We start from the raw sequence: 124,113 nt of genomic DNA, 5'->3' as shown, positions 1-124,113 counted from the left end.
CCTATCTTTGGTTCTTCATCATTGTAGAGTATAGGGAGAGAAGAACAGCTTTGTTCCCTCTTGAAATTCAAGCAGAGAGGGTGTCTGCCTCTCATACTGCTCTAGAGTTTTATGTCAGTTTGATCCCAATGCCTGCCCCTTTGTAATGACATCCATTTCTGGCATGAACAAAATGAGTGCCAGATTTGAAAACTGGATGTATTAAACACGGGAGTTTCCCATCTGAGATGCTTCACGCTAGAAACGATTAAACCTGCTTATTGCTAAATAAGTACTGCCATACAGACACGTAGTTTCTTTACTACTTAGACCTCAGACTAGCACTGAGGCCTTGAGATGAGGCTCAAGAATTATCTGTAGGTGGCTCGGGGTTTGGTTTTGTTTTGAGATGGAGTCTTGCTCTGTTGCCCAGGCTGGAGTGCAGTGGCATCATCTCAGCTCACTGTAACCTCCGCCTCCTGGGTTCAAGCGATTCTCCTGCCTCAGCCTCCCGAGTAGCTGGGACTACAGGCACTTGCCACCCTGCCTGGCTAATTGTGTGTGTGTGTATTTTTAGTAAAGACGGGGTTTCACCATGTTAGCCAGAATGGTCTCCATCTCCTGACCTCGTGATCCGCCCACCTCAGCCTTCGAAAGTGCTGGGATTACAGGCGTGAACCACCACGCCTGTCCATCTCTAGGTGGTACTATGCCACTAGCATTTGAGAACCATTTAGCTTGAGTGATGGAAATTTTCTTTCCCTAGTGAAATTAAGTAGAACATGTTGAATACATGGATTTTGCAGAGTATCAGGCAGTTTTTCTTTTTTTCCTGCCTGTTGTGACCCTTCTCACCCCCCTGCTGAGCAATAATTAGGTGCCAGTTGAGGCATGTTTCACCAAAATGTCATGGAAGAACATCTCAAAAGCTTCTGGAAGACTAGAAATGAAGAGGCCGCTGCCATCATTAGGAAATGGCATTCCAGCATACCAATTATCAGTGGGTCACCAGGAGGTAATCTAGAAAAATAACATCTTAGCTGATAGAAACTTGACAGGCAGGTTTGAAACTAAAAGGCATTTCTCCCAGCTACTGGAAAGTTGGCTTGAAAACTTGGCCAAAGGAAGGTCCCCATTTGCTAATTCTTTGCATCCTGCTTCCCACCAACTTGTATTACTTTAGTAACAGACTACTCACTGTAACTTGAATGCAGTGGAGCTACAATATAGGTGGGGTTGTGCTTTAAAGTCAGCATATGAGTTGCAATATAGTCAAAATCACCCCCTGAAAATTCTTAAAGTCATGATTTCAAAGTGTTCCAACCAAGAGGAGGGGACGTGGGAAGGAAGGTCCCTAGTCATTTCCAGGACAAATCTTCCACGCTATTCAGTGAGTTTGGTTGCATGTGTGTTTTCAGCATACGGCGTCAATGCATCTGTGATGCAAACCCCTTCCCCATCTAGGACACCACCTAGCCTTAAGGCGTAAGACCATTTAAACCTGAACTGGTTTTTGCAATTAAAAATCATTTTAGCCGGGCACGGTGGCTCACGCCTGTAATCCCAGCACTTTGGGAGGCTGAGACGGGTGGATCACCTGAGGTCAGGAGTTTGAGACCAGCCTGGCTAACATGGTGAAACCGTCTCTACTAAAAATACAAAAATTAGCCGGGTGTGGTGGCAGGCGCCTGTAATCCCAGCTACTCAGGAGGCTGAGGCAGGAGAATCACTTGAATCTAGGAGGCAGAGGTTGCAGTGAGCCAAGATAGCACCATTGCATTCCAGCCTGGATGACAAGAGTGAAACTCCGTCTTAAAGAAAAGAAAGAATCCTTATTTTATGTGTGTACCTTTAATAGTGTCTTATTACTACAAGTGAAGCAAAATGGATACTCTTAATATGCAGACAAGGCACCTCTTAGGAACCATAAAGCAGTAGAAGTAAAAGGGCTTTTCCAATATACTTGATGTGAGTGCTGTACTGGCTGCCATCCTGGACTGCAGTGGGACGTGACAGCTGTGTATATGAAGTAGCCATCTGCAAGTCTAGGAATCAAAAGTAGAGATCCCACCTTGGAGACACAGAGGAAGAGACAGTGGCATGACTTACCCGATGCCACTCCGTCTGCCAGCAAAGCTGGATCAGCATCCCCTGGGGAAGCTCAGCTAGAACCCTCTTCCCCAAGGAGAGGCCTCTGGATAAGGGGCTTCTCTACACCCTACAAGGACAATGTTCCTAAAAACACCTGAAGCTCAGGCATCATGAATATGCAACTACCCAACGGGTATTTTCAGAACGGATATGTAGTTCCTGAGACTAATTGTAGAGTGCTGGATTCCAAGGTATTCTCAAAACAGTCCAACCCCAATCCTTCCGCACTCCTCCAAAAATCCCCAAACCCTGTAAAGGGTGTAGGAACCCCAGGTTTCAGGTGCTGACATGAAGCTGCAGAGAAGCTAACTTGTCCTGACATCTCAGCTGGCAAAGGGGAAGCTGCTGACTAGGACATGGGATATCTGAGTCCCCAGCCACTGGTGTTTCTGGCCACACCATGCCCCCGGGCCTAGGATAGAGATTGGCCTCGGAAGCAAGGTGGCTGCTGCTATGAATGAAAAGATGTGTGAGCCCCACCCTCACCGTGTTCAGTCCCTGGCTTAGCGTTCCCCAAACTCACACTCCACCACCATTGTCAGTTTTGCCACATCTGCCTCACAATTGCTTTATGTTCCTAGTATGTCTCAACTCCTGCCACCACTTTTTTGGGGGGACAGGGTCTCCTTTGTCACACAGGCTCGAGTGCAGTGGCATGATTACAGCTCTGCAGCCTCAACCTGCTGGGCTCAGGTAATCCTCCCCCTCAGTCTCCCGACTACTAGGATTACAGGTGTGAGCCACCATGCCTCGCCCTCACTCCCCCTTTTAAAGGAAAACGATGTCACCAAAAAGCAAAATCAGCATAATCTGCCACAAATTCAGATGACCATAAAAGTGACTATGAGGGCCGGGCGCGGTGGCTCAAGTCTGTAATCCCAGCACTTTGGGAGGCCGAGACGGGCGGATCACGAGGTCAGGAGATCGAGACCATCCTGGCTAACAGGGTGAAACCCCGTCTCTACTAAAAAAATACAAAAAACTAGCCGGGCGCGGTGGCGGGCGCCTGTAGTCCCAGCTTCCCGGAGGCTGAGGCAGGAGAATGGCGTAAACCCGGGAGGCGGAGCTTGCAGTGAGCTGAGATCCGGCCACTGCACTCCAGCCTGGGCGACAGAGCGAGACTCCGTCTCAAAAAAAAAGTGACTATGAAAGTAAATACAAGACAAACATTAGATTTTTGCCACCTGTTATCGCATGCTGAGGCTGAAAGCCTGAGACTTGCGCTATTAAAAAGGAAAATCAGGCCGGGCGCCTAGCTCATGCCTGTAATCCCAGCACTTTGGGAGGCCGACGCAGGTGGATCACCTGAGGTCAGGAGTTCGAGACCAGCCTGACCAACATGGAGAAACCCTGTATCTACTAAAAATTAGCCGAGCATGGTGGCACATGCCTGTAATCCCAGCTACTCAGGAGGCTGAGGCAGGAGAATTGCTTGCACCCGGGAGGCAGAGGTTGTGGTGAGCCAAGATCACATCATTGCACTCCAGCCTGGACAACAAGAGCGAAATTCCATCTCAAAAAAAAAAAAAAAGGAAAATCAGAACAGGGTCACAGATCCATGAGCACCAAAATGAGCCTCAGCCCAGACCTGCCTTATCCCAGGATGACTCTGCTACCTCTAGCATGCCAGATAGCGCTGAGCTAGGGGCTGACAGACGGGCTCCAAGCCCACCCTGGCCTCTGCTTCCTTTAGCAGTGATTACTCACTTTGCTTTACCCAACCTCAGGCCCTTTTATATTAATTAGGATTCTCACTGGCAGGTTAACAGGAAATCCAACTCAGACTGGGCTTAATAAAGGTGACAAGGAGGCAACTGGCTGTGTCTGGGGAGGGCAAGCTGCTCAGGGACATCAGCAAGGGTTCAGGTTTTCTGTCTCCATCCTGCCACCCACAGGGACACTTCCTCCTAGGCAGGCACCCCGGTATTCATAGGGTGCCTCCCACTTACCTAACCTGAGAGGTTGCCCTTCATTCAGTATTGAGCAAGAATCCTGAATTCTGAGCCAACTGGACCATTCCAGAACGTCTGACTAAGTTGATGGGCTTAGTCCAAAGCTACCTGGTCAGTCACTGAGCTAGCATCACCCTGGTTGGCTTAGTCCAGTCAGGACCCATCTCTGGAGCTCAGGTGAAACCAGTTCAAACCCAATTCCATGCTACACTCAGAAGGTGCAGAGGGATGCTGAGGACCCAGCACTTCAAAGGAAGCCTTGTGCCATATGAAAACCAGATAAAAGGTGCAGTTGCTCCAACTCAGAAGACAAAGCAAATCCTGAAAAGTCTCTTAACTGGTATTATTTGGAAGCAGTGATTCCCAGCCCTGGCTACATACTGAAATCACCTGGGGAGCCTTAAAGACAGGCGATGCTAAGGTTCCCCCTCCCCTGCTTGGAGATTCTGATGTAATTGGTTTGAGGTGTGACCCAGCTGATTCCCAGACAGAACTGATGGTTTAAAGAGATGCGCAGTGAACGTGGGCTACAAGCTGGAGCCTTTCCCTGAATAGCATATCTGCTTCAGGCAGTTTCCTTTGAGACCATTTATTCTCTTTCCCCGTCATTCAAAAACACCTGCCAGCAGCCTAAGAAGAAACTGTACACTCAGAGATGCAACCTGACTCGCCCCAATATCTCCTCGATTCATCACGGCAACAAAGAGACCATGGCCTAAGCTGGAATCCTTACCTTCTGGGTGGAGTCCCCACTGCAGCAGCACTAGGCTTGAGGATGCCAACAGAAGACCCACTCCTCCAGGTCTCCTCCCTTTCATTCACCTCGGCCTGGCTCCTCTGGATGAAACTCTGCCCGTTACGTCTACAACGGAGCATCTCCATGGAATGCCCAGTGAGAAACCCTTCCTCATTGAAGAGGCTGGCCTCGGGCACTCAGGCTTCACTGGTTTGGTTTTTCAGGGGAACCATATGTTCATTCTGACCAAATGTGATGCATGTGTCCCCTGCAGTCCTCCCTTTAACTAATTCTCCAAATCCAGCATCATGAGCAGTCCTTAAAGCACTCTGCCAGAAGGCCCGGCAAAGACTGCAGAGGCCAGCCTCAGACCTGCTGTCCTCCACTCCCTCCTACTGCTGCAAGCCTGAAATGCATCAAGCTGATGATCACCTGTAAGAATTTCCAGGCTTTTGAATCCACAGCGAGCCCAGGGAACTCAGAGGCGATTCTGTGACAGCTGCTTGAAATTAGAACTACTCTGAACCCCTTCCAAAGATGTTTGCACTCTTGACCATAATGCAAAGTGGGATTTAGTGGGATTTTGCTTTAAGATGGAGAGGAAGATTCCTGGACACCTGTAGCTGCCTGGGTCAACTAAACATCTCCAGGGAGTTAGTAAACCCTGTAAGCAAACATTGTGGGGTAGCTTCTAACCTTCTCAAGAACTCCCCTTTTTACCCCAAGAAGGAGAGTTTTTATCATGAGTAGGTGTTGGATTTTGTCAAATGCTTATTTTCTGCATCTATTGAGATGATCGTGTGGTTTTTGTCCTTTATTAATAATGGTGTGGTACACTGATTTTCAGATGTTAAACCAACCTTGCATTCCCGGAAGAAATCCTGCTTGGTTATGGCATATAATCCTTTTTTATATGTTGCTGGAATCTGTTTCCTGATATTTTCTTGATTTTGCATTTGTATTCATGAGGAATATTGGTGTAGCTTTCTTACAATGTCTGACCTGGTATCAGTCACCTCCCAAAAGAGAGCCCTGGACAGCACACACTTCTCTAGTGGGACCCCATGCCTCATCCTCAGGGAGTTTGGAATTGGGGTACAGAGGTGCTAGCTAGACTGCCAATTGCTTGAACTGCAGTGACCATCCAGCTGCCATCCTCTACCACATGAAGCTGAGACCAAGATGCATTTCTTCATACACTCCATATACTTGGAATAAATTTCCCGTTGTCTGAGTCTCTGCTTTTATGGATCTCAAATGCAAATGCCCACAGGGGCTAGGCAGGTGAAATAAATTAGTGAAATAATTTGGGTATAAGAAAAGCCTGGAGGGCAGGACCCCCCAAAGCAACTTGACTTTATTTAGCTCATTGTTTTAAATTAGAATATCTGGCACTAAAAACAGTGCGCTCACATTCTTAAGGCAACAAGCAAACAGGAAATTCAGTTATTTATGTGCATTCTCCTAATTTTTAATTGGTGGCAACTGATTTTAACCATTTTTTGAATAGGTAAACAAACACCAAAATATCAAAATTTTTAAAGTACAGTGAAAAGGATACCTCTCACCCCAGATATCCACCATTCTCAAATCTGTGTTTATCTTTCCTGAGAATGGTAATGCCTTTTTCACATAGATAATAGCATATCACGTACATTTTTCTGCATTTGGCTTTCATATCTTGGCAATGTTTCCATACCAATTCATAAAGAACTCTTAATCCATTTTTACAACATTATAGTGTTCCATCATATGGTTGGGCTATAAAGGAATAAACCCCAGATCAATAAACACTTGGGTTCTTTCTAATCTTTTGCTATCTCACTGTGCAGTGACTAACCTTGTACATTTATCTTTTATTTCTTGTGTGTGTAAACTGCATTCCTAGGGTGGAATTACTGGGTCTGAGGACATTCCCCCTCCCCATACCCTTTTTCTTTTAAAGAGATGGGGTTTTGCTTTGTCATCCAGGCTGGAGTGCAGTGGCATGATCACGGCTCACTGCAGCCTCAACCTCCCAGGCTCAAGCGATACTCCTGCTTCAGCCTACTGAGTAACTAGAACCATTTCTAATTTTGATAGGCATGCCAATTGCCCCCCATGAGAATGGTGTCCAACCATCAATGTATAAGAATACGTTTCTTCAAAATGTCACCAACAAGACCAGGCACAGTGGCTCATGCCTGTAATCCCAGCACTTTAGGAGGCTGAGGCAGGCGGATCACTTGAGGCCAGGAGTTTGAGACCAGCCTGGCCAACATGGCAAAACCCTATCTTACTAAAAACACAAAAATTAGCTGAGCATGGTGGTACACACCTTTAATCCCAGCTACTTGGGTGCCTGAATTGGGAGGATCGCTTGAGCCCAGGAGGCAAAGGTTGCAGTGAGCCGAGATCACACCACTGCACTCCAGCCTGGGCAACAGCAGATACTGTCTCAAAAAAACAAAAACAAAACAAAACAGAATCAATAGTGTCATCAAAAATTTTAATCCTTGCCAGCCTGAAATGTGAAAAATCTCAGGGTATTTTTCCATACTTATTGGCATACATTAAGGTTGAGTATCTCCATGTTTTGCATTTTCCGTGAAACTCCTGTTTATAGCCTTTGCCTGTTTTGCCACCGTGTCCGTTTTTTCTAGGTGACATTTATTATGGAGATTGTCCCTTTGTAGCATGAGATGCAAATATATTTTCCCAATTTGTCATCTATCTTTTGAATTTGCTTCGGATTTTGTTGTTTTGGGATTTTTTGGTTGAGTTTTCTGTTGGTTTTGCCATGCAGAGGTTTAAAATTTATTTATATATATAAATCAAATTGACCTCTTTTATGGCTTCTTGATTTTGTACACTTCTCCAATGTGTTTACCTATTTCTTCAATAGATTCGTTTTATTTTACTTTTTAAGACAGGGTAACACTTTGTCACCCAGGCTGGAGTGCAGTGGCTGCACAATCTCAGCTCACTACAGCCTCAACTTCCCTGGCTTGAGCAATATTTCCTCCTCCCACCAAGTAGCTGGGTCTACAGGCAAGCACCACCATGCCTGGCTAATTTTTGTACTTTTTACAGAGAAGAGGTTTTGCTATGTTGCCCATGCTGGTCTTGAACTCCTGAGCTCAACCGATCCACCCACCTTGGCCTCCCAAAGTGGTAGGATTCATGTGTGAGCCACTGCACCCGGCCAATAGATTCATTTTATACATCAAACTCCTAATTGATTTGCAATTTTGGAATTGTTCCAGGTGTGCTGAGTGAGGTACGGAGCTCTATTTTTTCAGGTTACCCAATTGTCACAACATGAAAACATCTTAAAACAATTCAGGGCAAACCACACATTTCTGCCAATCAGATGCAACCCCATGGGGTGCTGTCTTGAAACCTCTTGCTTTGGTGAGCACGAAGTTCACATCCGCTGGCAAAGTGGGAAAGGGGGATGACCGAAGAGCCTTGCTCTTGGGAAAAAATCTGCAGTGACCTTTCTACTGGTGTCCCTGTCCAACATCGGCCACAAAAGAAAAAGACCGGCAGGCCTCGGTGGCTCACGACTGTAATCTCAATACTCTGGGTGGCCAAGGTAGGAGGATCACTTGAGCCCAGGAGGTTGAGACTAGCCTGGACAATATAGCAAGACCCCATCTCTGTTTCAAAAAGAAAACAAAGATCAGATCACCCTTTCCTAGGCTGCAGTTACCCTTACCAAGGGGTTAGAGGCCATCAATAGTCAGCAACTGAGGACATCATTGACTGGACAATGGAAACGTCAGGCACTTTGCTTTAATGAGGATGCGCACGAAGTCACCTGGCACAAGGACAGTGGAGCCGCTCAGAGGACTGAGGTTGGGGGTTCGTGGCAAGGCGCAGTGTCCCGGCCTTCCTTCCCAGGTGTCTCCGAGTGTCCCTTAAAGCTCATTGTTTGGCAATGCAAATCCTAGGAACTTTGGAATGGCTACTTCCAATTCATTTGTCACCTTTTCCCTATAGATTTCCCTGTGCAACCTCACCCCTCCTAACAGGACAGAGAGAGCAGCCTCTACTCTCCCATGACTTCTAACTCTGACCTGTAAGGGCAGTTCCTGAGTCACTCACTGTTCAGGCCCTCGGATGCTGCTGGTCAACTGAGAAATGCAGCACAATCAACCCTTTCCCCATCGCAGCCGGGGCCCTGCAACAGCAGCCTCCCATTACTGAGAGCCCTTCACCAGTGTGCCCAGCACGCACACAGCTCACCTCGTGTCACCCTCACCACAACCTATCAGGCCAGAGCCATCCTCATGTCTTACCACAGGGGCGGCTGGACTCAGAGCAAGCGAAAAGCCCGGCCCACACAGCTAAGAGGCGTGGGAGTGGACAGTGCCGCAAGGCAGGCTAACCTCAGGGCCATGCTCCTAGTGCAGAGCCTGTGGGTCTCTGCTTTAGGACACTCAACGTTGCTATGGCTTAATCACATGGGATTTCCTTCCAACTCTCCCTGGCCCCTGTTTCAGGCGCTGGGAGGAGAAAGAAGCCTGGGAGTGCCCAACACTCAGCAGATACTCATCCTTCTGGAAATGAGTGTCCTCAACCGCTTGTCTAAAACATTAACATTAGCTTTCTCCTTTTTCTTTTTCTTTTTCTTTTTTTTTGAGACAGGGTCTCGCTCCATTGCCCAGGCTGGAATGAAGTGGCACAACCTAGGCTTGCTGCAACCTCCGCCTCCCAGGTTCAAGCGATTCTCATGCCTCAGCCTCCTGAGTAGCTGGGATTACAGGGGTACACCACAGCACCTGGCTAATTTGTGTGTTTTTAGTAGAGATGAGGTTTCACTATGTTGGCCAGGCTGGTCTCGAGTTCCTGACCTCAAGTGATCTGCCCACCTCAGCCTCCCAAAGTGCTGGGATTACAGGCATGAGCCACCGCACCCGGCCAACTTTCCATCCAATGCATGCTCTCCCTGAGCACACTGGGGCATGCAGAGTGTCCAAGCTCCCTTCGCTAAAAACAGTCCCAGCCAATACAACACAGGCATGAGAATGAATGACCTACAGTAACACAGCAACAGGGACACCTCCCAAGGTAACATCAAGCCAATGACGCCAGAGACAAGAGATGACACAACATAGGTGCACATCCCGTGTGTCCTCTCTATACAGCGCACAGAAACTAGAAACTCCAGCCCATACGGTTAGATGTCAGTATGCTGTCAGCCTGGGGTGGGGGTGGGCGTGGGCATGGACCAGAAGGGGGCATGAGGGGGCTACTCAGTGCTGATAATGTTGGTTGGTTGGTTTCTCAGTCTGGTGAGGCTTAAATAGATGCATTCAGTTTGTGAAAAATTTAGTGAACCACTTAGGCACCCCTTTCTGTAAAGTAAATTATACTTCAATAAAAGTTTCTGCCAACACAACATTTTGGGAGGCCAAAACGGGAGGGTCCCCTGAGCCCAGAAGTTCAACACCAGCCTGAACAATATAGGGAGACCCTGTCTCTACAAAAAATAAAACAAATGTGAAAAGTTGCCAGGCATGGTGGTGCACGTCTGTGGTCCCAGCTACTTGGGAGGCTGAGGCAGGAGGATCACCTGAGACCAGGAGTTTGAGGTTTCAGGGAGCCGTGATCACACCACTGCACTCCAGCCTGGGTGACAGGAGTCTCATTAAAAAAAAAAAAATTGCAAAAGTTACCTCAATTAAAAAAATGCTGGCCGGGCACAATGGCTCACACCTGTAATCCCAGCACCTTGGGAGGTCAAAGTAGGAAGATCACCTGAGGTCAGGAGTTCGAGACTAGCCTGGCCAACATGGCGAAACCCCGTCTCTACTAAAAATACAAAAATTAGCTGGGTGTGGTGGTGGGCTCCTGTAATCCCAGCTCCCTGGGAGGCTGAGGCAGGAAAATAGCTTGAACTCGGGAGGTGGAGGTTGCAGTGAGCTGAGATCGTGCCACTGTACTACGCCTGAGTGACAGAGTGAGACTCCATCTCAAAAAAAAAAAAAAGAAAAAAGAAAAATGCCGACTTTTCCAGAAACAAGGGGTCTACCTATATCTTTTAATTCCAAAAATTGTCCTAAACTATTTCCCTGCTTTTCTGTTTTTAATTAAAAAAAAAAAATTTAGCCAAGGTCTCACTTGGTTACCCAGGCCAGAGTGTAGTGGCACAATCATGGCTCACTGCAGCCTCAACCTCCCAGGCTCAAGCAATCCTCCCGCCTCAGCCTCCCAAGTAGCTGGGACCACAGATGTGCACCAGCACACCCAACTAATTTTTGTATTTTTGATAGAGACATGGTCTATGTTGCCCGGGCTGGTCTCAAACTCCTGGGCTTAAGCGATCCGCCCACCTCAGCCTCCCAAAGTGCTGGGATCACAGGCATGAGCCGCTGCACCTGGCCTCTACTCTCTCTTGCCAGAGTCAACATTTTAGGCTTCCTTGAAAAATTTTTTGGGGGGTGGGGGACAGGGTCTTGCTCTGTTGCACATGCTAAGGTGCAGTAGAACAATCACGACTTACTGCAGTCTTGACCCCCTGTGCATAAGCGACCCTCATGCCTCAGCCTCCCAAGGTGCTGGGATTACAGGTATGAGTCACCTTGGTCATGCAGATTATCTTGAAATTCTAATGCAGGTCTACAGTTCAGTCCTGTATGTGCATAGTGGACTTGGCTGTATGTATGTGTGTGTTCTTGGCTCTTCGAGGAATTCCAGAAATACTCATTGCAGGTTGAAGTCACGGTGAGAAATCTGGAGTGTTAGGACAATAGCAGGAAACTCATCTGCATGGGAAGAAATGCGGGTAAATAAGCCTTTGAAGACCCTGGGGGTCCTAATGACCTCTGCATTCTTGCTGGGAATCCAAAGGCCGGGACTATCCCCTCCCCTCAGCTGGAGCCTCATAAACAGATGCCCAGGGTCAGGCCCTCACAGGTGAGGCACAGGAGGAACCTTCTAGAAAACATTGCCCAGGTGAAAAGGAAACTATCACTCCCCATCATTCTCACACCAGACCAGGACTGAGCTCTCGACACCTTTATTGGAAGGATCCTCAAGGCTGTGGGCACCGAGGTCTAGAGGGAACACAACCAGCACCCATCCACCCATCCACCCACCACAGTGGCAGAGTGCACCCCGTGCAAAACCCCATCATGGAGAGGACCATGGAGCCCCTGCAAAGCCATCATGGAGAGAAGGAAAGTCCCCACTGTCCATCAGCCCTGCCAGGCCTGGCCTATCGACCCCTGTAGAACCCCAGGCAGGCTAACGTGGGAGGCACCACATGTGGGTTCCAACTGCTTCTCCAAACCCTGTAGTCTCACATGAGGCAGGGAGGAAATCTGAAAATGGCAGCAGCCTGGACGCGGAGGCTGCTGCCCGTGATCCCACCACTTTGGAAGGCCAAGGCGGGTGGATCACTTGAGCCCAGAAGTTTGAGATCAGCCTGGACAACATAGTGAGAGCCCATCTCGACATTTAAAAAAATCTTTTTAAAATATAAAATAAACAGCAATACAAAGAAAAAAACCCCCAAGCTGCAGCATGTACACAATGTCACTTTTCCAGCATTCCTGATGGGAAGACCCCAAAGCTCACAAAGGCCGAGGGCAGGTGCGGGGGTGGTGCTGTGCCTCCCTGGCGTCCACAGGAAAATAGTCCTCCGTCCTATACAGTGTGGGCAGCTCATACGTCACGGGGACTGGTGCAGGCGACTTCTGGAATGACAAGAAATTGTGCTCTATCGGCAATTTGGATCCACTTGTTCCATGACCCAGGAATTCCCCATCTACAAGTTCATCCCGCAGGACTCACACATATGACCAAAGACTCGGAGCTCCTCTAACAGCACTGCCTATGACAGCCAAAGCTGGTCACCCAAAGGGACCACGACATCCATGTCATGCCCTCTCCATAACGGAATACCCTGTAGGCATCAAGAAGAGCCAGGCAGCCCAGGCGCAGTGGTTTATGACTGTAATCCCAGCACTTTGCGGGGGCCAAGGTGGGCGGATCACTTGAGGTCAGGAGTTTGAGGCCAGCCTGGCCAACATAGTCAAAGCCTGTCTCTACTAAAAATACGGAAATTAGCCAGGCATGGTAGCACACACCTGTAATCCCAGCTGCTTGGGAGGCAGAGGCAGGAGAATCACTTGAACCCGGGAGACGGAGGTTGCAGTGAGCCGAGATTGTGCCACTGCACTCCACCTAGGCAACAAAGTGAGACAATGTCTCGGGGGAAAAAAAAAAGAGCCAGGCAGATCAATACGTTCTGGCAGAGAAGGACTAAGAAAGCAAGGTGAGAAGGGCAGACATGTGACAAAGGGACCTGTACCGACACGTGACAGCTCTGCAGGGCCATCCCAGAGCCTGGGTACAGTGGCTGTGGTTGGTGACATGATGTTTCTTTTTTTTTAGTTTGAGACAGAGTCTTGCTGTGTCACCCAGCCTGGAGTACAGTGGTGCCATCTTGGCTCACTGCAACCTTCGCCTCCTGGGTTCAAGCGATTCTCCTGCCTCAGTCGCCCAAGTTAGCTGGGATTATAGGCGTGCGCCACCACGCCCGGCTTTTTTTAATTTTTTAATTTTTTAATTTTTTATTTTTTAGTAGAGATGAGGTTTCGTCATGTTGGCCAGGCTAGTCTCAAATGCCTGGCCTCCAGTGACTCGCCCGCCTCAGTCTCCCAAAGTGCTAGGATGACAGGTGTGAGCCACCGCACCTGGCCAGGACTGATTTTTCTTCCACTGTGTACCCATCTGTGCTGCCTGGAGTTCCTGCCATATGCATATGCTACTCTTTCAAAAAACAAAACCATTTTAAGAAGTGCTTCCTTGTTTCTGGTGAGGATTTTTGTGGAGGGAGGCGGGGAAGGGGAGATTTCCCATTGAGCCGCTCACTGCGCGCTGGCTGGCGGGCTCCTGCAGTCTGCCGAGCGTCTCCAGAAAAAACCAGGTTACCAACAACCGCCCGGAATGACGGCTCTCAAACTTGGCCATGTGCTGGAATCTCCTGGGAGTTTTATGAACTACTGATGCCCAGGGCCCACACCAGGGAGTCGGAGGTCACTAGTCTGGGGCATGGCCTGGGTGTGGGACATTTCACAGCTCCCAGGTGATTCTCATGCAGAGTCCAGGCTGCAAGGACCGTGGCCTGCACCAGAGGAAGGAGAGGGCTCCTGGGCTGCTGTTCCTGGTTGGAGCTGGTGGAAATGAGCAAGGATGCAGGGCCAAGGGGGACAGAGGGAGGGGACCTTCTCACCACCCCCTGACCCTGTCCCCCAGCTCCCTGCACTGTCTCATCTCCTGGCTACCTCGGCCCACTCCGGCTGAGACCCAGTTCTGGCTACAGCTGAAAGCTGGGTGTCAGTGCAGGGATGTGGGCTCCAGACTGTGGCCAATGACAGCTCCCCAACTGCCAGACACCTCTGCAGGCCCCTTCCCGTGCTGCCTGCTTCCCTTCCCTCCCCTCCCCTCCCTCGCACTTGACACCATGACCCCAGTGCAGAGGGGGAGATCAAGGCTCAGGAGGTGCCCCGCCCAAAGTCACACATTCTCCAAGCATCTGTCTTGTCCACCAGCAACTGACTTACAGGGCACCAGGCCAGCCCTGTCCTGTGTGCTGAGGAGACAGCCATGAACAAGACAACCGTCCCAGCCTTCATGGGGCATGGCACTCACTTAGTGGGGACACAAATGAACCAGGAGAAACAATGCCACCCTATGATGCGGGCTAATGGCAGGATGGGCACAAAGGCCTGGGGAACCCAGATGGGGCCTCAGCTCATCCTAGAGGGTTGGGGGAATTTTGGGGGCTGAGCTGTCTAGAACCTTCACAGCCTCAGCAGCAACTGACCAGGAGTCAGGAGAAGTGGGGTACAGCGGTGCCAAGGGCCAGTGTTCCAGGCTGAGGGAACACCCTGCGCTGAGTGGCTGGGGTGTAGGACCACGGGGATCAGCATGTAGACGGGGAGGAAGCCAAAAAACCGGCCAGGGCCACCTGCGCTCACTCTTGCAAGCCAAGCTATAACCTTGATCCCAGGAGCACTGGGGGCCTTTGAAGCTCGTAAGTGGTAGGCTGTGTGTGTGATGAAGTCTGTGCTTCAGGAACAGCAGGAGAGAGAATACACTCTAGGGGCGAGAGTGGAGCCAGGAGGAGGCTGTTGCATGTGTCCCCCGAAAGTGAGAGTGGCCAGGTAATCACGTCTGGGCTCCAGGGCTTTGACTTCCCACCATACCACACCGAGCCTGTTGCAGAAGGGAGCCATCAAAGGATCTTACATAAGGTGCAACATGCTCTGACGTCTAGGGACCTCATCCCAGCCTGCGTCACCACCTCCACATCTGGAAAACCAGGACAAGTGATGCATCTTGGCCAAGGGTGAACCTCACACACGGCAAATGGAATGTTCTGCCCAGCCAATGCTCAGTCAGCCACTCTTGGCTCAGCCTGCTCAGGGATGACTCGGGAGATGAGGCCTATTCCAACCTGCCCCTCTTCTCCTAGCACGTTCCCGAGCTATCCCTGCCTCTGTGGGTCAGTGGACACATGTCCCCCTGATGGCACTGCAATCAGAACACAAACAGGAGCTGAGCCACAAGATACATCTCCAGCCAGAGGGCTGCAGCTGGTGGGTACCCACAGGTGCAGGATTTCACCCTCTTTCTTTTTAAGGATGGCCTGAGAACTGGCTGTCATAGTATCTAGAAAATGCAACATTCAAGTGAATCATGGGAGTTCAAAGCCCACCCCTCTCATCCTGACACATGACTAGGAGCCAAAGAGTGTTCTGTGATCTGAAAAGAAACGGCCCTTCTTCTCCTGGTCCTGAGGACCCAGGCAAGGGTCAGTGACCAGGCCAGGCCAGAGCCAGTGTCCAGCCCAGCCAGGCGGCCTCTCCTAGGCCAGCTGGGCCTCATCCCAAACCTCTGTTCCTTTTTGAAATGGTTCTATGAAGAGGGATGGAGTTTCTGTCTCCTCCCTCAAGGAGATGGATTCTAAAAATGGAGGAAAAATCAATATCATTATGAAGAAGCCAAGGAGAAGGAGTGGTGAGAGGCTGCTGGCAGCTCTAGATGTGATCATATCTTTAGACCTAGAGAGAACTAATGCAAGGAACTCCCAATAATCACATCTCTCCTGGTGACAGAGGGGAAAGGTCATCCCTGAATTTGGACAAGGGGGTCGCAGGGAGACAAGCTCTGTCGGTGTCTGGCCAAACGTCACAATGGATTACTGAACAGCTGCGTCCTGTGCACTCAGAAAGAAAGTCAATCACTAGGAGCCCCCAGGGGCTCCACGGAGAACAAGCATGCTTTCCCTTTTCAGGAGGGCCACTGGTCTGGAAGACCAGACAAAAGGCTGCAGAGGCTGGTGCCGCTCCACATCCACTCAGGCCCAAGCCTCACACCTTGGAGGACATGCTGGAGACACGTGGGTGAGTAACCCACAGCTCTTTGGAGAACGGGGCTGAAGTCAGCCAGGCAGGGGCAGAGGGGCATGAGCCAGGCAAGGGGCAGAGGGGCATGAGCCAGGAAGCTCAGGTGTTTCCTCTTCAGACCAAGACAGAGCCTTGCTCTGTTACTCAGGCGGGAATGTAATGGTGCAATCTCGGCTTACTGAAGCCTCCGCCTCCCGGGTTCAAGCGAGTCTCCTGCCTCAGCCTCCCGAGTAGCTGGGATTACTAAAGGCGCCCACCACCACATCCGGCTTATTTTTTTGTATATTTGTAGAGACAGGGTTTCACCATGTTGGCCAGGCTGGTCTTGAACTCCTGACCTCAGGTGATCTATCCACCTCGGCCTCCCAAAGTATTGGGATTACAGGGGTGAGCCACCACGCCCGGCTGCATCTTGATTTTTCTAAGGGATCCCCTTGTGCCCAACTCCCCATCTAAGCAGATCCCCACCCCCTCCACAGCTCAGGTTGGGGCTAAGAGCAGGCCCAGCCCATGTGAGCAGCTCACCCTCCACCCACGGAGGTGAGTCCAGGTGTGAGCATGTGACAGGGCCTCTGCGATTCTTGCTACTGGGACAGGGATGCTCTCCCCAGAGGTTCCTGGGAGTTCAGGTGACGGGCCACTCCTGCCACCCCACCAAGGGCCCGCCTGAGAATGAAGCCCGTGCAGAGGGATGCAGAGTTGGAAGACGGGGCAAGACAGAGTCCTGCCAATATCACTTCGAGCACGTGAACCCTATTTTGCTGAAGACTGGAATTACCCTGGGGCTTTTCCTGTTCATGAGCCTCAAAATTCTCTTCTTCCTTTAAGCCAGGCTGACCAGGGTTGCTTGTAACTAAGAGTCCTGCCTGAAATAAATAATAAACCCCCAGGGCCGGGCACGGTGGCTCAAGCCTGTAATCCCAGCACTCTGGGAGGCCGAGACAGGCGGATCACGAGGTCAGGAGATCGAGACCATCCTGGCTAACATGGTGAAACCCCGTCTCTACTAAAAAATACAAAAAACTAGCCGGGCGAGGTGGCGGGCGCCTGTAGTCCCAGCTACTCCGGAGGCTGAGGCAGGAGAATAGCGTGAACCCGGGAGGCGGAGCTTGCAGTGAGCTGAGATCCGGCCACTGCACTCCAGCCTGGGCAACAGAGCAAGACTCCGTCTCAAAAAAAAAAAAAAAAAATAATAATAATAATAATAATAAAAAAACCCCAGGGGTGGCAGCAAGTGCTTTGAAACCAGCCGCCTGAATCAGCAGGTGAGGGCTGGTGTGTGAGGCTGAAAACAACCAGATGCCTGCAGGGCTGTCAGGCTGCAGACGCCCCTGGCGGATGGACAGGACCACGCCCCGGAGGCAGACCCCCTCACTGGCACACCCGCATGCCACGGAAACCACTTTCACACCCATTCTTTCTTGGATTCTCATGGCAGCCTGCAAGGGAGGAGTCGCTATGTCTCAGAGGTCCCAGGAGGGAGACAGCAGTGGAGCTGGGGTCCACTTGGGCCTATCCAGCTCCAAGACCAGCCCTTGCCCATTGCGCTACAGGGCTCCTTGAGGATGGAGCAGCAAATTGAAACCCTAGGGTTTTCACCCTTGAAAATCTCAGAGGGGACTTCAGAGCTCTCCACCTCCCGCCCCTCGCCCTCCGGCTGGGAATGAGTCCCCGCTGGGGTCCACGAGGTACCTCCAACCCTTCGGAATCCGGCTCCCAACCCCCTCCTCCCGGGCTGCAGGCAGGAATGTTCTCTGCTCTGGGATAGGATAGGTCAAGACACAGAAACCCGACTCGGCTGTGAGCTCCTCCCCAGCCTACCCCAGACCAAGGCCCGCCTCTGCCGGAGGGAGTGAGTGCTGGGGCGCAGCTGAGTCTCCCCACACCCCCCGCAGGTCCCTGCGTCCACCCCGCACACCTGAGTTCCCAAACCTGCAATGCACAGACCAAATGCATGTGTGCTGGATCTGCTTCGTGATTTTGTAAAAATGGAATTAACTTCAAACATGTAAAAATCAGGTTTCCCGTGAAAAGCAGACTGCCGGTTTCTCTTGGAAAATCAGACCATCGGGCGGCTCCGGACCCACAGTCCCTCGTGGCTGAGCTGAGGAGCCCCAGTCCCTGAGATCCCCACAGTTCCTGTGACCTGCTGCGTCTGGCTGAAGTCTCAGAGTTGGCCCCAGCAATCCATACCACCCAGCAGCTCCTTTTCTCACAAAGACCTCAAACGTTTGTCACAGCACGTGACAGGATGAAGCCTCAGGCCCGGGCTGGGTTCACAGCCTCTCTTCTGAAGCCCCCCAGTCAGAACAAGCTCTGCTCTAAAGCCACACCCAGCATCTCAGGGCCTCCATTTGCCCTGTGCTGCTCTGTTTCTACAAACCCTCCACAGTCCCTCGCCAGTCCTGGCCCACCCGCATCTCCCTCTTGGGAAGCCCTAATCGCACATCCCTGACCCTGCATGGTTTTCAGGTCAGGTTCAGCAAATGTTTTCTGTAAAGGGCTAGACAGGAAATATTTTATGCTTTGCAAACCACAGTCTCGGTCACAACCACTCAACTCTGCCCAGGTAGTATAAATGCAGCCAGAGACAATATGTAAACAGAAGGCATGGCTGTGTGCCAATAAAACTTTATTTACAAAAGCAATGGCAGGCTGGGTGTGGTGGCTCATGCCTGTAATCCCAGCACTTTGGGAAGCCAAGGCGGGCAGATCACCTGAGGTCAGGAGTTCGAGACCAGCCTGGCCAAAATGATGAAACCCCATCTCTACTAAAAATACAAAAATTAGCTGGGTGTGGTGTCAGGTGCCTGTAATCCCAGCTACTTGGGAGCCTGAGGCAGGAGAATCACTTATACCAGGAGGCGGAAGTTACAGTGAGCTGAGATCGCACCACTGCACTCCAGCCTGGGCAACAGAGCGGGGCTCCATCTCAAAAAAAAAAAAAAGCAGTGGCAGGCCAGATTTGATCCCCAGACCATAGTTTGCCTCTGAATTAAATCTGTCCTCCCAAATAGAACAGGAATGACAAACCCTTGCCTATACCTCCCTACCAAGCAGGCACTGAATAGTAGTAGGTCATCAGACATGGCTACCCAGTTGCAGGGCCAGGCCTGCCTCGGTGACCGTCCTCGGGCCTGACTTTTATGTGGTTGGCTGTTCTTGGGTGACCACTGCAGCCCCAGCCAGTGCTGACTCGCTCAGAACAGGCAAGAGGCACAGGTCAACAGGGCTGCTGGGCCCAGCATCCTCCACCCCAGAAGGAGGGGCGGACACACTGCACCTGTACTCACAGGCTGGGATCCAAGGTTGTCCAGGGTCTGCCCCAGCCACCCACAGCCCCACCAGAACCTGGGCCAGCCCCTGGGAGCCTGAAGCCTCAGGCTGGCCAAGTGGAGGAGCTCAGGTGCCTGCTGCCAGAGGCCCACCTTCATCCCCCAGGGCACTGGGCACCCCCAGTGCCAGGGAACTTGAGAGAGGCCCATCCTACTGTGAAAACAACCATGCCTACTACACGCCAGGTGACATTACTTCTAACCTCACAGCACTCTTTAAGGCAGGGTTTCTCATCCTCCTCAGCCTCACTTTCTTCCTCTACAAAACAGGGATAACGCCGTCAACTTCACTGAGTCCTGCCTGGAGCACGGCAGTGAGGCTGGAGGTGCCGCAGCTACCTTGAGACCAGGAAGACAAAAGCCACATGCTAAGGATGGCAGAACAGCAGCCAGGAGAAGCCTGGGTCCCTGACTACTTCCCTGAGATACCCTGTCAGCTCAATGGGCCACCTCAGTACTTCTTGTCACAAGTAGGAAAAAACACCAACCTATTTGCTCAAAGCACCACATGCAGCCTGATGTACACATCCTTTTGTTCTCATGATCCCTCTGTTCATAGCAAGCCACCCAGGTCACACAGAGAGTAAATGCACTGAGCCAGGACTCAAGCCCGGGTTGTTCAGATAATGAAATCAAAGGATCAGGCTGAGCATGGCAGCCTGCAATCCTGGCCTTTGGGAGGCCAAGGTGAGAGGATCTCTTGAGTCCAAGAGTTCAAGGCCAGCCTAGGCAACATAGCGAGACCCCCACCTCTACAAAAACAAAAACATTAGCTGGTCGGGGTGGCACATACCTGTAGTCCCAGCTACTCAGGAGGCTGAGGTGACAGCATCACTTGAGCCCTGGAGGTCGAGGCTGCAGTGAGCCGTGATTGTGCCACTGCACTCCAGGCTGGGCAACAGAGCTAGACTCTGACTCAAAAAAGGAAAGAAAGAAAGGATCACCCAAGAAGTGACAACTGCTAGATGCAAAAGCAAGCAGATGAGGAGGAGAAGCAAATCTCAAAATCGTTCCAAAACAATTCCAAATTGTTTGTCTGCGTCTGCCCCTCCTCCCTTGAGTAGGGCTGCGCTCCAAAGAGCAGGGTATGGAAAGTGGGGAAAGAAACTGCACAGTGGAGAAACCTGGCCAACATCACTTCGGCCAGGTGACCCACATCCAGCAGCAGCAGGGCTGAGCCATGTTGAGGTATCCCTGCTATGATGTGATGAGAAGGGCGCCTTACCTCTGCGGTCTTCCTCCCCCAAACCCACAGCCCTGGTCTAAGCATGAGAAAAACATCAGATAGGCCCTAATTAAAGGGTATTGTTCAAAATACCTACCCGATATTCTCAAAACTGTCAAGGTCATCAAAAACAAGGAAAGTCTGAGGCTGGGCGTGGTGGCTCATGCCTGTAATCCCAGCACTTTGTGTGGGTTTTCTTGTTTTGTTTGTTTGAGATGGAGTTTCTCTCTGTCACCCAGGCTGGACTGCAGTGGCATGATCTGGCTCACTGCAAACTCTGCCTCCCGGCTTTAAGCGATTCTCATACCTCAGTTTCCCCAGTAGCTGAGATTACAGGTGCGTGCCACCACACCTGGCAAATTTTTGTATTTTTAGTAGAGACAGGGTTTCACCATGTTGGCCAGGCTGGTCTCGAACACCTGACCTCAAGTGATCTGCCCACTTTGGCCTCCCAAAGTGCTGGGATTACAGGAGTGAGCCACCATGCCTGGCCAATCCCAGCACCTTGGGAGGCCAAGGCAGGAGGATCCCTTGAACACAGGATTTCAAGGCCAGCCTGGCCTACACAGGGAGACCCCATCTCTACAAACAAAACCCAAAAAATTAGCTGGGCATGGCATGCACCTGTAGTCCTAGGTACTTGAGAGGCTGAGGTGGGAGGATCACCTGAGCTCTGGGGGTCAAGGCTACAGTGAGCCATTATCTTGCCTGCACTCCAGCCTGGGCAACAGAACGAGACCCTCTCTCCAACATAACAACAACAACAAAAACCCAAAACCAAAAACACCAAACCAAACCAAAACAAAACAAGAAAGTCTGAGAAACTGTCAGAGGAGAGCAGGCTGGGGAGACATGATGACTGAATGTAGTATTGGATCCCGGAACAGAAAAAGACTTTAGGGAAACCGAAGCAACTGTGTTCATAATGTGTCAGTGTTGGTTCCTTAGCTGTGACAACACACACAGTAAAATGTTAACAACAGAAGAAGCTGGCTGAGGGGTACAGAGAGAGTCTCTGTACTATCACAGCAACTTTGCTCTAATTCTACAATTTTTTTAAAGCCAACAGAAAAAACAGATCAGTCTCACTCCATAAACCAAGCCCCAGCCTCTCTTAATTCAACCTCAGTGACCAAGAACAGAGCATTTACAGAGTGCCCAGCCCACGAAGTGACCTGCAGGGTCACAGAGCATTCATCCTCACAGCGGCTGGGGGAGGCAGGGATCCTCCATCCCACTTTGCAAAAGGGGAAACTGAGGCTCAGCGAGTCACTTGGCCATAACCACTCAGCTGGGAATTGGCAGAGCTGGGGTTCGACCCCAGGCCTGCCCAGCTCCAGCATCAGCACTGTCCCAGCACACAGGCACCCCCGGAGCTGTGTGGAGCTAGGGGTGAGCTCTCAGTCAGGAACCAGGATGTCCCTTCAGCATCTGCCCTCCAACCTCAGGACCCTCAGGGGTAGCTCAATCTGGTCCACTCAGACAGTACGAACGGGTCACCTTTGGTCAGCATCCAGCTTGCAGACGAATTTAAAAATGAGTTTGTTGCCAACAGTGAAGAACTGGGATGTTCAAATAAACACTGAGTGCCTATTTCTCTAGAAAAACTGAGCTATCTGGCCACCGTGGGCCCGCATTCCCGCAGGGTGCAGTGAGCTGCCTCGTCAACCAGGACACGTGCTGTCTGCTTTGCCACTGTTCCCGCCTGGCCTGCAGGACCTGTGGAGCCCTGTGGGCATCCAAGCTGGCAGTGGCTCCGGGCTCACAATGCCAGGCCAAGGCTCCATAAGGCTGAAGAGGATGCCAGTGGAGAGGCCTCTGCTTACCCTGAGCCCTACGGGTAAGGGACTGCTGACCTGCGGCCACCACCATGGCCTGTGGCTGCTGTCCCTCCCCTACTGTCTCCTCCAGTGCTTCCAAGAGCCATGAGTGAGGGCCTGTGATGATACCACTGTACAGATGAGAAAGCGGGCTTGGAGACAACAGGGCTAGGCCATGTGCCCAGGGTCCCAGCTGGTCAAAGGCTGAGGGGAGACTCAACTGGACTCTTCCGAGCTCTTGGTGGCAGCCCCCACTACTGCCGGCCCCCAGGGCCTGTCCCCTAGGTCCTGGGCACCCTGTTGTGTCCTGGCTCCGGGCTTGCTGTACCTCAGCCTGTCCTGCCTGCAATGTCTGTGTCTGCTCCAGAGCCCTGAGTCTTCCAGAACACTGACAGCTGTGAGCAGAACCCCTCCCATTTCTCTGTAGGCAGCCCCTGCGTGTCCAATCCTGCCCTTGGGGTTGGGCTGGACAGCCTTGCAGAGCTCGTGCGGACACCGGCCCCTTCCCATCTGAATCCTCCTGCCCAGTCCAGCTCAGCCTTGGCCCCAGCCTCTGCCGGCCCAGTGACCACAGCAGCTGGTGGACATGGGAGGCTGCCGAGGCCCTAGTGACAGAAGCACAGGGCTTGGGGCTGCTAGAGCTCGCAGCCAGTGCCCAGGGTGAGCCAGCAGCAGGGACAAGCTGCGGCAATCTTGTTAAGGTGATGCTGACCCAAGGGGGCAGCTCTGGAAGGTTCCTGGATGCCCACGGATTCTGCTTTTAGCTGGAGGAAAAGTGTTAACATGGAAACCAGCAGAGGAGTGGCCCCAGAAGTCTTGCCAAGCTGCTGGCTACTAAATTCAAGCTCGTGCACAGGGACAGCAGGTCGGGGAGTCAGTTCACGGCACCCTCCAAAACCAGGGCTCCGTGGGGCGCCAGCTCCTGATTGGGTCTGGTCCCTCCAAACTTGGCCAACAAACTCTGCTGTCCATGGGCCACGTCCCCTCTTTCCTCCTGCCCCTCCCCATCCCTCTGTCCTAGAGTCCTGACTCCCTCCTTCAATTGATGGTTTGTGCCAGAGTCATCCTACTTGAGCATCAAGGCGCCTGGGCTTTGCTCCTCTCACATGGCCACTGACTCTATAGGACACACAAGTATGTCTTTATTTTTATTTATTTATTTATTTATTTTGAGATAGAGTCTTGCTCTGTCACCCAGGCTGGAGTGCAGTGGCACGATCTCCGCTCATTGCAACCTTGGCTCACCGCAACTTCCGCCTCCAGGGTTCAAGCGATTCTGCTGCCTCAGCCTCTGCAGTAGCTGGGATTATAGGCATGCACCACCATGCCTGGCTAATTTTGTCTTTTTAATAGAGATGGGGTTTCACCATGTTGGCTAGGCTGGTCTCAAAATCCTGACCTCAAGTGATCCGCTTGCCTCGGCCTCCCAAAGTGCTGGGATTACAGGCATGAGCCACTGCGCCCAGCCAAAAGGTCATTTAAAAATAAATAAAGCACACAGAAGGCAGCAGATGCAAAGTACCGGGGGAATAACACAGATGGCAATTGTGTTAAATAGTATCAATAATGGCACTTTGAGAGGCTGAGGTGGGCAGATTACCTGAGGTCAGGAGGTAGAGATCAGCCTGGCCAACATGGTAAAACCCTGTCTCTACTAAAAATACAGAAAAACAAAAATTAGCCAGGTGTGGTGGCACGCACCTGTAGCCCTAGCTAAGCAGGAGCCTGAGGCAGGAGAATCTCTTGGACCTGGGAAGGGAGGTTGCAGTGAGCCGAGACTGCACCACTGCACTCCAGCCTGGGTGACAGAGCGAGACGCCTGTCTTTAAAAAAAAAAAAGAACATCAATCATGATCAATAGTAAGGACAATAGCAGCTCCCCCTTACCCTATCTCGATGACTGCACACTACAACCCTCTGCAGGGATATGAATGGTGATCCCATTTTATAGTCACGGAAACTAAGACTCAGTGGGGTTTAGGAACTCACCTCCCAGCGTGATGCTTGTACGACAGACCGGGTTGGCCTCTGGAGTGTGCAAACTCATGCAGTCAGGCCCAGGCGTGGGCTACCGCTCTGCTATCCCTGTCTTGAAGTACTTTTTTTTTTTTCTTTTGAGAGGGAGTCTTGCTCTGTCACCCTGGCTGGAGTACAGTGGCGCGATCTCCACTCACTGCAAGCTCCACCTCCCGGGTTCATGCCATTCTCCTGCCTCAGCCTCCAGAGTAGCTGGGACCACAGGCGCCCGCCACTGCGCCCGGCTAATTTTTGTATTTTTAATAGAGACAGAGTTTCACCGTGTTAGCTAGGGTGGTCTCGATCTCCTGACCTCGTGATCCGCCCATCTCGACCTCTCAAAGTGCTGGGACTACAGGCGTGAGCCACCGCGCCCGGCCTGAAGTTCTTAGTAAGTTTGACAAAGGGGCCCTGCCTTAGCACTTCCAACTGTCACCTGAGATCTGTGTGCCCAGGATGCTGTTCTTCGTCCTCTGCTATCAGTCAAAAGCATGACTCCAGGGAAGCTCCATGGATGAGCCCTGGGCACGGAACAAGGGACAGCATGGCGCTGGCACTCCTGGCTGAGAAAACACCGTAGGACAAAGGGCGGAGGTGGGAACGGTGGCAGAATTTGAGGGGGGCACATGAGCAGATGGATTTGGCTGGAGCTGGGATTGACCCACTTGCAGGACAGAGCAGCAAATGGAAGAGTCCCCTGCAGTCCAGGGCAACAAATCAACAGCTGTGCCCAGTGGCCTCACTGGGTTCGGGGTCCCCCATCACACTGAGATCCACCTCCCCAAAGGAGGCAGCTTTAGGCCCAGATGCCTGCAGTCAGTGTCCAACCTCCAGATCAGTCCCCTTATCCCATACCGACAGCTGGCTGTAGTCCAACCACCAACCACTGTCACATCAGAGGCATACATTTCTCACTTTGATGCTGAATTATCAATAGAATCCTTGAAGGTTTTGTTGGCCGTCCTGGAAGGTGGTTGGCTGCACAAAAAAGTATTGAAAATAGCACCAACTAGGCCGGGTGTAATGGCTCATGCATATAATTTCAGCACTTTAGGAGGCCGAGGCAGGTGGATCACTTGAGGTCAGGAGTTCAAGACCAGCCTGGCCAACATGGCGAAACCCCATCTCTACTAAAAATATGAAAAATAGCCAGGCATGGTGGCACACACCTGTAGTCTCAGTTACTGGGGAGGCTGAGGCAGGAGAATTGCTTGAACTCTGGAGGCAGAGGTTGCAGTGAGCCAAGACTGCGCCACTACACTCCAACCAGTTAGCTTTGGGAAGCAAACCTGACCTACCATGTTGTCAGGTTGCACAAAGACTACTCAGAAAAGCCCAGTTCCTGATGCAGGCAGTTGTTATCCATTCAAGAAACAAGCCCTGGCCAGGCGCGGTGGCTCATGCCTGTAATCCCAGCACTTTGGGAGGCTGAGGCAGCTGGATCACTTGAGCTCAGGAGTTCAAGACCAGCCTGGCCAACATGGCAAAACTCCATCTCTACTAAAAATACAAAAAGTAGCCTGGAGCGGTGGCGCGCACCTATAATTCTAGCTACTCGGGAGGCTGAGGCATAAGAACCTGGAGGTAGTGGTTGCAGTGAGCTGAGATTGCACCACTGCACTCCAGCCTGGGTGATACAGTGAGACTCTGTCTCAAAAAAAAAAGCCCTGAGGGCAAAATGAGAGGCAGCCTAGAACCAACAGGTGCTCAGATGCCTCCTCCAGGCCCCTGGCCAGCCTGGAGAAATTCCTTCCCTAGAGCTGTGCCCCTGCCTATGGAGAAGCACAGCCCAGGTGCAGCTGAAGGGCATGCTTCAGAGACAAGGCCTGGACTGTCCCCGTGTCCCCTCTCCCCCATTCCAGGCCTCTAGGGGGCCTTGGCAGCCTCTTCTCAATCTCCCCCTTTCCTCAGACATGGGGTGTCCTTGGAGGTCTAAGAAGGAAGAAGGAAGAAGGAGGAAGGAGGAAGGAGGAAGGAGGAGGAAGGAGGAGGAAGGAGGAAGGAGGAGGAAGGAGAGGAAGGAGAAGGAAGGAGAAAGGAAGGAGGAAGGAGGAAGAAGGAGGAAGAAGGAGGAAGGAGGAGGGAGGAAGAAGGAGGAAGGAGGAGGAAGGAGAGGGAAGGAGAAAGGAAGGAGGAAGGAGGAAGAAGGAGGAAGGAGGAGGAGGAGGAAGGAGGAGAAGGAGGAAGGAGAGGAGGAAGGAGGAAGGAGAAGGAAGGAGGAAGGAGGAGGGAGGAAGAGGAGGAAGGAGGAGAAGGAGGAGGGAGGAAGAAGGAGGAAGGAGGAGGAAGGAGAGGAAGGAGAGGAAGGAGAAAGGAAGGAGGAAGGAGGAAGAAGGAGGAAGGCGGAGGGAGGAAGAAGGAGGAAGGAGGAGGAAGGAGAGGGAAGGAGAAAGGAAGGAGGAAGGAGGAAGAAGGAGGAAGGAGGAGGGAGGAAGAAGGAGGAAGGAGAAAGGAGGAGAAGAGAGAAAAAGGAGGAAGGAGGAGGAAGGAGAAGAAGAGAGAAGAAGAAGAAGGAAGAAGAAGAAGAAGAAACGAATGAATAGCCTAGTGGAAGAAGAAGAAGAAGAAACGAATGAATAGCCTAGTGGAAGAAGAAGAAGAAGAAACGAATGAACAGCCTAGTGGCCCTGATGCAAACATGAAGCAGCCAGATAAGGGGAGGGAAGCAGGAATGAGTGGCTAAGCTGGGGAAAGGGGTTGGAGGGGAGGAGATGGGAAAGGGAGCTGGAGGAGTCGCTCCAAGGATTCCAGGCCTTTCTGCACCCAAGCCAAGGAGTGGGCAGGTCACCTGTCCCTGGCATGGACACACAAAACAATTGCACCCCCCTCACCTGCCAACCCCATCCCTCTGTCAAAGCTGATATTCTAAATGTACAAAGGACATCTCAGAAGACAGGCCGTCCACGCTGGACAGAGGCCATCTTGCCTTCAGAGAAACACTACACTCTTCTCATTTCACTCATGGCTGCTGCAAGGCTCTGATCCAGCCCCTCCACCCCAGGGCCACGCTGTGGGCTCCACACAGAGAAGGCCCTGGAGCCCTCCACAGCTGCAAAGACAGAAACGATAAGGGAACAAGATCCTGAGCCTGCTCCCTTGTCCACACCCACACTGACGCTGCAGCTGATCAGCCCCTCGCCACACAGGGAGCTCGTCTGCCCCATTGGCTGCTGCACCCTTGGCCCAGGATGGCATCTGCTGCATGGGAGACGCCTAATCCATGTGAACTCAGACCTCGGACCTCTGGGCCTCCTGCTCCCGGGTGACTTCATTCGGCCTCATGGAGACACAATGCTGGATGCTTCCAGCCCTGAACTCCACGCTCAAATCTCCAACTGCTGCTTGACCACCCCAGCAAATCCTGTTGGCTCTGCCTACACATGTATTCAGACTTTTTTTTTTTTTTTTTTTTTTTCAGAGACCGGGCCTTGCTCTGTCACCCAGGTTGAAGTGCAGTGACACAATCACGGCTCACTGCAGCCTCGACCTCCTGGCTCAAGTGACACACTCTTTTTCTTTTTCTTTTTCTTTATTGTATTTTTTTTGAGATGGAGTCTTGCTCTGTCGTCTGGCTGGCGTGCGGTGGCATGATCGTGGCTCATTGCAACCTCCGCCACGGGTTCAAGCAATTCTCCTGCCTCAGCCTCCCAAGTAGCTGGGATTACAGGCACATGCCTTCACTTGTGGCTAATTTTTGTATTTTTAGTAGAGACGGGGTTTCACCATGTTGGCCAGGTTGGTCTTGAACTCTTGACCTCAGGTGATCCACCCTCCTGGGCCTCCCAATTACTGGGATTACAGGCGTGAGCCATTGCACCTGGTTCAGACTCTTAATTCATGTAGCAACTTGCACAAATCTCCAGGGAAGTGTGCTGAGTGAAAACAGCCAATCCCAAAGGGTGACAGACTGCACCGTTCCATTTATAGAACATTTTTGAAATGGCAAAATCTTAGACATGGAGGGCAGATGAGTGGTAGCCAGGGGCCGGGCAGGGAGTGGGGGCACAGGAAGGGTGAGGGTGGTTATAAAGGACAGCACAAGGGACCTGGCGGGACCCTGCTCAGTGTCTTGGCTGATACAAGTAAATTGTATGGAATGGGTACAAACGTATAGGACTTATGCCACATACAAATGAGTCCACATCGGACTGGGGAGATCTGCATCGGATTAACAGGTCAGATTCATGCTGCTATCCTGCTTGGGATATTGTGCTATGGTTTTGAAACATGTTACCACTGGGGACAATTGGGCACAGAAAGGGGTCTCTCTGTGTTCTTTTTCCAGGCAGGATCTCACTGTCGCCCAGGCTATAGTGCAGTGGTGCAATCAGAGCTCACTACAGCCTCGACCTCCCAGGCCCAAGCAATTGTCCTACCTCAGCTTCCCAGGTGCCTGGAACCCCAGACACATGCTACTATGCCCAACTAATTTTTTTTTTTTTTTTGAGATGGGGGTCTCCCTAGATTGCCCAGGCTGGTCTCGAATTCCTGGGTTCAAGCGATCCTCCTGCTTCAGCCTCCCAAAGTGTTGGGATTACAGGCATGAGCCACTGCGCCTGGCCTCTCCATGTTATTTCTTCAAACCGAATGTGAATCTACAACGTTCTCAAAAGAAAAATTTCAACTAACATGCACGCACATCCAGAGTTGGCTATACCTCCCCACCTCCACCTGCCCCCCGCCTGTTCCAGGCCACCAGCACCTCTCCTGGACCATTGCAGCAGCTCTAAGCCCCCGAAGCTCCACACCGCACACCCAGCATCTTCCCTCCACATACAGCAGGGCGGTCCCAGTAAGACAAGGGCTGAGCAGGCCTCAGAGCCTCCAGGCTGAGCCTCCCACTGGCCCCAGGGCCTGCTCCCTCCACTGCCTGAACTCCTTGTCCCCAGGTCCTATTGTTCCCTCCCCCAGGGCACCAGACACCTGGCTCTCAAGTCACCTCCCCAGAGGCCCTCCCTGGCCCCCTTTCTCCTCCTCCTCCTCAGACACCTCTCCTTTCCCTTCCTCACAGTGCTCTCCCTGGGGTATATCACGCACGAGGCCACTGCCAGGGCCGGGAGCAGGCAGCCTCTACTCCTTCCACATCAAGGGTCTGAACAGTGCCTGGCTCACACAGTGCTTCAAAAATAAGTGCAGTTGGCCCTCTACATCTGTGGGTTCCACATCCATGCATTCAACCAACCATGAATCAACAATCTTCAAAAACAAGGCTGGGCGTGATGGCTCAAGCCTGTAATCCCAGCCCTTTGGGAGGCCAAGGCAGAAGGATCACTTGAATCCAGTTCAGACGAGCCTGGGCAACATAGCAAGACACTGTCTCTGCATTAATAATAATAATAATAATAATAATAATAAATGAGCCAGGCATGGTGGCACACACCTGTAGTCTCTCAGCTACTTGCGGGGGGCTGAGGTGGGAAGACTGCTTGAGCCTAGGTGGTCAAGGCTGCAGTGAGCTGAGATCTCACCACTGCACTCCAGCCTGGGTGACAGGGCAACATTCTGTCTCACACAGTAATAATAACAAGAATAATAAGAGCAAGACACTGTCTCTACAAAAAATACAAAAAGTTAGCCAGACGTGGCGGCACATCCCTGTAGTCCCAGCTATTCAGGAGGCTGAGGTGGTAGGATTGCTTGAGCCCAGAAGTTTGGGGCTCCAGTGAGCTATGCTCTGTATCACTGCACTCCAGCCTGAGTGAAAGAGCGACTGCCTCACCAAAAAAAAAAAAAAAAAAAATTCAGGGAAAAAAAAAGGGTGATTGCTTCTGTACTGAACATGTTCAGAATTTTGGTCATTATTCCCCAAACAACACAATATAACAGCTATTTATATAGCACTTACTTTGGTTTTTTGTTGTTGTTTTTGAGACAGAATCTTGCTCAGTCACCCAGGCTGGAGTGCAATGGCACGACCTTGGCTCACTGCAAGGTCCGGCTCTTGGTTTCAAGCGATTCTCCTGTCTTACCCTCCCAAGTAGCTGAGATTACAGGCGCTTGCCACCATGCCCGGCTAATTTTTGTATTTTTAGTACAGACAGCGTTTCTCCATGTTGGCCAGGCTGGTCTCAAACTGCTGACCTCAGGTGATCCACCCGCCTTGGCCTCCCAAAGTCTTAGGATTACAGGCGTGAGCCACCATGCCCAGCCAGCATTTACTTTGTATTAGGTATTATAAGTAATCTAGAGATGATTTAGAGTATAGGGAAGGATGTATGTAAGTTATATGCAGATTATCTCTATATATTCTCTATATTAGAGACTCAAGCACCCATGGATTTTTGATAACTGACAGGAGTTCCTGGAACCAAGCCCCATGGATACCAGGGATGACCGTATTAACTTGAATGAATGAATGAATGAATGAATGGGTGGAGGTTTGGCAGCAGAGTTAAGCCTGGCCCAGGGGCCGGAGTCGCTAGTTCTCAGCGGCTTCCAGAGCAGACAAGGAGGCTAAGAGGGTACTGTGCAGGTACAGGACAGGTAGCAAAACTGGGGCGGTGGTCTCCAGGCTCAAGAGCCCTAGAGACAGAGGGAAAGAGGAGAACACCCTGCTGGCTGAGCCACCCTCACCCCCACCATGGACATTCTCAACAGAACCAGAAACTGGGGACTTCCGGGGGGGAATAACTCACTTCTCAGGGCCTCCTGGGGGTGCAGGCACAAAGCCTTAGGGGCTTCCCACCACCTTCCCATTCCCTCGGTGAGACTCACGTTGCTTATGAGAATAAGGGTGGGAGTGGAGGTGGGGGTCACAGAGGACCTTGAATTTGCACTTTGACATCCCCCTGCAAAGCCCCAGAGCTGCTAGCATTGAGAGCGGAGTCCCTTCATCCAGTGCAATAAACTGTCCCATTTCCAAATCCCTCAGATGGCAGCAGTCCCCCTTTCTAGCTGTGTGACCTTGGCCAAGTTACTAACCTCTCTGTGCCCCTGTTTTCTCATCTGAAAATGGGGGCTAATAATTGCTCCTACCTCATAGGGCATTATGCCCGTATAATGGAAAGTGCTTAGAAAATAGTGTTCAGCCGGGCGCAGGGGCTCACGCCTGGAATCCCAGCACTGTGGGAGGCCGAGGCAGGTGGATCACCTGAGGTCTGGAGTTCAAGACCAGCCTAACCAACATGGGGAAACCCCATCTCCACTAAAAATACAAAATTAGCCAGGCGTGGTGGCGCAAGCCTGTAATCCCAGCTACTCGGGAGGCTGGGGCAGGAGAATTACTTGAACCCAGGAGGTGGAGGTTGCAGTGAGCCGAGATTGCACCATTGCACTCCAGCCTAGGCAATAAGAGTGAAACTGTGTTTCAAAAAAAAAGGAAGAAAATAGTGCTCAATGAGTGAAGGCTAATTTCATTTTTTTTTTTTTTTTTTGAGACGGAGTCTCACTCTGTCGCCCAGGCTGGAGTGCAGTGGCGCTATCTCGGCTCACTGCAAGCTCTGCCTCCCGGGTTCACGCCATTCTCCCATCTCAGCCTCCCAAATAGCTGGGACTACAGGTGTCCACCACCATGCCCGGCTTTTTTTTTTTTTTTTTTGTATTTTTAGTAGAAATGGGGTTTCACCATGTTAACCAGGATGGTCTGGATCTCCTGACCTCATGATCCGCCCGCCTCGACCTCCTAAAGTGCTGGGATTACAGGCGTGAGCCACCACACCCGGCAGCTAATTTCATTCTTAACAGGGCTCTCTGAATTCATATGCTTTAAATGCCATCATTAGCTTGTGAACAGCCCAAACGTACAATGTTACAATGTTGCATTTTTAGTAATTAAATACATTCAGTTTCAAAATGTGAACATTTAAACTAAATCACAATTATGGGAGCCAGTTCTGATACTGCTTCAATGTTTAACTTACAAGGAGGCTTGAAAATTACAAATGCCAGAACATCTCTGAGCCACTAGGTGATGTGACTGACGAATCAATCAGAGGGCCTGGCACATAGGTGCTCACTAAATGCCTGCTGGTCAGAGAGTGAGAGGTTACAGGACACCACATGTCAGGCACAAAGATGCTGGCAGGCAGCCCTGCAAGCAGCCCCCCGCATGTCTCTCCAAACACTGACCGCTGTCATCCGAGCCCCTCCTGCCCCGTACCAATGCACACACTTCCAGGGGCACTGCCCAAGGCCTCTGGAGCCAGGTCCAGGCCAGCAAAGAGCTTCCAGACACAGAAGGGACAAGGTGGCTGGAAGACTGTGATCACTAATCCTGGTCAGGGTGGCACCTCGAAACTGGTGCTTGGGGATGCCCAGCCCTGAAACAGCCACCTCCCTGCTCCAGCTTCTCACTCCATTTAAAAACCAGCATCTCCCTTTCCAGCTGAGGTTCCCAGGTTAATTATTAGGATTCTCTAAGTAACAGGAACTTTGACCTTGACTTTGGGCCGGGCAGCATGACAAGGTGTGATGTTATCAGCCAGAACAGGCATTGGGATGAACTCACTGCCTAATGAGACACGGTTTATCTTCCCAGCAGAAAGTTGACCAGGAACAGAGCCAAGTACTTCCCAGGCTCCGTGGGCATCAAAGGGATTGCACCTTTTCCAGACCTAATCCACAGCTGCAGGCAGCAGGCAGGAGTCTGCATTGACAATCGACTCACCTCTGCACATTTGTTGATTCCAGAACCTGCGTTCTGACACCGACCATATCTGCCACCCCCTGCTGGGCCCAACCTTGCTCAGGAATGCCTGTGACCCAGCAGCCTGTCGTGGACTGTGCTGCAAATGCCACCCCAGTGCCACACATGGGCCAGGCTCTTCCCTCCCGCAGGCCTTTCCCAGCCTATCCTCTGCAGCTTCCCCTGAGCTCTTTCCTCTTTTTCTCTGTGAGGCATGGAAGTCAGATGCATGCAGCCCACCTTGTTATTATCTGCTGATAGTTTCTGCCTGTGAGTTTTATTCTCCAGACAGACCCTAAGCCCAGGCAGGGACCCAGGTCAGTTATTTATTCATCCTCAGGTTCATGGCTGTTGTTACTAACAGTTCCCACGTACCAAGTGCTGCTCTCTAGTGACACAGTAAAAAGTGTCCCTGGGGGCCCTCCTGTGGGTGCCCTTATGGCCTGATGTGGACATCAGGGCTCAGAGAAAGGCAGTGGGTATCCACGGCCCAGCCTGGCCGGCCCGGCTCAGACCTGCCCTATCCCCTTCCGGCCCACACCCGTCCCCTTCCAGTCTGAGGAGGAGGGGGTCCCAGGAAGGTCTCTTGGAGGAGCCAGAGATGCAGGTGGCGGTGGGGAGTGAAGGGGGATGAAAGGATTGTGGCCTGGGGGGCAGGAAGCACAGTGAAGTTTTGTGATTGTGTAGGTGACACACGGAGACATGGGACAGAGACATGGCAGGAGAGACAAGGAGACAGAGTGGCACAGATAGGGATGCAGAGGCAAAGATAAGCAAGATGAATGCAAGAGACATAGATTCAGGCAGTGACACAAAGATAGAGACAGACCAGAATACCAACAGAGATGGAGACTGGAAGAGAAGAGAGACAGCAGGAAACAGAACTGCTGGGGATGCAGAGCCAGAGGCCGAAATCTCCACCAAGCAGGAGTTGGGGTGAGGGTGGGGCCTAGCCTGGGCCCCTCCTCCAGTGGTCAAGATGGAATGGGGGGCTGAAGATGGGAGGAAGTGGGAGAGGTGGGACCCAGAGGGGGACCCAAGACACCCCCGGTGGGTGTGCCCAGGTGGACGTGGCTAGTCCAACCCCTCATGACCCAGCATCGCTTGAGACATCACGAACCTAGCCACCCCTGACCACCCGCATGCTCCTGGCATGAGCAGTGCGGAGGGGTTGGCCCAGATAGGCAGCAGCTCAGAGGCGAGTGAGCCACTCCATTCAATTCCTGCCGGCGAGACCTGTGGTGGCCAACATCTGCACATGGCAGGAAGCGGGTGATAGGTTATTCTGTAAACAGCAGCTTCAGGACTTGGCTTTGGCAGCCTTGAAGATGTCAGAGACACACATAGGGTGTCACATGGTGGGGGGGGGGGTTTGGAACAATCAGCCCATTCAGAGAGAGCTGTCTACAAAAGCAATCCTCGCAGCCCACCATAACTGAGCACCTACTATGTGCTAGCGCTGTGCCAAATGCGTAAGTGAATCCCTTCAGGCAGTGTGGAGCTCAGTACTGCAGGCTCTGGAGCCAGGCAGCCTGGGGGCACCTCTTCTACCTCCTCCCGCTGACTGTGGCGAGAAGCTCCACCTCCTGCTGCCTCAGTTGCTCTTTATAAAATGCAGCCAGTGATAGCAACTTGCCTCACTACATGGCAGCTAAGCAGGTAAGCAATGAGGTCAGCACAGAGCGGCCGGGTGCCTGCCTTGTGTGAGTACTCGGCAAAGCACGCCACTCTCCATAACTTACGCATCTCAGCTGCTAGAACAGTGCCTACATCAGAGTACTGCTACATAGAAGTTGCCAAATGAAGAGCAAATCACGCACGTTCAAACGCTCGACCTGAGGCCATGAGGCTGGAGAACTGCCACCCATTTCACAGAGGGGAGGGTGAGGCTCTCCCGAGGCCATGGAGCTAGCCAGTAGCACTACCAAGATACAACACCCAGGACTGTTTGGCTCTGGAATTCATACTTTCCTATATTTTTAAACTTTTTATTCTTTTCCATATTCATAAGGAAACTTTTTCATATTTATAGGAAACATAAAAGCAATGAGGGGACTATGATGAGTCTCCAGGTACCATCGCCCAGTCTTGACAGCTGTCATTCTTCTGGGCCAGTGGTCCTTAACTCGGGGCAATTTTGCCTCCAGGGGACAGCTGGCAATTTATGGATTCCTTCTTGGTTGTTACACTGCGGGGAGGGTGCATCTAGCGAGTGAGGCCAGAGATGCGGCAAAACACCTACCAGTGCACAAAACATTCCCCAATTCACAAACACCCCCTACTACACAAAACATCCCCCAGTGCACGAAACACCCTCCAGTGCACAAAACATCCCCCAGTGCACAAAACACCCCCTAGTGCACAAAACACTCCCCAGTGCACAAAACATTCCCCAGTGCACAAACACCCCCCAGTGCACAAAACACACCCCCGTGCACAAAACATCCCCCAGCGCACAAAACACCCCCCAATGCACAAAACATCCCCAGTACACAAAACACTCCAGTGCACAAAACACCCCCAGTGCACAAAACACCCCCAGTGCACAAAACATTCCCCAGTGCACAAACACCTCCCAGTGCACAAACACCCCCCAGAGCACAAACACCCCCAGTGCACAAAACATTCCCCAGTGCACAAACATCTCCCAGTGCACAAAACACCTCCCAGTGTACAAACACCCCCCAGTGCACAAAACACCCCCCAGTGCACAAAATATCCCCCAGTGCACAAAATGGTCCCCACAGTAAAGAATGACCTGGCCCCAAATGTCCACAGTGCTGAGGTTGAGAGCCCTGGTCTGCATCCTTGCTTTTGATTATTTCCCTCCAAACGCTTTAGGAAATGGATCTGCAATCTTAGGGGCGAATGGGGTTTGCATTATGATATGAGGAGCTGCGAGGGGCAGAGTTTCTCTATGATGAGTGACCCTGAAGGTGACATTCCGATTAGAAAGGAGGGTGTTGGGCTGGGCGTGGTGACTCACGCCTGTAATCCCAACACTTTGGGAGGCCAAGGCAGGCGGATCACAAGGTCAGGAGTTCGAGACCAGTCTGACCTACACGGTTAAACCCCACCTCTACTAAAAATACAAAAAAATTAGCCAGATGTGGTGGCATGTGCCTGTAGTCCCAGCTACTCAGGAGGCTGAGGCAGGAGAATCACTTGAACCCAGGAGGCAGAGGTTGCCGTGAGCCAAGATTGCACCACTGCACTCCAGCCTGGGCAACAGAGTAAGTCTGTCTCAAAAAAAATAAAATAAATAAAAAATAAAGAAAGGGGGGTGTTGGCTGGATGAGGTGGTTTACACCTGTAATCCCTTTGGGAGACCAAGGCAGGCAGATAACTTAAGGTCAGGAGTTCGAGACCAGCCTGGCCAACATGGCAAAACCCTGTCTTTACTAAAAATACAAAAATTAGCCAGGCGTGGTGGCAGGTGCCTGTAATCCCAGCTACTCGGGAGGCTGAGGCAGGAGAATCGCATGAACCCAGGAGGCGGAGGTTGCAGTGAGCTGAGATCGCACCATTACACTCCAGCTTGGGTGACAGAGCGAGAGTCCATCTCAAAGAAACAAAAGGAAAGGAGATGTTGTTGACTGCATCCATTAACACTTCATATAAGACTGAGAAAACATCATCTGTTTGGCTCAAAAAGTAGGAGTGCCAGGGATCCCACCAACTGCCTCCCTTGGCACTGCACCCAGAACCCCTTTTGAGAAGTGAACCCGCCGGGCGCGGTGGCTCAAGCCTGTAATCCCAGCACTTTGGGAGGCCGAGTCGGGTGGATCACGAGGTCAGGAGATCGAGACCATCCTGGCTAACACGGTGAAACCCCGTCTCTACTAAAAAAATACAAAAAACTAGCCGGGCGAGGTGGTGGGCGCCTGTAGTCCCAGCTGCTCGGGAGGCTGAGGCAGGAGAATGGCGTGAACCCGGGAGGCGGAGCTTGCAGTGAGCCGAGATCCGGCCACAGCACTCCAGTCTGGGCGACAGAGCGAGACTCCGTCTCAAAAAAAAAAAAAAAAAAGAGAAGTGAACCCAGGCCAGCCGTGGGCCCTGGCACCTCTCACATCCTTGATGATGCCCCCCACTGAGGAGACTCAAATGCCAGGCTGGGCGGGGAGAGGTGGGTACCCACCCACGGGTTCACGTTCTGGGTCCTCTGGGCGCTGCCCGGTCACTGCGGATCATTGCCAAGGCCCAGATGCAGGCCCCTGAACCAAGGGCCCTGAGGAGATTTAGTTGAGCCTCTCAGATCTGTTTTCAAAATCAGTTGATTTCAGAGAAAATCTGCATCCGCTCTTTCAAAATGTGCAAGGCCTCGGCCGGGTGCGGTGGCTCACGCCTGTAATCCCGGCACTTTGGGAAACCAGGGTGGACGGATCACTTGGGGTCAGGAGTTCAAGACTGGCCTGGCCAACATGGCGAACCCTCATCTCTACTAAAATTACAAAAATTAGCCCGTCGTGGTGGCAGGCACCTGCAGTCTCAGCTACTCGGGAGGCTGAGGCAGAAGAACTGCTTGAGCCTGGGAGGAAGAGGCTGTAGTGAGCTACGATTGTACCACTGCACTCCAGCCTGGGCAGCAGAGTGAAACCATTAAAAAAAACAAAAACAAAAACAAAACACAAAAAGTGCAAGCCCTGGCCACTCTGGTCTCTGTTCCAGGCTTCAGGCTGCAGCTGAGGGCCCTGCCTCCCCTGCTGGTCACAGCCCCAGCCTGGCCTCTCTGCATCACTCAGGGCCTTGCCTGGTCTCAGTGAGTGTTTGAATTTTGATTCCTGGGATGTGAAGAATGTGGGGCTCTGGAACCAAATGGGCTAGGCCCTGGCTTCGTTAAAATGTTCTAACTTCTGATCCTCGGTTTCCTCACCTGAGGAGTGGGGATGGAGACAGTTACTCTGTACCAGGTGGCCTGGGGATGAACCAAGTAGGGCAGTTTAAGTGCTGCTTGTGGTGGCCCAAAGACGAGCCCAGAACACTCCAGCAGCATGAGAACTCTCATCACCATGGTGAAGACAAGACACAGGCCCCGCCCTTGAGCAGCTCTCAGTCTAGGGGAGCAACAGGAGAAAATGCAGACAAAGCCATGTGCCAGCCAGGGAATGAACGAGGGTTTGGGTTTGGGGACGCCAGAGGAAGACTTCCCGGGGTGGGACCGTGTGACTGGGGCTTTGAACAATAATGAGCATTGCCAGGCGCGGAGCGGGAAGGGTTTTCCAGGGAGGGGGACTGGCACATGCAAAGGCGGCAAACGATGTCCAACAACCGCAGGATGGCAGGGCTGGACCCAGGGCACTACTGCCACAGGGGGTGCCCCTGATGGTGGTGCTGCGTTGAGAGAAAGGCATGATGAGGATCCTACCAACCAGGGCAAAGTTGGGGTGCTTCCACATAGGACCCAACAAACAGCCCCCCCCCAAATGAAAACTTCTTGTTGTCGGAAGGAACTTCCTCCCCTCTCATCCTCAAAATCTCAACAAGAATGAAATGCCTGAAAAGCACAATTTGATTCCCAAACCAGCCTGCCAGGAACCTCCATCCCCCTACAGCACTCCACCAAAGACCCTGAAGGAAACAAGCCTGGGAGGTCTCTGGGAGCCGTGGGGAGGGGGCTGGGGGCTGGGGGCTGGGACCCGGCGCCCCTCGGCTCTCCACAGTTGTGGTACTCATATTTGCCATCTGCTCCTGCTGCATTTTTACCGCAAGGGCTGATGGGGGCAGCAGGAGAAGCAGCGGCTGGTTCAGGGCCAGGAGAAGGCGCCTCACAATTTCCTCTCCCTTCTCGTTTGTGTCTTACCCAGCCTCCACCACCAGATAAAGCCGAGCCCGTCGGCCTCCTCCCCGAGTTGCCCCCTGCAGGGGGATTCTGCAGGGGAGAGGGGGTGTCCTGAGAGACCCAGCCCCTTCCTTTGCAGGGCTGGGCAGGAAGGGAGAGGAGGCGAAGGGAGGGAGCTAGGGGTCCCTGGGGGAGGGGAGCACGCTGAGCCTGGCACTGAGGACTCCTGCAGGCAGCCCAGGCAGGGCAGCTCCGCCCACGGCCTCATTACCTCCCTTTCAGCCTTGAAAATCCTCTCCAGCCTTCCAGTGCCTGGACACGCCCTCTAAGAAATCTGGGAGGCAAAGCCTTCAGAACATCCACTGATGACTATTTATTGACCACCTACTATGCGCTCTACCAGGGGAAGAAACTCAAATGCACCAGCAGGCACTAAGAGTGGGCACAGCGGGCCAGATGCTGGCTGGGCAGGGATGCCGCTCAGGGGCCCACTTGGTCCTCTGCTTCTTCATGAGAAACCACAAGGGCAAAGTTGGGGTGCTTCCAGATGGGCTCCACAAACAGCACCCCAACCAAAGAAAAACTACTTGTTGTCAGAAGGAACTTCCTCCCCTCTCATCCTCAAAATCTCACATGAAATTTATTTTTTGGCAACTAACTCAAGTTAAATGTATCCATATACCACGCTGGCCAAAGAGCAAGTGCGGTTGAGGCAGAACTAGCCCAAAGATCTCGAGTCTGCAGCCCTGGCAGTTGAAGTTTCGGTCCCTGCCCTTGGGAAGCTCACAGAGGGAGGTAGGGACACACACTGACCAGCTGACCAAGGTCAAAGCTGGATCAAATCCCAGCTCTGCCAGTTACGCTGTGTGACCCTGAGCAAGTGAACAGCCCTCTCTGAGCCTTAGGTCCTTTCTTTGTAAACTGGAATAATAGCATCTGCCTCCGGCGTTGTCATAGGAAATTGAGATGAGGCACAGAAAGCCCTTTGTATACAGTAGGGGCTCAATACAACTATTGGCTGTTAGTCATGTTGCTGTTTAGAGTTGAAGAGTTCCAGCCACGGCTGGTGCAAAAAAGTGGAGAAGATGCCTCTCTACTCCTCCCTGGTCCCAAATGCTCCACAGTGGAGGGGACGAAGTGGTACAGGTTATCAGCCTAAAGTCCAGAGCGGGGGGTATGCTGGGTGCAGCCCACGGTACAACACAGTTTTATTTTTTTTTAGTTTTTAGAATAGAGACAGGGTCTCACTATGTTGCCCAGGCTGGTCTCAAACTCCTGGGCTCAAGTGATCCTCCTGCCTTGGCCTTCCCAAGTGCTGGGATTACAGGTGTGAGCCACTGCTCCGGCCACAACACTTTTTTCCACACAGCATTCAACAGTTACCAAAATACTGACTTTTTGACATGAGAAGATTCATTAAAAAAACACACAAACACACAAAAAACCCTCCAGATGTCCAGGTTTCTCCCCCATACAGGAAAACCTGGTGACCGCTGGTCACCATTTCTCCGAGGCTGGTGCCAGGCAACCTTCACTCCTGTACATGAGGCATGGGGTCTGCAATTCGTCACAGTCCCCACCACTCCCTCCTGTCTCGTGCCCAGAAGACTCACTCACTCACTGCTGTTACCAGATCACCCTGGGGGCACTGCAATTGTGGGACTGGGTGACATCTCCTACCCTGCCTGTCCTGGCTCTGCTTTGCTCCAAAGCCACCCTGGCTCCCCTCCAGCCCCTCTGCCCATCTTTCTTTCTGGGAAGGTCTCAGCAACCACGGTCTCCCCAGGCCTCTGCTGCCCTGGTGGGGGTAGGGGTGAACAGGTGGGCCAGGCAGCCCCAAGTCCCAGCCAAGCTTCCCTCCGCCAGGGCAGCACCGTTCTGTAAAGGAGTCAGGAGTTGGCCCAGTCAGCTTTGCTGTCAGCCAAAGAGCTTCCCTGGGAAGCACCACATTCTTCTCCATCAGAAAAATTAATCAAAATGACACCTCGTGAACAAGACGTTTTGGCGGCAGAAAACAAACAGTGGTTTACAACAAATTAGTGAGGCTGTTCTGTGCCTCTGGGCACGTGAGCCAGGAGGGGGGCCGGCCTGGCACGGTCAGCAGGAAGCCGGCCCGGGCCAAGGGGACACCTGCTGTGGCCTCTGTGTACTTCCGAGGTCCGCAGCCCACAGGGCTCCAGCCCCATTTTACACTTTCACTTCCGCACATGCCTGAAACCATCTCCAGATGTGAGGGGCCCTCCGCAGGCAGGCGCTGGGCTGATGGCCGCCCCCTCCAGCTTGGTCTCAGGGACACTCGTCTGGAAGACCTGGGCCCCTTTCCGGAGCCTCTTTTCTTTCCTCTGATTGGACAACGGCCCTAAGACCTGGCGAGGGGAGGATTCCAGAGAGCTCAGGGCACAGCATGAGGTATTTCCAGGGGAGGAAACATTCCAAACAACCGAACCTGCAGCCTGGAGGGCACTCACGTGTCCTGCTCAGCTCTGGTGTTCAATTCCTAAGACGTCACAGACCCTGAATGCCAGCCTGAGCTCGGAGCAGAGAACGAGCCCTGGTTTCTCGCCAAGTGAAGCAAATTTGACCAAGTCACTCCCCTGCTACAAACACTTCCACGACTCCCATCGCCCTTAGAATAGTATTAAATTCCTCTGTGTGGCCTTGAGACCCTGCACAATCTGGTCCCTGCTACCTCCCAGACCTTCTCTCTCTCCACTCTGCCCTGGCTTGTGCAGGCAGCCCAGCTGGACCAGCGATTCCTCAAGCACCAAGCTCAGGTGCGTTGCAGAGATTTTGCAATTACAGTTCCCTCGGCCCAGAGCGCTCTTTCTTCTGACTCCACACCGACACTTACTCATCATCCAGCTCTCAGCTTCCATGGCCCCTCCTCAGAGGCCACTCCTGACCCCTCAGACCAGGGATCCTTTTTAATTTTTGTACATTTTATTTTGTAGAGACAGGGTCTGTCACCCAGGCTGGAGTGCAGTGGTGCAGTCTCGACTCACTGCAGCTTTGAACTCCTGGGCTCAAGCAATTCTTCCACCCCAGGTTTCCAAGTAGCTGGGACCACAGGCATGCACCACCATGCCTGGCTAAAGGGCCCCCTTTAGAAACAGCCATCTAGGCCGGGCGCGGTGGCTCAAGCCTGTAATCCCAGCACTTTGGGAGGCCGAGACGGGCGGATCACGAGGTCAGGAGATCGAGACCATCCTGGCTAACACGGTGAAACCCCGTCTCTACTAAAATACAAAAAACTAGCCGGGCGAGGTGGCGGGCGCCTGTAGTCCCAGCTACTCGGGAGGCTGAGGCAGGAGAATGGCGTGAACCCGGGAGGCGGAGCTTGCAGTGAGCTGAGATCTGGCCACTACACTCCAGCCTGGGCGACAGAGCGAGACTCCGTCTCAAAAAGAAAAAAAAAAAAGAAACAGCCATCTAACTGGATTTTCTGTTTTTTCTTGTTGTTTTTTGAGACAGAGTCTTGCTCTGTTGCCCAGGATGGAGTGCAGTGGTACAATTATGGCACTGCAGCCTTGACCTCCTGTGCTCAAGTGATCCTTCCACCTCCTGAGTAGCTGGGAATACAGGCATGCACCACCATCCCTGGCAAAGTTTGTATTTTTTTTGGTAGAGATGGGGTTTCGCCATATTGCCCAGGCTGTAACTCCTGGGCTCAAGTGACCCACCCATCTAGGCCTCCCAAAGTGCTGGGATTACAGGCATGAGTCACCATGTCCCACCTGTAACTGAATTTTCTTTGAATTTGGTCATTGTCTATATTCTTGCACCAGACACAAGCTCCCTGAAGAGATCACAGCTCTCTACCAAGGCACTATGTGATGGAAAGAAGAACGTGGATTCATATCCTGATGTCCAACTGTGTGATTCTGTGTAAGTTACTTACCTTCTCTGTGCCTCAGTGTCCTCACCTGTAAGATGGAGATAGAAATAGCACCTCCCTCGTGGGATGTTATGAGGATTGACAGGCTGAAAACAGTGCCTGGCACAGCAGGGCTGGCTCTGTCAGCTGCCCCGTGATTCCCGCTCACCGCTGAGCACTAAGTGTTGAGTCTGCCCTGGACCACTCCATTACTCACAAGCAAAGCCGGCTTTTCAGCCAGGTGTGGTGGCTCACGCCTATAATCCCAACACTATGGGAGGCCGAGGTGGGTGGATCACTTGAGGTCAGGAGTTCGAGACCAACTTGGCCAATGTGGCAAAACTCTGTATCTACTAAAAATACAAAAATTAGCTCGGCATGGTGGTGCATACCTGTAATCCCAGCTACTTGGGAGGCTGAGGCAGGAGAATCACTTGACCCCAGGAAGCGGAGGTTGCAGTGAGCTGAGATCACACCACCGGCTGGCTTTTCAGGTGGCCAACGCTCTTCCGCTCCACGCTCGGAATCCCTCCTGAGAGTTCTGGAGCTTTTCTCCTCTGCCTTAGCGTGGGCCCTCATCATTTTCCATCAAATCCAAACTAGTTTTCTAGCAAGCAAAGCCTCTCACGAGCCTGCCCATGCCAGCTCACTGACTCAGTCAGACTCTCTGAGGCTTTTCTTTTGAACTTTAAAGATATCATTTTAAGCTGGGCGTGGCGGGTCACGCCTGTAATTCCAGCACTTTGGGAGGCTGAGGTGGGCAGATCACCTGAAGTCAGGAGTTTGAGACCAGCCTGGCCAACATGGCAAAACGCTGTCTCTCACTAAAAATACAAAAATTAGCCGGGCAAACATGGCAAAACCCTGTCTCTCACTAAAAATACAAAAATTAGCTGGGCGTGGTGTTGGGCACATGTAATCCCACCTACTCGGGAGGCTGAGGCAGGGGAATTGTTTGAACCCAGGAGGCAGAGGTTGCAGTGAGCTGAGATCGCACCACTGCACTCCAGCCCGGGCGACAGAGTGAGACGTCTCAATAAAAAAAAAAAAAAAAAAAAAAAAAAAGAACCCAAAACAAAAAAAGACAGACTGAACGTGGCCAGATCATGCAGCCTCTTGCAGGCCATGACAAGGAGTTTGGATTTTATTCTGAAGTCACTGAGAAGCCATCTCGGAACAATTCAAAATAACTTTAGGATCACAAAAAATATTATCTTAATAACATCTAGTAAATTAGAGATGTGGTCTCCCTATGTTGTTCCCAGCTCAAGCGATCCTCCCGCCCTGGCCTCCCAAAGTGCTGGGATTATGAGTGGAAGCCACTGTGCCTGGCTGTCTCTGAGGCACAGAGAGGCTAAGAGACTTGTCCATGGTCACACAGCTAAGACATGTCATAGAAGGGCTTAGCTACAATGAAAAGGAGGTGCAATTTTTATTAAAACCTTACAATGTTATAGCGATCAATATAAAAGCATAACTGAAAACTTTTCATCTGTACAGTACAGCATGAAAATGTGGACTTTTGTACCACGAAATACATATGTCGTAGCACAGTCATGCATACATTTTGGTGGCTGGGCGCCAAGGGCCTGGGGCACAGGCTGGCTCCGTCTGTGGCGCAAATGCCTCTTTCTCAGGAGGCTCAAAGGCGGGGCTGAGAGGCCAGGCTCCAGTCGAAAAGCTGGCTGAGGGGAAACACTAGTATCCTCAGGTCACTTGCTGTACCAGACCCCTCGGGCCAGCCCAGGCTACAGGCCATGTCCACGCCGGCACCAACTCACCTGGGCAGCGGGCAGCCTGCCCTTTCTGGGAGCTGGGCCTCTGGCGAGTGGTGTGGCTCCCCACAGGGGCAGAACCCCATGCCAGCATTCCTGTGGGGCCACCCAATATCCCTGTCTCACCTCAGCCCTCTCCACTCCATGGACCCTTTGGAGACAGCACGGGTGGGTGAGGAACAGACAGCCCGGGGCACCACACAGCCACGTCACCCTGACTGGCTGCTGTGTCTGGATGGTCACTATTCGGGCCACCCGGGGTTGGGGGAGGCCTCGGGGGAGCAGTGGGGTCCTGGGGGAGGTACCAGGAGAGAAACCAAAGCTCTCCGAGTCCCCGGCTGCCTGGGCCCCTCGGGCCTACACTGTGCATTGGAACAGGCCCCAGGAGAAGGGCTTGGTGGAGATCCAAGCCCTTGGTGGAGGCTGGAATGTCAGCCTCTGAGGGTGACGGCTGTTCAGGGTCACAGAAAGGAGGTGTCCACCCTGGGGGAGGAGGTGTTGAGGGGAACTGACTAGAGATGGCACAAAATCCCAGTTTTGAAAGAATCAAGATGGAGGACACTGAGAAGGCCTGGGCGCCCTACAAGGACTCCCACCTCCCAGAGAGCAGGTCCGGGGTCAGGGAGGGCACAGAATGGGCCAACAGGGTGCAGGGCAGCAGCTCTGGGCCCAGACATCACAAGTTCAAATCCCAGCTCCACCACGTTCTGCGTGGGGCAACCCTCAGTGACTCGGTTTCCTCATCCGTAAAACAGGAACAATGACCACACCCTCTTCACAGGGTGGGGTGTGAGGCGACTGCAGAGTCGGCCCCAACAGCAGCGGTGATGGTCATCATTCTGGAAGGGCCCCTCTAGCTCACACCCTGGAGCAGCCCCAGCCCTGGAGCCTTCAGGTCTGCACACGCATGCGCACACACTTGGCTGCACCGCCTCCCCCAGACAAAGGCCTTGTGGGGCCAAGAACAACACACCGGGGTTGCTGAATGACTCACCCACCCCTGGCCAGGACGCGCTTCCTGGAACAAGTCACCACAGGTAGGTCTAGGGGGCTCTCCAAGGCTTAGCAAGGCCCAGTGTGACAGAGAGGAGAGGGTGCAGGTCCCAGCATGCCCCAGCCACACCCCGGGGGGTGCCACATCCCTGCAGCAGGGGTGGTGGGGGGACCTCAGTTTCAGAGCTCCACAGGCCTGGATTCCAAACCCAGCAGTGACCCTGGATAGGTGATTCTCCGTCTCCAAGCCTCAGTCTCTGCCTCTGTAAATGGGAACACTAGCACCAACCTCATGGGGATGACTGTGCTGACTGCAAGACGTGTATTAAATGACAGGCAGGACCCACTGTTACGATACTTGGGTCCTAACAGGACATGGACAGCCAAGGTCCTTTCTGCCCCGATGTGTCTTTAAAAAAAAAAAAATTTTTTTTTAATTTTCAGAGAGAGGGTCTTGTTCTGTTGTCCAGGCTAGAGTGTAGTGGCATGATCAAGGTTCATTGCAGCCTCCAACTCCTAGGCTCAAGTGATCCTCCTACCTCAGCCTCCTGAGTGGCTAGGGCCACAGGTGCACGCCATCACACTTGGATAATTTCTTGTAGAGATGAGGTCTTGCTTTGTTGCCCAGGCTGGTCTTGAACTCAAGCAATCCTCCCACCTTGGCCCCCCAAAGTGGTGGGATTATAGCCATGAGCTACCACATCTGGCCCCTAATGTGCTTTTATTTGTGAGACAGGGTCTCACTCTGTTACCTAGGCTGAGTGCAGTCATGCGATCTCAGCTCACCGAAACCTCCACCTCCCAGGCTGGGCTCAAGTGATCCACCCACTCAGCTTCCCGAGTAACTGAGACCACAGGCATGCGCCACCATGCCCAGCTAACTTTTCTATTTTTTGTAGAAATGGGGTTTTGCCATGTTGCCCAGTCTGGTCTCGAACTCCTGGGCTCAAGTGAACCACCTGCCTTGGCCTCCCAAAGTGCTGGTTTTATAGGCCTAAGTCATCGTGCCTGGCCCCAAATGTGCTTTTAAAGCCATCAGTGGGAAAAGTCACTCAGGAATGGTCACCGCAAGTTGAGGGAGAGAACAAAGGATGCAGCTCATGACTTCATTGTCTTTGGAAAGCAAAGAGATGGAGTTTGTCTGAAGAGGGGCAATCCCAGAGGGCTTCTCACAGGAGGTGTCTTTAACCTGGGCTCTGAAAGATCAGGAGGAGTTCCTAGACCATGAAATCTTGAGAGGCCACTGTCCAGCTGTTACAAGTTTGGGCAAACCACTCATCTGGAAGCAGGCAGGTGAGTAGCACATGCCTCAGGCAGGTTCAATGAGGCCAGGAGCCTGTGACGGGAAAGCACACGCCCTATCAGGCATTTCAAGTCGCACTGTTTAAATATATCACCTGGCCAAATAGAATGAGTTGACATGGGCCAAATTCTGCCCATGGGCAGAACCCTGACACTTTCTGAATTTTCATTTCCTCACCTGTTAAATGGAGATACTTTTTTTTTTTTTTTTTGAGACGGATTTTGGCTCTGTCGCCCAGGCTGGAGTGCAGTGGCCGGATCTCAGCTCACTGCAAGCTCCGCCTCCCGGGTTTACGCCATTCTCCTGCCTCAGCCTCCCAAGTAGCTGGGACTACAGGCGCCCACCTCGTCGCCCGGCTAGTTTTTTGTATTCTTTAGTAGAGACGGGGTTTCACCGTATTAGCCAGGGTGGTCTCGATCTCCTGACCTTGTGATCCGCCCGACTCGGCCTCCCAAAGTGCTGGGATTACAGGCTTGAGCCACCGCGCCCGGCCTAAATGGAGATACTATTAATACCCAGCACACAAGATGGCTGGGAAAGGTAAATGAATCACTGCATATAAAATGCCTAACACAGAGCCTGGAACCTTGTTTGCACTCAACAAGGCCAGGCGTGGTAGCTCATGCCTGTAATCTCAGCACTTTGGGAAGTCAAGGCAGGAGGATCACTGAAGTCCAAGAAATGGAGACCAGTCTGGGCAGCAAAGCGAGCCTCTGTCTCTACAAAAATAAAAATTAGCGGCCCAGCACAGTGGCTCACGCCTGTAATCCCAGCACTTTGGGAGGCCGAGATGGGCAGATCACGAGGTCAGGAGATCCAGACCATCCTGGCTAACACGGTGAAACTCCATCTCTACTAAAATACAAAAAAAAAAAAAAAAAAAATTTAGCCGAGCGTGGTGGCGGCCAGGCTGAGGCAGGAGAATGGTGTGAACCCGGGAGGCGGAGCTTGCAGTGAGCCGAGATGGCGCCACTGCACTCCAGCCTGGGCAACAGAGCGAGACTCCATCTCAAAAAGAAAAAAAAAAAAAATTAGCCAGGTGTGGTGGTACATGCCTGCAGCCTCAACTACTTGGGAGGCTAAGGTGGGAGGATCACTTGAGCCCAGGAGTTCCAGGCTGCGATGAGTTAGGATCATGCCTGCATTCCAGCCTGGATGACAGAGTGAGATCCTATCTCAAAAACAAAAAGCATTCACTAAATGGGCTGTTGTGATAAAGTGGAGATAAGGTGTGGACAGGCAGGAACAGTGGAGACAGGGTAGTAGAGGGGATACCTGTAGGCAGAGCCCAAGGAGCCACAAGAGGCCCCACTAGGTGACACCTTTCCTGTGAAGCGCAAGTCACCAGAAACAGGCACTCCAGGCCCTGACCTCAGACAAGTCCCCTTATCTCCTTCCCTGAGCCTCCATCTTCTCAACTATAAAATGAGGGTGATTAGCCAGGCATGGTGGCCCATGCCTGTAATCCCAGCACTTTGGGAGGCCAAGGCAGGTGGATTACTTAAATTCAGGACTTCAAGACCAGCCTGGCCAACATGGTGAAACCCCATCTCTACTAAAAATACAGACATTAGCTGAGCATGGTGGCACGCACCTGTAATCCCAGCTACTTGGGAGGCTGAGGTAGGAGAATCACTTGAACCCAGGAGGCGAAGGTTGCAGTGAGCTGAGATCGTGCCACTGCACTCCAGCCTGGGTGACAGAGTGAGACATTGTTTCAAAACAAAACAAAAAGGACACATGATCCTTCCTTCCTTGCGGGGCCATGGAGAGGATCCCAGGACGACAGAGGAGAGATGAGGAAGAGAACAGCCTTTGCAGGCCATAAACCCATCCCCCTTCCCCTGCTCCTTGAGGCTGACTCCTGCCCCAGGAAGGGGAACCTGGCCAGAATTCTGGATGTCATCCTGGTCACTGTCCCTAAGTGTGCCAGGATGGGCAGGAGGACAGGAGCTGTTTCTGCTCACCACAGTAACCTCAGATGGCACTCAGCAAACAGTAGGTGCCCAATAAACGGTGGATGAGCACACAAACCATCACAGCCTGGGGCTCACAGGGGACAGAGAAAGGCTGAGGTGTCTGGCCGCCTGTACCCGTTTCCTGTCTGCAGAGGTGAAATGTGCCCCCTGAACCTGGCTTCCTGCGCGCTCCTCCCCACACTGGGGTCTGCAGAGGGAAGCGGGAGCAGCCCTCCCCTCACTTCTCGGGTCAGGATACTCACGTTCCTGAAGGAGGGGAGCCCTGCGGATCCCAGCCACCTCCGCAGGGCCTGCGGGAAGGCCCCATGGTCCCGCTCAGCCTGAAGCACGTCCGCTTCCAGGAAGGCGACATGGTGTCCGACCATCTTGACGAAGGCCTGAGAGACACGGAGAGGCCATGATGCCACATCTGTGCAGGCTGCAGCCCATTCCTGGCCATACTCCCTAGGCCGGTGGGGACTCCAGGCCTTTCATCACTACGACCAGCCTCCCTCCAAAGCGGCTCCCCACAAGGCGGCAGGGCCTGCTTCGCTGGAGGGGCACCTGCAGAAACTCTGACAACCGTCACAGATCCCGCTGGTGGCCTCTTGCCTTCTCCCCATAGGGATGCTGTTCTTAGCCTCTATTTTACAGGGGAGGGAAATCAAGGCTCAGAGAGGCTGGGTCACCTGCTCAAAGTCACGAAGCCAGGAAGTGCCGGGGCCGGGGGGGTGGCAGGGTCTCAGGGCACATTTATCAGATTTCAAAGCCTTTTATGTTAAAAGTTGATTTTATAGAAATAGCCCAAATGCTTATTTATTTGTACTTTTCATCTATGTTAAGGACACACAAACGCTCATTTTAATAGTGGATGTGCTGTATATTCGAACTCAGAAGCCACCAAGGGCCTAGCAGGAAACAAGCAGGTAAAGGTGGCCTAATGGGGAGCAGGGTCAACCAGAAAGCTGAGTCCAGGCCCACAGGAACCACTCAGCTCCAGGCCCCAAGTGCAGAGCTGCCAGTTTCAAGAAGAATAACGGGCACAGTGGCTCACGCCTGTAATCTCAGCACTTTGGGAGGCTAATGTGGGTAGATCACCTGAGGTCAGGAGTTCAAGACTAGCCTGGTCAACATGGTGAAACCCCGTCGCTGCTAAAAATATAAAAAGTAGCTGGGCATGGTGGCAGGTGCCTGTAATCCCAACTACTCGGGAGACTGAGACAGGAAAATCACTTGAACCCGGGAGGTGGAGGTTGCAGCGAGCTGAGATCACGCCATTGCACTCCAGCCTAGGTGACAAGAGTGAAACTCCGGCTCAAAAAAATAAATTAAATTAAAATAAACAAAAAAAAAAGAATTCTGGCTGGGCATGGTACCTTCTGTCTGTAATCTCAATACTTTGGGAAGCTGAAGCCAGGGAGGGTCACTTGAGGCCAGGAATTTAAGACCAGCCTGAGCAACATGGTAAAACCGTATCTCTACAAAAACATTGAAAAATTAGCCAGGCATGGTGGTACGTGCCTGTAGCTTCAGCTACTCAGGACACTGAAGAAGGAGGATCACTTGAGCCCAGGAGTTCAAGGCTGCAGTGAGCCATGATCAGATTCTCTGGATGAGAATCCAAATTCTATCTCTCAATAGCTGTGTACCTTTCGGCACGTTACTTAACTTCTATTAGCCTCAATTTTATTATCTGAAAAATGGGGATTAAAAACAATATCAACCTTGGCCAGGTGGAGTAGCTCTCATGCCTATAATCCCAGCACTTTGGGAGGCCAAGGCGGGCTGGTCACTTGAGGCCAGGAGTTTGAGACCAGCCTGGCTGACATGGCAAAACCCCATCTCTATTAAAAATACAAAAAAAATTAGCCGGGTGTGGTGGCACATGCCTGTATTCCCAGCTACTCAGGAGGCTAAGGCATGAGAATTACGTGAACCCAGGAGGCAGAGGTTGCAGTGAGCTGAGATCGGGACACTGCATTCCAGCCTGGGGGACAGGGCAACATTCCATTTCAAAAACCAGAAACAAAAACACTAACCTTATTCAACAATTAGAGTGCTTAGCACATATTAGGAGCCCATCAAATTTCAGACACTATCGTTTTAAAAAGGACATTCAGATTTCATGAAAAATACCGTTTTATTCAACGTTAGCAATAAATCTACACTTTAAAAAAAATGCTGTGCAGGCCCAGTAAAATGTAACTCACCCATTTGTGACCTCTGCTGTGTGTCTTTTCGTACTGTCTTTGTGCTCAGTACATGTGTGGGCACATGATAGTGTGCGTGTGCATGTGTGTACATGGCTAAAGGCAGCAGAGGTGGGGACTACAGTGCCATCTCAGACAAAGCAGTACCTCTGTGGCCTGCTTTGTTCCATGAGCCAAATAGAAAAGATTTTTCTCATACCAGGAACAGGAATGAGGACACCTCAGTGCTGGCTGCTCCTGGGAAAGCCTCTCTTTCAATAATACCGTGAAATGCAGTCCTCCCAAGACCCGTCAGGCCTCCTGCCATCCAGCCCTACCTTCCCTCCTCCCTCCACACGCTTCCCTTTGGTTCCTTTCAAGTGCCCAGCCTCACCCCACAGGCCTCTGCACCTGTACTCCCTGCCTATAGTGCCCGCTCTCTTTTCTCCATGGGGTGTGGCCCTGCTTGTGTTTTGTTTTGTTTTGTTTTTAAGGTTGAGTCTCACTCTGTCGCCCAGGCTGGAGTGCAATAGCATGACCTTGGCTCACTGCAACCTCTGCCTCCAGATTCAAGCAATTCTCCTGCCTCAGCCTCCCGAGTAGCTGGCATTACAGGTGAGCACCACCATGTCCAGCTAATTTTGTATTTTTAGTAGAGACAGGGTTTCTCCATGTTGGTCAGGCTGATCTCAAACTCCAGATCTCAGGTGATTCGCCCACCTCGGCCTCCCAAAGTGCTGGGATTACAGGCGTGAGCCACTGTACCTCGTCTTACGTTGTATTTTTAATAAGGATGGCGTTTCACCATGTTGGCCAGGCTGGTCTCAAACTCCTGACCCCAGGTGTTCTGCCTGACTCGGCCTCCCAAAGTGCTGGGATTACAGGCGTGAGCCACCGCGCTCGGTCTGTCTTTCAGTCTGTCTTTCCATCTAACTGTCCCAGAGCACCTGATGTCATACAGCCCCGGCAAGCACTCTAGAGCCACCCAGATTCCTGGTCTTCACAGCCCTCATTGCCCTCTGAAATTCTTATCTATTCACGGTCCACGCCCTTTAGAATGTGGGTTCTAAAAGAGAAGCTGCTGAGTCAGCACTGCTCACAGGCCAAGACCAGAGCCTGGTCCAGGAGACAGGGCCCATATGGATGGTGGATGCATAAATGCACACGTGCATCAATGAATGAGTGAATGAGTGAGTGTATCCTTAGCAAAACGACATTGAGTGAACGCAAGATGGAGGCTTCTCTTGTGCTGCTGCCGCCCTGGGTCTCTGGCTGCAGCAGGGCTGAAAGGCTGAATCAGCCACGTTGTGTGTGTGTGTGTGTGTGTGTGTATGTGCATATGTGTACGTGTATGTGTGTGTGTGTATAGAGGTGGGTGGGTGGGAAATGGGCCAGGAAGCATCTGACAAGGGTTCCAGCCTCAGAGGCCTGGCTCAGCCAGCACATATGGTTGTAAAACTCTGAAGAAAGTCCCGACTCCCCTTCCTCCAGCCGATTCCAATTTTATGCTCCCTGCGTTAATACCAATCTGGTGGAGAGTGTGAGGCGAAGCTGAGGAATGTGCGCTAGCGATGTCTGAACTGTCTCCAAAATGCCTGCCAGTGAGGCCAGCCCAGTCAAGCCACAGCCAGAGAGGCGGAAACCTGGGCCAGGGCAGCCCCGACTCCGGGGAGAGGAGACGCACATGTCCACCCACACAGCCAGGCTGTGGTGGCTGCAGGTGAGCGAGAGGGCTCACCGCTAATCTTAGCCACCCTGAGGGCTGGATGCAGGGAGTATGATTGATTTCTGAATATTTTTCTCTTCAATAAAGATATGCTACTTTTATAATCAGTTGAGAGGGAGGGCAGGAGGAAAGCCTCATTGTTTAAAAATATATTGGCAAGTATTGAGGAATTTGAACACTTTTGTTCCCCCTGGACACAGGGGTCTTGCCATGTTGCCCAGGCTGATCTCGAATTCCTGGGCTCAAGTGATCCTCCCACTTCGGCCTCCCAAAGTGCTGGGATTACAGGCCGAGCCACTACGCCTGGAGAATTTGAACACTTCCACCAAATAGTTCCCAGCTTCAGAGCATGATTCCTGTGCAGAAAGGTGTGTTGACATCCAGCAGGGGGGAACATAAACTTTGCAACCCCAGTTCTACCATTTCCCACCTGTGTGAACTTAGGAGAGTCACTTCTCATCTCTGTGCCTCAGCGGCTTTTTCTGTAAAATGAGACTAATAGCAGGACCTTGCTCCTGGGGTTGCTGTGGAGTTGAAGTGAGTTCTTATGTGTAAAGCACTCATAGTCCCTCGCCTGTAGTAGGTACTCAAAAATATTAGTTTTTGTTGGCTGGGCATGGTGGCTCATGCCTGTAATCTTGGCACTTTGAGAGGCCAAAGTGGGCAGATTGCTTGATCCAGGAGTTCAAGGTGAACCTGAGCAACATGGCAAAACTCCATCTCCACAGAAAATACAAAAAATTGTGGCAGGGCGCAGTGGCTCACGCCTGTAATCCCAGCACTTTGGGAGGCTGAGGCGGGCGGATCACAAGGTCAGGAGATCGAGATCACGGTGAAACCCTGTCTCTACTAAAAAAAAATACAAAAAATTAGCCGGGCATGGTGGCAGGTGCCTGTAGTCCAAGCTACTCGGGAGGCTGAGGCAGGAGAATGTCGTGAACCCGGGAGGCGGAGCTTGCAGTGAGCCAAGACTGTGCCACTGCACTCCAGCCTGGGTGACTGAGTGAGACTCCGTCTCAAAAAAAAAAATTAGCTGGGCGTGGTGGTACACACCTGTAGTCCCAAGCTATTCGGGAGGCTGAGGTGGGAGGATCGGTTGAGGCCAGGAAGTGTGACTGCACCACTGCACTCCAGCCTGGATGACAGAGCAAGAACTTGTCTCAAAAAAAACAAAGTTAGTTTTTACTAATACAACTGATAAAGGGTCAAGTTCTGGCCTGAGAGGTCACCTCGTGGTTTCCAAGCTCTCACCTGGCAGGTCACACTGATTCTGAGGGCAGGGTGGACTTGCAGTCTGTGGAAGCCACTGACACTCTAGTCACCCCAGGACCTCCCCCTGGCAGGGCAGAGCAGTCATTGTTCCATCCTGGACAAATTCTCCCTCTCTCAGCCTTGTGGACCACTACAACCACCATAATGGTTTGTCCTTGCGGAGCATCTGCAAGATGGCAGGTGCTGGTCTCGTTTAATCCTCACTCTGAGGGGTGGACGGCACATTCCCTTCCAGGAGATGGGGGTCTTCCTTGACACTGACTCCATGGGGGTTGGTGAATTACCAAACGGGCAGATCAGACCCCAGCTCTCTGGCTCTGGAGTCCACCTGCCCCTTACAATGTCAGGTTCTCAGCAGGTCCCTCAGTTTTATTGTTTGATGTCACACACTTGAGCTAATAGGAAATACAACATCAGCCAGGCATGGTGGCTCACGCCTGTAATCCCAGCACTTTGGGAGCCTGAGGCAGGTGGATCATGAGGTCAGGAGTTCAGAACCAGCCTGACCAACATGGTGAAACCCCATCTCTACTAAAACTACAAAAATTAGCCATGCGTGGTGGCATACGCCTGTAGTCCCAGCTACTTGGAAGGCTGAGGCAGGAAAATCACTTGAACCCAGGAGGCAGAGGTTGCAGTGAGCTGAGATCGTGCCATTGCACTCCAGCTTGGGTGACAGAGTGAGACTCTGTCTCTGAAAAAAAAAAAAAAAGGAAAAGAAATACATCATCTCCCACTTTTTAAGGTCCCACATGGACCTTAAAAATCCATGGCCCTCTTGGAACCTCCCTTAGGACTTCCCCCTTTTAACGGAGCATCAGTTACAGAGAAATCTCTCTCTACTCTAAAGAAAGCAGACGTGCAGGGGTGTTGACAGGAGGTGAGTGCCACTCAGCCTCAATGTTGGTGAGACTCTAGGGCAGAGTGTGGTCTGTGACAGCCGGAGGTTCACGCTCCACGGTGGTGACAGTTGCTTCTCAGCTGTTCCAGAAAGGAATGGGGAGAGCTTGGGGTTGGTCTTCTAACACCTGGTCCCTCAGCAGTTCTGGCTCCTGTTGGCATCTGAGTTTGCAGTCTCCATCTAAAACTTATAGTAGGCCAGGCGCGGTGGCTCATGACTGTAATACCAGCACTTTAGGAGGCTGAGGCAGGTGGATCACAAGGTCAGGAGATCGAGACCATCCAACATGGTGAAACCCCGTCTCTACTAAAAATACAAAAACTTAGCTGGGCGTGGTGGCGGGCGCCTGCAGTCCCAGCTACTCGGGAGGCTGAGGCAGGAGAATCGCTTGAACCCGGGAGGCAGAGGTTGCAGTGAGCTGAGATTGCACCACTGCACTCCAGCCTGGCGACACAGAGAGACTCCGTCTCAAAAAAAAAAAAAATTGTAGTAGTTGCGTGGGTGGAAGTTCAAAATGGTGTAGTCACTTTGGAAAATTGCTTGAAACTTCCTAAAACGAGTGGAGTTCAAAATGTTGCAGTCACTTCGGAAAATTGTTTGAAACTTCCTAAAATGAGTTTCCATAGCTCTCCTAAAAAGACCTGCCAATAATTCCACTCCTGGGTATCTACCCAAAAGAAATGAAAACATATGTCACACAAAAACTTGTACGCAACGTTCATAGCAGCATTATTCACGACAGCCGTAAAGCAGAAAGCACCCAACTGTACACCAGCTAGTGCATGGACAAATGACGTATGGTCCAGCCACATACCAAAAGATGATTCAACCACAGAAGGAATGAGGTCCTGGCACATGCTACAACATAGATGAACCCTGAAACCTTTATGGCAAGTGAAAGAAGCCAAGCCCAAAAGGCCATATATGGTATGATTCCATTAGCATGAAATGTCCAGCATAGGCAAATCCAGAGACAGAAAGTAGAAGAGTGGTTGCCAGAGTCGGGGGCTGGGGAATGGTTGCCAGTAGGCATGAGGTACCTTTTGGGAAAATGTTCTGGAATGAGATAGTGCTTATTGTTGTAAATATACCTCACACCTCCAAATGGTATACTTTAAGAATAATCGGCTGGGTATGGTGGCTCATGCCTGTAATCCCAGCACTTTGGGAGGCCAAGGCAGGTAGATCACTTGAGGTCAGGAGTTCGAGACCAGCCTGGTCAACGTGGTGAAACCCCATCTCTACTAAAAATACAAAACTTAGCCGAGTGTGGTGGGCATTCCTGTAATCCCAGCTACTCAGGAGGCTGAGGCAGAAGAATCACTCAAATCCGGGAGGTAGAGGTTGCAGTGAGCCAAGATCCTACCACTGCACTCCAGCCTGGGCAAAAGAGCGAGACTCCGTCTCAAAAAAAAAAGAAGTTCGAGACCAGCCTGAGCAGCAACTTAGTGAGCCTCGGTCTCTAGAATGAATGAATGAATGAATGAATGAATGAATAAATGAAAAAAAGAATAATCAATGTTGACTTTCCTGTTGGTGGGGAGTTGGGGTTACAGCAGCTGCAATCCCTCTGATGGGTCCTGCCATTCTAAGGACAGGGTCCAAACTCCAGGCCTTGGCCCTACCATCCTGTGGGCTACATCCCTCACTCCAGTCTCATCCCTGACCTTGAGCTCCTCCCGGGCCCCAGGTGTCTGAGAAGCTGCCTTTTCCCGTCCCTGGACCTTTCTTTGCACAAGCTGCTCCCTCCCCAGGTTTTCTGCACCAATCTCAGGCCTTAGGGTCCAGGTCACACACTTGGGAAGCCCCCTCTGTTCCAGCTCTGGCCAGGACCCCTTGGTGTGTGCTCTTGAGGCCGACCCGCCCCACCCGGCCTGCTTCCCTGTCTAATGCTCCTCCAGGACCACCCACAGGGAACCAGACATCTCCCCTCGGTCGTATGCCCAGCACCCATCTCTGAGAAGCCCACAGTGCAGCAAATGTTTGTTGAATACGACAAGGATTTGCGTGCAAGAACCTCACCGTCACTCTCATTTTATGGGGAAATGAGGCTCGGAATTTTCTGGGGGTCACACGCTAGGAGACAGCAGCACTAGGACTTGAACCCAGGCTGTGCGGCTCTAGATCAGCGCTTCGAAACAGCAGCGATCTTGCCCCCGGGGACATTTGGCCACATGTTTGGTTGTCACGCTGGGGAGTGGGGTTGGAGGAATGCTAATAGTATCTTGTGAGTGGAGGCCAGAGAGGCTGCTAAGCAACTTACAATACCCAGAGCAGCCCCACAACAGAGACTTTTCCAGGTCAGCAGCACTGGGGCTGAGAAGCCCTGCGCTGGGGTGTGCGTTCCTAACCACTGGGCTGTCCGCACTCTTTGGCGGCTTCCTCCTCCTCAGGATAAAGGCCAAAGTCCTGACCTCGGATGGCAAGGGTTGGACAACCTGGCTGCTGTTGCCAGTTTCTTTGGCCCCACTGGGGTCTGATTCCCCTTTGCCCCCAATACCTGGCCTCCCAAGATCCTTCCAACATCCGAATCTCCTCCCTGCTCAGAGCCAAGATCCCGCCTGGAGTCCCTGCCTGAGCTGCACCCACCTAACACAGTTCCCACAGTTCCCCCACCCACCTAACACAGTTCCCACAGTTCCCCTACCCACCTAACACAGTTCCCACAGTTCCCCCACCCACCTAACACAGTTCCTTCCACTCCTTCTCCAGGGTCCTGTAGATCCCATACCTCAGTCACTGCTTCCCTTCACAGCACTTGCCTAATGAAAGCAAATCCTGGCCAAGTGTGAGCAGCAGAACAATGGCTCCCAAAGATGTCCATGTCCTAGTCCCAGAACCTGTGAATATGTCACCTTCCTTGGCAAAAGGGATCCTGCAGGTGTGATTAAGTTAAGGATCTTGGAGTAGGAGGTCACTGTGGATCATCCAGGTAGGCCCAACATAATCTCAAGGGTCCTTACAAGAGGGAGGCAGGAGGGCCAGCAACAGAGAGACAGGAAGATGTCACTCCATGGGCTTTGAAGTGGGAGGCAGGGGCCACGAGCTGAGGAATGCAGGCAGTGCTAGAATCTGGAAAAGGCAGGAAAAAAGGCAAGGAAAGGCAAAGATTCTCCCCAGAGCCTCCGGAAGGGGCCAACCTGCCACCACCTTGACTTTAGCCCCATAAGGCACATTTTGAGCTTCTGACTTCCAGAACTATAAGATAATAAATGTGTGTTGTGGATGAGTGCAGTGGCTCATGCCTGTAATCCCAGCACTTTGGGAGGCTGAGGTGGGCAGATCCTTTGAGCTCGGGAGTTCAAGAGCAGCCTAGCCAACATGGCAAAACCTTGTCTACTAAAAAAACAAAAATTAGCCGGACGTGGTGGCAGGTGCCTGTAATCCCAGTTACTTGGGAGGCTGAGGCAGGAGAATCACTCGAACTCAGGAGGCAGAGGTTGCAGAGAGCCGAGATCATGCCACTGCACTACAGCCAGGGCTACAGAGTGAGACTCCGTCTCAAAAAAAAAAAAAAAAAAGTGTTGTTTTCTTTTCTTCTTCTTTTTTTAAAATTGGGCAGCCTCCTAAGACAGGGTGGGCTCAGAGAGGCTCCTGGGTGTTGTTTTAAGCCACTAAGTTCATGGTAATTTCTCCCAGCAGCGATAGGAGGCCAATGTGGTAATACCCTGCTGAGGGTCTCTCCTGGCCCTCAGTCAATATCAATGGACTGAACGCTCAGAAAGGAACGGTCCTGACAGCTGGGCCGGCCCAGGCCAGGCGAGAACCAAGCTGCAAGTCTTCACATTTTCTTTCCTCTTTCAAACGTGTGAAATAAAATTCAAATGAATCAGCTATTCCAAGGGCAAAGTTTTAATTATATTCCTGCTTCATTCTCTGCTGACAAGAATGTTAATTCTCTGCTAACTCCGTGCTGACAGCCACGCCTGCTCCCTCCCTCTGCAGCTTGGGAGGGGCTCACATTCCCTCTGGCCAGGTGACTATGACACAACCGCAAGGTCCTCTCAGCCTCCCAGTCCTCTGCTGTGCACGGAGCCAGGGTCCCAAGCCTAGGGGCCCAGGTGGATGAAGAGCGTCTGCACCGGCACATATGGGCTGGAGTCCTGGCTTGATGTAACTAGTAGTGTGACCCCAGAGAAGCAGCTGACCTTGCAAAGCTTATGCTCCTCTTCCAGGAGACGGGGGCAGTGAGGGGACTGACTCTGCAGTGCAGCAAGGAGGAAATGAGATGCCATGCATCTTAGCCAGGCGAGTAAAAGATGGGTGAGCTACGTCAGTGGTAAGGCAAGAGGGCATGGTGAGGACTGTGGAAAACTGGAGAGCCCATGCCCTTTTGAGGAGCAGCAGCCACCAGCTCCATCCATTTTTTTTTCCAGACAGTCTTGCTCTGTTGCCCAGGCTGGAGTGCAGTGGTGCGATCTTGGCTCACTGCAACCTCTGCCTCCCAGGTTCAAGTGATTCTTGTGCCTCAGCCTCCTCAGTGTGTGCCACCACACGCAGTTGATTTTCATATTTTTAGTAGAGACAGGGTTTCACCAGGTTGGCCAGGGTGGTTTGGAACTCTTGGCCTCGATTGATTCACCCGCCTCAGCCTCCCAAAGTGCTAGGATTACAGGTGTGAGCCACCACGCCCAGCCTCCATCCATTCTTGCAAGAACACTGCAAGAATGCAACCCAGGGCCTGGAAATGTTCTCGCTCTCAATTTGGGTCATCATCACATGATGTCGATATATGTAAAAATTCACTAAATTACATACTTAGGCGTGTATACATTATATATTTATTTATGCCTTGAAACATAAACAGATTAAAGTATTTAAGGAAATGTGGGCCCAGGGTTATCAAAGTTTCTGAATTTTCAAAAGCTTAAAATGCAGATTTTTATATAAAGCACCCTGATTTTAAATGTTGGAAACAAATTCTTTTTTTTCTTTTTGAGACAGGATCTTGCTCTATCGCCCAGGCTGGAGTACAGTGGCACAATCAAGGCTCACGGTAGCCACGACCTCCTGGGCTTAAGCCATCCTCCTACCTCAGCCTCCCAAGTAGCTGGGACTAGAGGCATGCACCCACCACACCTGACTAGTTCTGTATTTTTGGTAGAGATGGGGTTTTGCCATGTTGCTGGTCTCAAACTCCTGGGCTCAAGCGATCCTTCCACATTGGCTTCCCAAAATGCTGGGATTACAGGCATGAGCCACTGCACCTGGCCTGGAAACAAATTCTTACTTGTGGTTTTTTCAAAATATCACTTGAGTGCAGACCCCCCAACTGCCACCACCAACCCCCTGCATTGGGCATAATGCCTGCATATTCAAGGCCAGATCGGCGTCTTCCAGGAAAAGGGAAAAGCCAGATCAGGTTCACAGCCTCAGAACCTTCGTTTGCCTAGACGCACCTCTAGCCGGTCCACTTTGGCGTAGATGCCACGCATTTCTGTCAGTTTGGCCTTAAGGACTGGGATGTTTTCCTCCAGGATCTGTGAAGTATCACTCCTGATCTGCAAGGAACAAAACAGCTCATCAGGCCTTCTGACCCGTCACTGTGTCCTCCTGCCTGCCTCAGAGGTCGGCCAGGGTCTACGCAGACCCCACCGATGGCTGAGGTGCCAGGTGGCATCCTGCGCCAGACAGGCCCAAGAACAACCCAGAGCCCCAGGGGAGGACCAACCTCATTGCCTCTGCAGACCCAGACCTACCCAGGTATTATTTACTGAACCACAAATTAATCACTTCCCCACCAACCACCCAGCAACACCAGTCCCAAACTAAATATCTTCATTTTCTAAACCACTGAACTGGAGCAAATGGAAAGAATCAGAATCTCTTCTCTAAACCAAAGTCAAAGTCAGTCCAGTTTTCATTGCACTGGAATATTCACAAGCTGATCATTACAATTCATATTCATTAATAATGTTAATGAAAACCACAACTCTCATGTATCAGATGCTTCCGACATGCAGGCTTGTCCTAAGTACTTCCTTGCACCATCTCCTTGAGTTATCATTTTCTTCTGCTTGCAAGGGTTCCAAAAGTGAACTGTATGAAGCCACATATCTTTCCCTTGATCACTGAAATCAGACGCCGATGGTTCCTTTTTCCTTCAGAACCCAAGGACCAAGCCTAACTCTTCTGTGTGTGTGAGAGAGAATAAGAGATTCCACTTTCACGTTATCACATCCTCGCTGTGCAAAAAAGGCCATATATTCATGGCTCTCAAATTCTGGGGAGCGGCCGGCCATGGTGGCTCACGCCTTTAATCCCAGAACTTTGGGAGGCTGAGGTAGGTGGATCACCTGAGGTCAGGAGTTCAAGACCAGCCTGGCCAACATGGTGAAACCCTGTCTCTACTAAAAATACAAAAATTAGCCAGGCATAGAGCACAGACGTCTAATCTCAGCTACTCGGGAGGCTGAGGTGGGAGAATTGCTTGAACCCGGGAGGTGGAGGTTGCAGTGAGCCAAGATCGAGCCATTGCACTCCAGCCTAGGTGACAGAGTGAAACTCCATCTCAAAAAAGAAAAAAACAAAATTCTGGGGGAGCAACTAAATCTCCTTGGGGAAGCCTTTCAAACACTGATTCTGATTCCCCGCCTCTCCTAGTTTGAGAATCTGCATTTTCAGCCAACACTCTGAGGCAACATTGGAATAGGAATCTGGGGACCACTGTTACAGAAACACCAGTGGGGCACAGCAGGAGCTGGACTAAGGATTCAGGCTAGTGTTTAAATTTAGCCCTACCCACCATGAGCTCTGTGACCTTGGGCAACTCACTGCACCTCTCTGAGCCCTCCTTTGCTCACTGGGACAGTGGTGAGATGATGATGGTCCTTTCGCTGGGATGCTGAGGATGAGCTGTTTAGCACAGTGCTGGCGTGGAGTGTGGAGGCGGCTTCTGACGTGCTCCCCGGGGTCTCACCCTCCTGGTATCCTCACCCTCAGGTAATCTCCTCCCCTAGATTTTGGGCTAGGCCTAGTGGCTTTAGTTTGCTTGTTTGTTTTTTGAGACTGAGTCTGGCTCTGTTGCCCAGGCTGGAGTGAAGTGGTGCAATCTCAGCTCACTGTAACCTCTGCCTCCCAGGTTCAAGTGATTCTCCTGCCTCAGCCTCCTGAGTAGCTGGGACCACAGGTGCGCACCACCATGCCCGGGTAGTTTTTGTATTTTAGTGGAGACAGGGTTTCACCACGTTGGCCAGGTTGGTTTTGAACTTCTGACCTCAAGCAATCCACCTGCCTCGGCCTCCCAAAGAGCTGGGATTATAGGGGTGAGTCACCACTCCTGGCCCTAAATTTTTATTAAAAAAAATTTTTTTTGAAAACTGTAACTATTTTTCCTCCTCTTTCTGCCTAAGTATATCAGACTTCTCGTGGTTATCATGAAAATCTGCTCCCACCTCTGTTCAGAATGATAATTTCCCCCTTGCCCTGGGTTTCCTGAGACCTTCGCCCCATTGCTCTTTATGTGTAAAACCAAACTCCTCCATGCCTCTCCCCACGCCTAGCCCTCTGCTGGTCACAGCACCGCCATCTCTCTGGGCATCTAGCTCTAGGTGTCCAGTGTCCTCAGGGATACTCGTTTTTCATGCCCTGATCCCACAAGGTCAAAGATCAGCCCTGAGAGGGTGGCATGTGGTATCAGGCTGCCCGGCCTAAGCCCCTGCCCCACTGTTCTCCACTATGACACGAGGCTGGTCCCCTATCCTCCCTGGGCCTCGGTTTCCTCATCTCATATTTTGATGAAAAAAAAAATTTGCAGGCTGGACACAGTGGCTTACACCTGTAATCCCAGCAGTTTGGGAGGCCAAGGCGGGCAGATCACCTGAGGTGAGGAGTTCAAGAGTAGCCATAGCCAAAATGGAGAAACCCTGTCTCTAATAAAAATACAAAAGTTAGCTGGGTGTGATGGCACGTGCCTGTAGTCCCAGCTACTCAGGAGGCTGAGGCACGAGAATTGCTTGAACCCGGGAAATGGAGGTTGCAGTGAGCCAAGGTGGTGCCACTGCACTCCAGCCTGGGTGACAGTGCAAGACCCTGTCTCTAAAACAAACAAAAATTCAAGTGGGACTCCCATGAGAAATGGCTGATTCTAGGACTGAGCTGAGTCTGGAGCATCTTGTAGCCCAGAAAGCAAGAAAGTGTTCCACAAAATAAAGGATGAGATGGGGCTTACCCAAGAGACACAGAAGCCAACCTGCAGAATGAAATGGCCAAAGCTGGGACAAGCTGAGCAACAAAAAATTAACATCGCATTAGATCATAGCTCAAAGTACAAAGTAAACGTGCACAAGCCTATTGTGGGAAACGGCAAATTCCACTGGAGAAAGCCGCGGGCACCACCTTATGCAGGTTCACATCCATGATGCCACGTGGGCATCGGGTACCCTCTGATGGGATGTGATAAGACTCCTCCTCCTCTGTGGTGATCATTCCACAAATTCCTATCTCCAGTCTAACCACATGAAAAACGTCACAAAAATCGAGGGACCTTCTGTGCAACACCTGACCAGCATGCCTCGAAACTGCACAAGTGATGAAAAGCAAGGTAAGACTGAAACTGTCACAGGCTGGCAAAGACTAAGGAGATGTGACAATCTCGTGCCATGTGGCACCTTAGACTGGATCCTGGAACAGAAAGACGACATTCATGGGAAACTGGTGACATGAAAACAAACTGTGGAGTTCAGTGAATAGCAACATACCAATGCTGGTTTGTTTTTTTTTTTTTTGGAGGGGGTGTTTTTTGTTGTTGTTGTTGTTTTTTATAGGGTCTTGCTTTGTCACCCAGGCTGGAGTGCAGTGGCGCGATCATGGCTCGTTGCAGCCTCGACCTCCTGGGCTCAAACAATTCTCCAGCCTCAGCCTCTTGAATAGTTGGGACTATAGCTGTCCACCACCATGCCCAGCTAATTTTTTATCTTTTGTAGAGACAGGGTTTCACTGTGTTGTTCAGGCTGGTCTTGAACACCTGGCCTCAAGCTATCCTCCTGCCTCAATCCAAAGTGCTGGGTTTACAGGCGTCAGCCATTGTGCCTGGCCCCTCAGTACTGACAAATGTACCATGGTGATGTGAGATGTTAACAGTGGGGGCCAGGAACACAAGACCAGCCTGGACAACATAGCGAGGCACTATCTCCATTAAAAAATTAAAAATGTATTTTAGGCCGGGCGTGGTGGCTCAAGCCTGTAATCCCAGCACTTTGGGAGGCCGAGATGGGCGGATCACGAGGTCTGGAGATCGAGACCATCCTGGCTAACACAGTGAAACCTCGTCTCTACTAAAAAAATACAAAAAACTAGCCGGGCGAGGTGACGGGCGCCTGTAGTCCCAGCTACTTGGGAGGCTGAGGCAGGAGAATGGCGTAAACCCGGGAGACAGAGCTTGCAGTGAGCCGAGATCCGGCCACTGCACTCCAGCCTGGGCGACAGAGTGAGACTCCGTCTCAAAAAAAAAAAAAAATGTATTTTAAAAAATTTAGGGTTAATATGGCAACTCTCTGAACAATCTTTGCAACTTTTCTGTAAATATAAACTATTCAAAAATAAAAAATACATAAATGTAGTTTTAAAAATTCAAGTAATTAACTCTGAATCTACAGCTTCCCTTAAGTCAGCAGCTTTGGCAATGATGGGCCTGAGTCTCCCCAGGCAGCAAAGGCCGAGGCTGCTCCCTCCAGATGGGCCTGAGTGCTGGGGTTTCCACAGTCATCACCCCTCCCCACTGTCTCACCCCAGCTCCACGCTCTGCCTGGCTCCAGCATTTGTTACCAGTGACAGGGAAAAGTCCTCAGTCTCCTCCCTTTCTTCCCCAAGGCCGGATTTCTAGAGAGAAGCTCATTCCTCAACAAGGCTAAACTTGGAGAAAATCACCCTGATGTAGCAAAGAGCAGATAATTAATTCCAGGGCAAGGTCAGAACACGGGAGAGCAAACCTGAATCTATCTTTCTGTTAATTTCTAAAGAAACAAACTGGGGGAGGGGTGAGAATGAGTTTGGGGGTATGGGCTGGGATTGGCAACCTACAGGAGACAAAGTGGCAGAAAGGAGATTCAGGGACCACCCTCGCCCCCTAAATCCCAAAGAACTGGGAACAAAGAAGTCTCTTCTCTTTTTTTTTTTCCTTATTTTTATTTGTTTATTTTTTTGTTTATTTATTATTTTTTTTTTTTTGAGATGAGTCTCACTCTCCCAGACTGGAGTGCAGTGGCACCATCTCTGCTCACTGCAACCTCTGCACCCAGATTCAAGTGATTCTCCTGCCTCAGCCTCCCGAGTAGCTGGGATTACAGGCACCCGCCACCACACCTGGCTAATTTTTGTATTTTTAGTAGAGAAGGGGTTTCACCATGTTGGCCAGACTGATCTTGAACTCCTGACCTCAAGTGATCCACCCACCTTGGCTTCCCAAAGTGCTGGAATTACAGGCGTGAGCCATGGCGCCCGGCCTCTTATTTTATTTTTAGAGAAATCCCTTCTCTGATGCAGCTTCTCCAATGGCTGAAACCAAAGGCAACAGGGAACTGTTTGTACCTGCCCAGAGGTTTACCCAGAGGTAGTTACTCAGAATGAGGGGCCAGGGAGGGCAATCCCAGGGGCTGAAAGACCCCAAACCTTACCCTTGGTTCCACCCTGGGCTGGGAACCATAAAAGAAACTTTAGGGCCAGGTACAGGGGCTCACACTTGTAATCCCAATTCTTTGGGAGGCTGAGGTGAGAGGATCACTGGAGGCCAGGAGTTCAAGACCAGTCTGGGCAACATAGTGAGGCACCATCTCGATTTAAAAAATTAAAAATTTATGGCCGGGCGCGGTGGCTCAAGCCTGTAATCCCAGCACTTTGGGAGGCCGAGACGGGTGGATCACGAGGTCAGGAGATCGAGACCATCCTGGCTAACAGGGTGAAACCCCGTCTCTACTAAAAAATACAAAAACTAGCCGGGCAAGGTGGCGGGCGCCTGTAGTCCCAGCTACTCGGGAGGCTGAGGCAGGAGAATGGCGTAAACCCGGGAGGCGGAGCTTGCAGTGAACTGAGATCTGGCCACTGCACTCCAGTCCCGGCGACAGAGCGAGACTCCGCCTCAAAAAAAAAAAAAAAAAAAAAAAAAAAAAAAAAATTTATTAAAGGGCCGGGCGCGGTGGCTCAAGCCTGTAATCCCAGCACTTTGGGAGGCCGAGACGGGCGGATCACAAGGTCAGGAGATTGAGACCATCCTGGCTAACACGGTGAAACCCCGTCTCTACTAAAAAATACAAAAACTAGCCGGGCGAGGTGGCGGGCGCCTGTAGTCCCAGCTACTCGGGAGGCTGAGGCAGGAGAATGGCGTGAACCCAGGAGGCGGAGCTTGCAGTGAGCTGAGATCCGGCCACTGCACTCCAGCTTGGGCGACAGAGCAAGACTCCGTCTCAAAAAAAAAAAAAAAGAAAAAAAAAAATTTATTAAAGGAAAAAACAGAACTGTAGGGTTAACGTAGGTCCAGTTTAGAGGGGCATGATACCAACAGAGCACACTCCATGACCTCTCACTGTGTGCTGGGAACAGGCCCTGTGAGGCAAGAAATATTTCTTCTTCAACCTTATTTTATGGGAGATAAAACTGAGGCTCAGGGAAACTAAATGAGCTGGCCCAAGGTCACAAAGCCAGAAAGTGGGAGAGGGAGGATTCCAATCCACATGGGCCTGAGGCCACCCTTCCTAATACCAGAGGTCTACAGATGTCGTTCCATCGGGCCAACGCAGTGTCAGCCCAACCATGCCTAAAAAAAAGTAAAACCAAACCAGATGCCAAGATATCCAAGTCAGGATATTTCCCTTAGAAACCCAGATCTTGGGCCGGGCGCGGTGGCTCAAGCCTGTAATCCCAGCACTTTGGGAGGCCGAGACGGGCGGATCACGAGGTCAGGAGATCGAGACCATCCTGGTGAACACGGTGAAACCCCGTCTCTACTAAAAAAATACAAAAAACTAGCCGGGCGAGGTGGCGGGCGCCTGTAGTCCCAGCTACTCGGGAGGCTGAGGCAGGAGAATGGCGTAAACCCGGGAGGCGGAGCTTGCAGTGAGCTGAGATCCGGCCACTGCACTCCAGCCCGGGAGATAGAGCGAGACTCCGTCTCAAAAAAAAAAAAAAAAAAAAAAAAGAAACCCAGATCTTGGCCGGGCACGGTGGCTCAAGCCTGTAATCCCAGCACTTTGGGAGGCCGAGGCGGCGGATCACGAGGTCAGAGATCGAGACCATCCTGGCTAATACGGTGAAACCCCGTCTCTACTAAAAAAATACAAAAAACTAGCCGGGCGAGGTGGCGGGCGCCTGTAGTCCCAGCTACTCGGGAGGCTGAGGCAGGAGAATGGCGTAAACCCGGGAGGCGGAGCTTGCAGTGAGCTGAGATCCGGCCACTGCACTCCAGCCCGGGAGATAGAGCGAGACTCCGTCTCAAAAAAAAAAAAAAAAAAAAAAAGAAACCCAGATCTCTGGCTTCTTGTGAAAAATCAGAAGACCTGGCCACACTGAGCCCATGTTCCACATGGCAACAATCAGCTGGAGCTGAGTGACAGCTGCCACTTTTGTTAACCCCAGTCCCCTTCACTCCCTACAGTCTCCCCAACATGGAATCCATGGCTACCCAGAGGAGCACTTTCTTCTTATGGAAGAGTCAAAAGAAAAGTGGCAAATTTTTCACCTCCAACTCACTTCTCATCACATTACAGGTGTTTACATTGGCGCGCCTTGGGGTACGCTCTGAGAAGAGCAGAGAGATTTCAATGAAGAAGCCTCCATGCTCTAGAGCCTCTGTCAGGACAAACACCCAACCAGGTGTGCTAGCCTGGGGGGGTCCCAGACCCTTCCCCCAACTATCCTCCCACCTCTCCAGAGCTGGTCTCCAGAGCCCAGAAGTCTGGGCAGCAGGTGCTGAGGTCATCACAGAGCAAAGTCATCTGTCCAGAATGATTCAGGGCCCCTAGGAAGGAGAGCCAAACACACTCGACCCGAGAACACGCACCCACGCCAAATGCAACTGCTGGGCCAAGGCCAACAGGAAATGTTCTCCATTTATGTGAGCGAAGTAAGAGTCTGCTCCTTGGCAGAAGGTGGGCCCAAGGCCACTGGAGTCTCAGAGGGAGCAGACAAGCTACCCAAACCCCACAGGGCACTGAGCTGAAAGGCTTTACAAATCCAGCCTTACTGTGGATAACTTCATCAGCGTCATGCCCCTCTGGTGCTTTGGTAATAACGATGATGGCATTAGTTGCTACCATTTATTAGTCATTTAATAAATAGCAGGTACTGTGCTCAGCAACGATCTAAGTGACACAAAGGAAAGGGCACAGCTCATAAGTGGAACAGCTTGAGGAATCCACACATATGTTTACATCTGTGTAACCACCACCCAGACTAAAATATAGAATATTTCATCACCCCGTAAGGCCTCCTGCAGGCCATGACTACCCTCCCCAGACCAACCACTACTGGACTTAGACCACCCATAGATTAGTTCTGCCTGTTGCTGAACTTCAGAGTAGTGGAATGACACAGAATGTATTCTTGTGTCAAGCTTTTCTTTTTAAATTTATTATTATTATTTAAAAATAAAGATGGGGTTTCCCTATGTTGCCCAGGCTGGTCTCAAACTCCTGAGCTCAAGCAGCCCTTCCAGTTTGTCCTCCCAGAGAACTGGAATTACAGGTGTGAGCCATCATGCCTGGCCATGACTTCTTTTGCTCCATATCACATGTGTGAGATCATCTCTGTTGCTGTGTATAGCAGTCAATTCTTTTTCATTGCTGTGTAGTATTCCAATATATGCATAAACAACAGTTGCTTTACTCATTCTACTGCAGATGGACATTTGGGTTGTTTACAGTTTGGAGTATCACGAATAAGGCTTCTTTTTTTGGGGGGGGATGGAGTCTCACTCTGTCACCTAGGCTGGAGTGCAGTGGCACGATCTCAGCTCATTGCAACTTCTGCCTCCCGGGTTCAAGTGATTCTCCTGCCTCAGCTTCCCGAGTAGCTGGGACTACAGGTGCATGCTACTGCACCCGACTAATTTTTGTATTTTTAGTAGAGATAGGGTTTCGCCATGTTGGCCAGGCTGGTCTTGAACTCCTGACCTCAGGAGATCCACCTGCCTCAGCCTCCCAAAGTGCTGGGGTTACAGGTGTGAGCTACCATGCCCAGCAAATAAGGCTTCTATGAACATTTGTGTGTGAATCTTTGTGTGGTTTGGGCACTTGTTTTCATTCCTTATTGGTAATGACAAGGGCTAAAATTGCTGGGATGTAGGTTAAGCACATGTTCATCTTTGTGAGAGGCTGGGTGCGGTGGTTCACGCCTGTAATCCCAGCACTTTGGGAGGCTGAGGTGGGCGGATCACTTGAGGTCAGGAGTTTGAGATCAGCCTGGCCAACATGGTGAAACCCCATCTCTACTAAAAATACAAAAAATGGCCAGGCGTGGTGGTGGGCACCTGTAATCCCAACTACTCAGGCACAAGAATCGCTTGAACCCAGGAGACGGAGGTTGCAATGAGCTGAGATAGCGCCACTGCACTACAGCCTGGGTAACAGAGTGAGACTGTGTCTCCGAAAAAACAAAACAAAACAAAAAAACCTGTAAGAAACTGCCAAGCTGTTTTTCAAAGTGGCTGTGGGTTTTTTTTCATTTCTACCAGCAATGTATCGGAGCTTCGTTGCTCTCCATCCTTGCCAACACTCGGTATTTTGGTGGTTTTTAAGATCTAGCCATTCTAGTGGGTGTAAAGCACACATCTCTGCCTCATCTATCCCTTACAGTAACTCTTTGGAGATGGAAACTATTTGTAGTGGATTAAGGATGGCCACAAACTCCTTAATTCCTTCCATGAAGGGGTAGAATACAGGTTCTCTCCCCTGATTCTGGCTGGGCTGTGTAACTGCTTTGACCAATAAACTACAACAGAAGTGACACTGTGTCAATTTCCACACTCAGGCCTCAAGACATGTGGCAGCTTCCCTCCTGCCCATTGGACTGCTTGCTCTGGGGAGGTCAAACAGCCATGCTACGAGGAAGCCCACGCCAGCCATATGGAGAGCATGCACGAGAAAGTTACACCAACCAGCCCCAGCCAGCCCAGCCCAGGTACCAGACAAGTGATGAAGGAGCCAGCTTCGACTCAAATGAGCTGAGTCCTCTGTGCCCTGCTCCAGCCCACAGAATAAATGGGTGGTTGTTCTACATCACGAAATTTTTGGGTAGTTTGACACAGCAATAGACAATCAGAACCAATGTCTTCATTTTATGGAGGAAAAAATAAAGGTTCAGAGAGGTAATGTGACGTGTCCATGGCCCTACAGTGGGAGGAATCAGAATGTGAAGTGCCAGCAACTGGCATTATATCAAATGTCAAAAGAGGTCCCAGAACAAAGGGGTGAATTTCAGTGACAGGGAGTGATCAGGATAGGCTAGTGGAAGAACTAATAGAGCAGACAGGAAGCTGGATTTTGATTTCTAACAGCCCAATTTTATCAGAAAGGAAGTGGCTTCTCTCTAAACCGTGCAGCCCAGGGCCTGCCTTCTCTCGGACGTGTAAATTGATCAAACAGTGTTTCTGAAGACCGAGGCAGGGACCTGGGGGGACAGTGGTCCATGGTGTGACATCACCTGCCCCTAGAGGACCCTACTCATCCCTAGCTTGGATTTCAAAGCAGCTCTTAAAGAGAAAAAGAGGCCCCAAGCTAGGGCTGATCACCGGACACCTCTCTCTGCAGTCAGGTAGTCCCACAGCACACAGCAAACATACCAGGTAAGCCAAGCGTGAAGCTCTAGGGGCCAAGAGGATTTCTAGAATATAAATGGCATCGGCACAGCGTGCCCATGCAGGGGCTGTAAGCTCAAACACCCCCAGGGGTCCCAAAAGCGTCACATATTTGCAGAACTGGCTGGGCATATCCTGTCAACACAGACACATGGGAAGAGACTGCTTCCAAAAGGATGAATGTTCTCTTCCATTTCTTGGAACACGGGATCCTCTTGGTCTGGCTTTATTTTCCCACTTTCAGTAGGGTCAAAAGAACACAGAAACATCATCTATCAAAAATACACAAGCACGTGGCGGCTGTGGAGTCAGGAAGGCTCCCCGGGGGCAGCCGGCACTGCAGCAAGCTGGAAAGCACATTCGCTGCCCACAGCAGGCGGTCGCTTGCTTGCCACGTGACATGGTGGCCGACACTTGCTAGGTAGGAATGAGTACCCCAGGAGGGCCAGATCTTTGCTTTCCTGAGAGAAACCAGAACTCCAGATTTTTCACATGAAATTCTAAAAATGTCACAAGCTAATGCCTTTTTTTTCCCCCCCAGAAACATCAAATTATCTGCAGGCAGGATTGGACCTGTGGGTCATCTGTGTGTGGCCGCAGGATTAAATCTTTCCATGAAGCATCTCCAGGCTTCGAGTGAGGAGGACCTGCCCGATGCTGCCTGCAATCTTGAGTCTCCTGGCAACACAGACACACACTCCCCACCACAGGAAGCTGCGATGGTTTTTCAGGGCTGGGCCACATGGGTCTCTCTCTACCTGTCCACATGGACTCCTGCCCCCAGCCCTCTTCAGGCTGATGCTGGGTCTCCTTGCACAGAATGTCCACGTGGATGACGGGATGGGATTTGAGAACAAAGGTGTCCCTGGAGCATCCATCCACACCATCCTCCCAACCTGCCTTCCCTGCTTGCAGCCACGATCCTCCACCCGGTGCCCAGCCACACCACATCCCTGGCCTCCCCACCATTGCACAGGCTGGTCCCTCTGCCTGAATGCCCTCCTTACCAATCTGTTGAATTCTTTGTTTCTCCTTCCAGTCCCAGATTCATTACCACCTGTTCTACAAAGCCTTCCCAATTTCCTAGGCAGGACTTAACACCCCTGGCTCTGGAATCCCTTTACACCTTGACCTTACCTTCACGACAGCACTGTAGCATGGGATGGCACCAACTGGTACCCAAATCAGCCTCCCCACGTACACTGGGGCTTGGTGGGGATGGAGATGGACTGAACTGTCTCTGCCTACTCAAGCTTATCACGGAGCCCATTCCTGAGAAAGTGCCCAATACAGCCAGGCGTGGTGGCTCACGCCTATAATCCATCCCAGCACTTTGGGAGGCTGAGGCGGGAGGATCGCTTAAGGCCAAGAGTTCGAGACTAGCCTGGTCAACATGGTAAAACCCCATCTCTACTAAAAATACAAAAATTAGCCGGGCGTGGTGGCGCATGTTTGTAATCCCAGCTACTCGGGAGGCTGAGGCAGGAGAATCACTTGAACCCGGGAGGCAGAGGTTGCAATGAGCTGAGATCGCATCATTGTACTCCAGCCTGGGGGACAGAGCGAGACTCTGTCTCGAAAGGAAGGAAGGAAGGGAGGGAGGGAGGGAGGGAAAGACAGACAGAAGGAGAGAGGGAGAGGGAGAGGGAGAGGGAGAGGGAGAGGGAGAGGGAGAGAGAGAGAGAGAGAGAGAGAGAGAAGAGAGAGAGAGAGAGAGAGAGAGAGAGAGAGAGAGCGCGCGAGCGAGAGCGAGCCCAATGCATGGTGGTAAAGAAAGGACAATCCAGGCTATTAAAAGCCTGTCTTGTTACCTGGCTCCCACCTGGACCCACATCTGAACATAAAACTTGACTCAAGAGAAGAAACCACATAGTTCCTCTTGGGATTTCTGCTGTGACCCTAGAAGCTGGGCCGAGGTCTGCTGAATATACAGGGATGACTCAGTGCCTGCTGTCTAGGGTGGCTTTGTGCCGGGCACAAAGGAAGGTGTTCAATGAACACCTGGGGCTGCTGTTACTGTTACTCCCTTGGGTTCTCACAAACACTCTCAGGGTCCAGACACGGTGCTTCTCAGGGACATAAACGCATACCACTGGGCCCAGGTGGGCAGGCTTCCTCCATTCTGGGGAGACACAGGGCCTGGTCACAACATGGAGCACTTTGGGCCTCCAGGCAGATACCTCAAGCCCAGGTTACTGGCTTGCCTCTAACAAGCTTGGGAGCTTCTAGAAAATTCTATCAGTGCTCCCGGGGGCTCCTCACCTGGCTGGCAGCAATCCTGGGAACACTGGGATCTAGAAACAATTTTTCTTTTCTTTTCTCTGTTTCTTTTTTGAGACACAATCTTGATCTATCACCTAAGCTGGAGTGCAGTGGTGCAATCTCAGCTCACTGCAACCTCCACCTTTTGGGTTCAAGCAATTCTCCTGCCTCAGCCTCCTGAGTAGCTGAGATTACAGATGCCTACAACCACACCAGCTAATTTTTGTATTTTTGGTAGAGCCAGGGTTTCACCATGTTGGTCAGGCTGGTCTTGAACTCCTGACCTCAGGTGATCTGCCCGCCTCGGCCTCCCAAAGTGCTGGGATTACAGGTGTGAGCCACTGCACCCAGCCTCTAGAGGCAATTTCTAGAGACTCTGGCTTGGGAGGCCTTGTCTTCTGGGCCATTGTCTTCTATCTTCCACCTCAATCAGGCTAGGAGATTTGGGCCAACCAGGCAGAGTAAGAGGTAAAAGCAGAGAGAACAGAAGGATTCAAGAAGGAACTCGATGCCCAACTCCACTGCGGGCTATGGCCCGGGCAAGAGGCTCCTCCTAGGCCTCACAGGCCTGAAGCCATTTCCTGGCTGTCTCCATGTTTGCACAGGGGACGGTGCAGAGCTGAGGAAAGTTAAATATAGTCTAGTGTCCCCGCTGAACGGCTCCCTGCATCGGTGCCCGAGAGTGCCACCTTGTGGTCCACTCCTGGCTCCTCTGCGGAATAAAAACCATCTGGGGAAAGGACGAGATCAAGATGGCCGCCTCAGGAAGCACTTGGGGTTGAGAGTGAGAGAGAGAGAGAAGGGAGCGTTTGCACGTGGTTTTCCTCTCAGCGCTGGCTGCTGCCCCATTCCTTCTGGTTGCTAACTCACCACCAAAATGGCTTCCCCAGAAAACTCCAGCAAGGGCCCGAAGTCTGGCCTGGGCCTAAATCCACGCCTCCCAGGCAGCCACTCACCAGGTCAGCCAGGCTGCAAAACTCTTCCAGCCTGAGGAGCATGCCCTCGATGGTCTCCTCCACCTCCTTCGCCTGAAAAAGAGACGACATCCTGGAGATTAGCAAGTGGTTTCCAGGGAGACAAACACCCTTCATTTTTTTTTTTTTTTAAAGCAAACTAAGTCTTAGGATTATGTGCCCAGTTCCTGCTCGACCTCCTTCCACTGCCTCCTTTGAAAGAGCAATAAACGGGCAGCAGTCCTGGCACCCATCACAGAGGACTGGTTAAAGCCATCACGGCCTCTCCATTCTACACAGCTTTCAAAAGAGACAAGATCAACAAATACAGGAAATAAGCTACCCTTACCCTCCACATTGTACAGATGAGGCTCAGAGAGGTGGGGTAGCCTGCTCAAGATCACAAGGTTAACAAACAGCATGGGGCAAGAATCCTAATCCAGATGGAGTCCACAGCCTCACAGCCTGCTCTAATAAACACAGTGGCCCTGGTGATACCCCGGAGAGGAAAAGCAAGCTGCAGACAGTGCCAGATACAAACCATACCAAAAAAATGTCTGAGGCGGGCAGATCACCTGAGGTCAGGAGTTTGAGACCAGCCTGACCAACATGGTGAAACCCCATCTCTACTAAAAATACAAAAATTAGCCAGGCATGGTGGTATGTGCCCATAGTCACAGGCTGAGGCTGGAGAATCACTTGAACCTGGGAGGCAGAGGCGCAGTGAGCCGAGATCCCACCACTGCACTCCAGCCTGGGCAACAGAGCGAGACTCCGTCTCAAAAAAAAAAAAAAAAAGTACATGTCTCCACAGGGAAACGCCTGGAATGATATGTGCCAAACTGCTAATAGTTAAGAGATGTGCTTATACTAAAACAATTATTTGTTGTTTATCTGAAATTCACATTCAACTGGGCGTCCCATAGTTTCTTTGGAAACCCTATTAATAGGGCTTACTTAGCTCTGGGCAGGAGGAGTTGGGAAAGGGACTCTGACAAGGGAAACTTGAATTTTTTATGTTATGTAAAGGGTCCGTGGCCAGGAGCAGTGGCTCATGCCTGTAGTCCCAACATTTTGGGAGTCCGAGGCAGGAAGATCACTGAAGTCCAGGAATTTGAGACCAGTCTGGGCAACATGGTGAGGCTCCGTCCCTTTAAAAAAAAAAAATTTGGCCGGGTGCAGTGGCTCACACCTGTAATCCCAGCACTTTGGGAGGCTGAGGTGGGTGGATCACGAGGTCAGGAGATCGAGACCATCCTAGCCAACATGGTAAAACCCCGTCTCTACTAAAAATATGAAAATTAGCCAAGTGTGGTACACCCCTGTAGTCCCAGCTCCTCAGGAGACTGAGGCAGGACAATCTCTTGAACCCAGGAGGTGGAGGCTGCAGTGAGCCACTGCACTCCAGCCTGGGTGACACAATGAGATTCCATCTCAAAAAAAAAAAAAAATTAGCCAGGCATGGTGGTGCATGTCTGTAGTCCCAACTACCCAGGAGGCTGAGGCTGCAGTGAGCAGAGTGATTGCACCACTGCACTCCAGGCTGGGCGACAGAGTGAGAACTTGTCTTTAAAAAAAAAGAGAAGAAGAAAAAACACCCAGTCATCAGGCCGGACATTAAAATACATGAGTGAAGCAGGCCATCGGGGTTGTGGTGATCTCAGAGGTGCTCATCCAGTCCTCCAGCTGCTGGCCACTAGCCTCCATCAGGAAACGCAGGCCCGGAGCTACCAGATTTTCCATTTTCCAAGAGAAGCCAGAAATCCTAATTTGATAGGAAATGCCTCAATGTTTAAACATGGGAACACATTAAAAAAAACCCTTTAATGCCCCACAAATGAAGCCAATCACGAACGTGCAAAGGGTCTGCCAGTGTACAACTGCTTCATGCACTTCTGTAAAAATTAGGGAAATAATCAGGGGTTTGGCCAGGTGTAGTGGCTCACGCCTGTAATCCCAACACTTTGGGAGGCCAAGGCGGGCCAATCATCCGAGGCCAGGAGTTTGAGACCAGCCTGACCAACATGGCGAAACCCCGTCTCTACTAAAAATACAAAACCGGAAGCGATGGCATGCGTCTGTAGTCCCAGCTACTCAGGAGGCTGAGGCAAGAGGACTACTTGAACCCGGAAGGAGGAGGTTGCAGTGAGCCGAGATCGTGCCACTGTACTCCAGCCTGGGTGACCGAGCAAGATCTGTCTTAAAAAAAAAAAAAAATTAGGGTTTTTCCCCCCCCAAGTATCTACTACCTTTATGACTTCTAAAATACCAGTTTCTGTTGTTATTTTTGTAATGGCCAGCATGCAGGAAGAAAGTTCACCCAGCACATGATCTCCTTTCCCACCCAGCACATGTGGCCTCCTTTTCCCAGGCCACACCGTCCTGCTCCAGGGAGGCGTGCTCAGGGTTTCTGGGCAGGCCTAGTCCCTGCCTCCTGCACCTGAAGGCTCCCTCACCACCCACTTGTCCCCAGAGAACTGTTTATATAGCACCAGTTCCTGCTGCTTCCAGCATGAGCCATCTCCACCACAACAAAATAAACGACTGCGCAAAAAAACATCTTTCAGGCTGGAGTATAAATAGTACCAAGTTGCAATTTTAAACTCTGCAACCTTCATCTCACAGCTGGGACTATTTCTGTGCCTCAATGCGGGAGAGGGGAGAGAAGACTCGGAAAAAGAAAGATCATCCCCTCACCCAACCCGCAAATTAAATTACAATGAGAAAATGTCATTATCGCACTAAGGGAGAAAGGATGGAGCCAAGAGGTCACTGTGGTGGGAGGAGAAGGTTGGTTGTTCTTTCTGATCCAGGGGAAAGAGAAGAGTGGGGCACAGCCGGTGATGGAGAGATCCTGGGGGTGCAGGTGCTCATAATGCAGACCTGGGTCCAGATGCGCTTAAGAACACACAACCTGCATGGGAGGCCACGGAAGCCCACACCCCAGCTGGGTGGGATGCCTCCTTCCCAAGATGTGTCTGCAGCCCTGTGTTTTAGGAAGCGCATCACAACCCATCCTGGCCTGCTCAGGAAGGGCATGGCGTGGTCACGGCACTGCTGGGTTCACCTTACCCTCTGCCAGTCATGTAGCTGGAACCCAATGGCTTAACCTCTGCATTTCACTGCTGCTGGATCCCCTGTGAAAGGAACCATCATGCCCGTTTGGCAGAATGCTCAGGAGGTTAACCTGACATCACAGATGTGGTTAACAGAGTGCTGACACACAATAGGTGCGTGATAAGGGGTTGCTTTCCATAGCTCGATTCCTCGCTTTTTTGTATTTTAATTTTTGTAGAGACAGGGGTCTCACTATGTTGCCCAGGCTGGTCTCAAGCTCCTGGCCTCATGCAATCCTCCTGCCTCAGCCTCCCAAAGTACTGAGATTATAGGCATGAGCCACTGCACCCACCCAATCTCTCTTACCATAGAACAAAAACAAGGACTAGGCACTGTATTTGAATTACTTCATTCACTTCCCACAAGAACCCTATGCAGTAGGTGCTACTATTTCCCTCTTTTTTTTTTTTTTTTTTTTTTGGAGGCGGAGTCTCGCTCTGTCGCCCGGACTGGAGTGCAGTGGCCGGATCTCAGCTCACTGCAAGCTCCGCCTCCCGGGTTTACGCCATTCTCCTGCCTCAGCCTCCCGAGTAGCTGGGACTACAGGCGCCTGCCACCTCGCCCGGCTAGTTTTTGTATTTTTAGTAGAGACGGGGTTTCACCGTGTTCGCCAGGATGGTCTCGATCTCCTGACCTCGTGATCCGCCCGTCTCGGCCTCCCAAAGTGCTGGGATTACAGGCTTGAGCCACCGCGCCCGGCCTTATTTCCCTCTTTTTATGGATTGAGAAACAGAGGATCAGAGAGGTTAAGTCCCTTGCTCAAGCTCACACAGCTAATAAATATTGAAGCCAGAATTTGACCCTGAGCACTCTAACTCCAGAGCTAGAATGTGTAATAAGATGTTCTTTGGGGCTGGGTACAGTGGCTCACGCCTGTCATCCCAACACTGGGAGGCTGAGGTCAGAGGATCACTTGAGCCCAGGAGTTCCAGTCCAGCTTGGGCAATGGGGGGAAAGTCTGTCTCTCTAAAAATAAAAAGAAAACTAGCTGGGCACGGTGGTGCACACCTGTGTGGTCTGGGTGTCCTTGAGAGGCTGAGGTGGGAGGGTCACTTGGGCCTAGGAGGTTGAGGCTACAGTGAGCTGTGATGCGTCACTGCACTCCTGGGTGACAGAGCGAGATCATCTCAAAACAAAAACAAGATGCTCTTGGGGAAGGTTAGAAATGTGTCCCGTTCATTGCTGCTTGTCAGCTACCGTCAGTCCTCCACCTCACCCCCTGGTACCTAGGGAGGTTCCCAAAAGCAGGAGGGAGCAAAGTGAGCATTTGCCGACTGTCTGGTCAGCAAAGGGAGAAACAAGCCTGACCAACCAACAGGAAGAAACATTCCCAACCAACAGGAAGGCGCTCAGGATAAGCCAGCCCACCATGCCCACAAATCATCCATGGGGCAATTTTCTCTCAAGATTATCCCCTAAGTGGCCTCAGAAATGAGAGTCCTGCAGGCTGCAGCCCACGTGCCTTTTTAACCAGCCTGTGAGCAGATGAATGCCCTCGCTGTTCTTTGCAACCCCCTGGGCATAAACTGCTCCACTCAGAGGGGAAGGAGGCGAGAGGCTCACTTTAAGTGACATTCAAGGAAGGACCAGTGGAGATAGTGAGTGTTTTTTTTTTAAACAAACACCTGCAAATCATGGTTTTCACTGTCTTTTCCCACATCCCCTTTTCTCACAAAGTGGCAGTGCAAACTTCCCAGCTGGGAATGCCCAGACATTGAAGAGGGGCTGGCCCTGCTCACCAAGGGGCTGGCACAAAAAAAAAAAAACCACCAAAAAGGTCCCCACCCATTATCTTCTCTAACTCAACAAATGGAAACTCCATCGTCCCCTTGCTCAGGCCAAATACTTCAGAGCACTCTCAACTCTTCTCTCCCACCTCCCACCCCAACCAATCTGCCAGCCAATCCTCTCAGTTCTACCTTCAAAATGTCTCTACCCAAATCCAACCACTTCACTCTCTCTCCCATACAACCAAGCACCATGGCGCACGGCACCATTGTCTCTTGCTAGGACTGTTGCAGTAGCCTGCTCACTGATCCCAGCTTCCTGTTCTCACTGCCCTTCAATCTACTCTGTGCAGTCCTGTTAAAACAAAAGCCCTGGCCAGGCGCAGTGGCTCACGCCTGTAATCCTAGCACTTTGGGAGGCCGAGGCGGGCAGATCACGAGGTCAGGAGATTGAGACCATCCTGGCTAACACGGTGAAACCTGTCTCTACTAAAAAATACAAAAAAATTAGCTGGGCATGGTGGTGGGCGCCTGTAGTCCCAGCTACTCGGGAGGCTGAGGCAGGAGAATGGCGTGAACCTGGGAGGCGGAGCTTGCAGTGAGCCGAGATCACGCCACTGCACTCCAGCCTGGGCAACAGAGCGAGACTGTCTCAAAAAAAAAAAAAAAAACCAAAAGCCCTCCCCGCCCCAGATCCTCCACTGTACCACTTTGCACTCACAGGGATGGCTGCAATCACAAAAATGGAAAATGATGAGGGCTGGCAAGGATGTGGAGGAACTGGAAGCCTCACACACTGCTGGTGGGAAGGGTACAATTGTGCAGCTGCTCTGAAAACCAGTCCAGCATCTCCTTAGAAGGAACACAGAGTCACCTTATGATCAAGCAATATGCCCACCACTTTGTCCCAGAACTTTGGGAGGCCGAGGCAGGCAGATCACTTAAGCGCAAGAGTTCAAGACCATCCTGGGCAACATAGTGAGACACCGTCTCAAAAAAAAAAAAAAAAAAAAAAAAAATACAAAAATTAGCCGGACATGGTGGTATGTGCCTGTATTCCCAGCTACTTAGGAGGCTGGGGTGGGAGAAGCACTTGAGCCCAGAAGATCAAGGTTGCTATGAGCCGTGATAGCACCACTGCACTCCAGCCTGGACGACAAAGCAAGACCCTATCTCAAAAAAATAAAAATAAAAATAAATAAAAAAGAAATGAAAACATATGCTCTCACAAAAACTTGTACCATATTCATGACAGTCAAAAGTAGAAAAGGCTGGGTGTGGTGGCTCACGCCTGTAATCCCAACACTTTGGAAGGCCAAGGCAGGCAGGTCACTTGAGTCAGGAGTTCGAGATCAGCCTGGCCAACATGGCGAAACCCCGTCTCTACTAAAACTACAAAAATGAGCCGGGTGTAGTGGCACAAGCCTGTAGTCCCAGCTCCTTGGGAGGCTGAGGCACAGAATTGCTTGGGGAACCCGGGAGGCGGAGTCTGCAGCGAGCTAAGATTGCGCCACCCCACTCTAGCCTGGGAGACAGGGCAAGACTCCATCTCAATTAAAAAAAAAAAAAAAGTGTAAACAATCCAATGTCCATAAAGTGATGAATGAACAAACAAAATGTGGTGTATCCATAAAATAGAGTATCATTTGTCCATAAAAAGTAATGGAGCACTGGCACGCACTACAACATGGATGATCCTTGCAAACATGATGCTAAGTGAGAGAAGCCAGGCACAAAAGGTCACGCATGACATGATTCCACTTACAAGAAATGTCCAGGCTGGGCACAGTGGCTCATGCCTATAATCCCAGCACTTTGGAAGGCCAAGGCAGGCAGATCACTTGAGGTCAGGAGTTTGAGACCAGCCTGGCCAATATGGCAAAACCCTGTCTCTACTAAAACTACAAAAATTAGCCAGGCGTGGTGGCACGAGCCTGTAGTCCCAACTACTTGGGAGGCTGAGACACAAGAATCGCTTGAACCCTGGAGGTGGAGGTTGCAGTGAGCCAAGATCGTACCACTGCACTCCAGCCTGGGCAAGAGAGCAAGATTCCATCTAGAAAGAAAAGAAGGAAGGGAGGGAGGGAGGAAATGTCCAGAGATAGGCAAATCCACAGAGACAGAAAGAAATAGATTCGTGGTTGCCCCTCTGCATGGAGTGGCAGGGAGAGGAGAAGAGGGAATAACTGCTAATGGTGATGGGGTTTCTTTTTTGGGTCATAGAAATGTTCTGGAATTAGGTCATGGTGATGTCTGCACAACACAGCAAATATACTAAAAGCCAACAAACTATATACTTTTAAATCATAAATTTATACATGAATTATATACCAATTGTTTTTTTTCTTAGAGACAGGGTCTCATTCTGTCATCCAGGCTAGAGTGCAGTGGTAGGACCATAGCTCACTACAGCCTCCAACTCCTGGGCCCCAGGGATCCTCCCGCCTCAGCTTCATGAGTAGCTGGGACTAGAGATGGGCACCACCATGCCTGGCTTCAATTTTTTAAGAGTCCTCCCTCATCTTCCACCTACTCAGAAAACACCTAATGGGGGCCTCCCCAGCCCTACCCCATCTGGAGCCTCCGCCTCCCCCTGATCTCACTGCCTGTTGCTTACCCCCACCCACAACACTAGCCACAGCCTCACCGCAGGGCCTTTGCACCTGCTGTTCCCTTTACTGGTGAACGTTGTCTCTCACTTCCTTCTAGCTTTTGCTCAAATAGTTCTTCCAGGTGAGGCTTTCCCTGACCCTGTAGCTCCCCTACTCCCAGTCCTCCTGCCCCAATTTACTTTTCTCTTTAGCATTTATCACCATCTAATGTACTATCTATTTTTCTCAACTTGTTTCCTGTCATCTTCCCCACCAGAATGAAACCTCTGGGGGACACAGGTTTTTGTCTATTTTATTTGTCTTTCAATTCCCAGAGCCTAGAACAAAGTCTGGCAAATAATAAGTACTTGTGTTTCAGAGGCGGCCCTCTAACTCCCTCCCATCCCACATGTGCTTTTGCAAAAGGACCTTGCATCTCCTCCAGTGAAGAGGTGGGATCCAATCCTTCCCACCCCCGAATCTGGGCTGGCCTATGGCTTGCTTAGACCAATAGGATGTGCTGGGAGCAAGACTCTGTGACTCCCAGGTCTAGGCCTCGAGAGACCTCAAAGCTTCTGATTCACCCTCCGGTAAGCCAGAAGCCACATAAGGAAGTTCAGGCAGTACCACAGGGCAACTAGATTCAATAACAACTTAACTGTACATTTTAAAATAAGTTAGAGGTCCTAGCCAGAGCAATCAGACAAGAGAAAGAAATAAAGGACATCCAAACTGGTAAAGAGGAAGTCAAACTGTCACTATTTGCTGATGACATGATCGTATACCTAGAAAACCCTAAAGACTCCTCCAAAAAGCTCCTACAACTGGTGAATGAATTCAGCCAAGTTTCAGGATATAAAAACCAATGCACACACATCAGTAGACTGCTATACACCAACTGCAACCAAACGGAGAATCAAATCAAGAATTCAACTTCTTTTGCAACAGCTGCAAAAATTAAATTTTTAGGAATTTAACCAAGGAGGTAAAAGACTTCTACAAAGAAAACTACAAAACACTGATGAAAGAAATCATTGACAACACAAACAAATGGAAACACATCCCATGCTCATGGATGGGTAGAATCAATATTGTGAAAATGACCATACTGCCAAAATATATCTACAAATTCAATGCAATTCCCATCAAAATACCACCATCGTTCTTCACGAACTAGAAAAAGACAATCCTAAAATTCATATGGAACCAAAAAAAGAGCCTGCACAGCCAAAGCAAACTAAACAAAAAGAACAAATCTGGAGGCATCACATTACCTGATTTCAAAATATACTATAAAGGCTGGGCGCGGTGGCTCACGCCTATAATCCCAGCACTTTGGGAGGCTGAGGCAGGTGGATCACTTAAGGTTAGGAGTTCAAGACTAGCCTGGCCAACATGGTGAAACCACGTCTCTACTAAAATACAAAAATCAGCCAGCCGTGGTAGCGCACACCTGTACTCCCAGCTACTGGGGAGGCTGAAGCAGGAGAATCGCTTGAACCCAGGAGGCTGATGTTGCAGTGAGCCAAGATCGCCCCATTGCACTCCAGCCTGGGCAACAAGAGTGAAACTCTGTTTCAAACAATAAAAAAAATTTGAAAAAATGTTTAAAAAATAGGCACATAGGCCAATGGAATAGAACAGAGAAATAAACCCAAATACTTACAGCCAACTGATCTTTGACAAAGCAAACAAAAACATAAAGTGGAGAAAGGACACCCTAGTCAACAAATGGTGCTGGGATAACCGGCCAGCCGCATGTAGGAGAATGAAACTGGATCCTCATCTCTCACCTTAAACAAAAAATCAACTCAAGATGGATCAAACACTTAAATCTAAGACCTGAAACCATAAAAATTCTAGAAGATACCATTGGAAAAACCCTTCTAGACATTGGCTTAGGCAAAGACTTCATGACCAAGACCCCGAAAGCAAATGCAATAAAAACAAAGATAAATAGATGGGACTTAATTAAACTAAAAAGCTTCTGCACAGCAAAAGAAATAATCAGCAGAGTAAACATACAAACCACAGAGTGGGAGAAAATCTTCACAATCTATGCATTTGACAAGGGATTAACATCCAGAATACTAAGCAAGAAAAAACAATCCCATCAAAAAGTGGGCTGAGGACAATTCTCAAAACAAGATATACAAGTGGCCAGCAAACACATGAAAAAATGCTCAACATCACTAATGATCAAGGAAATGCAAATCAAAACCACAATGCGATACTACCTTACTCCTGCAAGAATGGCCATAATCAAAAAATTAAAAAATCATAGATGTTGGCATGGATGCGGTGAAAAGGAACACTTTTACACTGTTAGTGGGAATGTAAACACTTCTACACTGTTAGCAGGGATGTAAACTAGTACAATCACTATGGAAAACAGTGTGAGATTCCTTAAAGAACTAAAAGTAGATCTACCATTTGATCCAGCAATCCCACTCCTGGGTATCTTGAAGTTATTATATGAAAAAGATACTTGCACATGCATGTTTATTGCACCACAATTAGCAATTGCAAAACTATGGAACCAGCCCAAATGCCTATCAGTAAACAAGTGGATAAAGAATATGTGGCATATATACATACAGATACCATGGAATACAACTCAATCATAAAATGAAACGAAATAATGGCATTTGCAGCAGCCTGGATGGAAATGGAGACCATTATTCAAGTGAAGTAACTCAGAAATGGAAAAGCAAGCATCATATGTTCTCACTTGTTAAGTGGGAGCTAAGCTGTGAGGATGCAAAGGCATACAAATGATACAACGGACTTTGGGGACTTAGAAGAAAGGGTGGGAGGTAGGTGAGGGATAAAAGACTGCACTTTGGTTACCATGTACTCTACTTAGGTGATGGTTGCTGCACCAAAATCTCAGAAATCACTAAAGAACTTATTCATGTAACCAAACACCACCTGTTCCCCAAAAACCTATTGAAATTAAAAAATAAAATAACTTAAAGTCCAGGCATAGTGGCCCATGCCTGTAATCCCAGCACTTTAGAAGGCTGAGGCAGGCAGATCACTTGAGATCAGGAGTTCAAGACCAGCCTGGGCAACATGGTGAAACCCCATCTCTACAAAAAAAATACAAAAATTAGCTGGGTGTGGTGACACATGCCTGTAGTCCCAGCTACCTGGGAGGCTGGGGTGGAAGGATCGCTTGAGGCCAGGAAGTGGAGGGTGCAGTGAGCAAAGATTCTGTCACTGCACTCCAGCCTAGCTGACAGAGTAAGGTCCTGTCTTAAAAAAAGAAAATAACATAACTTAAAGAGTATAATTGGGCTGGGTACGGTGGCTCACGCCTGTAATCCCAGCACTTTTTGAAGCCAAGGCAGGCAGATCACCTGAGGTCAGGAGTTCAAGACCAATCTGGCCAACATGGTGAAACCCCATCTCTACTAAAAATACAAAAATTAGCCGCGTGTGGTGGTGTGCGCCTGTAATCCCAGCTATTTGGGAGGCTGAGGCACAAGAATCTTTTTTTTTTTTTTTTGAGACGGAGTCGTGCTCTGTCACCCAGGCTGGAGTGCTGTGGCCGGATCTCAGCTCACTGCAAGCTCTGCCTCCCAGGTTCACGCCATTCTCCTGCCTCAGCCTCCCGGGTGGCTGGGACCACAGGCGCCGCCACCTCGCTTGGCTAGTTTTTTGTAGTTTTTAGTAGAGACGGGGTTTCACCGTGTTAGCCAGGATGGTCTCGATCTCCTGACCTCGTGATCCGCCCGTCTCGGCCTCCCAAAGTGCTGGGATTACAGGCTTGAGCCACCGCGCCCGGCCCTACAAGAATCATTTGAACCCAAGAGGTGGAGGTTGCAGTGAGCCAAGATCATGCCACTGCGCTCCAGCGTGGGCAACAGAGTGAGACTCAGTCTCAAAAAAAAAAAAGAGTATAATTGGACTGTTTGTAACTCAAAGGATAAATGCTTGAGGGGATGGATAGCCCATTCTCCATGATGTGCTTATTTCACTTTGCATGCCTGTATCAAAACCTCTCATGTACCCCCTGAATATATATACCTGCTATATACTCCCAAAAATTAAAAATTAAAATAATAAAATTTAAGAAAAAAAGAAGTCGGCCGGGTGCGGTGGCTCAAGCCTGTAATCCCAGCACTTTGGGAGGCCAAGACGGGTGGATCACGAGGTCAGGAGATCGAGACCATCCTGGCTAACACGGTGAAACCCCGTCTCTACTAAAAAAATACAAAAAACTAGCCGGGCAAGGTGGCGGGCGCCTGTCGTCCCAGCTACTGGGGAGGCTGAGGCAGGAGAATGGCGTAAACCCGGGGGGTGGAGCTTGCAGTAAGCTGAGATCCAGCCACTGCAATCCAGCCCGGGTGACACAGCGAGACTCCATCTCAAAAAAATAAATAAAAAGAAAAGAAAAGAAAAAAAGAAGTCCAGGCAATTCTTCTGTAAAAGCCAGTGAGCGAGGCCCTAGAGGTTGAGAGGCCACATGGAGGAGAACTGAGATGCCCCAGCCAATAACCAGCACCAACTGCTAGACAAAGGGCAAGGCCATGCTGGACTGCCAGGGTGGCCAATCCTCCAGCGGAACGCAGTCCATGCATGAACCCTATGAAATGGCACTTGCTTGAAACTGCTAAGGTTTGGGGTAGTTTGCTACCCAGTGATTGGTAATCACTACAGTGCTCATGAATATTCATTGTAGAAAAGAAAGGAAGATGAAAGGGAGAAAGAGAGAGGAGGGAAGGGGAGGATGTGTACTGCCTGGAAGAGGTGTGGCCTGAGAACAGCAGCCTGGGCGGCGCCTTAGTCCCAGCCTTGCATTTTATGCTATGTGGTCTCAACTGCACCTCTGACCATCCCTGTGCTTCTGACTCCCCATTTGAAAATGGTGAGAAAAACAATCCACAGACTCTGTCTCATGACAGAAGCTAAGGAAGTCTACTAAGTCACTTCTCTGGGTCACTCCCGGTGAGACGCCGCCTCCCTTTAAAAGGACCCTGCTAGGGTCTCCAAACTCAAATGACACCGAAGCCATGCAGGTAATAAATAGAAGAGAAGTGGGCTGTGCTGAAGACTGTTTTCTGCAAACTGTTTATTTTCAGTTTCCCACTTTTTTTTTTTTTTGAGACAGAGTCTCACTCTGTCACCCAGGCTGGAGTGCAGTGGCGCAATCTCAACTCACTGCAACCGCTGCCTCCCGGGTTCAAGCGATTTTCCTACCTCAGAGCCTCCTAAGTAGCTGGGACTACAAGAGCACACCACCACGCCTGGCTAAGTTTTGTATTTTTAGAAGAGATGGGGTTTTGCCGTGTTGGCCAGGCTGGTCTTGAACTACTGACCTCAGGTGGTCCGCCCGCCTCGGCCTCCCAAAGTGCTGGGATTACAGGCATGAGCCACCGCTATGACCAGTTTCCCACTTTTGACAGAGAGATTTTACTTCTAAGAAAAATAGCAGTGCAGGTGGGATTATAAAGAGCAGCTGATGTTCAGCCTCCAGGTCAGGGAGACAACAGGGAGGGGTGGAGACTGTAGCAAACAGAAGACCAAAGGCCCTATTTAAATGGGGTGGCTGCTACTGGGCCCCAGCTTGTAACAGGTAGGGATGTGCCAACCCTGCTTTGTTCAAGACAAATGGCAATCCAGATGTTTATGCAAATTCTCTCCGTTTGAAAATGTTCAAAACTAGCCTGATAAGTTAAAAAACACTATGACGGCTAAATAAAACTGTCTGTGGGCTGAATGTGGCCTTCAAGCCTCTGGCCAATCTGTGTTTTTAAAACACACACACACATGAAATACCAGAACAGGCAAATCTACAGAGATGGAAAGGAGATTCGTGGTGGGGGGTTGGGGAATGACAGATAACGGTGCAGTGTTTCTTTTTGGGGTCATAAAAATGTTCTAAAATTGGTTGTGGTTGATGGTTGTACAACTCTGTGAATATCCTAAAAGCCATTATATTATACACTTTAAACAGGTGAATTGTATGTATGCAAATCACATCTCAATAATGCTGCTTACACACACACACACACAACACACACACACACACACACACACACAGAAGAATCTTAGCATAGCAAGGTCCACTCAGCCCAGGCAGAAAAAGCATCCTCATCTCTATGCACAAGATGAAAGGGATGAAATGAACGTTGAAAGATCCTGGAAGCCAGGGAGCAAATGAAGTGATTCTCTGAGTAGCGTTAGGTTTGAACTGCAAACCAGGAAGGAGCTGGCGGGTTAAACAATGACCCACCGCCCAGAGAAGAAACTCAGGAACTCTTTCCTCTCAGGTCCCCAAAGCAAGACCGAGTTCCCATCCTGGTCCCGAAAGGACCCTTGATCTTGAGGTTTGAGGTTTGAGTGTCCAGAAAGGGCTGACTACTCTGCTCTAAAATCACGCAGACCCTGACTTCCAGGAAGGTTAATTTGGCAACAGTAACCAACACTTACAATGCAGGTGCAGTCTATGGCCATACTGCCCTAACCACTCAATCTTGTCTAAAATGCATGTGCCCTTAGACACAGTAATACACCTCCTAGGTGTTTATCCTACATATCTGCATAAATGCAAAATGATGTATGTGCAGAGACATTTATTGCAGGACGCTTTGTGACAGCAAAAAATTCCACATAACTTCAATGCCTGTCAACAGAGGAATGGTTACCTAAACTGTCATTCAGACAGACAATGAAATTCTGTCTAACTGCTGAAAATAACCAGGTAACTCCTGTGCATTAATATAAAAAGATGTCAAAAAATGAGTGAAAAAAGCATGAGGCCGGGTGCAGTGGCACAGTGGCTCACACCTATAATCCCAGCACTTTGGGAGGCCCAGGTGGGCAGATCACTTGAGGTCAGGAGTTCGAGATCAGCCTGGCCAACATGGTGAAACCCCGCCTCTACTGAAAATACAAAAATTAGCCAGGTGTGGTGGCACATGCCTGTTATCCCAGCTACTCGGGAGGCTGAGGCACAAGAATCACTTGAACCTGGGAGCCGAGATCACACCACTGCACTCCAGCCTGGGTGACAGAGTGAGACTCCATTTCAAAAAAAAAAAAAAAGCTTAATGCAGAGAGGGGAGGTGGCAGGAGGTAGGGACTTCCCTGTCCTACCTGCCCAGAAGTGGGACAAAGGAATGACCCATCTCTGCAGGAGGAGCATGGGGCTGAGGACCAGAGGAGTCAGGCAGGGCTCTCTCATGCCACAGGGTCTTTCGGATTTGTAACATGTACATACATTTTTAAATCTTTAAGACAAAAGTTTTTTTTTTTTTTTTTTTTTTTGAGACGGAGTCTCGCTCTGCCGCCCAGGCTGGAGTGCAGTGGCCGGATCTCAGCTCACTGCAAGCTCCGCCTCCCGGGTTCACGCCATTCTCCTGCCTCAGCCTCCCGAGTAGCTGGGACTACAGGCGCCCGCCACGTCGCCGGCTAGTTTTTTGTATTTTTAGTAGAGACGGGGTTTCACCATGTTAGCCAGGATGGTCTCGATCTCCTGACCTCGTGATCCGCCCGTCTCGGCCTCCCAAAGTGCTGGGATTACAGGCTTGAGCCACCGTGCCCGGCCAAGACAAAAGTTTTTTAAAAAAACAAAACCAGGCCGGGCGCGGTGGCTCAAGCCTGTAATCCCAGCACTTTGGGAGGCCGAGACGGGCGGATCACGAGGTCAGGAGATCGAGACCATCCTGGCTAACACGGTGAAACCCCGTCTCTACTAAAAAATACAAAAAACTAGCCAGGCGAGGTGGCGGGTGCCTGTCGTCCCAGCTACTCGGGAGGTGGAGGCAGGAGAATGGCGTGAACCCGGGAGGCGGAGCTTGCAGTGAGCTGAGATCTGAGCCACTGCACTCCAGCCCCGGCCACAGAGCAAGACTCTGTCTCAAAAAAAAAAAAAAAAAAGAAAACCAGCTAAGTGTGGTAGCTGACACCTGTAATTCCAGCACTTTGGAAGGCTGAGGTGGGAGGACTGCTTAAGCCTCCTGATACAGTGAGATCCTGTCTCTAAAAAAAAAAAAAGTATTTAAAAAGATTAAAAAAATAGAAAAAAACCAACTCCAATTTACTTTATTTTTTACTTATTTATTTATTTATTTTTGAGACAGAATCTCACTCTGTTGCCCAGGCTGGAGTGCAGTGGTGTGATCTCAGCTCACTGCAACCTCCGCCTCCCAGGCTCAAACGATTCTCCTGCCTCAGCGTCCTGAGTAGCTGGGATTACAGGCACGTGTCACCACGCTTGGCTGATTTTTGTATTTTTAGTAGAGACAGGGTTTCACCATGTTAGCCAAGCTGGTCTTCAACTCTTGACCTGAGGTGATCCACCCGCCTCGGCCTCAAAAAGTGCCGGGATTACAGGTGTGAGCCACCACACCCGGCTCCAATTTATTTTTTAAAAAACCCACAAGCCATATTCCCCACCACAGCTGCAGCAAAGGAATAAATTCAGATCCTAAAACAGCTTAAGAGAACTGGTGGCTCGTTGAGACCATGTTGTGGTTGCCCCCAGCACGCGCAGGTGCAGCGAGTGTAACACCAGGCTTCCACGCCTATGTAAGGCAGAGCTGGTGAGTGAAAAATCCCTGCTCTTCAGCCCAGTTGGAGGGCTGAAATTGCCCACTTCCAAGCATGGTATACAACTGTTACTCATGCAAGTGTGGGTCACCCCAAATGCAAGCCCCCAAGGACCAAGACACCTCTCATGCCACCTTTCACAGTATCTGCACCCAGTACCTGCTCAATAAAGATCTGCACAATTAGCAAATGATTGTAGCTAATGTTCCCAGACCACCTAAAATGGGCAGAACCCTGCTAGAAGACCACAGTATGGGGTGAGAAGGCAGGCTGGACAAGGCAGGGAGCGAGGCACTGGACACAGCCCCCAGATCTGCAACAGCCCAGGGGGCTCCAGAGCCCACGTCCTCCCACCTCTCTGCCCTGTCTGACCAGGGCAGGGTGTTGGGGGTTCACACACCTGTAAGGGATGTGTCCTTAACCAAGAGGCACCAAGCACCGAGGACACAGCAGCAAGCAGGACAGCTGGGGTCCCTGCCCTCGGGGGTCTGATGCTGGAGGTGGGGCACTTGCAGACACTGCAGTGGATTACACATCCATGGACACGAGCCTGCGACCCCAGCAGGGTCCAGGCCAGGACAGGTGGGCAGTCCCAACCAAGCTGGCCATCAGAATCATCTGGGGTGGAGGTGGTGTGCAGAAGTCCAGATCCCCTGGCTGGGCGCAGTGGCTCATGCCTGTAATCCCAGCACTTTGGGAGGCCAAGGTAGGCAGATCACCTGAGGGTAGGAGTTCAAGACCAGCCTGACCAACGTGGTAAAACCCCATCTCTACTAAAAATACAAAATTAGCCGGACGTGGTGGCAGGTGCCTGTAATCCCAGCTATTTGGGAGGCTGAAGCAAGATAATCGCTTGAACCTGGGTGGCAGAGGTTGCAGTGAGCTGAGATTGCGCTATTGTACTCCAGCCTGGGCAACAAGAGCGAGACTCTGTCTCAAAAAAAAAAAAAAAAAGAAGTCCAGATCCCTATGCCTGCATGCCTGCTAAATAATCCATTATTATAATCCACCCCTCCCTATAATCCATTTTCCACCAGCCCCCAGAGTGATTTTCCAACAGACCAATCAGACCAGGAAACTTCCAGGCTTAAAATCCTCCGGGAGAGATTTTATAATTCCAATGACCAGGCTGCACTCACATCAATTAAATCAGAATACTCAAGGATGGGGCAGGCAAGCAGTATTTTTCTTTTTTTTTTTTTTTTTGGAGTCTAGTCTCACTCTGTCCCCAAGGCTGAAGTACAGTGGCGTGATCACAGCTCACAAGCTGGGACTACAGGCGTGTGCCACCACGCCTGGCTAATTTATTATTTTATTTTGTAGAGATGTGGTCTTGCTATACTGCCCAGGCTGGTCTCGATCTCCTGAGCTTAAGCAATCCTCTCACTTCAGCCTCCCAAAGTGCTGGGATTGGAGGCATGAGATACTGCATCTGACCCCAGCTAGTATTTTTGCATCCTCAAAGGATGCCAAAGTTCGTAAAGTTTGAGAACTATAATCTGTATTACTGCTCTCAACCACGCCCATACCCTACCCCACTCGAGAAGCTGATTTAATTGAATCTCCTGTTTATAGATGCATGAAAATACATATTTTTTGCCTTCTGTTTTTATTTACAGAAGACGGCAGCACACACACACGCCCCTTGCACCTCTCACTCAGCACTCTGTGCTGAACACTGCTGTGCATGGGCATAAGTAGCGCTGATTCCTGCCACAGCCGCTACTGCTCCACTCATCAGAAGCAATGCTATGGCACTGGCCCGCACTGATGGGCACTGGGCTGTTTCCAATCTTTGGGAACGTGTTTTGTTTTGTTTTGTTTTTGAGACAGAGTCTTGCTCTGTCGCCCAGGCTGGAGTGCAGTGGCACGATCTTGGCTCACTGCAACCTCCACATTCTGGGTTTGAGAGATTCTCATGCCCCCGCCTCCTGAGTAGCTGGGACTATAGGTGCACACCCCCACACATGGCTAATTTTTGTATTTTTTGTAGAGACTGGGTTTTGCCATGTTGGCCAGGCTGGTTTCAAACACCTGGCCTCAAGTGATTGTCTGCCTCAGCCTCCCAAAGTGCTGGGATTACAGGCGGTGTGAGCCACCATGGCCAGTCAATGTGTTTTGTTTGTTGAGATGGAGAGTCGCTCTGTCGCCCAGGCTGGAGTGCAGTGGCACAATCTCGGCTCACTGCAAACTCTGCTTCCCAGGTTCAAATGACTCTCCTGCCTCAGCCTCCCAAATAGCTGGGATTACAGGTGCCCACCACCACGCCTAATTTTTTTTTTTTTTTTTTAGTAGAGATGAGGATTCACCATGTTGGCCAGGCTGATCTCAAACTCCTAACCTCAAGTGATCCACCCGCCTCAGCTTCCCAAAGTGCTGGGATTACAGGCGTGGGCCAACATGCCTGGTCTAATGTGTTTAAGGCTTCTGTGTGATGCTGAGGGTCGGCCAGATGGGAAACCTTCATCCAAGGCTCTAGGCACACCCTCACGCAAAGCAAGACCACGTCCTTTGATGAGAGGCTGCCAGAGCCCTGAGGAAGGCTCCTTCCGCTCCTGGGCAGGTTTTGTGGGTAGAAAGTCAGGCACATCTGAGAAAAGCTGCCTCTCCCAGGACATGCCCTGGCTCCTCATGCCCCAGAAGGTTCTGATGCAGGGAGGCGGCCAGCCGGTCCTTGTCCACCTGGATGTCGCAACACCCATCTCTTGTCTCCCTGCTGCCGCTGCGGTCCCCCAATACATTCTGGCACCACAGCCACATGGCCATGAATCTTTTCATTTATTATGTTTGAGACAGGGTCTTGCTCTGTCACCCAGGCTAGAGTGTAGCCTCAAACTTCTGTACTCAAGTGATCCTCTTACCTCAGCCTCCCAAAGTGCTGGGACTACAGGCATGAGCTATCACGCCTAGCACAAGTTGACAAATCAGAACCTGTCCTTTATGCATTACCCTGGAATAGAATTCAGACTCCTCCCCTGGAGACCCAGGCCCTGGTGTGGCCCTACCTCCCCCAACGCCCCTGTGGTCACTGAAGTCCCTCCACTCAGGTACCTCCCAGTCCCTCATCTTTCCCCTGTGGCCGGGCATCTGCTGTCAGATCTTTGCCCTCCGGTCCTTCCCATCCTCCTTCCCCTCAGTCCCTATAACCCCTCAGGTGTCTCCTGCATGGCATTTATCACCATTTAGTCACTCTGTTTGTCACTAGTCTGCTTATCTTCCTCCCCACCTGCAACACCAGGTACCATGCCTATCTGGCTGGTCTCGCCCAGTGCCTACAGCAGAATGGCACAATGCAGGTTTGCCATACAATTTAAGGAACTGGCCAGGTGTGGTGGCTCATGCCTGTAATCCAGCACTTTGGGAGGCTGAGGCAGGCAGATTGCTTGAGCCCAGGAATTCAAGACCAGCCTGGGCAACATAGCAAGACCCCATCTCAAAACAAAATTAAAGGAATAAATAGTGGAATTACATGTTTGAGACAGGGGACCATACCCTGGAGTCCCCCTAACAGATTTTTTTTTTTCCTTTGGACAGAGTCTCACTCTTGTTGCCCAGGCTGGAGTGCAGGGGCACAATCTTGTTTCACTGCAACCTCTACTTCTCGGGTTCAAGCAATTCTCCTGCCTCAGCCACCCAAATAGCTGGGATTACAGGCACCTGCCACCACGCACAACTAGTTTTGTATTTTTAGTAGAGACGGAGTTTCACCATGTTGGCCAGCCTGGTCTCAAACTCCTGACTTCAAGTGATCCACCCATCTTGGCCTCCCAAAGTGCTAGAATTACAGGCGTGAGCCACCATGCCCAGCCCCCCACCACAGACTTCTAATCCAGCATCCCAAACTTGAATGCCCAAAGGGGACCAGCAGGTCACACAAGGATGAGACATGTTAGGAAGTTTCCCATGGGTGCATCATGTTTACAGGTTGGAAGTAATATTCTTTGCTTATGCAAAGAAAACTCCTCTCCTACATTTTTTTTTTGAAACTGAAGGCCATCTTTGGCTAATTTACATTTTTCTACTTTTGTCCGGGTACAGAGTTTGGAGAAATATTTCTCTTTTCTCTCATTCTGACTATAGAAAAATCAAAAGTTCGCCAGGTGTGGAGGCTCATGCCTGTAATCCTAACACTTTGGGAGGCTGAGGCAGGTGGATCACCTGAGGTCAGAGGTTCCAGACCAGCCTGGGCAACATGGTGTAACTCTGTCTCTACTAAAAATACAAAAATTAGCCGGGCGTGGTGGTGCATACCTGTAATCCTAGCTACTCGGGAGGCTGACACAGGAGAATCGTTTGAACCCAGGAGGCGGAGGTTGCAGTGAGCTGAGATTGCGCCACTGTACTCCAGCCTGGGTGACAAGAGCAAGACTCTGTCTCAAAATAAAAAAAAAAGGGGGGGGGGAAGTTCAAACCAGAAAGAGGGGTGGCAGGGAACTGGTTGAACAGAAAACCCGAGGCCCGGGAAATAGTAACTCACCTGCCAACTCAGCTCAAGGCACCGCCCCTCAGCAGCTCCTCCATCTGGGGAAAGCAGTGTGAAGTCCAGGCAGAGCTTGTGTGCCCTCACTTGCCCTATCTCCTGCTGCTCTGCCTCCCACAGCTGCTCTTCTCTCCACCCCCCAAAACCCCCTGCATCCCATCCCAGGGCTTTTTGCAAGAACTGTTCTTTCTGCCTGAGATATTTTTCTCCTCAGCCAGCGAACTCCTGTTCAGGCTCAGGGCTCATCGTAAGACAATGCTGCCTCAGGAAAGACCTCCATGACTGCACCCAGACAATAACTTTCTGTTCACCCTCCTGAGTCTCTGCACACACAGGTGCCCTATCACACATCCGCCCACATCGTGTGCTTTGTAGCATTCATTACAATTTAGAGGTCTTGCTACAGTTTCATTTTGTTTTCTTTTTTGAGATGGGTCTCCCTCTGTTGCCCAGGCTGGAGTGCAGTGATGCGATCTCAGCTCACTGCAACCTCCATGTCTTAGGACCCAGGTGATCTTCCCACCTCGGCCTCTCTAGTAGCTGCGACCACGGGCACATACCACCACGCCCAGTTAATTTTTGTAGAGATGGGATTCTGCCATATTGCCCAGGCTGGTCTCGAACTCCTGGCACAAAGGATCTGCCCACCTCAGCCTCCCAAAGTGCTAGGATTACAGGCGTGAGCCACTGCATCTGGCCTTGTTATGTGCTCTGTCTGGCAGTGCCACGGGGGAAGGGCTTTGTGTGTCTAACTGCCTGTGGCGTCCCCAGCTCCAGGAAAGACTTGGCACATACTGAGGTTGAAGGTGCTGAATGAAGCAGGCCCCACTTCACTGGGAGGTCCAGGCCCCCTAAGGCTGGGGTTGGCTGGACTGAGATTTCTACTGCTCCATGGACGAGGCAAAAGTGCCCCTGGGAGACAGGCTGGTGGGAGGAGGCTGCTGTCCAGGCCTGTTCGCAAACCAGGTTTCCCTTTTCCTGCTCATCTGCCCACCTGGAAACTGTTCCAGCCTGAGGATCTGCTGATGAATTAAGCTTTAAAAGTGGAGGTTGCACGTGACTGTGCTCTGGCGCAGTTTCTGTTTCTTTTGGTAAATAAACTTCAACAAGCGTTTTAAGTGGGTTATTGCTGCATGGAGCTACAGGGAGTTGAGGCTCTTTACTACACATCCCTTACACATGAGCATAATCAAACCCGTGACTGAGTTAAACAGAGCCCTGAATGAGAAAATGAAATTAATACATGCAGTTTCTCTTAAAGATTATTCCTAATAGAGACAAAATGAAGCTGGGGCTTAGCCACTGGGCAAAATGACATGAAGCTGCTGAGAGTAAGGGAGAGAAGGAATAAGAAATGCACTCAGGATGCTAAAGGCAGTGAAAAGTCGCAGACAACCTAAATGTCTATGCCGGAGTCCCTGGGACACTAGACCAAAGTATGCTTGGGGAGCGTGCAGCCTCCCCCAGGACCCTGCCGGGCAAAACGCAGCAGCCCTGAACCATTTATGAATAATTCATAAATTACGGTCCATCCACACAACGTCATTTATGCTGTGAGAGCCTCTGTTTGCTGAGCTATAAAATCAACATAACACCATCCCAGTCACCGGGTCACTGCCATGACACAATGACATAAGCCATGAACAGAGTTTGGCAAACTGGTGCTACACAGGATGTGCTCAGGAATGGGAGCAATTACTGTTTCATCGTGGGACACTAGGAAGCCAGAGGGTGACAGAGACCTAGGCTCTCCAACATGGCAGCCACATGTCTCACGGGACTACTGAACACTTCAAATGTGGTCAGTCCAAGCTGAGATGGACTGAAAGTTCAGTATCAAAACCCTGATTTTGAAAACTCAGGACAAGGAACAGAATGTAAAATTTCATTTACTTTTTACTGTTGATCACATGTTGAAACATTTTGGAGAGGCCGGGCGCGGTGGCTCAAGCCTGTAATCCCAGCACTTTGGGAGGCCGAGACGGGCGGATCACGAGGTCAGAAGATCGAGACCATCCTGGCGAACACTGTGAAACCCCGTCTCTACTAAAAAATACAAAAAACTAGCCGGGCGAGGTGGCGGGCGCCTGTAGTCCCAGCTACTGGGGAGGCTGAGGCAGGAGAATGGCGTGAACCCGGGAGGCGGAGCTTGCAGTGAGCTGAGATCCGGCCACTGTACTCCAGCCCCGGCGACAGAGTGAGACTCCGTCTCAAAAAAGAAAAAAAAAAAAAAAAAAAAAAAAAAAAAAGAAACATTTTGGAGAGAGAGAGAGAGAGAGAGAGAGATATTTTTTTGAGACGGAGTCTTGCTCTGTCGCCCAGGCTGGAGTGCAGTGGCACGATCTTGGCTCACTGCAAGCTCCACTTCCCGGGTTCACGCCATTCTCGTGCCTCAGCCTCCCAAGTAGCTGGGACTACAGGTGCCCGCCACCACACCCGGCTAATTTTTTGTATTCTTAGTAGAGACAGGGTTTCACCATGTTAGCCAGGATGGTCTCGATCTCCTAACCTCGTGATCCACCTGCCTCGGCCTCCCAAAGTGCTGGGATTACAGGCGTGAGCCACTGCGCCCGGCCTGGATATATTTTTATTTTTTTATTAACTAGAAACGGGGCCCTCACTATGTTGCCCAGGCTGGTCTCAAACTCCTTGGGCTCAAGGGATCTTCCAGTCTTGGCCTCCCAAAGTGCTGCGACTACAAGTGTGAGCCACTGCACCTGGCCCAGATATACTGTTATTTTAAATATATTAAAATTACTTTCACCTGCTTCTTTTCTTGTTACTCTTTTGGCTTTTGTTGTTGTTTTGTTTTGTTTTTTTTTGAGATGGAGTTTCCCTCTTGTCGCTCAGGCTTGAGTGTAATGGCACAATCTCGGCCCACTGCAACCTCCGCCTCCCAGGTTCAAGCGATTCTCATGATTCAGCCTCCCAAGTAGCTGGGATTACGGGCATGTGCCACCATACCCAGCTAATTTTATATTTTTAGTAGAGACGGGGTTTCTCCATGTTGGTCAGGCTGGTCTCAAATTCCTGACCTCAGGTAATCCACCCGTCTTGGCCTCCCAAGGTGGTGGGATTACAGGTGTGAGCCACCGTGCCTGGCACTTTTTTTTTTTTTTTTTTTTGAGACAGTCTCACTCTATCGCCCAGGCTGGAGTGCAGTGGCATGATCTCGGCTCACTGCAACCTCCGCCTCCCAGGTTCAAGCAGTTCTCGTGACTCAGCCTCCCAAGTAGCTGGGATTACAGGTATATGCCACCACATCTGGCTAATTTTTTGTATTTTTAGTAGAGACTGAGTTCCACTGTGTTGGCCAGGCTGGTCTCAAATTCCTGGCCTCAAGTGATCTGCCTGCGCTGGCCTCCGAAAATGCTGGAATTACAGACGTGAGCCATAGGTGCCTGGCTACCTGTTTTTCATGTAGCTCCTGGAACACTAAAACTTGCATAGGTGGCCAGGCACAGTTGCTCACACCTGTAATCCCAGCACTTCGGGAGGCCGAGGCGGGCAAATCACCTGAGGCCAGGAGTTCGAGATCAGCTTGACCAACATGGAGAAACCCTGTCTCTACTAAAAATACAAAAATTAGCTGGGCATGGTAGTGCATGCCTCTAATCCCAGCTTCTCAGGAGGCTGAGACAGGAGAATCACTTGAACCTGGGAGGCAGAGGTTGCGTTGAGCCTAGATCGTACCATTGCACTCCAGCCTGGGCAACAAGAGCGAAACTCTGTCTCAAAAAAAAAAAATTGCATAGGTGGCTCACATTTGTAGCTCCAATTATATTTCTGTTGGACAGTGTTTATGGATACATGCTCATGTTATTTTTAATTTTAATTTTTATTTTTTTTTATCTTTTAACATTTTTGTAGAGACAGGGGTTTCCCTGCATTGCCCAGACTGGTCTTGAATTCCTGGTCTCAAGTGATCCTCCCACTTCAGCTTCCCAAGTCGCTGGAATTACAGGCATAAGCCACTGTGCCCTGCCTCCATGCTATTTTTAAAATTGAGATATAATTCACAAACCACAAAATTCACTCTTTTAACGTGTACAATTCAGCAGTTTTCAGTATATTCACAAATTTGTGCAACCATCACAACTATCTAACATCCAGAACATGGTCACCACACCAAAACGAAGCTCCATACCTTCCCATTAGTAGTCCCCACCCATTTGCCCATGCTATTTTGAGTAAAGAAAAGCAAGTTGCAGGACAGTATTACAGCAGCATGTGAGGTTTCATTTAAAACGAATGTAGATGGATGGGCCAGGCATGGTGTCACACGCTTATAATCCCAGCACTTTGGGAGGCTGAGGCCAGAGGATCTCTTGGACCCAGGAGTTCAAGACCTGGGCAACATAGTGAGATCTTGTCTCCATAAAAGAACTTTGTTTTAAAAGTTAACCTGACATGGTGGTACACACCTGTGGTCCTGGCTATGTGGGAGGCTGAGGTGGGAGGATCACTTGAGCCCAGAAGGTTGAGGCTGCATTGAGCTACGATTGTGTCACTGCACTCCAGCCTGAGTGACAAAATGAAACCCTGTCTCAAAAAAAAAAAAAAAAAAACCTAAAAAACGAAAAACTTCTGTTCAAAAAATATTTTAAAAATACGTGGAGATGGGCCCGGCGCGGTGGCTCAAGCCTGTAATCCCAGCACTTTGGGAGGCCGAGACGGGCGGATCACGAGGTCAGGAGATCAAGACCATCCTGGCTAACACGGTGAAACCCAGTCTCTACTAAAAAAATACAAAAAACTAGCCGGGCGAGGTGGCGGGCGCCTGTAGTCCCAGCTACTTGGGAGGCTGAGGCAGGAGAATGGCGTAAACCCGGGAGGTGGAGCTTGCAGTGACCTGAGATCCGGCCACTGCACTCCAGCCTGGGCGACAGAGCGAGACTCCGTCTCAAAAAAAAAATATGTGGAGATGGCCGGGCATGGTGGCTCACACCTGTCATTCCAGCACTTTGGGAGGCTGAGGCAGGCGGATCGTAAGGTCAAGAGATAGATACCATCCTGGCCAACATGGTGAAACCCTGTCTCTACTAAAAATACAAAAAGTAGATGCGTATGGTGGCATATGCCTGTAGTCCCAGCTACTCTGGAGGCTGAGGCAGGAGAATCACTTGAACTTGGGAGGCGGAGGTTGCAGTGAGCCGAGATTGTGTCACTGCACGCCAGCCTATATATGGAGAAAAATAAAAAGAGAAAAGAAAAAAAAAATATATATATATATATAATATGTAAAGAATACCGAGTTCACTAGGAATTAAAAATGTCTTTAATATATACATATATACAGGAAGAATATATATAGAAAAAATATATATATTATATATATGGAAAGATATTTTTATTTTTATTTTTTTTTGAGAGGGAGTTTTGCTCTTGTTGCCCAGGCTGGAGTGCAATGGCTGATCTCAGCTCACTGCAACCTCCACCTCCCAGGTTCAAGCGATTCTCCTGCCTCAGCCTCCCAAGTAGCTGGGATTACACGCCCGGCTAATTTTTGTATTTTTAGGAGAGACGGGATTTCGCCATGTTGGTCAGACGGGTCTCGAACTCCAGACCTCAGGTGATCCACCCGCCTCGGCCTCCCAATAGTGCTGGGATTACAGGCGTGAGCCACCATGCCTGGCGAAATAGATTTTTTTTTTTTTTTTACATGTCTCATTCTGTCGCCCAGGCTGGAGTGCAGTGGCATGATCAAGCCGCACTGCAGCCTCCGTCTTCCCCGTCCCCCATCCCCATCCCAAGCAGTCCTCCTTCCTCAGCCTCCTAGAATGCTGGTACCACTGGCGCGAGCCAATGCTCTGCCTAGACAGATACAGATATACCGATATCTACATTTGTAAATGCATTTTAAGTGTCCGGAATGATTTATACCAAACTGTTAATGCTGGTTTTCTAAGAAAACTAGAATTGGGATGGGAGAGAAAAGAGAAAGGGGTGCACAGCCTTTATTTTAAATACTCCTGTACTGCTTGTGTGGTTTAAAAAGAGAATGGGTTGAATTTCTGGCCGTAAATAACTCCTAGTGAACTCGGGTAAATAACTTTTTCACAGCACCGTCGACAGATGCCTCCAGCCGGAAGGTAGAGGGTCTCGTTTTAGATCTGCTTTTCACTTGGTGCTTTTAAAATAGAAAGCGCAGATAGAGGCGTGGTGTTTTTGCTCCGAGCTGCGGCAGCGCAGCGCGGCCTCAGGACTCCCCGCACAGCCGCAGCCTGCGGCGCCGCTCGGCCGGGGCACCGCGCTCGGAGGTAGCCGGGGCAGGGGCGGTCCCGGGGTCCGCCTCTCCCAGGGCCGGCCTGGCAAAGGGCGGCGCCTCGGGACCCGGCGGATGCTGGGGTACCTGGGTGGGGAGGGAAAGCGAGCCTGGGCCTCCGGGGCCCAGTGTCGCCCGGAGCAGGGAGCAGGGGCGACCCGCTGCGCATCTCTGGGTGGCGCCCCGCAGCCACCGTTCAGAAAGGGGGGAATCCCCGGGCCCCCCATTCCGGGAGCGAGAGGATGCTCCGGGGAAGCCGAGATCCGGAGCCCGGACTCCCAACCGCGAGAACCCTCTCCTCCAACTCCGCAGCCCCGTCCCTACCTCGGCCCCAGGCTCGGGGGTCAGGAAGAGCGCGAGCTCGCGCGCTCCGCTGCGCACGGGCTCCGGCCGGTCGGCGTTCACGAGCAGCATCAGGAGGGCGGTGGGGTCCAGTTGGCGGAGGCTGCCTGGGAGCCCGTGGTTGCGCCCGGGCCTCCGAGCCCCGCCCCCGGTCCGCTGCATGCTCCGCGGCCCGCCTGGCGGAGGCGGGGCAGGTGCGCTCCCGGCGGTCGCGGCTCTCAGCTCCAGGAGCGCCGGGCCGAGCGGGCAGCGCCACCCAGTGGCGAGCGGCGCGCGCTGCGCCCGCCCCCGCAGCACCTGGGCACCAGCGCTTTACAAACTCGCTTGCAGATGGCAGTCACCTGGAGCTCTTTTAGAATTTCCCAAGTCCGGACCACACCGTATCTGGGTTGGGACCCAGGTATCAGGATCTTTTGATGTTTTGTAGGTGGTTCCAACCAGATTGTTGACCGAAAGCTAAATTTGAGAGCTACTGGGGCAAGCCACCCCTCCTCATCGGAATCCCGGTAGAGTACGGGCTCCCGGCCCCCGCTGTACAATAGAATCCCCGGGGAGCTTTTAAAAGCCCGGAAGCCAGGCCTCTCACCAGGCCGATTAAATCGGAATCCTTCGGAGTGGGGCTTAGGCATCGGTAGTTTCTAAAGCTCCGCGGGTGATTCTAACGGGCGTCCGGGTTAGAGAGGCGCTATCTTAGAGGAAGCCCAAAGCCGCCTGCTCCCCTCCCGTTCCCGTCCTGCTAAAGCATCTAGTTTGCATCGGGCGGAGGGTCCTGGAGTTGAGGGAAGGCCGAGTGTGACGGTCCTCGTCTTCCTCTTCGGTGCAGCTTTTAAAATAAGCTTCACCAGGAAACTATTGAGCGCACTAAATTTGACAGCTGCCCCCCACTCCCTCCACGCTCTCGGAGGCTGGCCTAGATAGACCCTTTACAGCCCTGGGGCTGAAGAGAGCGAGGCGCGCCCCATCCCCCACCCCAGCAGTGCTAATGAAGAAAGTACTAAAAGGCAAATAGGTATAAGAAAGGGCTGAAGTTTAAATTTTTCGTTTGATGACTTTTTTATTTTTAATTAATTTTTTTTTTTTTTTGAGACAGACTCGCTCTGTCGCCCAGGCTGGAGTGCGCGATTTTGGCTCACCACAACCTCCACCTCCTGGGTTCAAGCAATTCTCCCCCTCCCTCAGCCTCCCGAGTAGCTGGGATTACAGGCCCCGGTCACCATGCCCGGCTAATTTGTGTATTTTTTAGTAGATAAGGGGTTTCGCCATGTTGGCCAGGCTGGTCTCGAACTCCTGACCTCACGTGAGCCACCCGCCTCAGCCTCCCAAAGTGCTGGGATTACAGGCGTGAGCCACCAGCCCCGGCCTGCTGACTTTTCTTTAAATGTTAAATCGCCTTAAAAAAAAAAAAAAAAGGAAAAAGAAAAAATACTTAAAATTACAGGGTGTGGTGGTGCACAACTGTAGTCCTAACTACTGGGGAGGCAGATGCAGGAGGATTGTTTGAGGCCAGGAGTTCTTGGATACAGCGAGCTATGATCGCACCACTGCACTCCAGCCTGCGTGACACAGTGAAACCCTGTCTTTTGTTTTTTTCAAAAAAAAGAGGGGGCTGGTATCAAGGGTGCAAATAAATATACAGGGCGTCCCACACCTTCCTCTCCATTAAGTCTGAATTTATATTGTAGTTGGCCACCCTAGGTAGGGGCCTAAACAACACGTATTTGATCTGCCTTTTGTGTAGTACATCACAATTCCCACTTCCAAATCTGCCCACTGCTAATTTCTCCCTATCCAAATATCCAGGCCTTCAGGCCAGTCATTTTCTGGAAAATTCATGGCAAAGACTTGGGCCCCAAGTGCTTAAGGGTTTTATAGGAACTCACTGAGCCCACACTTGGCCATTCGTCATTGTCATGATTTCCCTGATGCTCTGAGCCCTCCTCGCCATCCCCTGGGAGCCGGTCTTAGACCCTCTTCGCCCTTGCCTGCTGGCTGGGCATCTCCCACAAAGAGTTCAGGACTGGCCTCAGATCACCAAATTGACCTGAGCACAGCAAACTTATCCTGGTGGATAAATCTCAGAAACATAAAGCTAAGGAAGGAAAGCTGTGTTGCAGAAGGCTCTGTAGGGCACTGTGCCATTAGCACAGTTTTTAAAACATGCAGAACCACACTATAGATTGTTTATGGACACCGACAGATGGAGCAAAAGTACAAAGCTGTGCATGGGAACGATGCACCCCATGTTCCAAAAGTGGTTACTTTAGGCAGGGGAGAAGACACTGGGGAGGGTATGGGAGGGATTTCTTTTTCTTTTCTTCTTCTTCTTCTTTTTTTTTTTTTTGAGACAGAGACTCACTCTGCCGCCCAGGCTGGAGTGCAGTGGCACAATCTCGGCTCACTGCAACCTCCATCTCCCAGGTTCAAGCAATTCTCCTGCCTCAGCCTCCCGAGTAACTGGGATTACAGGAACAAGCAACACCAAGCCCAGCCAATTTTTGTATTTTTAGTAGAGATGGGGATTCAACATGTTGGCCCGGCCAGTCTCAAACTCCTGATTTCAAGTGACCCACCAGGCTCAGCCTCCCAAAGAGCTGGGATTACAGGAGTGAGGCACCGCGCCCAGTCCAAGAGGGATTTAATTTTTTTTTTTTTTTTTGAGACAGAGTCTCGCTCTGTTGCCCAGGCTGATGTGCAGTGGCACGATCTCAGCTCACTGGAACAGCTGCCTTTCGGGCTCAAGTGGTCCTCCTGCCTCAGCCTCCTAAGTAGCTGGGATTACAAGCACATGCCACTACGCCTATTTTTTTTTTTTTTTTTTTTGAGACGGAGTCTCTGTAGCCCAGACTGGAGTGCAGTGGCATGATCTCGGCTCACTGCAACCTCCTCCTCCCGGGTTCAAGTGATTCTCCTGCCTCAGCCTCCCGAGTAGGTGGAATTACAGGCACCCACCACCACGCCCGGCTAATTTTTGTATTTTTCATAGAAACGGGGTTTCACCATCTTGGCCAGGCTGGTCTCGAAGTCTCGACCTCAGGTGATCTGCCCACCTTGGCCTCCCAAAGTGCTGGGATTACAGGCGTGAGCCACCGCACCCGGCTACACCTAATTTTTTGTATTTTTAGGAGAGATGGATTTTTGCCATGTTGGCAAGGCGGGTCTTGAACTCCTGACCTCAGGTGTTCCGCTGAGAGGGATTTTCAATATTTGGAACGTTTTATTTCTTCGGCTGCTGTTTGTAACAATATCAAAACTGTGTGAATGTCTAAAATGACTCATTAAAAAAAAAAAAGCCAGCCTGGCATGGTGGCTCACGCCTATAATCCCAGCACTTTGGGAGTAGGAGGCCAAGGCGGGCAGATCTTGAGGCCAGGAGTTTGAGACCAGCCTGGCCAACATGGCGAAACTCCTGTATCTACAAAAAACACAAAACTTAGCTAGGAGTGGTGGCACACACCTGTGGTCCCAGCTACTTGGGAGGCTGAGATGAGAGGACTACCTGAGCCCAGAGGTCAAGGCTGCAGTGAGCCAAGATCACTTCACTGCACTGTAGCCTGGGTGACAGAGCCAGGCTCTGTCTCAAAAAATAAAATAAAAAATGAAAAGAAAATTACCTTTATCAAAAAAAAAAAAAAGCCTGGGATATTAACTGAAAGTGCTAATTGCCCAAATCTTCTTCCCTGGGGAGAGAGGAGGTCTGGGGAAGGGGTCTCTGCATCCTTCACAAGTGTCCCAGCGAGTCGTACCCTGGACCAGGTTGGCTGGTTGACAGTCATTTTGTTTCTAACCTTTTTTTCTGAATGTGTGATTGTAACTTAGAAATATTTTGCTAAGGGAGGGGGGAGGGATAGCATTAGGAGATATACCTAATGTAAATGACGAGTTAATGGGTGCAGCACACCAACATGGCACATGTATACGTATGTAACAAACCTGCATGTTGTACCCATGTACCCTAGAACTTAAAGTATATTAAAAAAAAGAAATACTTTGCTAAAAATATGGATGCCCACAAGGCCACCCCAGATGTTCTGAATCAGGATCTTTGGTGAGAGGGGGCACTGGGCCTCTGCATTTAAGAAGCTCTGCATTGATTCTAATGCACACTAATGTCTGGGAATAACGCTATCCAGGGGCTCAGCCGCGCTGTCAGCCTTAGTCAGGGACCCCCGTGGGAGGTCAAGTAAATGATTTTACACAAAGAGGACTGGGTTTTTAAACATCTCCCCAGCCTCTCAGGGTGCTGGGCTCCTGCCCGGGGGTCCTGCCCTTGCTGCTCCCTGCCCTAGGTCCGCAGCCCTTGGGGAGGCCCCGGACAGCCGTGAGCCTGAGGCCTGGAATGCAGCCCGCCCAGGCCGCACCCTGCCCAAACCAGTTTGAACCAGCTGCAGGGATGGAGCCGTGGCGCGTCCCCACGAGCTCCCTCTGGTGCCCAAGCCGGGCTCAGAGTGCTGCTCCCGCCTCCTGCTCGGGAGGCCTCCTCGGGTGCAGACAGTGGCTCCAACGCGGCCTAGGGAGGTGGGGGTGCCAGTGGTTGCCAGGCCCAAAGGCCCCTGGGAGCTGTAGTCCCCCGCTGGGTCCCACGTCTCACACCCTTCTGCCCCAACCCCATCTGCTTCACCTCTAGCTGCAAAATGACTGCCTATCTGTGTCTTTTCAAAGTCAGTTCTGTCAACATGTCAATAATTTCAAGAACAACCCATCTTCATAGAAGCATAGTGAAAAACCAGGTATTGGCCGGGCACGGTGCCTCATGCCTGTAATCCCAGCACTTTGGGAGGCTGAGGTGGGTGGATTGCTTGAGGTCAAGAATTCGAGACCAGCCCGGCCAACATGGTGAAACCCCGTCTCCAGTAAAAATACAAAAATTAGCCGGGCTTGGTGGTACTTGCTCCTGTAATCCCAGCTACTCGGGAGGCTGAGGCAGGAGAATTGCTTGAACCCAGAGGCAGAGGTTGTGCTGAGCCAAGATCATGCCACTGCTCTCCAGTCTGGTCAAGAGAGTAAGATGCTGTCTCAAACAAACAAACAAACAAACACCCAACACCACCAACAATAAAAACCCAGATATTAAAAAACATTTTGGGGCCAGGCGCGGTGGCTCACACCTGTAATCCCAGCACTTTGGGAGGCTGAGGTGGGCGGATGGCCTGAGATCAGGAGTTCGAGACCAGCCTGGCCAACAGGGTGAAACCCCATCTCTACTAAAAATCAAAATGCAAAAATTTGCCAGATGTGGTGGCAGGCACCTGTAATCCCAGCTACTCGGGAGGCTGAGGCAGGAGAATTGCTTGAACTAGGGAGGTAGAGGTTGCAGTAAGCCGAGATCGCGCCATTGCACTCCAGCCTGGGGGACAAGAGCGAGACTTTGTCTCAAAAATAAATACATGAATAAATAAACATTTTTGGCCACCCAAAGCGGGTGGGTCGCTTGAGCTCAAGAGTTCGAGACCAGCCTGGGCAACATGGTGAAACTCCATCTCTGCAAAAATTACAAAAATTAGCCAGGTATGGTGTCATGTACCTGTAGTTCCAGCTACTCAGGAGGCTGAGGCAGGAGGATCACTTGAGCCTGGGACATTGAGGCTGCAGAGAGCTGTGATCACACCACTGCACTCCATCCTGGGTGACAGAGCGAGACCGCCATCTCAAAAGAACAAACAAAAACTATTTTTATGTCATAATTTTGAAATGTTCACTACAGTAACAGGACACAGCAATCACAGATTCCCATTCTCTCCCTGATAAGGAAAGCTTCTACGTCTCTGCAGTCATTTGAGCAGTTTCTCTCCACTCCTTTCCCTTTCACAACAGAGCCACATAAAGGGTCTTGCAGCTTTAGAGGCAAGAGGCCACAGGGCAAGTTTCCAAATGCTCCCTGAGTGTCGCGTTTAGCCTTACGGCAGAGCTTCCCTGGCCTTGAGAAGCGAGAGGAGAGTGACTTAGTTGGAGGTCGAAGGAATGTTCTCCCTTCCAGTTAATGAAATTGTGTCCCTACTTGTTTTCTCTGCCTCTATCTAAACAGTGAGTGGCGGAAACTACTGGCCTGATGCAGGGACATTAGAGGTCCCCCGAGGTGTGAGTTTCAGTGCTGTCCATGGATTCTCATTCACTGCTCTCAGCCACCTCTGGGTGTTACAGGTGTTACTCCTCATCCAAGACCGCTGAGGCCACATGTGTTTCAGAATTAGAACTCTTTGGAGTGTAGAAGGCTAATACAAAGTACATACAAGTCCCAGGGGAGCTGGGGCAGCATCCTCTTATCTAATCATATTTCTCAGAAAAATGTGTGGATATTCACCTTAATTGAGCTAAATAGAAGCCTTAAATAACACCCCGTCTCTTCACCTCAGTGAATTTCTACCAAACTGATGGGAAAGAAAGCTAATGCTTTTGGCGTTTCCTGGATTTCAAAATTATAAAAAAAGAATTGACTTGTTTTCCATTCCCACAGCTGGAGAAAATGAGGCCCTCACACATAACCGTGAAGTGCAGCGGTTCAGCTTTGCACCTATTATATCACATAGAGATAGACCAGAATCTACTAGAAAACTGCTAAATACCCTAGTAAAAACCGTATTCTTTGGACTATATGAGACATTTGTTTTCTTGTTTCAGAAACTTGTGTTTTTGTTCACTGAGATTCTAAGAACTTCTTTCTCTCTTCTTTCATTAAGATTCTTTTTTTTTTTTTTAAATAAGACGAGGTTTCACCATGTTGGCCAGGCTGGTTTCAAACTCCTGACTTCGTGTGATCCACCCACCTAGGCCTCCCAAAGTGCTGGGATTACAGGCATGAGCCACCGCAACCAGCCTTTCATTAAGATTCTAAGGACTTATTTCTTTCTCTCTTTTCTTTCTCCCTTTCTCTCCCCTTCCTTCCCTCCCTTTCTCCCTCCCTTCCTTCCTTCCTTCCCTCCCTCCCTCCCTCCCTTCTTTCCTTCCTCTCTGCCTTGCCTTTCTTGCCTTGACAGGGTCTCACTCTGTGGCCCAGGCTGGAGTGCAGTGGCACTGATCTCGGTTCACTGCCGCCTGGACCTCCTGGGCTCAACCCATCTTCCCATCTCAGCATCCCAGGTAGCTGGGACTACAGGCACATACCACCATGCCCAGGTAATTTTTGTAGAAACGGGGTTTCGCCATGTTGCCCAGGCTGGTCCCGAACTCCTAAGCTCAAACCATCCTCCCACCATAGCCACCCAAAGTGCTGGGATTACAGGCATGAGCCACGACACCCGGCCTTTCATTAAAATTCTAAAGACTTCTTTCTTTCTCTCTTTTCTTCCTTTCTCTTTCTTTCCTTCTCTCTCTCTTTCCTTCTTTCTCTTTCTTTCTCCTCTTTTTCCTCTTCTCTCTCTCTCTGCCCCTCTTTCCTCTCTCCCTTTCCTTTCTTTTCTTTCTTTTTTTTTTTTGTAAGATGGAGTCACTCTTTCACCCAGGCTGGAGTGCAATGGCACAATCTCGGCTCACCACAACCTCTGCCTCCTACATTCAAGTGATTCTCCTGCCTCAGCCTCCCAAATAGCTAGGACTACAGGCGCACACCACCAAGTCCGGCTAACTTTTTTTGTATTTTAGTAGAGACAGGGTTTCACCGTGTTGCCCAGGCTGGTCTAGAACTCCTGAGCTCAGGCAATCCACACACCTTGGCCTCCCAAAGTGCTGGGATTACAGGTGTGAGCCACCACACCCGGACTTTTCTTTTCATGCCTTGACAGGGTCTGTTTCTTTGGCCCAGACTGGAGTGCAGTGGCACTGATTTCGGCTGACTGCAGCCTTGACCTCCTGGACTCAACCAATCCTTCCACCTCCCAGGTAGCTGTGACTACAGGTGCATACCACCATGTCCAGCTAATTTTTGTGCCCAGGCTGGCCTCGAACTCCTGAGCTCAAGCCATTCTCTCACCGCAGCCTCCCAAAGTGTTGGGATTACAGGCATGACCCACCATGCCCAGCCTCAAAGGACTTTTCCATCTTTGGAGTCCATGGCATGGCTGTGTTCTTTGTAAATGAGATGCTGCTCTATATGAACTCTGCAGTCATACCAATAACATAAAAAGCTGAGCCAGGCCTCTGGTTGTAACAGTGGCCAAAAGCAACCACATTACAAAATTTAGCAAAAAAAAAAAATTTTTTTTTAATGCATTTACCTTAATGAGGATGTGGGAAATCTTATTTTCAGCAGTTCATGTGACAAACACAGATCTTTTAAAGGGACTCTGAGTTCAATTTAAGGCAATGAAATAATATAGCTGATATAAAGCAAATGGGAATGAGGATGTTTACTTAGAAGAACGCCGAATGCAAAACAGAGGGCCAAGAAAGAATGACCCCGGCTCTGGGACAGCCTCTTCTGGGTACAGAGAGTGGCTTCGGGCGGGAGCATTGCATAGGGCTAACTACACAGGTCCTAGACTCAAACTGCCTGGGTTCGAATTCTGGCTCCCCACACAGAATGACTGTGTGATCTTGGTGGAGTTACTTCACTGCTTTGTGCCTGACTTTCCTCTCCAGCAGAATGGCATGATACAACTCAAAAGGTTGCTAAAAGGATTCAACGAGGCTAGGCACGGTGGCTCACACCTGTAATCCTAGCACTTTGGGAGACTGAGGCAGGTGGATCACTTGAGGCCAGGAGTTTGAGACCAGCCTGGGCAACATGGAGAAACCCTGTCTCTTCTAAAAATACAAAAATTAGCCGAGCATGGTGGCAGGCACCTGTAATCTCAGCTACTCAGGAGACTGAGGCCTGAGAACTGCTTGAACCTAGGAGGCAGAGGTTGAAGTGAGCGGAGATCATGCCACTGCACTCCAGCCCAGGTGACAGAGCAAGACCCTGTCTCAAAAAAAAAAAAAAAAATTCAATAAGAACAATCTCATTATGTACACTGCTTCAAACAGTGTCTGGCAAAGAGTAAACACTCAATAAATACTACATTTTAAGTGAAATTTTGACAAACTAGGATGTTTTCAAGGAAGGGCAAAGAGGATGGCCAGATAAACAAGAGAGCAGGTGACACTGCCAGGCAAAGTATTTGCCATTGTTAAATCAAGATTAGCCTAAAGCTGCCTCCTGACATATTTTAAGTTCCGCTTAAAGGTTTCTCTGTACATGGTGAGTAAATGGAGATGTTGCCTGGGCATGGTGGCTCACGCCTGTAATCTCAGCACTTTAGGAGGCCGAGGCACGAGTATCACTTGAGGTTAGGAGTTTGAGACCAGCCTGGCCAACATGGTGAAACTCCATCTCTACTAAAAATACAAAAATTAGCTGGGCCTGGTGGCGGGCGCCTGTAGTCCCAGCTACCCGGGAGGCCAAGACACAAGAATCGCTTGAATCCAGGAGGAGGAGGTTGCTGTGAGCCGAGATCAAGGCACTGCACTCCAGCCTGGTGATAGAGTGAGCCTCCATCTCAGACAAAACAAAACAAAACAAAACAAGGCTGGGCGTGGTGGCTCACGCTTGTAATCCCAGCACTTTGGGAGGCCGAGGCAGGTGGATCACAAGGTCGGGAGATCGAGACCATCCTGGCTAACACGGTGAAACCCCGTCTCTACTAAAAATACAAAAAAAAAAAAAAATAGCCAGGCGTGGTGGCACACGCCTGTAGTCCCATCTACCTGGGAGGCTGAGACAGGAGAATTGCTTGAACCCGCAAGGCAGAGCTTGCAGTAAGCCAAGATCATGCCACTGCACTCCAGCCTGGGTGACACAGAGAGACTCCGTCTCTGGCCAATCAAATGTCGTCAACTGTTTGAACCGTGTTCAAATAAGGCAAACGCTGAGCTGTAACCAATCTGGTTGTTTCTGTACCTCACTTCCATTTTCTTTTTTCTCTTCGTTTCTTTTTTTTTTTTTTTTTTTTTTTTTTGAGACAGGGTCTTGCTCTGTCACCGAAGCTGGAGTGCAGTGGTGCAATCTCGGCCCACTGCAACCTCCTCCTCCTGGGTTCAAGTGATTGTCATGCCTCAGTCTCCTGAATAGCTGAGATGACAGGCGTGCACCACCACACCTGGCTAATTTTTAGTAGAAACAGGGGTTTCACCGTGTTGGCCAGGCTGGTCCCAAACTTCTGGCCTCAAGTTATCCATCTGCCTCCCAAAGTGCTGGGATTACAAGAGTGAACCACCACTCCTGACCGCCACTTCCGTTTTCTATAAGTCACTTTCCTTTTTCTGTCCATAAATATTCCACCATGTGGTTGTGCTGGAGTCTCTGAGCCTACTCGTGCTTGAGAGGCTCCCCATTCACAAATTGTTAATTGCTCGATTAAACTAGCTTAAATTTAATTCAGTTGAAGTTTTTATTTTATCATCACCAACTGTGCATCTGGGTCTGTTGAGAAACTGAATATGAAGTCATCTCATGTTGGCTGGGCACGGTGGCTCACGCCTGTACTCCTAGCGCTTTGGGCAGCTAAGGCAGGAGGATCACTTGAGCTCAGGAGTTCAAGACCAGCCTGCTCAATATAGTGAGACCTTGTCTCTATTATTTTAAAAAACTTTAAAAAGAGAAAAATTAAAACTAAAGTCATGTCATGTGGTGCCAGTTTGAAGAAGCTGGAGCTGTTTTGCCTGGAGAAAGCTTGAATGATCTGAAGGAAGATCATGAGGAAAAACAATTCAGTGAATTCTATGAGGCTTCTAAGGAAAGAAGTCCAACTGATCCAGAGAGACAAAAGCCGTAGAAGCACCATTGGCGTGGCTGTGCAGGCTGGTCGCCGCACCACTCGCATAGATGACCATCTGAGTGGCATCCCTTGGTGCTGTGCTACACATGGGCTGAGGGAAGTGGGATTCCAAAATGGCCCCCAAGATTCCTGCCCCCTGGTGGACATGCCCTGTATAACACCCTCCCCTCTGGGGTGGGCTGGATCAGTGGATACGTGGGATACACTCCTGAGATTAGATTCCTGACAAGCTTATTTTGAGTTACTCAAAAGGGAGATTATGGCTGGGTGCGGTGGCTCATACCTGTAATCCCAGCACTTTGAGAGGCAGACAGGAGGATCACTTGAGTTCAGGAGTTCAAGACCAGCCCGGGAAACATGGTGAAACCGTGTCTCTACAAAAAATACAAAAATTAGCTGGGTGTGGTGATGCATGCCTGTAGTCCCAGCTACTTGAGAGGCTGAGGTGGGAGGACTGCTTGAGCCCAGGAGGTTGAGGCTGCAGTGAACCATAATTGCACCACTACACTCCAGCCTGGGTGACATGGTGAGACTCTGTCTCAAAACAAAACAAAACAGGCCGGGCTTGGTGGCTCACGCCTGAAATCCCAGCACTTTGGGAGGCCAAGGTGGGCGGATCACGAGGTCAGGAGATCGAGGCCTTCCTGGCTAACACTGTGAAACCCCGTCTCTACTAAAAAAAAAAAAAACAAAATTAGCCGGGCGTGGTGGCGGGCGCCTGTAGTCCCAGCTACTCGGGAGGCTGAGGCAGGAGAATGCCGTGAAGCCAGGAGGCAGAGCTTGTAGTGAGCCAAGATCGCGCCACTGCACTCCAGCCTGGGCGACAGAGCGAGACTCTGTCTCAAGAACAAACAAACAAACAAACAAACAAAAGATTATCCTGGGTGGGTCTAACCTAATCAGGCAAGCCCATAAAAGAGGGTTTAGAGGTGGAGGAAGGCAGAGAAACAGGCCTTTGCTGGCCTGGAAGAAAGGGAGCATTCATGCTATGGCCTGCCCTTGGGGGCCACATGGCAGGGAGTTGCAGGTGCCTCCAGGAGCTGAGGTCCCGAGACCTGCAACTGCAGGAACTAAGTTCTGTCAACTACCTGAATGCACTTGGAAGAGGCCTGGAGCCTCAGACAGCCCCAGCCAACACCCTGATGGCAGCCTTGTGAGACCCTGGGCCAAGGACCCAGGTAACCCGTTCCAAGATGCCTGACCCAGGGAAACTGAGATAACGTGTGTGTCGTTTCTTTGTTTGTTTTGAGATGGAGTTTCGGCCGGGCGCGGTGGCTCAAGCCTGTAATCCCAGCACTTTGGGAGGCCGAGACGGGCGGATCACAAGGTCAGGAGATCGAGACCATCCTGGCGAACACAGTGAAACCCCGTCTCTACTAAAAATACAAAAAAAACTAGCCGGGCGAGTGGCGGGCGCCTGTAGTCCCAGTTACTTGGGAGGCTGAGGCAGGAGAATGGCGGGAACCTGGGAGGCGGAGCTTGCAGTGAGCTGAGATCCGGCCACTGCACTCCAGCCTGGGCGACAGAGCAAGACTCCGCCTCAAAAAAAAAAAAAAAAAAAAAAAAAAAGAGATGGAGTTTCGCTCGTGTTGCCTAGGTTGGAGTGCAATGGCGTGATCTTGGCTCACTGCAACCTCTCCCTCCTGGGTTCAAACGATTCTCCTACCTCAGCTTCCCAAGTAGCTGTGATTACAGGTGCCCACCACCACACCTGGCTAATTTTTTTTTGGTATTTTTAGTAGAGACGGGGTTTCACCATGTTGGCCAGGCTGGTCTCGAACTCCTGACCTCAGGTGATCCACCTGCCTCGGTTTCCTAAAGCACTGGGATTACAGGTGTGAGCCACCGCACCTGGCTGATGTGTGTCATTTTAAGCTGCTAAGTTTGTGGTCATTTGTCAGGCAGCAGCAGAAAACAAATACAGAGACACTGCCAAAAGGAAGCCGACTTTACCTGGAAATAAGGAAAAGGGTGTCTAAAGGTGAAATGGCCACGCGCAGTGGCTCACGCTTGCAATCCCAAAGGAGGCTGAGGAGGGAGAATTCCTTGAGCTCAGGAGATCGAGACCAGCCTGGGCAACATAGAAAGCCCTTATGTCTACTAAAAATTAAAAAAAAAAAAAAAAAAAGCCAGGCATGGCGGTGTGCGCCTGTAGTTCCAGCTACTTGGGAGGCTGAAATGGGAGGATCATTTCAGCCAGGGAGATGGAGGCTGCAGTGGGCTATGTTCATGGCACTGCACTCCAGCCTGGGTGACAGAGCAAGGCCTTGTCTCAAAAATAAAAATAAAATAGTCTTGATGCAGTGGCTCACGCCTGTAATCCCAGCACTTTGAGAGGCTGAGGTGGTTGGATCACTTGAGGTCAGGAGTTTAAGACCAGCCTGGCCAACATGGTGAAATCACGTCTCTACTAAAAATACAAAAAGTAGCCTGGCAAGGTGGCTGGCTCCTGTAATCCCAGCTACTTGGGAGGCATGAGAATAGCTTGAACCCGGGAGCCAGAGGTTGCAGTGAGCTGAAATTGCGCCACTGCACTCTAGCCTGGGTGACAGAGTGAGACCCCATCTCAAAAATAAAAAATAAAAATAAAGTAAAGGTGAGACACACACAAGCGGACAGGTGGGCTCTCCACACGGTGAGTCCTGATAGGTGGGACAATTCTAGCAGAATTCAATTGTCACTTCCCAGCCTGTTCCTGATACATAGGGATGGTACAGATGGGGTTTGTGCTTTGCATAGAGAGTTGACAGAAAGTTTGACAACTGAAATCACACAGGGTTTCTGCTTTGGATAAAAGGTTGACCTCTGGGATCTGTGCTTCCCAAATTTGAACGAGCCAGGCATGATGGTGCACGCCTGCTACTCTGGAGGCTGAGTGGGAAAGATCTCTTGAGCCCAGAAGTTCGAGGCCAGCGTGGGCAATATAATGAGTCCTCTCTCTAAAAACAACAACAAGAAAAAAGTTTTTAAAAAAGAAATGTACCAGGTGAATGACATTACCTGGGGATCTTGTTAAAATGCAGACTCTGAATAGGCAGGTTTGTTCAATCACCTGAAGACTGCTATTCTTCAAGAAATGTCAATTAGGCCGGGCACAGTGGCTCACGCCTGTAATCCTGAGGCGGACGGATCACTTGAGTTCAGGCGTTCTAGACCAGCCTGGCCAACATGGCGAAAACCCATCTCTACTAAAATTACAAAAATTAGCTGGGCATGGTAGCCTGTGCCTATAATTCTAGCTACATTGGCAGGCTGAGGCATAAGAATCACTCGAACCCAGGAGGCAGAGGTTGCAGTGAGCCGAGATTGTGCCACTGCACTCCAGCCTGGGCAACAGAGTGAAACTCTTCTCTAAGTAAATAAACAAATAAGTAATGGCTGGGCATGGTGGCTCACGCCTGTAATCCCAGCACTTAGGGAGACCGAGGCAGGCAGATTACTGGAGCTCAGAAGTTCAAGACAAGTATTTTCTTTGCAAGGATGTAGAATACAGTTCCAGAAGAAGTTCGCCAGAATAGCAATCCTGTGAAGACAAGAAAGGCATTGGTCTTGTTCAGGGCCGTGTTCTCACCATCTGGCAGAGTAGAGTTGACATATTTTGAATGAGTAGAGTTTGTGAATCATTCTTAACAGCTTCATTGAGATATAATTCACATACTATACAATTCACCTATTTAGAATGTACATTTCAATGGTATATTTAGTACATTTGTGGAGCTGTGCAGCCATCATTTTCACGCCCCCAGAAAGAAACCCCACACACCTTATCATCACTCTGCAACCCTCCCATTCCCTACACCTCCAAGGCAACCACTAATCTACTTTATGTCTCTAAGGATTTGGCTCTTCTGGATACTTTCATGTAAATGAAATCATATACTATATGCCCTTTGTGTTTGCTTTCACTTACTAGAATGTTCTCAAGATTCATCCATGTTGTGGCATGTATCAGTACTTCATTCCTTTTTTTTTTTTTTGAGACGGTCTCACTCTGTCACCCAGGCTGGAGTGCAGTGTCACCATCTTGGTTCACTGCAACCTCTGCCTCCCGGGTTCAAGCGATTCTCCTGCCTCAGCCTCCTGAGTAGCTGTGATTGCAGGTGCATGCCACCACGCCTGGCTAATTTTGTTTTGTTTTGTTTTCAGACAGAGTTTCACTCTTGTCCCCCAGGCTGGAGTGCAATGGCATGATCTCAGCTCACTGTAACCTTCGCCTCCTGGGTTCAAGCGATTCTCCAGCCTTAGCCTCCTGAGTAGCTGGGACTACAGGCACAGGCCACCATGCCCGGCTAACTTTTGTATTTTTAGTAGAGACGGGGTTTTGTCACATTGGCCAGGCTGGTCTCAAACTCCTGACCTCAAGTGATCCACCTGCCTCAGCCTCCCAAAGCGCATTATAGGCGTGAGCCACTGCACCCGGCATCCTTCTATATTTTATAAATCTGTGCAGTGAATATATATTACTTTTGCAAGGACAAACATTAATCTGTTATTTAAAAAGTTATTCTTCATTATGAAATACGGGTGGTATTTTTGTAAAAAGGAAGCATCCTCTATTGTCTTATCCCTCTGGAAGTATTAACCAATTGGAAATAGTGAGGAAGCTGTTTACCAAATAACTTTACACAAAAAAGAAGCAGGAGGGGAAGTTATAAACCAACAATAACCAGTTAGGGGACACAGTGGTAAAAAATACCTCCTTCATATGAGAACAAAGACCAATCCCTAGAAATATTCCTAACAGGAAATGTATAGGAGCCTGAAGAAGAAAACTATGAAGGAACATAAAAGAAGAAGGAAAGAAATGGGGAAACATCGTATTTGCTGAAGAGAAGGCTCCACTTCATAAAGCTACCAGCTCTTCCTGAAAAGAATCTACAAATTTAGCCCAGGGCAGTGGTTCACGCCTGTAATCCCAGCACTTTGGGAGGCTGAGGTGGAAGGATTACTTGAGGTCGAGAGTTCGAGACCAGCCTGGTCAACATGGTGAAACCCCATCTCTACTAAAAATACAAAAATTAGCCAGGCGTGGTGGTGGGCGCCTGTAATTCCAGTTACTCGGGAGGTTGAGGCACGAGAATTGCTTGAACTTAGGAGATGGAGGTTGCAGTGAGCTGAGATCCCACCACTGCACTCCAGGCTTCTCCTGCCTTGGCCTCCCAAAATGCTGGGATTACAGGTGTGAGCCACCATGGGCGACAGAGTGAGACTATGTCTCAAAAAAAAAAAAGGAAAAAAAATCTATAAATTTAACAAAATCACAAGCTAGACCTGCAGTGGGATTTTTCTTGTAAAATGTAAAGACATCCCACAGTTGATCTGCTGAAACAAGCATGCGTTATCCTGTTGGTTCTAAGACCCTTCCGTTCCCCTACATTTTAACATTTTTGAGCTCAACTTGCATCTTAGGTTTAGTGAACTTAGCTGTCAAGATTAGCCAGCAAAGTTTTGAATAAGAGTAATTGAAATCACAAAATTATGATAATTACCCCTCTCATATCATGACAGATGAAGTGGACAGAAATAAGTAAGAATGTAAAAGATCAGAATCCTACAAATATTTTAAGCTGAGAACCCGGAAACTATACAACATGCTCTGCCTCTCAGGTACCAAGGGAACAGTCACAAATACTGACCCCACAGTGAGCTATTTGGAGGAAAATTCCACAGAATGAAAATAGCACAGATAGCACTCTGTGATCACAAAGCAATGATACAGGGTAGTTTTTAAAATACCATAATAATGGGACTTTCTTCTTTTCTTACTTTTTAAGACAGGGTCTCCTTCTGTCGCCTAGGCTGAGTGCAGTGGTGCGATCACGGCTCAGTGCAGCTTCATCCTCCCAGACTTAAGTGATCCTCCCACCTCAGCCTCCCAGGTAGCTGGGACTACAGGCATGCGCCACCATGTCCAGCTAATTTTAAAGTTTTTCTTTTGCAGAGACAGGGTTTTGCTATGTTGACCAGGCTGTTTTTGAACTCCTGGCCTCAAGCAATCCTCCCGCCTCGGCCTCCCAAAGTGCTGGGATTACAGGTGTGAGCCACCTCTCCTGACCAAGACTTTCTTAAACAGCTCTTATGGTAAAGAGGAAGCACAAAGCAAAGTTGCAGCACATTAAATAAAGTAATAAAAACACAACATATAGAACCTGTGGGCCGGGCGCGGTGGCTCAAGCCTGTAATCCCAGCACTTTGGGAGGCCGAGACGGGCGGATCACGAGGTCAGGAGACCGAGACCATCCTGGCTAACATGGTGAAACCCCGTCTCTACTAAAAATACAAAAAACTAGCCGGGCGTGGTGGCGGGCGCCTGTAGTCCCAGCTACTCGGGAGGCTGAGGCAGGAGAATGGCGTGAACCCGGGAGGCGGAGCTTGCAGTGAGCTGACATCTGGCCACCGCACTCCAGCCTGGGTGACAGAGCAAGACTCCGTCTCAAAAAAAAAAAAAAAAAGAACCCGTGGAGTTCAAATAAAAATGTCCTCAGATGAAAATTTATATCCTTAAAAACCTACATGAATAAAGAAGAACAGAAAGTATAAAATATAAAGAAATAAGAAAAGAATAAAATGAATCAAAGGAGAATGGAGGAATTAATAAAGATAAAGCCAGACAGTATTAAAATAGGAAATAGCGGCCATGCGCAGTGACTCACGCCTGTAATCCCAGCACTTTGGGAGGCCGGGGCAAGTGGATCACAAGGTCAAGAGATGGAGACCATCCTAGTCAACATGGTGAAACCCCCTCTCTACTAAAAAAAAATACAAAAATTAGCTGGGCGGTAGTGGTGCACACCTGTAATCCCAGTACTTTGGGAGGCTGAGGCGAGTGGATCATGAGGTCAAAAGATGGAGACCATCCTGGCCAACTTGGTGAAACCCCATCTGTACTAAAAAAAATACAAAAATTAGCTGGGCATGGTGGCATGCACCTGTAGTCCCAGCTACTCGGGAGGGTGAGGCAGGAGAATCACTTGAACCCAGGAGGTGGAGGTTGCAGTGAGTTGAGATCGCACCATTGCACTCCAGCCTGGCGACAGGGTGAGATTCCATCAAGAAAGAAAAGAAAAGAAGTTTTTCCATGGCCAAAACAACTATACTCATATTCTAAAATAGTATTAGAGTCACAGAAATGTTCTGTGTCTTGTATTGGTGGTTACATAGGTGTATTACATTTGTCAACATTCATCAAACTGTACTTTCAAAGCATATTTTATTATTAACATAAATCATACCTCAATAAAGCTGATTGTTAGGAAAGTAATATGATAAGATGGGGGAAAAAGACAAAAGAAAAGTAATATGATAAGATGGGCAAAATATTTGCAAACACATATCATAGTCAAAGTAACATGACAAGCTGGGAAAAAAAATATTTCCCAACACATATCATAGTTAAAAGTTAATCTCTTTTGGGCTGGGTGCAGTGGCTCATGCCTGTAATCCCAGCACTTTGGGAGGCAAGGCGAGTGGATCACAAGGTCAAGAGATCAAGATCATCCTGGCCAACATGGTGAAACCTTGTCTCTACTAAAAACACAAAAATTAGCTGGGTGTGGTGGTATGCACCTGTAGTCCCAGGTACTCAGAGGCTGAGGCAGGAGAATCGCTTGAATCCAGGAGGCAGAGGTTGCAATGAGCCAAGATTATGCCACTGCACTCCAGCCTGGGTGATAGAGCGAGACTCCAACTCAAAAAAAAAAAAAAAAACAACTTTATCTCTTTCATATTTAAAAGGCTTCTAGAGGCCAGGCACGGTGGCTTATGCTTGTAATCCCAGCACTTTGGGAGGGCGAGGCGGGCGAATCATGAGGTTAGGAGTTTGAGACCAGCCTGGTCAACATGGTGAAACACCATCTCTACCAAAAATATAAAAATTAGCTGGGAGTGGTGGCAGGCGCCTGTAATCCCATCTACTTGGGAGGCTGAGGAAGGAGAGTCACTTGAACCTGGGAGGCGGAGGTTGCAGTGAGCCAAGATCACGCCATCGCACTCCAGTGGGGACGACAGCAAAACTGTCTCAAAAAGAGAAAGAAAGAAAAGATAATTCAAGTAGCTCATAATCATATAAAGAGATGTTCAATCTCATTCCTAATAAGATACATTTTATTTTTAGGTTAAGTCTTGTTCTGTTGCCCAGGCTGGAGTGCAGTGGCACGATCTCAGCTCAGTGCAACCCCTGCCTCCCTAGGTTCAAGCGATCCTCCTGCCTCAGCCTTCTGAGTAGCTGAGACTACAGGTGTGTATCATCATGCCTGGCTAATTTTTGTATTTTTAGTAGAGACGGGGGTTTCACCATGTTGGCGAGGCTGGTCTCGAACTCGTGACCTCAAGCATTCTGCCTGCCTTGCCCTCCCAAAGTGCTGGGATTACAGGCGTAAGCCACCACAGACGGTCATAAGATACATTCTTCAACCATCAGATTAGTGAAAATCCACAGGATTGGCAAAGCTGTGGGGAAACAGGCACTCTTGTCTTTGGTGGATGGGAGTAGAAACTGGTGTACCCCAAAGAGGACGAGTTGGCAGTATCTATCAGAATTAGAAAGTCGTATGCTTTTTGACTCAGTAATCCCTCTTCTAGGAATTTACTTCAGAAATGTATTTCCACATGTGCAAAATGACTTCTCAATACAACCACTGATTGCCATATAGCCCCTCCCTTCCCCCAGGTCTTCCGTATCACTCTCTCCCAGCCTGCAGGCCTCACAACCAAGGCCACCTCCTCAGAGAGGTCCTCCCTGATCCCCTTGGCTAACGTAGACTTGCCCCTCACCCGTATCCTTCAAAGAACTCATCAAGGTTCTGACTGTCTCATTCATCAGTTAATCAAGTATCCTTCTCAAGAATATTAGCTCCAGAGGGCAGGGAGTTTTTCTGTCTTTAAAACAAAAAAATTTTGGGGGGCTGGGCACATGCCTGTAATTAGGGGTTACGCCTGTAATCCCAGCACTTTGGGAGGCTGAGGCGGGCGGAACACCTGAGGTCAGGAGTTCAAGATTAGCCTGGCCAACATGGTGAAACCTCGTCTCTACTAAAAATTCAAAAATTAGCTGGGTGTGGAGGCGGGCTCCTGTAATCCCAGCTACTCAGGAGTCTGAAGCAGAATTGCTTGAACCCAGCAGGCGGAAGTTGCAGTGAGCTGAGATCACACCATTGCACTCCAGCCTGGGGGACAAAGCAAGACTTCATCTCAAAAAAATGTCACCCAGGCTGGTCTCAAACTCCTGGCCTCAAGCGATCCACATGGTGTGAGCCACCATGCCCGGCCTGCTTGTTTTTAAAGAAGGTATTTAAATGAAAAGAGACAAATTTAAAGGGCCCTTGGTTTAAACAGAGCAGGTTGGAACCACCCTCACGGCAGCCCATGGTCCTGGCTCTGCCACCCTCCAGAACCATGTGGAGCCAGGAGGGGACACCCAAGGTGTCTCTGTGCAGAGGACAGCGGCCTGATGGACAGAGAGATGATGAGTGCCCTGATTTCTGATTTAGGAGAAGAACAAGCAACTCCTTGGGAAGCCCCAGTGTCCCCTGCGGTCCACTGTCCCAGGACTGCAGGCAAAGGGACGCCTCCTGCCTGCAGATCAGTCAACAGCAGGCACGGGAGTGAGGACCGGGGTCCAGGGAGGCCGCTTCCCTCTGTCTGTCAGTCTGCAGCCCTGGGTCCCAGCCCACTCCACTGGCGTTTCCCCAGATCAAGATGACTCATGAATTTCTGTGAATTATCTAGAGGGCATTTTAATTCAAATGGCCACATCACTACCCCGTCACCACTCCCACCAGCCATGTTAGGGGTCAGGCAGGGGTCACCTTGAAGACAAAGTCTCTCTTTGGGAAAGAAGCCTTTTTTTTTTTTTTTGAGACAGAGTTTCGCTCTTGTTGCCCAGGCTGGGGTGCAATGGCACAATCTCGGCTCACCACAATTTCCACCTCCCAGGTTCAAGTGATTTTCCTGCCTCAGCCTCCCGAGTAGCTGGGATTACAGGCATGCACCACCACGCCCGGCTAATTTTTTTTTTTTTTTTTTTTTGAGACGGACTCTTGCTCTGTCGCTCAGGCTGGAGTGCAGTGGCCGGATCTCAGCTCACTGCAAGCTCCGCCTCCCAGGTTCATGCCATTCTCCTGCCTCAGCCTCCCGAGTAGCTGGGACTACAGGCGCCGCCACCTCGCCCGGCTAATTGTTTGTATTTTTAGTAGAGACGGGGTTTCATCGTGTTAGCCAGGATGGTCTCGATCTCCTGACCTCGTGATCCGCCCGTCTCGGCCTCCCAAAGTGCTGGGATTACGGGCTTGAGCCACCGCGCCCACGCCCGGCTAATTTTGTATTTTTAGGAGAGATGGGGTTTCTCCATGTTGGTCAGGCTGGTCTCGAACTCCTGACCTCAGGTGATCCGCCTGCTTCTGCCTCCTAAAGTGCTGGGATTACAGGTATGAGCCACCATGCCTGGCCGGGAAAAAAGCCTCTTGAGGCCACTATGGGGGTGGCTGTGTATTAGGGTGCCAGGTGGGAAGGCAGCTGGGGCCTGCCCAAGCTGGGGAAGAGAGTGCGGGGAAGTCGGGGGTGATGGGGTAGCGGGAGGGAGCAGGGGAAGCTGGGCCTCCAAGAAGCACAGGCTGACTTGGGGATCCCATCTCAAACGTGCCCCACTCTGGTCTCCAGCTGTAGGAGCAGTGATAAGGATGGGGACAGGCGGGAAGGACTGAGATGAGGTGAGAGCAACTGGGGACTGCAGACAGACCCCTGACACTGAGGGAGTGAGGTAACCTGGTGGTCGCTGTTCCAGGCCAAGCACCTTTGTTCAACTGTCAAAAACTGGAAACAGGCCGGGCACAGTGGCTCGTGCCTGTAATCCCAGCTACTCGGGAAGCTGAGGGAGGAGAATTGCTTGATCCCAGGAGGCGGAGGTTGCAGTGAGCCAAGATTGCACCACTGCATTCCAGTCTGGGTGACAAAGCAAGGCTACGACTCAAAAAAAAAAAAAAAAAAAAAAAAAAAAAACAAACCTGAAGACTACAATAATGCCAGTGGTACCCAACATGGCTACAGGACTTGTGCAGTGCCAGGCATTGCTCAAAGAATTCACTCATTGAATTCCTGGTACCCAGGAAGTCTGGCCTTGAGCCTGTGCTCTGCACCCGCTGAGCAGACCCCCTCTTTCTAAATCCCGGACACTGGGCTGGACACACAGCCTGTCACTCACCCCACAGCACCCCGGGGGGAGGGCACTGTTACCAGTGATTCAAACCCAGGTGGGCTGAACTCCGAAGCGCACCTCGGCCAACCACTGGTCACTGGAGTGAACCGCCCCCAACCGTCTGTCATCTCAGGGACAAAACCCTGCCCCCCCCCACCAGGGCTGGACAGCAGAGCCGCTTCCCTCTACAAAACAGTCAAAAAAACAAAGAAAGACTTCCAGGCCTGCTACTGCCTGGGAGAACCCTGAGGTTCCTTTTTGGAGTGACCTCTCCATAAGACGCACAGGCCATGCATGGGCCCACGAACACGTGAATTACTTCTAGGATCAGAAGACAAAAAATGATTCTTTAGGTCAAAGAAAATGTGTTATTATATAATAGTAATGAATTCATTGTTACACCAAGTTGTAATATCCACTTCTCCTTTTTTTTTTTTTTTTGAGAGAGAGAGAGGGTCTCGCTGTACCATCGAGGCTGGAGTGCAGTGGTGGGATCACAGCTCACTGCAGCCTTGACTTCCTGGGTTCAAGCCATCCTCCCATCTCAGCCTCCTGAGTAGCTGGGACTACAGGTTCCTGCCACTGCACCGGGCTAATTTTGTTTCAATTTGTTTAGAGACAGGGTCTCTCTGTGTGGCCCAGGCCGGGGTGCAGTGGTGTGATCATAGCTCACTGCAGCCTCCAGCTCTGGGCTGAAGCAGTCCTCCCACCTCAGCCTCGTGAGTAGCAGGGACTACAGGTGTGAGCCACCACACCCGGCCCTGTTTCTTATTGGAAGGGCCTCTGCAGGCCAAGATGCTCGGTGCCCTGGGAAGTGATAGCGTGACCCTGCCCTTGACCTCTCCCAGCCCTCCTGAGAATCTGTCTCCAGCTACCTCCAGGCCACAGGCTCCCTCCCCACCTCTTCCCCACTGCGGAGCTGTGTTACACAGATCAGTTTAACACTTCCCACACTAAACAACTGAAACTGAGGTTTTATCTCCCACTCTCCTTGCTCCCAGTTCCGCATGGCCACTGGCCTGGCCGAGACAGAGCCGCTGGAAGTGCCCGGCTGGACCTCATGCTTGACCTTCAGCATTTTACTTAACCCTCGAAATGCAGGGCGGTGGCCTCCACTGGGTCCTGTTCAGCCACTACTCCTA

The 124,113-nt window shown here is 50.5% G+C and overlaps 1 protein-coding gene and 1 long non-coding RNA gene across 5 annotated transcripts; both read right to left on the bottom strand.

The window, feature by feature from the left end:
• Window positions 1–11,808: 11,808 nt before the first annotated feature.
• Window positions 11,809–101,348, bottom strand: BCAS4 (breast carcinoma amplified sequence 4). Of its 3 annotated transcripts, XM_033186730.1 has the most exons (5): window positions 101,075–101,348; window positions 74,015–74,086; window positions 60,412–60,513; window positions 49,188–49,322; window positions 11,809–12,503 (listed from the first exon to the last, which is right to left on the bottom strand). In XM_033186730.1, exons 1-5 carry the CDS (start codon window positions 101,252–101,254, stop codon window positions 12,381–12,383), a joined length of 612 nt encoding a protein of 203 aa, XP_033042621.1. In that variant the 5' UTR covers window positions 101,255–101,348; the 3' UTR covers window positions 11,809–12,380. The 3 variants fall into 3 exon arrangements, with proteins under 3 accessions (XP_033042621.1, XP_033042623.1, XP_033042622.1); XM_033186732.1 differs by lacking the exon at window positions 49,188–49,322; XM_033186731.1 differs by lacking the exon at window positions 60,412–60,513 and having other exon boundaries at window positions 101,075–101,285.
• On the bottom strand, window positions 32,207–40,286 carry LOC117068927. 2 transcript variants are annotated; one of them, XR_004431317.1, is made up of 3 exons: window positions 38,116–40,286; window positions 36,001–36,099; window positions 32,207–35,480 (listed from the first exon to the last, which is right to left on the bottom strand). It is a non-coding gene; the product is annotated as an uncharacterized LOC117068927 (long non-coding RNA). The 2 variants fall into 2 exon arrangements; XR_004431318.1 differs by having other exon boundaries at window positions 32,207–35,430; window positions 38,116–40,281.
• Window positions 101,349–124,113: the final 22,765 nt, after the last annotated feature.

Source organism: Trachypithecus francoisi, unplaced genomic scaffold (assembly GCF_009764315.1).
Source record: "Trachypithecus francoisi isolate TF-2019V2 unplaced genomic scaffold, Tfra_2.0 Lachesis_group21, whole genome shotgun sequence".
Classification (NCBI taxonomy): Eukaryota; Metazoa; Chordata; class Mammalia; order Primates; family Cercopithecidae; genus Trachypithecus; species Trachypithecus francoisi.
Note: the sequence above shows the minus strand (reverse complement) of the source record. Positions and strands in the feature narration are given on the sequence as shown.

What these genes read in the sequence shown, in the direction of transcription:
- BCAS4 (XM_033186730.1), bottom strand. Translation starts at nt 101,254, where the DNA reads ATGCAGCGGACCGGGGGCGGGGCTCGGAGGCCCGGGCGCAACCACGGG. An exon ending in CCCCCGAGCCTGGGGCCGAG is followed by an intron (nt 74,087 to 101,074) that starts GTAGGGACGGGG and finishes TCTCTTTTTCAG; the next exon opens with GCGAAGGAGGTGGAGGAGAC. An exon ending in TTTGCAGCCTGGCTGACCTG is followed by an intron (nt 60,514 to 74,014) that starts GTGAGTGGCTGC and finishes TGTTCCTTGCAG; the next exon opens with ATCAGGAGTGATACTTCACA.